General features: G+C 48.9%; 37 protein-coding genes across 37 annotated transcripts in view; 21 read left to right on the top strand and 16 right to left on the bottom strand.

Moving 5' to 3' along the window:
* DFJ58DRAFT_706301 (FYVE zinc finger-domain-containing protein) overlaps positions 1-536 on the bottom strand; it is a 1,588-nt gene extending 1,052 nt beyond the window's left edge. The window contains exons 1-3 of the mRNA XM_041383727.1: positions 305-536; positions 156-250; positions 27-98 (exon numbers count right to left, since the gene is read on the bottom strand). Of these exons, the coding sequence (XP_041240978.1) occupies positions 27-98; positions 156-250; positions 305-434 (297 nt within the window). The 5' untranslated portion in view covers positions 435-536. The remainder of the gene's footprint in view (positions 1-26; positions 99-155; positions 251-304) is intronic.
* A 440-nt stretch (positions 537-976) lies between these two features.
* Positions 977-4,457, bottom strand: DFJ58DRAFT_801531 (uncharacterized protein). The gene is made up of 10 exons (XM_041390883.1): positions 4,031-4,457; positions 3,907-3,978; positions 3,700-3,762; positions 3,600-3,641; positions 3,489-3,548; positions 3,385-3,441; positions 3,292-3,333; positions 3,160-3,239; positions 2,744-3,105; positions 977-2,683 (listed from the first exon to the last, which is right to left on the bottom strand). The coding sequence occupies exons 1-10, from the start codon at positions 4,231-4,233 to the stop codon at positions 1,139-1,141; spliced, it is 2,526 nt and encodes an 841-aa protein (XP_041240977.1). The 5' UTR covers positions 4,234-4,457; the 3' UTR covers positions 977-1,138.
* A 47-nt stretch (positions 4,458-4,504) lies between these two features.
* Positions 4,505-5,912, top strand: DFJ58DRAFT_717548 (S-adenosyl-L-methionine-dependent methyltransferase; the record flags this gene model as incomplete). The annotated part of the gene is made up of 7 exons (XM_041384365.1): positions 4,505-4,541; positions 4,593-4,718; positions 4,785-5,008; positions 5,066-5,429; positions 5,478-5,536; positions 5,590-5,808; positions 5,859-5,912. The coding sequence occupies 7 exons, from the start codon at positions 4,505-4,507 to the stop codon at positions 5,910-5,912; spliced, it is 1,083 nt and encodes a 360-aa protein (XP_041240976.1).
* A 907-nt stretch (positions 5,913-6,819) lies between these two features.
* Positions 6,820-8,889, top strand: DFJ58DRAFT_801516 (thiolase-like protein). Its single transcript, XM_041390882.1, has 12 exons — positions 6,820-6,944; positions 6,997-7,023; positions 7,077-7,116; positions 7,171-7,238; positions 7,283-7,628; positions 7,675-7,745; positions 7,786-7,806; positions 7,854-8,117; positions 8,165-8,239; positions 8,286-8,382; positions 8,511-8,667; positions 8,719-8,889. Exons 1-12 carry the CDS (start codon positions 6,882-6,884, stop codon positions 8,825-8,827), a joined length of 1,338 nt encoding a protein of 445 aa, XP_041240975.1. The 5' UTR covers positions 6,820-6,881; the 3' UTR covers positions 8,828-8,889.
* Positions 8,890-8,964: 75 nt separating this feature from the next.
* DFJ58DRAFT_513170 (NO signaling/Golgi transport ligand-binding domain-containing protein) lies at positions 8,965-10,190 on the top strand. Its single transcript, XM_041380766.1, has 5 exons — positions 8,965-9,429; positions 9,476-9,593; positions 9,644-9,736; positions 9,792-9,885; positions 9,943-10,190. Exons 1-5 carry the CDS (start codon positions 9,101-9,103, stop codon positions 9,975-9,977), a joined length of 669 nt encoding a protein of 222 aa, XP_041240974.1. The 5' UTR covers positions 8,965-9,100; the 3' UTR covers positions 9,978-10,190.
* A 499-nt stretch (positions 10,191-10,689) lies between these two features.
* DFJ58DRAFT_801509 (P-loop containing nucleoside triphosphate hydrolase protein) lies at positions 10,690-14,336 on the top strand. Its single transcript, XM_041390881.1, has 24 exons — positions 10,690-11,084; positions 11,144-11,195; positions 11,251-11,322; positions 11,374-11,400; positions 11,455-11,549; positions 11,601-11,659; positions 11,710-11,798; positions 11,845-12,085; positions 12,137-12,197; positions 12,246-12,282; positions 12,348-12,451; positions 12,504-12,524; positions 12,575-12,634; positions 12,687-12,817; positions 12,871-12,908; positions 12,959-13,005; positions 13,060-13,221; positions 13,284-13,352; positions 13,401-13,541; positions 13,591-13,687; positions 13,738-13,761; positions 13,811-13,906; positions 13,957-14,016; positions 14,069-14,336. The coding sequence occupies exons 1-24, from the start codon at positions 10,729-10,731 to the stop codon at positions 14,102-14,104; spliced, it is 2,175 nt and encodes a 724-aa protein (XP_041240973.1). The 5' UTR covers positions 10,690-10,728; the 3' UTR covers positions 14,105-14,336.
* A 15-nt stretch (positions 14,337-14,351) lies between these two features.
* DFJ58DRAFT_801506 (DNA topoisomerase) lies at positions 14,352-19,756 on the top strand. The gene is made up of 17 exons (XM_041390880.1): positions 14,352-14,571; positions 14,624-14,866; positions 14,919-15,101; positions 15,154-16,093; positions 16,142-16,235; positions 16,284-16,599; positions 16,658-16,771; positions 16,821-16,925; positions 16,975-17,139; positions 17,191-17,376; positions 17,425-17,770; positions 17,818-18,098; positions 18,153-18,389; positions 18,446-18,754; positions 18,804-18,920; positions 18,973-19,184; positions 19,232-19,756. Exons 1-17 carry the CDS (start codon positions 14,485-14,487, stop codon positions 19,572-19,574), a joined length of 4,278 nt encoding a protein of 1,425 aa, XP_041240972.1. The 5' UTR covers positions 14,352-14,484; the 3' UTR covers positions 19,575-19,756.
* A 23-nt stretch (positions 19,757-19,779) lies between these two features.
* Positions 19,780-25,997, top strand: DFJ58DRAFT_747509 (uncharacterized protein). The gene is made up of 9 exons (XM_041387528.1): positions 19,780-20,663; positions 20,714-20,830; positions 20,892-21,653; positions 21,706-23,394; positions 23,441-24,391; positions 24,436-24,819; positions 24,869-25,241; positions 25,282-25,367; positions 25,422-25,997. Exons 1-9 carry the CDS (start codon positions 19,968-19,970, stop codon positions 25,878-25,880), a joined length of 5,517 nt encoding a protein of 1,838 aa, XP_041240971.1. The 5' UTR covers positions 19,780-19,967; the 3' UTR covers positions 25,881-25,997.
* Positions 25,998-28,112, bottom strand: DFJ58DRAFT_801492 (uncharacterized protein). The gene is made up of 11 exons (XM_041390879.1): positions 27,819-28,112; positions 27,698-27,745; positions 27,539-27,646; positions 27,394-27,489; positions 27,262-27,344; positions 27,040-27,204; positions 26,854-26,987; positions 26,694-26,807; positions 26,542-26,645; positions 26,305-26,481; positions 25,998-26,256 (listed from the first exon to the last, which is right to left on the bottom strand). Exons 1-11 carry the CDS (start codon positions 27,923-27,925, stop codon positions 26,184-26,186), a joined length of 1,209 nt encoding a protein of 402 aa, XP_041240970.1. The 5' UTR covers positions 27,926-28,112; the 3' UTR covers positions 25,998-26,183.
* Positions 28,113-28,119: 7 nt separating this feature from the next.
* Positions 28,120-30,281, bottom strand: DFJ58DRAFT_512939 (P-loop containing nucleoside triphosphate hydrolase protein). The gene is made up of 6 exons (XM_041380765.1): positions 29,725-30,281; positions 29,350-29,670; positions 29,173-29,288; positions 28,969-29,116; positions 28,578-28,918; positions 28,120-28,521 (listed from the first exon to the last, which is right to left on the bottom strand). The coding sequence occupies exons 1-6, from the start codon at positions 29,835-29,837 to the stop codon at positions 28,331-28,333; spliced, it is 1,230 nt and encodes a 409-aa protein (XP_041240969.1). The 5' UTR covers positions 29,838-30,281; the 3' UTR covers positions 28,120-28,330.
* Positions 30,282-32,189: 1,908 nt separating this feature from the next.
* On the top strand, positions 32,190-32,902 carry DFJ58DRAFT_893995 (uncharacterized protein; the record flags this gene model as incomplete). Its single annotated transcript, XM_041394820.1, has 1 exon — positions 32,190-32,902. The coding sequence occupies exon 1, from the start codon at positions 32,216-32,218 to the stop codon at positions 32,900-32,902; it is 687 nt and encodes a 228-aa protein (XP_041240968.1). The 5' UTR covers positions 32,190-32,215.
* Positions 32,891-34,247, bottom strand: DFJ58DRAFT_801478 (uncharacterized protein). Its single transcript, XM_041390878.1, has 6 exons — positions 33,934-34,247; positions 33,734-33,874; positions 33,558-33,682; positions 33,495-33,502; positions 33,336-33,446; positions 32,891-33,282 (listed from the first exon to the last, which is right to left on the bottom strand). The coding sequence occupies exons 1-6, from the start codon at positions 33,995-33,997 to the stop codon at positions 33,216-33,218; spliced, it is 516 nt and encodes a 171-aa protein (XP_041240967.1). The 5' UTR covers positions 33,998-34,247; the 3' UTR covers positions 32,891-33,215.
* Positions 34,248-34,296: 49 nt separating this feature from the next.
* On the top strand, positions 34,297-36,544 carry DFJ58DRAFT_801476 (UPF0052-domain-containing protein). The gene is made up of 12 exons (XM_041390877.1): positions 34,297-34,757; positions 34,813-34,973; positions 35,002-35,014; positions 35,065-35,134; positions 35,197-35,287; positions 35,349-35,405; positions 35,458-35,662; positions 35,718-35,835; positions 35,893-35,972; positions 36,028-36,082; positions 36,128-36,266; positions 36,332-36,544. Exons 1-12 carry the CDS (start codon positions 34,457-34,459, stop codon positions 36,443-36,445), a joined length of 1,404 nt encoding a protein of 467 aa, XP_041240966.1. The 5' UTR covers positions 34,297-34,456; the 3' UTR covers positions 36,446-36,544.
* On the top strand, positions 36,530-37,925 carry DFJ58DRAFT_801467 (uncharacterized protein). The gene is made up of 4 exons (XM_041390876.1): positions 36,530-36,885; positions 36,972-37,150; positions 37,211-37,702; positions 37,752-37,925. Exons 1-4 carry the CDS (start codon positions 36,759-36,761, stop codon positions 37,818-37,820), a joined length of 867 nt encoding a protein of 288 aa, XP_041240965.1. The 5' UTR covers positions 36,530-36,758; the 3' UTR covers positions 37,821-37,925.
* DFJ58DRAFT_801464 (chorismate synthase) lies at positions 37,926-39,761 on the bottom strand. The gene is made up of 6 exons (XM_041390875.1): positions 39,426-39,761; positions 39,296-39,373; positions 39,018-39,240; positions 38,691-38,959; positions 38,325-38,629; positions 37,926-38,272 (listed from the first exon to the last, which is right to left on the bottom strand). The coding sequence occupies exons 1-6, from the start codon at positions 39,513-39,515 to the stop codon at positions 38,020-38,022; spliced, it is 1,218 nt and encodes a 405-aa protein (XP_041240964.1). The 5' UTR covers positions 39,516-39,761; the 3' UTR covers positions 37,926-38,019.
* Positions 39,762-39,848: 87 nt separating this feature from the next.
* On the top strand, positions 39,849-40,531 carry DFJ58DRAFT_664507 (uncharacterized protein; the record flags this gene model as incomplete). Its single annotated transcript, XM_041382439.1, has 2 exons — positions 39,849-40,085; positions 40,139-40,531. The coding sequence occupies 2 exons, from the start codon at positions 39,849-39,851 to the stop codon at positions 40,529-40,531; spliced, it is 630 nt and encodes a 209-aa protein (XP_041240963.1).
* An 813-nt stretch (positions 40,532-41,344) lies between these two features.
* Positions 41,345-42,547, top strand: DFJ58DRAFT_717536 (uncharacterized protein; the record flags this gene model as incomplete). Its single annotated transcript, XM_041384364.1, has 4 exons — positions 41,345-41,534; positions 41,591-41,856; positions 41,892-42,209; positions 42,260-42,547. 4 exons carry the CDS (start codon positions 41,345-41,347, stop codon positions 42,545-42,547), a joined length of 1,062 nt encoding a protein of 353 aa, XP_041240962.1.
* Positions 42,548-44,431: 1,884 nt separating this feature from the next.
* DFJ58DRAFT_512624 (Clp protease-domain-containing protein) lies at positions 44,432-45,810 on the bottom strand. Its single transcript, XM_041380764.1, has 8 exons — positions 45,597-45,810; positions 45,466-45,537; positions 45,267-45,407; positions 45,090-45,162; positions 44,989-45,039; positions 44,790-44,936; positions 44,710-44,742; positions 44,432-44,658 (listed from the first exon to the last, which is right to left on the bottom strand). The coding sequence occupies exons 1-8, from the start codon at positions 45,756-45,758 to the stop codon at positions 44,561-44,563; spliced, it is 777 nt and encodes a 258-aa protein (XP_041240961.1). The 5' UTR covers positions 45,759-45,810; the 3' UTR covers positions 44,432-44,560.
* Positions 45,811-45,845: 35 nt separating this feature from the next.
* Positions 45,846-47,617, top strand: DFJ58DRAFT_512606 (Di-sulfide bridge nucleocytoplasmic transport domain-containing protein). The gene is made up of 5 exons (XM_041380763.1): positions 45,846-46,124; positions 46,172-46,652; positions 46,705-46,820; positions 46,873-47,081; positions 47,142-47,617. Exons 1-5 carry the CDS (start codon positions 46,001-46,003, stop codon positions 47,391-47,393), a joined length of 1,182 nt encoding a protein of 393 aa, XP_041240960.1. The 5' UTR covers positions 45,846-46,000; the 3' UTR covers positions 47,394-47,617.
* A 1,053-nt stretch (positions 47,618-48,670) lies between these two features.
* Positions 48,671-49,433, bottom strand: DFJ58DRAFT_801452 (uncharacterized protein). The gene is made up of 4 exons (XM_041390874.1): positions 49,340-49,433; positions 49,171-49,279; positions 49,083-49,113; positions 48,671-49,021 (listed from the first exon to the last, which is right to left on the bottom strand). The coding sequence occupies exons 1-4, from the start codon at positions 49,344-49,346 to the stop codon at positions 48,962-48,964; spliced, it is 207 nt and encodes a 68-aa protein (XP_041240959.1). The 5' UTR covers positions 49,347-49,433; the 3' UTR covers positions 48,671-48,961.
* Positions 49,434-52,569: 3,136 nt separating this feature from the next.
* DFJ58DRAFT_801441 (TPR-like protein) lies at positions 52,570-56,917 on the top strand. Its single transcript, XM_041390873.1, has 9 exons — positions 52,570-52,983; positions 53,018-53,054; positions 53,114-53,250; positions 53,423-53,489; positions 53,547-53,629; positions 53,685-53,787; positions 53,839-54,017; positions 54,074-54,230; positions 54,285-56,917. The coding sequence occupies exons 1-9, from the start codon at positions 52,729-52,731 to the stop codon at positions 56,726-56,728; spliced, it is 3,462 nt and encodes a 1,153-aa protein (XP_041240958.1). The 5' UTR covers positions 52,570-52,728; the 3' UTR covers positions 56,729-56,917.
* A 1,874-nt stretch (positions 56,918-58,791) lies between these two features.
* Positions 58,792-60,125, top strand: DFJ58DRAFT_730946 (Golgin subfamily A member 7/ERF4 family-domain-containing protein; the record flags this gene model as incomplete). Its single annotated transcript, XM_041385968.1, has 4 exons — positions 58,792-59,441; positions 59,502-59,694; positions 59,745-59,894; positions 59,946-60,125. 4 exons carry the CDS (start codon positions 58,792-58,794, stop codon positions 60,123-60,125), a joined length of 1,173 nt encoding a protein of 390 aa, XP_041240957.1.
* Positions 60,126-62,351: 2,226 nt separating this feature from the next.
* On the top strand, positions 62,352-64,656 carry DFJ58DRAFT_893948 (uncharacterized protein; the record flags this gene model as incomplete). Its single annotated transcript, XM_041394819.1, has 6 exons — positions 62,352-62,903; positions 62,966-63,027; positions 63,085-63,171; positions 63,222-63,407; positions 63,448-64,419; positions 64,471-64,656. The coding sequence occupies exons 1-6, from the start codon at positions 62,546-62,548 to the stop codon at positions 64,654-64,656; spliced, it is 1,851 nt and encodes a 616-aa protein (XP_041240956.1). The 5' UTR covers positions 62,352-62,545.
* Positions 64,657-65,594: 938 nt separating this feature from the next.
* On the bottom strand, positions 65,595-67,002 carry DFJ58DRAFT_512399 (uncharacterized protein). The gene is made up of 6 exons (XM_041380761.1): positions 66,798-67,002; positions 66,624-66,746; positions 66,445-66,575; positions 66,011-66,398; positions 65,784-65,963; positions 65,595-65,731 (listed from the first exon to the last, which is right to left on the bottom strand). The coding sequence occupies exons 2-5, from the start codon at positions 66,712-66,714 to the stop codon at positions 65,839-65,841; spliced, it is 735 nt and encodes a 244-aa protein (XP_041240955.1). The 5' UTR covers positions 66,715-66,746; positions 66,798-67,002; the 3' UTR covers positions 65,595-65,731; positions 65,784-65,838.
* On the bottom strand, positions 66,515-67,788 carry DFJ58DRAFT_512346 (uncharacterized protein). Its single transcript, XM_041380760.1, has 6 exons — positions 67,756-67,788; positions 67,365-67,701; positions 67,291-67,315; positions 66,798-67,240; positions 66,624-66,746; positions 66,515-66,575 (listed from the first exon to the last, which is right to left on the bottom strand). The coding sequence occupies exons 2-5, from the start codon at positions 67,643-67,645 to the stop codon at positions 66,725-66,727; spliced, it is 771 nt and encodes a 256-aa protein (XP_041240954.1). The 5' UTR covers positions 67,646-67,701; positions 67,756-67,788; the 3' UTR covers positions 66,515-66,575; positions 66,624-66,724.
* A 574-nt stretch (positions 67,789-68,362) lies between these two features.
* On the bottom strand, positions 68,363-71,404 carry DFJ58DRAFT_801413 (P-loop containing nucleoside triphosphate hydrolase protein). The gene is given in 20 exon segments (XM_041390872.1): positions 68,363-68,380; positions 68,426-68,441; positions 68,454-68,461; positions 68,472-68,589; positions 68,599-68,704; positions 68,766-68,862; positions 68,928-69,084; positions 69,146-69,172; positions 69,196-69,357; positions 69,408-69,587; positions 69,634-69,715; positions 69,767-69,878; positions 69,929-70,022; positions 70,071-70,201; positions 70,254-70,376; positions 70,424-70,718; positions 70,781-70,858; positions 70,900-70,924; positions 70,978-71,288; positions 71,325-71,404. The coding sequence occupies 15 exon segments, from the start codon at positions 71,247-71,249 to the stop codon at positions 68,599-68,601; spliced, it is 1,941 nt and encodes a 646-aa protein (XP_041240953.1). The 5' UTR covers positions 71,250-71,288; positions 71,325-71,404; the 3' UTR covers positions 68,363-68,380; positions 68,426-68,441; positions 68,454-68,461; positions 68,472-68,589.
* Positions 71,405-71,989: 585 nt separating this feature from the next.
* On the bottom strand, positions 71,990-75,417 carry DFJ58DRAFT_747493 (P-loop containing nucleoside triphosphate hydrolase protein). The gene is made up of 14 exons (XM_041387527.1): positions 74,658-75,417; positions 74,580-74,604; positions 74,161-74,530; positions 74,071-74,108; positions 73,895-74,018; positions 73,714-73,844; positions 73,406-73,665; positions 73,268-73,349; positions 73,042-73,221; positions 72,705-72,988; positions 72,538-72,641; positions 72,392-72,488; positions 72,203-72,337; positions 71,990-72,143 (listed from the first exon to the last, which is right to left on the bottom strand). The coding sequence occupies exons 1-13, from the start codon at positions 74,921-74,923 to the stop codon at positions 72,232-72,234; spliced, it is 2,067 nt and encodes a 688-aa protein (XP_041240952.1). The 5' UTR covers positions 74,924-75,417; the 3' UTR covers positions 71,990-72,143; positions 72,203-72,231.
* Positions 75,418-81,175: 5,758 nt separating this feature from the next.
* DFJ58DRAFT_730940 (uncharacterized protein) lies at positions 81,176-82,186 on the bottom strand (the record flags this gene model as incomplete). The annotated part of the gene is made up of 6 exons (XM_041385967.1): positions 81,176-81,211; positions 81,260-81,390; positions 81,443-81,565; positions 81,632-81,992; positions 82,047-82,071; positions 82,119-82,186. The coding sequence occupies 6 exons, from the start codon at positions 82,184-82,186 to the stop codon at positions 81,176-81,178; spliced, it is 744 nt and encodes a 247-aa protein (XP_041240951.1).
* A 1,600-nt stretch (positions 82,187-83,786) lies between these two features.
* Positions 83,787-87,285, top strand: DFJ58DRAFT_717530 (uncharacterized protein; the record flags this gene model as incomplete). Its single annotated transcript, XM_041384363.1, has 13 exons — positions 83,787-84,140; positions 84,212-84,430; positions 84,504-84,689; positions 84,751-84,947; positions 85,002-85,162; positions 85,258-85,375; positions 85,434-85,540; positions 85,574-85,791; positions 85,850-86,059; positions 86,120-86,434; positions 86,484-86,588; positions 86,611-86,925; positions 86,980-87,285. 13 exons carry the CDS (start codon positions 83,787-83,789, stop codon positions 87,283-87,285), a joined length of 2,811 nt encoding a protein of 936 aa, XP_041240950.1.
* A 1,613-nt stretch (positions 87,286-88,898) lies between these two features.
* Positions 88,899-90,373, top strand: DFJ58DRAFT_843819 (uncharacterized protein; the record flags this gene model as incomplete). The annotated part of the gene is made up of 5 exons (XM_041393009.1): positions 88,899-88,916; positions 88,983-89,342; positions 89,402-89,659; positions 89,713-89,841; positions 89,894-90,373. The coding sequence occupies 5 exons, from the start codon at positions 88,899-88,901 to the stop codon at positions 90,371-90,373; spliced, it is 1,245 nt and encodes a 414-aa protein (XP_041240949.1).
* A 6,887-nt stretch (positions 90,374-97,260) lies between these two features.
* Positions 97,261-99,982, bottom strand: DFJ58DRAFT_730936 (P-loop containing nucleoside triphosphate hydrolase protein; the record flags this gene model as incomplete). Its single annotated transcript, XM_041385966.1, has 14 exons — positions 97,261-97,369; positions 97,423-97,519; positions 97,580-97,683; positions 97,737-98,020; positions 98,074-98,253; positions 98,300-98,382; positions 98,435-98,619; positions 98,648-98,697; positions 98,746-98,876; positions 98,930-99,052; positions 99,102-99,192; positions 99,245-99,625; positions 99,679-99,718; positions 99,780-99,982. The coding sequence occupies 14 exons, from the start codon at positions 99,980-99,982 to the stop codon at positions 97,261-97,263; spliced, it is 2,061 nt and encodes a 686-aa protein (XP_041240948.1).
* Positions 99,983-100,194: 212 nt separating this feature from the next.
* DFJ58DRAFT_801358 (Nup93/Nic96-domain-containing protein) lies at positions 100,195-103,611 on the top strand. The gene is made up of 13 exons (XM_041390871.1): positions 100,195-100,505; positions 100,554-100,893; positions 100,945-101,097; positions 101,151-101,183; positions 101,231-101,512; positions 101,566-101,729; positions 101,783-101,966; positions 102,015-102,146; positions 102,224-102,320; positions 102,373-102,635; positions 102,691-103,068; positions 103,122-103,316; positions 103,372-103,611. Exons 1-13 carry the CDS (start codon positions 100,342-100,344, stop codon positions 103,492-103,494), a joined length of 2,508 nt encoding a protein of 835 aa, XP_041240947.1. The 5' UTR covers positions 100,195-100,341; the 3' UTR covers positions 103,495-103,611.
* On the bottom strand, positions 103,612-104,920 carry DFJ58DRAFT_801354 (uncharacterized protein). Its single transcript, XM_041390870.1, has 5 exons — positions 104,544-104,920; positions 104,438-104,493; positions 104,081-104,393; positions 103,850-104,024; positions 103,612-103,796 (listed from the first exon to the last, which is right to left on the bottom strand). The coding sequence occupies exons 1-4, from the start codon at positions 104,868-104,870 to the stop codon at positions 103,905-103,907; spliced, it is 816 nt and encodes a 271-aa protein (XP_041240946.1). The 5' UTR covers positions 104,871-104,920; the 3' UTR covers positions 103,612-103,796; positions 103,850-103,904.
* A 662-nt stretch (positions 104,921-105,582) lies between these two features.
* Positions 105,583-106,776, top strand: DFJ58DRAFT_664518 (kinase-like protein; the record flags this gene model as incomplete). The annotated part of the gene is made up of 4 exons (XM_041382440.1): positions 105,583-106,133; positions 106,174-106,300; positions 106,356-106,549; positions 106,596-106,776. The coding sequence occupies 4 exons, from the start codon at positions 105,583-105,585 to the stop codon at positions 106,774-106,776; spliced, it is 1,053 nt and encodes a 350-aa protein (XP_041240945.1).
* Positions 106,777-108,183: 1,407 nt separating this feature from the next.
* On the top strand, positions 108,184-110,149 carry DFJ58DRAFT_730932 (uncharacterized protein; the record flags this gene model as incomplete). The annotated part of the gene is made up of 6 exons (XM_041385965.1): positions 108,184-108,273; positions 108,326-108,460; positions 108,677-109,475; positions 109,532-109,617; positions 109,915-109,977; positions 110,036-110,149. 6 exons carry the CDS (start codon positions 108,184-108,186, stop codon positions 110,147-110,149), a joined length of 1,287 nt encoding a protein of 428 aa, XP_041240944.1.
* A 382-nt stretch (positions 110,150-110,531) lies between these two features.
* DFJ58DRAFT_730931 (uncharacterized protein) lies at positions 110,532-111,085 on the bottom strand (the record flags this gene model as incomplete). The annotated part of the gene is made up of 2 exons (XM_041385964.1): positions 110,532-110,816; positions 110,870-111,085. 2 exons carry the CDS (start codon positions 111,083-111,085, stop codon positions 110,532-110,534), a joined length of 501 nt encoding a protein of 166 aa, XP_041240943.1.
* A 1,450-nt stretch (positions 111,086-112,535) lies between these two features.
* Positions 112,536-112,883, top strand: DFJ58DRAFT_621050 (uncharacterized protein; the record flags this gene model as incomplete). The annotated part of the gene is made up of 1 exon (XM_041381039.1): positions 112,536-112,883. A coding segment is annotated over one exon (348 nt), but the record flags the coding sequence as incomplete, so codon positions are not given.
* Positions 112,884-125,373: the final 12,490 nt, after the last annotated feature.

Here is a 125,373-nt window from a genome sequence, read left to right as displayed (position 1 = left end):
AACTAAGATGTAAAACTCAAGCTCACATGACGCCGTTCAAGGACCGAGAACTTGATGTGGCAATAAAAATTATCACATGTAGTAGCGAGAGAATCAGGCTAAGTGTGGTAAGATCAGTATACTGAACAACGGAGTGTGTCAACATCGGACTGCACCTTCCAGAGGTTCCTTGGCAATAGAACTGCCAAATGTTCATTAATGCGTGGTGGTAAGGCAAGATAGAGGCGCGAGTCGGATGTTGGAGAAGAGCCTTTACAAAATCTGTCAGAACAAAAAGCCAACATGTTTCTCCCGAGAGTAATACCTTCGGCAAGAGAAGAGGCTTCAGAGGAGCATTCTGATTCATTAGAAGATGATGAGCCAGCGTAGGACATGGTAGAATGTGCCTTGGCAGCAAGGTTGGCAAGTACAGTAGCAACTTGAAGAACAGACATGACGAAAGAAACAGTGGTGAAGAAAATAATATAGGGATTAAATGTGACGTGCAGGCCGCAATACCGAATTCATCTTTTCCGTTGCGACAAGTTATATCGAATCCCCATCATTGTCGTGGGAATCTCTTGGGAACAACGGCGCTATTTCGAACCTTGAAAAATTGTACACTTCTAGTATATTGTAATTAGCCGACCCTTGCGACAACCTCGACTGGAGCCGCTCAACGCCGCTCGAACGGGCTTCTTATCATTGGAGGATTCGGTGGAAACGAACGAAAGCCAAATCCATTTCATAACGTATACCAATGCCACGGAGTTTCATGTAGTGTCCATCGAAATGACTCATCCGGGCAAATCCTTGGGAACCAAACCTTACTCGAGAGCTGCATCATGTTGGTTTCTTTATGTAAGTTGATATCTTCCGGCCGCTCTTCCCAGCGCAATCATTTATGACAGTGTGTAATATACAGGCCACGTACTGAGTAGCGCCGGGGCCATCTTCAATGTTTATCCGCCATTTAAAGGCTTGGAGTCATTGCAGATTATAGAAATTGCGACTCATCATTGTAAGTAAATACAATTGTTCATACATAGAGTGTTGCATGTTTCCAATAAACACAATGGGTGTGACAAGTAGGGTAAACCTCAAAAGCAGCTAAAGCTAAAAGCAGTACATACAATCTCACGGAAGCACAAGCGAATGATTAACCACGGCGTCCTCCTCTCGCGCTGTCAAAATGATCGTCCAGAAACCGTCCGCAGCCTGGCCCGCGTCGCGAATTCTTCGCAGCCAGTGGAGATTCTGCGAGACGCCCGACAGGGTTGAAATTACGACCAATTGGTGTAATGTCAGGGCCAGACGAGAGATGGGTAATTGGAAGTTGCGAATCATCTTCTGCACCTCCCACCGGATGGTGTCCAAAGCGACGGTTTGACATGCCCTCGCTAGGTCTAGTGGGCGTGTGGAACAGCTCAGGACCGCGTCCTTGCCAAAAATTATTCTTTGGTGTTGCAAAGGGGGCACCAAACCTGATGCCGCGTGAAGGTGTCGATGTTGGATCAAATGGAGATTCGTCAGCCATAAATGGCTCAGCGCAACCAGGCGTCGCTGTGTATACACGAACACTTTGAGAGGAGTGTTGGGGTGTCTGTGGACCAGGCTGGGAAGATGTTTCATCCCAGGAAGAACCGGAGGAAAAATAAGGGCCCGCCCTGCGGGCGGGTGGAGTCATGGGTGGCCGTGAAGAGCTGCTCCATGGGACTACTGGCGAAGGGTTAAAGCCCGCGTGAAAGAAGGGTGGGTCGTAGCTTTTATCATGCCTCAGCTTCTCTTCAGTTGGCACGAACGTTGGCTCGAATGACGGCAGGATATCTGGAGGGGGTGTTTTAGCACAACTACCACAAAACCAGGGATCTTCCTCCCTGCCCAATTCTGCGATACTTCGAATGCCAATGCACTGTAGGTGGTACCAAGTATGGCATCCGTCACATTGAACCAACTCTCGGCCATCATCACTGCCTCGACAAATACAAACAATTTCATCATCAATGTCATCGTCTGTGGATTTGCGCTGCGCTCGTCTGAACGAGAACTGCCTAATTGATCGCTTCGATAGCAATGCAGTTCTGGCATCAGCTGGATCGCTCGGAACAACAGATACCGTGGTTAGACCACGATTTCGATTCTGTGAACGAGCGAGAAGAGGGTACGTTTTGCCTCTGCCGCTACCGAACCCGGGATGCACTGTTTGATTCTGAAACAAACTCTCTTCGTCGTCTTCATCATCCGAATCCCGGCTAAGGAAATTTTCGATGTACCGCAAGCGTTGTTCCTCCTCCATTTTGGAATAATCGTCGCACTGCTCCGAACGCAAGCGCCACGGAAATTGGGTGTCTGGCCAGTTTGGAACATCAACAGTTGCTTCCGACTGCAAAGGCAAGGTACTCTGGTCCTTTGATTCGTCCATGGAAGGCGTCTTCTTCTTTTTCCGGTAACGCTTCTTCTTCGATGGGCTTAGTTTATTTGGACTGGGTGGATCAGATGGTCTAATATCCATCAAGACTCTACCATATCCTTCCACCTCAACTGGAGCTAGCTGTGACCGTGAGGAGGAGACTTGGGAGAAATTCCGGAATGCAAGCAATCTGTTCTGTTGGCGGAGCTCCTGCTCGCTGACCAAAGGAAGTGCTTCAGGTTCTCCAGAAGGATCCGGGTCCCCAGGATCCGCAGGTCGCTGCAAGTCTGTGCGCTGAATGGTGAAGTAGTGAGAGGGTCAGCATGCCTGAGGCCAGCTGGAACCAGTACGTACATAACGATCGTACCCCCCTGCCATCAAACTTTCTTCAAAGCTTTCGTCAGAAGTTTGCTGAAATAACATCAACCGCCGGCCTTTGATAGGACTCTCCGTTACTCCGATCGTTGCGGCGGCTCTCTGTCCTTCTATGCCGTCTACATCAAGAGGGGACGGTGACTCTATACGCTTTGCACGCTTGAGGTAATCAGGCCTCCGTGCCTCCGCTTCTCGTGTGAGGCTGATCCGATTCTCTAACACCTGTGCACGAATTCGAGCCATCTCCCCTCCGACCTCTTCGGTCAGTTCCTGTGATGTGGGAGGTGGTGAAAAAATGCTGTTGGGCGGAGGTGCGAAGTCGGTAGATGAAGCTTGAGATGCTGGACGCTTTCTATTTGAGGTGGTATTCTTGACCTCCACTGATTGGTGCGTACTGAATGCGTTATCTTGTGCAACAGACATGCGAGGACGGAGAGAATCTTCTGCTGTGCCCTCGACGGGTTCATTTGCAGAACTATGAAAGTGCTCAGTATTACGACGTAGTCGGCATTTGTAAATAAACCAACCTTGTGGACGGCGTTCTTCTTGCAATACGAGGGGGCGAGTGACTAATGGGATTCAGCAACATTCAGGAAAATGTACCTATAAGGTATATGTACCTTCTCTTATTGTTCTTTCCGTGAGGTCCGTTTGCGCGAGAACGAACAACGAGTGGGCTGAATCTAAGCACAATGACTACACATAAGGCCAAATGAAGACATACCTAGAATCTGGCGTGATCATTTTATGGGGCCTAAATGTTGGAGAAGAAGCAGCAGGATACCTACATCATATATCTAGTTCACACTGAATTAAACCAGTCAGTTACACTCACGGGATAGAGCTAAAATCTGTGGGCAGAACGTCCTCCAGCAAGCTGTACAAGATGATTACTCCTACTTTGTTTCCTATAAGAAGTTAAATGACATACTCACATTTGACCTTTGAGACCAATATTGCGTGAACTCGACTGCCCATATGCACCAAGATTACTAGGGCTGTAAAAAGAGTAAAGTTAGCGTCATTGCATGGACTCGCGTATCAAGTTTCCTTGAGTGAGTGAAAATCAAAGAGTTGCATGTTTGCAAACGCCTCTTGCGACAGCGAACAGATAGGGTGAATATCAAAGCGGATATGCTCACCTTAGCGGCGTAGGAAGATGTACATGTTGACTTGAAAAGGGAGGTAACAAGCCATTTACGGGCCTTGTTGGACTACCAGGCGTGTCAAATCACGTATCCGTACTCGTATGTGCCATGTACTCACCTAGCATCGCCCGATGATGCACGCCCCCTCTCCGTGTGCTCATTCGTTGAACCAGGGGTTTGGTGGTATGTGAGGTGCGAGAGCCACATTGTATCTGTCATATCTCCGGGTGTCCTCAGCACGCTACCCTGCGGCATACTACTTGCTTTCACAGGAGGTGCGACCTCGTTGCTCGTTTTTGCGGATTTGTCAGACATAGCCATGGGACTCTAGCTGCCGCCTCAGGGATGCGCCAAGGATCGGAAACAGGAACAAGAGCTCTGAAAGATCGATCGGACTAACAAGATTCGGCAGGCTCTTCCTTTTTGTCTTGAACAGCTCTTCACAACTGGATTGGAAAGAGATTAAGGGTGGACTTGCAGACAAATGAGTCCATCTTCTAATTAGTTTACAACCCTTGACGATTACATAACCACAGGTTGATCCGGAAGTTGTCAGTGTCACTTCACACATCACTTGCGATTGAACTCGGTCATGCCCGTGCGGGCCATTGAGTTTTATAGTGGCATAGGTGCTTCATGGGTATCGATGCGATCGAGCCTTTCTTAAAGTCACTTCTTAGGTGGCCTGCATCTTGCACTTCGCCAAAGTCGTGTGGCTTGTTCCCCTGTGAAAGCGTTCGACTGGGATCAAACTGCATGTCAGGTATATGCATCTAACTATGGCGCCAAAATAATCTCCAGGGTAGGTCAATCTCTGATGCATTGATTCTGGCATTGACCTGCGTGAGGTCATGTGTTCCTTTCATAGACAGACATATCAACCCTTTCTGCGGTAGATCTTTTATATCTGCATGCTGACGTCTGGCTCCTATCCCCGTCGTGCCAACCCTATACCATCTTGAACCCTGCTGCTAGAGGAGAGGCAGATCCTAGAGCGAAGTCGTTTCTTCATCTGATCGATCATGTTTTGCCGGACCTTGCTGCCCAGGATTCGCAGCCTCGCTACATACTCATCGAGAACGTAGTGGGCTTCCAGGTCAGTCGACTTCATCCCACGGCACATATTGTCCAATCTTGATGTGTCATTTGAAAGGACTCGATTACAAGGAGACGTTTAGTTGATACCCTCCAACGGCTCGGCTACGTTGTTGCTGAGTTTCTTCTCACTCCTGTACAGTTTGGCATTCCCAATTCGCGACTGAGATACTACCTTCTTGCGAAATTATCCCCCCTCCGGTTCTCAGGCCTTTATGAATCTCACTTCGATCGAATTCACGAGACGATACCAGGAACTGCATTAGACGTTCCTGTACACTCGTTACGCGAATATTTGGACCCTGCACACGAGGATGGAATTTTTCTACGTCACAGCATCCCCGATCGCGTCCTTTCGAAGTGGGGTCGTTTGTTCGACATCGTACTACCATCTGGTCGGCGGACCTGTTGTTTCACGAGGGGTTTGTTTGCTCTAGCGCTGACTATCTCATTTACCAATTTTACCCTAGGTTATACCCGACTTGTTGAGCGTGCAGGTTCCATACTCCAGGTGAATGAGGACCTTGACGTGAGTTTATAGGTGCAATGTTGAAACTTAAATTTCGGACTGAAGTAAGGCAGACCACCGAGGTCTTTGACAGGTTTCTTGAAGCTCGATCGCGGGGAGATGTAGACGCTGTTCGCATCCTAGATCAGCTACACCTTCGGTATTTTACTCCCAGCGAACTCTTGAAGATCTTTCGATTCGAGGAGCCAAAGTCCAATCAACAGTTTCTGTGGCCACCCACCATATCTCTGAAATCACAGTACCGGCTCATTGGCAATAGCATCAATGTGGAAGTGAGTGAACGTTCTTTGATACAAGAAAGTTTTGGCAATTCCCCATATAGGTCGTGCGACACCTGATTGATTATCTTTTTGATGGTGATGAATTCACAACGTGATTATGAACATCTCTTGCTCTTTTATTCCACTTGCTTGATAGCAGCATTGGTTTCATGGACTCACATTGGCCTTACTCTCGGTCTCTCTCGGCCAGAGCCCAGAGCCGCAGAAATATGCCTTGGTTCCGCACCTACAATCGGGCTGGTCTAAGGTTCAGCTTCAAGGTCTAGTTCACCAGCGTAGTGTACTATATTGAGGTGTCTGGTTGTACGTGGTCTGCTCAAGAGAGGGTGTCCAGCCGCTCACATTTAAAGACGAGTAATGCCATGCCTGATGCTATCCGAATTCATACCACATTTTGCCATGTATTGTCTCGAATGCCCGGGTGTGTGGCATCCTGCTTTGCTACTCACCGGTACTCACCCCACACTCTGCGTCCGAAATGTCCTGATTAACATTAGATCGTGCAAGACCCAAGTACTATCCATAGAGCACGTGTCCGCTGGCCGAGGAACAAGGCCGAGCCAATATCCTCGTCATTTATTATCGCAGCGACTAAGTGAGACTACCTATGACACAGCTTCAAGTTGGAATCTTCAATTTTTTTGGTCTCGTCGCACAGGATGTACATATTCTTAGCTATAGTATGACAGTGAATAAACACCTTGGCCCGGGCCGCCTTGTATCAAATGGTTGTGATATACTAATTCAAATTGGATTCGGAGTTTGGTGCTCAAGCGCCGCCACGGTTACCGTAATACAGGCTACCAAGGGAGGGATCAGATTTCGGATCATCCAGCGCTGGCAACACCATTAATGGACGTAGTAGACCACAGAAATCAAGTGCAACACAAATTTCAAGTGCTTTGTCGAAGAATGCCGAGGACCGGTTTCGGCTTCTAAGTTACCGGACAGTCCTATATATAATTATTGGTTCCGTGGTGAGTAGTAGTAGTACTACTAGTAGTGCAGTGACCCGTCTCCCATCTTTCGTTCACACCTGACGCATCGTGACGCAGCAATTCAACATGCCTCAGAAAAAGTTCCAGAGGACTTTCATCGTCGGCTGTGGATGCACGGCATTCATCAAGGTCAATAATTCAATATTGTCAGTCCTTAGCATTCAATTCATTCGATACCCAGCCTAGAGGCCAGAGAACAACGGAGGATGTAAGTAGAATTAGTACAAGAAATGGATGGTGTTCGATTCCATTCATGTATAGATGGGACTTGAAGCAGGCACAAAGGCGCTCCTCGATGCTGGTGAGTTACGCATGAAGAGACAATTTGTTCAAAATCGTAATTCGAACTTCCTAGGTATCACATATGATGCAGTGCAAACCGCATTCGTGGGTCACTGCTACGGTGATTCTACAAGTGGTCAAGTATGGCACTCCTCAATTCTGTTTTACGATGCTAATTGGTGCAGCGAGCTCTTTACGGCCTTGGAATGACCGGGATTCCCATCACCAACGTGAATAATAATTGTTCGACTGGAAGTACCGCACTTTTCCATGCAAACAATGCTGTAAAGTCAGGCCTGGTCGACTGTGCCCTCGCGTTGGGCTTTGAGCGTATGGCAGCGGGTAGTCTCGGAACCAACTTCCCCGACAGGCCACCACCCACTATTTTGTTTGCTAAGCGGACCATGGACCTTGAAAAGACCTTAACTTCTGGAACAAACTTTGGTCCAGGTGCCCCGCGAATGTTTGGTAACGCAGGACAAGAATATATGGACAAATTCGGTGCCGAAGTCAAACATTTGGCCATGATAGGTATCGTGCGGCATTCGTATTAAAAATGTGTTTTCATGTATTCTAGCCGCAAAGAATCACGCACACTCCGTCAAGAACCCATACTCACAGTTCCGTAACGGGTGGACGGTTGAACAAGTCCTACAGGCACCTAAAATCACCTGCCCAACTCACGAAGTTCATGTGCAGTCCTACATCGGTGATGGTACTCCCGCTTTCAAATATTTGGCGCTCACTATGCATTAGGATGGTGCAGCCTGCTGTATCGTCGCATCAGAAGACTTTGTGCATGCCCATGGATTGGAGAATCAATCCATTGAAATAGTTGCGCAAGGCCTTGAGACGGACGACCCTGCTGCGTATGATACTGAAAGCGCTATGGAGGTCGCCGGTTACGGGATGTCGAAACGATGTGCAGACAAAGTATTTAAAGACGCTGGCTTTGCCGACGGTGAAGGGCGTGACTTGGTTGGCGTGGTCGAGCTGCATGACTGTTTTTCCGCAAATGAAGTAAGTCCGCCTTTCCTCACATAGTCTGGCGCATGACCCTCCCTTAGCTCATCACATATCCTGCCCTTGGACTTTGCGCCCTTGATGAGGCCCATAAGATGGTTGAAAGGGGTGATAACACGGTCAGAGTGTCCTCTTCCAATTCGGCAGTAACTGAACCTTCTGTAGTACGGCGGCAAGTATGTTGTAAACCCGAGCGGTGGTCTTGAAGCCAAAGGACACCCACTCGGGGCTACTGGTCTGGGTATGCATTTCTATATTGCAAGTGAGTAGCATTTGATTATGTTGGCGATATTGTTCTCATATCACTTTGGCAGTGCAATTGCGCAATTGTTCGTGTGGCAATTAATACGTTTCTTTTTCGTGGTCTTCCTAATGCAGTTAATGTTTTAGTGGCAGGACCTATGCAAGCACCTGGCTTATTCGACATTCCGGACAAGCGGGGAAAATTTGGTCTTGTTCACAACATTGGTATTGGAGGTGCAGTCGTCGTCAGTCTACTCCGCAGGCCCGAGTTTTACAAAGCTGGGGGTATCGACGGCCAGGCTAGGTAAACATACTCTTATTTGAATATAGTCCACTAACCTACATGGTATATCAGGCTAGGATACAATCACGCTATTGAATGCCGGCCTGTTACGCTTGCAGATGTCGACAAAGTTAAGTCAAAGAAATCATCGAAGTTTGTCCTTCAGCATGCAAAACTTTGAAGAACACATCAGCGTGAAGTTTATGATGTATTTGCATATCTGTAGCTTTTTTGTGTTATCAAGTACGATCCAATGGATTTTAAATTTCAATGAAGTAGATGATATTTTGGTGGACGTGAGATTCGGTGAGAAACAGGCTAAGTTATTTTCTGTATGTATGTACTTACATAAGAGTCGAGATGTACCTCAGGCTGTCCAATTAGCATTTGTGGGTCTGCCTTCTTTCTGTCCGAAGTTCCTATTGCACGACATATTACTCGAAACTCTCTTCAAATGCAGGCAGCACCGGCCAGTGCCCTCAGCGCCCTTGCTGACCCTCCTGCTCGAATGGTCGATGGTGCAGCCATGGACTACTTATTGATCGAAGCTGTGAATGCCCTTCGTGTCTCATCAGCAGTCGCTTCTGCTCGAGCAAAAAAAATCGAGCGTGACATGGTTGAAGCTGGGTTGGTTCCACCACCGCCACCCGCCAAACAACAGAATCCAAGAGACAGCGCTAGTAGCACGTCAGGTAAGATATCAGGGCCTGCGGATGAGGATGAGGGGGTGAGGTCTAGGCTGGAAGCTATCGGTATGCATGTTGGGGGTAACTTTGCGGAGAGGTACGGTGTTTCAAAGGCAATGCTTTGCATCCTAATTGCCTCCAAGGCTTTGCCGCGATCGCCCATTATTCAGCGACTCCCTGGACGTTATCAAGTTTGTTTGCAAGGATCTTTGGGTCTCTTGCTGGGACAAACAAGTCGACAACTTACGTACAAATCACAGAGTAAGCAATTGATATATAACTTCAGGAATTTGGCATTGAAATATTCGTAGGGGGTCTATGTTCTTCAAGATAATGCCTTTAAGCCAATTTCTCGAATTTCCTCATGGGAGGGTCGACAAGAAGCCCTTAAGCGAGCCAAGCTGGTATGTCAACAGTTTGTATTGATCATACTTCTATAAGCTTTGACGTGTCTCAAAGTATGTCGCACTTCCTGCTGGAATTATTCGGGGTGCATTGTCTCGAATTGGGTTTCAAGGGACGGTGGTTCCTGAAATCACCACTCTACCTCAGTGTACGCAATCTTTTGAATATCGTGGTTCATAGTGCCGAGCTGACGATCATCAATCAGGCACCTTCCAGATTAAGCTACCAAAAAACACATGAAGCTATAACACTATCTCAGCGTTAATCCATGCTAGCCCAAGTTGTGAAGTGGACTGCTGAACTCGAATCCCGTTGCTGAAAGCTCAGTTGAACGGTTGAAGGTGTCGGAGTCATCAAGTGGTGAGATGGACATCAAGTAGGCAATGTGGTTCAAAGGAAGAGTCGGGTCTTGCGTCAGCTGTTATCGAGTTTCTGGCCACAAACTTCTCTCCACATTGATCTCCTTCTACCAGATTAATTTGTTCACGAACGAGGACATCTGAAGTTGATGATTCTCCTTGCAATTGCGAGTGCATCAGAATCAGCAAGATTCTCGTTACAATCGCAAGTGTATCGAGACGGTGCACAAAGTGATGGCATGGCTATTTTCACCCTCAGAAGATGCCTCTCCGGTGGTTTTCTTGTTTGTGGCTTCAAACAACAACTTCATCCCGATGTAGGATGGCGTAGGTGACACCACGCACGACGGCCTATTTGGGGCCCGTTCCACATTAATGCGATTTGTGAAGATCCATTGAGCTTGTTGAGGCAGAAGGAATGGGTGTAGGGAAAGGGATGTATTTGGCCCACGCGGAACTTTAGATATGGATAGAGGTGTTGTAATTGGAGACTTGGAAAGTACCTTACGCTGGTGCAGCCTGACTTAGATATTCTATATTTGGCCATCTAGCTATATAAGTACGCCGGAACAGGACTGCATTTCTTCGTGTCAGGAACTCAGCATCTTTTTATCTTATACTGGCGAAGAAAGATGGCCTCCGTAGAGATTGCCGAAGAAATACGCTCGATTTTTCCCGGTACAGAAGAACTCATCGTGCAGTATCTTTCAGGTTATCTAGTCGATGACGCAGGAGAAGAGGAAGATGTTCTTCAGGTGGCCAATGACATCCTGGATTCATTGGGTATGAATCATCCAGACGACGTCAAGAGGCTGATGGCACGCCTCCGGGATCTCCTCGCCGAGCAGCTGAGTGCACGAGCGAGAAATAGCAGTCGACCAAAGCTGATGAAGCTTGACAAAGTTATGGACATGAGCAAGGTCGGTGCTATGTCGAACACCATTGGGCTTGGAGAAGGCGTAGACCTTGAGAGCATCAACAAGGGAAAGTGAGCCTGTACCTTTGTGTCGTTGCTGCTGCCTCGAACTCAGTGATGCTCCTACGCAGAGCATCCAGGGTAGATGTGAAAAAGCTCGAGAAACAGGAAGCCAAACTCAAGGTAAGCATAAACGGCTTTCTGCATCAGATGGACATGATGTAATGGTTGCTTCCAGGCCAAGATCGAGAAACGTGCTCGTCGCGACCTCTACGAAGGGTCCAAACTACTGGATCAGCACCGCAAGCAGGTCAGTAGAAACATTTATCTCTTTAAATCATTTTGATCATGCGTCTGGCAGCAAAATTATGAAGAGATGTTCATGAAGGTGATTCACTTGTGCTTGCTTCATTCAATTTGATCATTCAACAACTTCTTTCAGATCAACCCCTTGGAAGCGGCAAATGCTGCCAAAAACAAGAGCAAAGATATACATCTGCCCTCCATTGACGTCAATTTTGGTTCCAATCGTATACTGTGCGTTTCACTTTTTATTCCTGTGATACTTGTTGTGAGGTATCCCCTTAGATCAGGAGCAAGCCTTACATTGGCGTATGGCCGTCGGTATGGGCTCATAGGACGCAATGGTACGCTTTATAATGTGTCCCCTGTCGGCATGACTATACAACTTTATCAGGTGTTGGAAAGTCCACCCTTTTGAAGCATATCGCTATGCGGGAAGTACCTATCCCTGCCCATATTACCATATTGTTCGTAGAACAGGAGGTAAGTCACTGTTCTACGTATGGGCCTGTGCATGACCTCGGTATAGATTGTCGGGGACGATACAACTGCTCTCGATTCCGTTCTTAAAGCTGACGTCTGGAGAGATCACCTGTTGAAGGAAGAAGCTTCTTTGAATGCCCGCCTGGCTACGCTGGAAAAAGAAGGCGACGATAAACGGTTCGAGGATGCTAGGGAGGAGGCTTCGTCAAGATTGGCGGATGTGCACGCTCGTTTAAGTGATATGGATGCCGAGAGTGGTCCTTCGAGGGCGGCCACTCTTCTCGCCGGTATGTCGATGTCTTTATGTCAAAGAATACGTTATGATACGAACTTTTCAGGGCTGGGTTTCAGCGAGGCGGACCAATCTAAGGCTACAAGGACATTCAGTGGAGGTTGGAGGTAAGTCAAACCAATGAGACATAACAATGTCTGATATTTCGGATTCAGAATGCGACTCGCGCTAGCACGTGCGCTCTTTGTGAAGGTGCGCTGCTCAGGTCCGGATTGTTTAAAAACACTGAGGTCTGAAACATGTGCAATTGGATGTAGCCTGCTCTTCTTTTGCTTGATGAGCCTTCAAATCATATCGATCTAAATGCACTGGCTTGGTTAGAAGATTACCTTCAAACATGGCCCGGAACACTGCTTGTCGTGTTAGTTGAGCGGGTGTATGAGTTGATATTATTTTACTCACGCTTTCGACAGATCTCATGACCGTGCATTCTTGTGAGTGTGCAGAAATCTTGGTTTTACGTCTGAAATACGATTGTCTGCAGAGACGCCGTTGCGACTGATATCGTGCACCAGCACTCTGGTAGACTAGACTATTATAAAGGGTTCGTCTAGTTCATGCCCAGACAAGTGTAGTTCCTAACAGTCAATTCGCAGGAATTTCACCCAGTTCTACTCAACTAAGTCTGAACGGGACCGCAATATGCGAAAAGAATACGAAACACAAATGGATTACCGGAAACACCTACAGGCTTTCATCGACAAGTGGAGATATAATGCAGCCAGAGGTAGGAATATGAAATAGCGGTTGCTATGATTTTTTAATACGTTTTTTGCGTAGCTTCGCAGGCACAGATGAGAATCAAAATGCTGGAAAAGGTGGGTGTGTTGCACGACTTCGTTGCTACCCTTGACCAGCTGTTTTGTAGCTCCCCGAGTTAGAACCTCCAGAGGAAGAAGAGGGTGAAACTTTCAAGTGCGGAAAATCATTCTCGCTCCCAGTGCAGCGGATTGACATTCTGGCAACTAGATTCCCCGAGGCAGAGAAGATATCGCCACCATTGCTCCAATTGTCCGAGGTAACCTTCGGGTATACGCCTGAAAACCTTCTCCTCCAAGGAATCAACATCGACGTAGGGTTGGATTCACGAATAGCTATTGTTGGCGCGAATGGAGCTGGAAAATCAACCCTGTAAGTGGTACTACGTGCATCGAAGAACAGTAATACAACTAACAATTGATCGGGATACGTAGTATTAAACTCCTAACAGCGGAGCTAAGACCCTTGAGTGGCGACTTGAATCGGAACGGTCGTCTGCGGATGTCAGTCGTCACTGCGTTTGATTCATCGCCTGCTCACTTGCTTCGTAGAGGATATTTTTCACAACATCATGTTGACACACTCGATCCTGCTATGTCTCCTGTACAGTTCCTGGCCTCTAAATTCCCAGGAAAGACAGAACAAGAATATCGAGGCCACCTAGGCAACTTCCAAATTAGTGGAATGACGGGGTGCGCAAACTTCTTGTGATCCACTTGCAATTTTTTTCAATAAGAACAGGCTACAGCTTATTGGCACGCTTTCTGGAGGTCAGAAGTCTCGTGTTGCGTTTGCTGCTTTATCATTGCAAAACCCTCACATATTACTATTGGACGAGGCGAGTACAGAAGGTTACTGTTTATGATTGCTGCTGCTGATACCCACCAGCCTACTAACCATCTAGATATCGAGGTACAGCACATACCAATCTTTCTCTACTTCTGCTGACCGTTCAATGAAGGGCCTGGATGCGCTGATGGCGGCGTTGAGCACTTGGAATGGCGGTGTGATCGTTATCTCTCACGACGAGCGATTCATCACCACAGTTGCGAAGGAGGTAAGCACACGCAAATCGGTGTATCTTGGCTGCTGTCTAAGTCTGTCTAGCTATGGGTGTGCGCTGATTATGCAGTGACCAAGTTTAAGGGTGATGTACAAGCATATAAGGTTTGTACAGTATTGTGTAGGCCAAGATCATACATTGATATTCCGGTCACAGAGCATCATTGTGAGCAACATCAAAGCACGGCCATGATGGCAGTTTGTGTATGTAGTATGGGGATCCCGATCAGTCATCACTGCATGTCGCTCAAACTATTCCAAATGTCCGAGAAACGAGATGAACGGGAGTCAATACCAATTCGGAGTTGTTGTTATTTCGCTCGGCTTCTATACGTACGAATCAGACAACTGTTATCAAAGTTGCAAAATTTGTGGGTTATTTTATCTTCAAATAATCTTCCCCCAAGTGGGCCCAAGTTGCGCAACCCGAGAATCTTTGCTTGTTTTAAAAAATCAGTTTGTGGTTACGTGGTGGTCACGTGCTGACGCGCGACGCGACCGCGTTTTGTTCCTACTATTATTGTTAGCTTCATCCAACATCAACGACTGCGACCGGGCGATTCATTTTCCACAATGAGCTCTTCAGAAGGGGAGAGTTTCGACCTTGAAAATGTCTCAGGTACAGAGAGCGAGGACTACGCTCCTCCCATCAAGAAGACAGTGAGTTGTACTTGACAAATTGTGAAGGGCGCAACTTAGTGCCACCTTGCAGACGAAAGCACCAGCAAAGAAGACCGTCGCGACTAAACCCACATCGAAACCTTCAAAGCCTCCTGCGAAATCCAAGGCTGTACCCAAGAAGAAGGTACTGACGGATAAGGACGACAATGCGGATCGCAGCGCAGTGGACGTCGATAAAGTCGTTGACTCAGGCGATGAGAGTGCAGGGTCATCTAGACCAAAGGCACCAGCCCCGCCAAAGAAGAACAAGACAGCATCAGAAACTTACACCAAAGTACGCATGCTGGAACGTTAGCGATCCATTGCTAACTACAGAAGCCTGGCAGTTATCTCAACTGGAGCATATTCTGAAACGCCCTGATTCCTACATTGGAAGCGTCGAGACAATTACAGTGTCAATGTGGACGTATGATTCGGAGAACAAGCGCATGGTTCATAGAGACGTCAAATATGTCCCGGGTTTCTTTAAGATTGTGGACGAAATTCTTGTCAACGCCGCAGATAACAAGGTGTGGTGTGCGACCCCAGTGCCTTACTTGCATTGGTAACCAACTGTTATAGATCAACGACCCCAGCATGGATACCATTAAAGTGAACATCGACGTCGAACTGGGCATCATCTCTGTCTACAACAATGGCAAGGGCATTCCCATCGAGATGCACTCGCGAGAGAAAATGTACATCCCTGAGTTGATCTTCGGTCACCTTCTCTCCTCTTCCAACTATGACGACGACGAGAAGAAGCTCACTGGTGGCCGTAATGGTTACGGCGCCAAGCTTGCCAACATCTATTCCCATGAATTCACTGTCGACACTGCAGACAAAAACACCAGCCAGAAGTACAAGCAGACATGGACGGACAATATGAGCAAGGTCGGCACTGCAAAGATCACAAAGAACGGAAAGGGCGAGGAGTACACGAAGGTCACCTTTAGGCCTGACTTAAAGCGTTTTGGCATGCAGACCATCGACGAAGATACCTTGTCTTTACTCAAGCGGCGCGTGTACGATATCGCGGGCACAGTCAAGGACGTGAAGGTTTTCCTGAACGACGAGCGTCTAAAGATCAAGAACTTCAAGCAGTACGTTGAGTTATACCTCAACTCTGCTGCGGCAGAGGCTGCAGAGGCATCAGGAGGGGCGGCGCAGGGAAAGCCAGCCGTGATTTATGAACAGATTGGTCCGCGGTGGGAGGTAGCGTTCGCCGTATCGGATGGTACATTCCAGCAGGTCTCCTTCGCCAATTCCATCGCAACCACGAAGGGCGGTACGCATGTCAACCACATGGCAGACCAGATTGCGAAGAACCTCATCGCTGCCATTGGGAAGAAAAATAAAGGTGCGACAGTGAAGCCTGCACAGATTAAGAACCACATGTGGATCTTTGTCAACGCTCTCATCGAGAACCCGACATTCGACAGTCAGACAAAGGAGACGCTGACATTGACCGCCTCTAAGTTCGGTACGAAGCCCGCATTGTCCGAAGAGTTCATGAAGAAAGGTACGTATCTCGTGGAGTTGCATGTTTTGAACCCTTATCCCTGTTCAGTTCAGAAATCAACGATTATTGATCACGTCCTTAACTGGGCAAAGTTCAAGGCTGACCAGCAGATCAAGAAAACTGATGGAAGCAAGCGCAACAGGTGAGAGAGGTTTTACACAATGAGTATTGATCTAACGATGTCATGCAGATTGGCTGGAATGACCAAACTTGCCGACGCAAACAACGCAGGCACGAAACATGCTGAAAGATGTACACTAATTTTAACCGAGGGTGATTCTGCGAAAGCTTTGGCTGTGGCCGGACTGGGCGTTGTTGGTCGTGACAATTTCGGCGTATTCCCGCTCCGTGGAAAGTTGCTTAACGTCCGGGAAGCGAAGCATGACCAGATCATGAAGAACGAAGAAATCCAGAATGTCAAGAAGATTATGGGTCTCCAGCACAACAAGGAGTACAGCAATGTCAACAGTCTGCGCTATGGACGCTTAATGATCATGACGGATCAGGTCGGTCCTCTCATTGGATCGCCAATCTCTAATGAGCAAGCTAATACTTTGTGCGCAGGATCATGATGGATCTCACATCAAGGGTCTGCTCATCAACTTCTTGGATCATTTCTACCCGTCGTTATTGAAGTTGCCGAACTTCTTGGTTGAGTTTGTGACACCTATCGTGAGGGTACGCAACCTTCTTTGAGATATTTCTTCATCTGCTCATGTGCGCGAAGGTATCAAAAGGAAAACAACGGATCGATTTCTTCACTATTCCAGAGTACGAGCAGTGGGTGGAGGATACCCCCGATGCTCATAAGTGGGACTCGAAGTATTACAAGGTCTCTTCTACTTCCATGGCAATTTCTGCCTTTCTCACACACAATTCAGGGTCTTGGAACAAGCAACGATTCCGACGCTCGCTACTACTTCAGCAACATGGCTAAGCACATGATCCCTTTTGCAACAACGCAGGACGGCGACAGGGCGCTGATTGACCTTGCATTCAGCAAGAAGAAAGCTGATGATCGAAAGGAATGGCTCCGCCAGTTCAAGGTGAATGAAAATCAAAGTGTACATTATCACATACTCATCTGTACCGCATAGCCTGGCACATACCTCGACCACAACATGGACGAGATTCCCTACTCGGATTTCATCAACCGAGAGTTGATTTTGTTCTCCATGGCAGATAACGTTCGTTCTATACCGTCAGTAGCGGATGGCCTCAAGCCTGGCCAGCGCAAAGTTGTCTGGGGTTGCTTCAAGCGTAAGCTGAAGAAGGAAATCAAGGTATGTACACCGTTCCACACACTTCGTAATCTCTAATTATCCCCATAGGTTGCGCAACTCGTAGGTTACATCTCTGAGGTCGCCGCATACCATCACGGTGAAGCAAGTTTGACTATGACCATCGTGAACTTGGCCCAGGACTACGTTGGTAGCAATAACTTGAACCTGCTCTTGCCCAATGGTCAGTACGGTACGCGTGACCAGGGCGGTAAAGATCATGCTTCGGCTCGTTATATCTTTACCGAACTGTCGACCTTGAGCCGCGCTGTCTTCAACCCCGCAGATGCTCCCGTGTTGACGTACCTGAAGGAAGACAATGATTGGATCGAACCCGAGTACTATATGCCTGTTATCCCGCTCGTCCTTGTGAACGGCGCTGAGGGCATTGGAACCGGTAAGCAGACTAATCAAATATTTTCCGCAACCTGACCGTTCTATCAGGTTGGAGTACGACAATTCCCTGCTACAACCCTATTGACATTGTGGATAATCTGCGTCGCTTGATGGCGGGCGAAGAGATGGTCACGATGTTGCCTTGGTGGCGTGGCTTCAAAGGTACAATCAAGAAAGTTGGTGACCACAAGTACGACGTCACTGGTATCGTCCGCAAAATCAATGACACCACCGTCGAGGTTACGGAGCTCCCGATTCACAAGTGGACTCAAAACTACAAGACTGAGCTCGAGTCCATGATTGGTGAGAAAGGTGATGGCGTTATCAAGGTGACCACACATTCAGGTGTCGTCTTGTTCTTTCATTAAAGTATGAGTCAACAGGACTACAAGGAACACCACGATAACGTGAACATCCACTTCGTGATTAGTATGGCTGCGAAGGACCTCGAGAAGGCTGAGGAACAGGGTCTCACGGAGTTCTTCAAGCTCACGTCCAAGATCAATACCAGCAACATGATAGCGTTTAATTTTGAGGGCAAGATCCAGAAGTACGCGTCCCCTGAGGAGATCGTTGAGGAATTTTACCCGCAAAGGCTTGCATACTACCAGAAGCGAAAGGCAAGCGATTGTTGAGAATTCAAGGGTTGAAGTGCTTATGTTCTATTGCTACGCAGGAATACCTCGCGAATGAACTGCAAATACAATTTGAGCGCCTCTCGAACCAGGCACGGTTCGTGAAGATGATTGTGGACAAAGAGCTTGTCGTGTCGAATCGGAAGAAGATCGATCTTATGGCTGAGCTGCGCAGGCTCAAGTTCCGACCATTTCCCAAAGTGACGAAGGCGAAGGCTGCTGGTGAGACGGGGGATGTTGTCCAGCCCGAAGATGAAGAGAACGAGGCGGAAGAGAGTGTCAAAGATGCTGGAACTACTGATTATGACTACTTGCTTGGTATGGCCATCTGGAGCTTGACGAAGGAGAAGGTGCGTATATCAATGTCTTCATTGTGTTTTCATTCTGAATATCATCTAGATCGAGAAACTCATGCAACAAGCGGCAGACAAGGATACTGAACTTCTTGCTCTTCTTGAGCGCAGTCCCAATGATCTCTGGAATGAGGACCTGGATATTTTCCTGAAAGAGTGGGAAGTAAGTTCACCTTGCTGTTGCCTAGACCACGAGATTGAGTGTCCCATGTCAGAAATCATGTCAAGAGTTTGACAATAAGTCCTTACTCGACGCCAACGGTAAGAAGATCAAGAAGAAGCAAGCAACGCTCGAACATCGCAAGTCGTTACCTGGGCGGAAGAAAGTGAAGGCAGACTCTGATTCAGAATTTGAGATGGCCCCAGCTGCGCAAGCGAAGGGCAAGGGCAAAGCCAAAGCTAAGGAGGAACCTCTCAAACGGAAAAGGTAGTTTTTTTCCGGTAAAAGGAATTAACCAATAACCATTTGTTTAGTCTCAAGGCAGAGGAAGACAGCGATGAAGACTACATCAAGCCTGCGGCGAAGAAGATGAAGACCAATCAGGCCCCAGTGACCGACTTCTTCGACAAGAAGCCGCCTGGCCCCTCAGAGCCCAAAAAGCCTGTTGCTCGAAAACCTTCGAGCAGCAAACCAGCTCCTGTGAAGAAAGCTGTAGCCAAGAAGGAGAGCGATGACGAGATCATCATTGCAAGCGACTCGGATACTCCACCTGCGCCGCCGAAGCGACCAGCACGAGCAAAGACCAAGAAGTATATTGAGATAGAGTCAGATTCTGCTTCAGAAACGGAAGATGTGTCTATGTTTGAGGAAGACTGAGTTTACCATCGACATACACATACCTATAACTTCTTTTCTTCGCATTTTTTCTCACTTCATGCATGACTGTTCTGTATTTCCTACCTGTTGAATTTTTTCTATACTTAACCCTGCAACTGCACATCTATAGATAAATCCGGGGCAAAGCCACGTGGTTTGTATAATGGACGTGATTTTCTTGATGTTTTCGTTTTGATTGTTCTTTCCTCACGTCCGACTGTCAGACTTCCAGCGCAGAGGGCAGCAGTGTGCGCGTCTCCTGCGCATGCTTTGGTTTAAAGATACCCAGAGGAAGATTCTTGGAGCACGCAAAGCTCAGTTTATTGTTGTCACTGAAGTACTGACATTCAGCGCCAATCTGTTCAGTGTTTGCAGAAACATAATTTCTGCGTAATGGATTCGCATCCGCGTCAACCTCCACCTAGGCTCAGCATACCTCCAATGCTTACCGTGCAGCAGCCTTTTGACGGCAGGCAACCTATGTTTTCACCTGTTCTTCCTACTGCTCTCCAGCATAATTTTCATCCTCAACCCTACTTTATGAATGGTCCTCCGCTGCAAACACCTATGCAAACCTTTTTTTCTCATCAACCACCTCCTGCTCCCGCTCGTCCCACCTACGCGAATCACCAAGGACATGCAAGCATATCTCATTTTCCTGGTTACCCACCACCGAGTGCCATTCCCATGACTCCCTTGGGTTCTGCTTTTCCACCACACATGGGCCCGCCATTTGGACAACCCTTTATTCCTCGGAATAGAAGAACTCCAAGCGTTAGCATAGGTGGTCCGCCAAAAGCACCGCTCGGAGGACCAGGGCGTAAGCATAGCCCCTTGCCTCCTCCACATGCTGCACCCACTCCAGCCCCAAAGGGTAAAAAGGTTGTCGTAAATATACCAGTGGAGACAATTCCCGGCGATATTGGAGAACTGTCAACGCGTCCGCCATGGGCACGAACACCGGTAGCTGCATTGAACGTAGAAGAGCCAGAGGTTATCGCGCCTGAGATAACCTCAATTGAGCTCTATCCACCAGAATCGTGGCGGCTAGACATCCCTGATACGGTGGACGTATTTCTTCCTGGCAAGGTGCGCAAGCCTCTTAGCTCCTTCCCATATAGTGTTTGACACTTCAACAGGCTGCGTGGGACGCTATAAAACTGAATGTTATCGAACAGAAGCTTGAGAGGCTGGGTGTAGAGAGAGGTTCAGGAAGTACCCTTCCAATCCACGCCCCTCATGCACGTGCATCATCGGTATGTATCTTTTTCATCTTATATATCAATTTCCCTTACGGCGTGTCTTGACGTGTCTAAGATTTCATCTCCTGCCGACCCGTCCCTGCTGCACTTCAAGTTGAATAAATTGCAGCAGTCACAGACTGCATCCTCACTGAATTCACTGTCGCATTCGCCTCAGCCACTATTCAATTTGTCTCCCTCTCCCCAACAACTTCCTCCCCGATTCCAAAACAGGCATGGTCACAGTCTGTCCCTTGCACACCCTCCGTTCCACGAAAATTTCTACATTCCAAGCGCGGCATTCAATCCTTTTGGGCCGAACGCAGTCCTCGGCTCCGACAGCATCGAAACAAACTTCTCTGCCGAACCATTCCCTGCTCCTATCGAAGGTATTCATGCTCCGCAAGGTCGCGTCCCAGTTTCTGTTCCGTCTCTTATTCCTTCTGGTATCTCTCGCGGAAGCAGTCGTCCTGATTTCGTACGCGGGTTTGGCCTCGACATCCCGGAGGAGGAAGAGCCTCCGGAGGAAGAAGTACCTGCTGACACAGACGACAATGCTGTAATTGATATGGACGGACTTGATGGTCAAGATTCAGGGAGAGATGCGACAACGGTTGCGCTGAGCAGGTTGCACTCGAGGCATGTGTCACGACTGTCGGCTGCGCTATCATTACGGTCAGTTGGTGGCGTCACGGAAGGCGCTATGTCTGAGGTTAAGTTGGTGCCCATTCGGAGTCCGGCTGGCAACCCAGGCATTGATGACCTTGACAAAGAGGCAGTTGGAGAGTGGACGGGATCGGAGGACATGCACGTAGATAAGGAACAATCAGACGATGAGGTATGCATTACAATTTCTGTACTATTCACGCACCAGTTTGACAGACTTGAAGGAGAGCATTGGCGAGTGGTCGAACCCCTCGGACGAAGAGCGGGCTCGTCAAAATCGGGTTCAACGCCGTATTTTGCGCCAAAGGAAACATGAAGCTGAGAAACCCAGACGTCTCCCAAACTTTCCTGTTCCCCCAGGTGGTGGGCTGGGCATGTCTTTGCGTGGTGACTACGATCTTGTCTCGAATCCAAGCGAGGAGGATCACCGAGGAGAACTGCATACGGCATTTCTCGGCGTGGATCCGTCAGATTTCCCAGTTAGACCGTTGTCGGCGTCTACAACTGGAAGGCGACCTCTCCCCCCTCTCCCCCACTCCCGTGGTCAATCAGGACAATACTCGGTACATGACCCCGCCCTCGCTCACTCGCGAAATGTCTCGGAGCAGCTCGACGTCCACAGTGAAGGACCGGCCCCTATCCCACAGTCATCTTCATCTGGGGCGCTCAATCCACACGCGAAGCCTTTCGTGTTTGGTTCAGCCAGGCAATCTGGTTCATGGTCCCTTGAGGCGGCACCGCTGCAGGTTCCCGCTCTTAGCCATACACGCATTCCATCCCTCGGAAAGCCACTCAACGCGGCTGCACAAGAGTTCAAGCCTACAGGGTTCACATTTCGTCCGCCACCTGGGGTGCCTCGTATGGCCTTCCCCGCACCTGAGCCTTCACGGCCTCTGCCGGTCCCGCCGGCACGTGCTCAACAGGGACGGGAGAAAAGGCAGCGTCGTGGATCCTGCTCATCATTTGATGAAGATGAGGATGATAGTGGCAAGGAGAATATGGCCTCATTTAGATTCCCTACATTGGGCGAGACTCCGCGCAGCCGTCGCTCTGCTCCTACATCGCCATGGACGTTGGGATCGAGAGATTTCAACACAAGTGCTGGGCCACTGCAACCTCTCACGTTTTCTGGGTTCTCCACTCTTGCCTTGCCTGATGAAGATGGAGCGCAGGAGATTGAGATATCTGGACACGCACAGACAACCGGCAACTTTGAATCACCCCAGAACGATGACTTCCTTGGCATTCCAAGCACGTTCCCATCGATTGCACCTACGAGGCCGAAACGCGCACCTATCCCGTTAGATTTCAAGAATCCTACCCCCAGCAACACACTGCCTGCTGGTGTCTTCAAAGCTCTGGTGGGTGATGAGAAAACTCGCCGTACTGTGCGCTCTCGGCTGAGTTCCCGCGAGATATTCGAGCACTCGCAGCGGCCGTCCCTCGACGATCTTGCAGCGCCCGCCATATCGATGTTACAGCAACGTTCGCAATCGCGGCTTGTCACTGACCCCGGACTTCAACGTCAACCGTTTGAGTCTCCTGACATATTTACGCCTGCTATCAAACGTCGCTCCTCGTTGCCTGCATTGCATAGCGCCCATAACTCTCACACCTCGGAGCTTTCAAATGTTTCTATTCCTGCCCTTAATCTCACGAAGCGTCTCAAGGCGCAAGCTTTAGAGGATAAAATTGAGGCATCATTGACCGAGAAATTCCAAGCGCTCAGAGTCGAGCTCGCTCGGGACAGAACGTCGACGAGTGGACCATCCATCAGCCCTGCTACAGAAGATATGATCACGGAGGTTGTTGGCTTGTTCCGTACCCAGCTCCAGGAGTCTGCTGCTCGTGGCCTCGACGATAGCCAGATGGACGCCCGTGGCGAACTGGACCTTGCAGTCATCCGCGATGTGGTGCAGCGAGGGTAATGCAGAGGGTCTGTTGTTGATGCAGACAGAGTTGCGCGAGCTCGTGAATCGCCTCGAGCAAGTTATACCTACGGGATCATCTACAGATGTTGTTGCCGCTCTGGAACCATTGAAGAAGAACATGCAGGACATTCTTGACAACATTGGGCAGCTGTCGTCACAAATCGACAAACACTCTGGTCCTTTCGCAGACAAACCTGAACGGCTAGCCCTGATTGGTGATATCATGACTGCTCTGGCACCCACCTTCATGGCCCTGCGACCTGAAGCTGTCGACTATAATACCCTCACAGCCCAGCTCAGTCAAGCCGTCAAGCCGAACATCGAGCAGTTGATTGACCTCGCAGCCGACAAACGGGAGACCGCCGGGTTGATCGTGGACAGCATCATACCTCTGCTGCCCAAGGTGACGCTGGATACTGAAGAGGTGATTGCCCAAATCACTACTGAAGTTCGCCGTGTCATTGCCCCCATCGACGCGCATGAAATCAAGGAACAAGTGGCTGATCTAGTGGTGGAGCGTCTGGACTCTCGTCTTGCTGTTCGTGACAAGGCTTTCAACGTTGAAGTCGTTTCAGGCAAAGTCGCAGAGGGAGTCTCTGGCCTGCTCCATTCGATTAATGATGTGATTCCCAAGCTAGATGCTCTGGGTGAGGCTCAGCAATTCATAGTCCAAAAGAGCGATGAAATTGCCCTGAAACACACTGATCTCCATGCCGTTGTCGCCAGCTTCCCTGCTCAACTTGATGATATCAAGTGCGCTATGCGGTTAAGCAGTCAAGAGCTGCAAGCCCAAGCGTCGCCGCAGAGTAATGAAGAAGTCCTATCGGCTATCCACCGGTTGGAGGTTGCTATCAACTCCCTGGCTAGCACCCATCTGCCCTCCTCAACACAAAACGACGAGCTTCTCTCGATGCACAAGTCCCTCCGCGAGGATCTTTCTGAACGCATGGATGCGCTACCTGAGGCGTTACATGTAGCCGTCAGTGTTCTTCAAACCGCTCATGCTGAGTTCGCAGTCTCTAGGGACGCCTCGAAAGAGACCAGGAAGAGATTCGTAAACTCAAGGCAGCGAATGCTGAACACCAGGCACATGTGGCAAAGGCTCGTGGAGCCCATGGCCAAGTCCGGGTGGAGAAAGACAACCTCGCTGAACGCCTCAAGGATATTGAGTCTGAGAGAGATAGGCTCCGTGCTCAGGTTGAAGAACTCCAGAGTGCTATCAAAACCCAGAGCACAGATATTGCTGCCGTCGGGTCGCGGAATTCTGAACTAGAGGGAGCGCTTTCCCAAAGCCTTGCACGCCTTAAAGCTTCAGATGTTGCAACACATACCAATCAAGAACGAATTAGCGAATTGGAGAAGGCGAACAAGGAGGCATTGGCTGAGCAAGCCAACCTCAATTCCAAGGTACATTGCTCTCTTTGCCGATATCGTTCGTTATCTGATGGCACGTCAGGTTGCGGAATTGGACGCATCAGTGAAGCTTGTGACACATGAGAAGGCCTTGGCTGTGCATACTTTTGAACTCCTCCAGAAAGAGCACGAGCATCTGCTTTCACAACAGAGCCATTGGGACGACCTCCATCGCGCGGCAGAACAAATTGGCATGCTCACTACCCTTATGGACCAGGCTAGCAATGAAGAACTTAAGGAACTCCGACGCACGAGTCGCATCCTTGAAAGCGAGCACGCAGCGCTTCAAAAGCGTTTCAGGGAACAGGAACACAAAGTTTCCAACGCTGAACGCACTGCAATCGCCGCCAGGCAGAACTTGGTCCAAGCCCAACAGCGTTCCTCTGAGTGGGAGAACCGCGCGAGCGAGTATGAGGGTGACTTGGAGAAGACACGTGCTAAGCTAGACGAGGGTAGAGCAAGTTCATGCTCAACTTGATGCGGATTATTCCTTTGTAAAGCTTCAACTGGAAGAAAAGGAAGCAGAGGACCGCTTGGTTAAGGTGGGAATCACAGTAGTCCCGCGCACTACATTCCAATTGATGTCTGATCTGCAGGACCGAGAACAAAAGTTACGCGATCAGGTTGCAAACTTCGAGGCTCAAGTTGCTCGGCTTGAAACTGACCTTTCGAAGGCCAAGGCGACCCCAGCTCCATCTATGGCGTCCTCATATATCAAAATTGGACATACAGAGTCTCCCCCACGTCCTGATTCGCGTTCAAGTACTGTCTGTTCTGGAGACAGATCAAGTACACCAGTTGCGCAGATGAATGGCTCTAGCCTACCTCGTAACGATACTCCTCCTAAATCATCTCCGTCCGTTCGGGACTCAATGCATGCACCACGTACATTTTCCCAGTTTGGTTCCGTCGTACCTGCCACTCCTCAGCCCAGGCGACTCATCGGAGCATATCGACCTCAATCTGTTGTCTCTCAATACTCCTCGCGGTCAGTGGCATCCCCGACGCCAAGTACAGTTTCAATCATACCGGACGACGATGGCTGGTACTCGTAACTCGTTCGATACCATCCGCATTTGCTCATTTCGACCTCATGATATCCTGATCTAATCGATGGTCTTGCTTTTTAGCCTTAGTTTTGCCGCATTTCCTTTATATATCCATTCATTTCACATCTGGTGTTGTCATTGGATCCATTGTCGTATATATACCCTTCAATTTTTGCTACAGGTACAATCCAATGGATGCGCATTATGTTACAACTGCGTGGGATAAGATGTAAATGTGATGGTGGGTGAAGACACAAGCAAAGCAAAAGCAGATAAACGTCAAAATGAAAAGTATATGTCAGGTCAACGTCATTCTGTCGTGGGCGGCCATATCCAAGTTTGCACTGCATCTATAGCTTCAGGAGAATCATCTCGAGGGATCCTATGAGAGACATCAGCAGAAATTATGCAGAGACGTAAGATGGATTACTTGAGTTTAGGTTCCCACCGTCCATCGTGTCTCTCGAAGTAGCGAGGAACAAATTTCTCGCCGCTCTCCTCTCGCTTGCGGCGCAGTTCGCGTTGGGCGTCTTCCACTGCGCTCTTAGCCTCCGTGGCACGTTCCATATTCCTCTCCTCGATAGCCTGCGTAAGGTCTTTCCATAGGCTGCGCATCCAGGTCCCATCATCAGCCGCGTATCCATCTAGTCAATTAAAACATATTCACCGGCGTGATTCGTATGGTTCTTGTTGTTCTATGTCCGGTACATATTTCGGTGCTACACTTTGTCCGTCCTTCGCGGCATCGAATAGCACGCGTTTGCTTCCACTCTGTAACTGGATGAGAAAGCTGCTACTGAAAAGAGTTCTTTGGCGAACCTTGATGCTCTTAAAATCCATGACGTGACTCCACCGCCCCGACACCTCGCCTGTGTCTGAGTTTCCTCGACGTACACGTCCGGCTATTGCGTTATATGTTCCAGAGAAGAAGCCCTGAGACAGAATGAGACAACGATCATCTAAGGAACCACGCAGTGACCTTTGTCTTGAACTCCAAATCGCAGAATAGTCTATTCTTCTCGTTCTTCACTACACACGTATCACCTAACTCCAGTACCATCTTGCCGAATAGAATCCCCCTTGCATACATATTAGGCATCGTTACTACGTACTCTGCCATGCACAGTCAGTAACGGCATATCTGTCATGGACACGAACTACACACCGCCATCGTCTGGGACGCCCATAAGCGTGATTCTGTTCTCACCCTCCATGGTGGTAGAGACGCTGTTGCCAAGGAATTTAGACTTTGGTCTGAGCTCCCCGACGATGCAGACGCGATTTGCAGGTGAAATGTAGAAGAATGCGGAGATAGGTGGGTGGTGCGACACTGAAGGGTAGAGTGGTGAGCGCCAGCATGCATTCGTCGGCTGCACAAGCGACATACCTTGCTCAGCGACAAAGAAACCTCGTGTACCATTCGGATAGTCATACCTACAACGGAAGAATTCTCCAAGAACGGGGTTGTATCTGCGCTTGCTAACCAAGGGCCGATGATGCAAGATGGGTGGAGACTTACGGTTTCTTTACGCCCTTGGGCTTGATATGCCATCCAGCGAGGTAGTATTGAAGGATACGAGTAAATCGCTCTTCTGGATCGTCGCAATTCTCAGCACTGGGCAGGGGGTTATACCTGAGATCGGGAGAGGTGACAGTGTACTCGCCCGAATATGAGATCCGGATGCGACATGAAGTCCGTGATGCGCTCGAGCGTGCTTCGGGGCTCAAGCACGAACGTAGGAAAGGTCACTTTGGACAGGTCCATCCCAACTCTTGTCTAGGTGTCAGAACCGAAGTTTTGACACGTAGCTCACAGCACGCACCTGAGCTGGGATATCAGCGAAAGAATGACAGATCCTTCATTCTCGTCACTGTAAGCAGAATTAGTATCGAGGACGATCATGGGTCTATGTAAGAATGAGTAGTAAAGGAAGAATGACAAACAGGATTGAAGTATCGTCGGGTTCTGTGTCTTCTGGCGCCCTGTCGTCCACGGAGAGACCGCGTGCCCTCTTGATATGGGATCCAGCCTGGCTGAAAAGGCCCATCATGGTCGATTGACACAAAAGATTAGACGCTAGGCTGAGAATGATTTACAAGTGAGGCCTGCGGGCCTTGCTGTGTCCCTGATTTGTTGAGTTCGATTGATATGGCTGGCTCGGAAATGATAGCCTTGCCGCAAAAACGATGATGATGAAACACGCGTCACAATTCAGAAGTTGACACTTATAGCGGCGTAGGGTAAGTCCCAGCAAAATTGCCGCTCACTGCTTATCAGATTTGGCAAAGCTCGAAAGTCGACCGCCACAATTGCAAGTAAAGTGGTAGCCTGAAGCACTGCTACATGCACAGTTGCCATGCATTATATAAAACTAGACGGACATTCCCATGAGAAGCACCCAGTCGCCCTTCCTAGCACCACTAAAATACTATCTTCGTGGGCGCAAGCAGTGATATCATCTCGGAAGAAAGCCCCATATGCAGCATGTCCCCTTCTTCTTGATTGTCATAGGGAACTGTTTCAGATTGTCTGCCTGCGCATCGAACCCGCCTTCCCGGAGCACGCGTGCAAGCTCGCCGGCCAATGCTCGCTCGTGGTTTTCTCCGGTGAAGAAGGTGATAGATTTACCGGAGCGTCCACCGCGACCTGAGCGGATCATGCTTGTCAAACTCTGTACCAGAAACAATTATATCGATACGCACCCGTACGTCCGATTCGGTGGATGTAATCTTCAAGTGTCAGCGGAAAGGTGTAATTTATCACGGCTCCAACATTGGGAATGTCTAGTCCCCGTGCAGCAACATCCGTGGCCACCAGTAAACCCGTCTCCCCAGTCTTGAATCTTTCGAGTGCGTCCATGCGTGCAGTTTGTGACATGTCTCCATGCAATGCACCGACGTCGTAACCTGCACGCCTCAGCGATTGCTCGATGCGCGTTGCCTCTTTCTTGTAGAGCGCAAAAATCAGGATGCGCGCCTCATCAGAGCCTTTGCGTGACGTTTTCTTATGTGACAGATCTTTGAGGCGTTTGAGGAGCCGATTGCTACCGAATAGTGAGAACAAGACTAATGGAAAGACCGAGATGATACGGACTCTTTGTCACGGGGGTCATCAAATACTTCAACAACTTGCTCAACACGACTGTTTGCTGTGAGATCATCGCTTCCAACTGTGACTCGAACAGGATTGTGCTGGAAAGAACTGGCCAGTCGACGAACAGCTTCAGGCCACGTTGCACTGACTAGATTGGAATTAATATTATTGGAAGCGCGAAATAGAACGGAGGGAGGTGCTCACACATCATGGTCTGGCGCTCTTCCCCTTGAATAGTATATGAAATAATTTTCGTGATATCATTTTCAAATCCCTTATCCAGCATTCGATCAGCCTCATCTAGCACGAGATAATTCACTCTGCACATTTCCCAAGCAATGTTTGAGATGTCGACGTCCCATTGATCAATAACAAGCTCACCTGCTCAGGTCACAGGCACCATCATGAACCAAGTCGATTATGCGTCCGGGTGTTCCTACAACAATTCTGGTGATCTTCCCATCCGCATTTCCATTTGCCAGTGCTTTGATCTGTGGGTCCTTCGGGACACCACCAAACACCGCGACACTAGCAATGCCAAATGGTGCACCCAGCGCAGAGAGTGCGTCATGAGTCTGGATCGCAAGCTCACGTGTCGGGGCGACGACAAGTACAGAGATTGTGCTTTCTTTCTTCTTAGGCTTTTTGGGCGAAGCTATGAGCTGTGCGAGGGCAGGTATTCCAAATGCTAGAGTCTTCCCGCTGTATCCAGACATGAGCGTTGGGTGCAATGGCATGCAAAACTGCAGATTCTACCTTCCCGTCTCCGCAATACCCACTACATCCTTCCCTTTGAGCGCAGGCGGCCATGTACATGCCTGTATTGGAGTAGGCTCAACTGAAGCCAGTAAATGCGCCCCGTAGGCCATCCGGTATATTGAGCTGGTCGAACGATACTACAGGTACGACGGCATCGCTGTTAGTCTGAGTACTGATGGTGATGTTGTGTTTTGCAAGAAAGGCTTCTGCTTCAGCAGGAGAGCACGGTTTTGTAGAGGGCTGTAAGGATGGGGTAGCTAACAACGGTTGTTGGGAAGTTGCTGTAGTGTTAGCAGAGGGGGTTTCGGCTTCGCGATCGTGCCTTTTCTTTTTGTGCTTCTTGGAGGGGCTAGGTTTGTCCGCCGAGTCCATTTCTTGCGCGCCATCATGCTTGCGCTTTTTGTGCTTTTTCGAAGTTCTTTCACCTTCTAGTGTTAGATATGTAAGTATGGAGGAATAACCGAGTGTACATTGATCCTGATTGATCTCACCAGTGATCGAATCTGCATCACCTGATGCTTCGGTATCTTTGTGTTTCTTTTTCTTGGACTCTGGGTGATATTACTTCATAAATTCGGGCGGATGAAAAAAGTATGCTAACCAGATGGCGCATCAATAGCAATCTCAATCGCAGACTCCTCGACGTTAGAAGTAGACTTGACTGACTTTTTCTTGTTCTTATCACGTCCTATGGTGAATGGTTAATTGTACAGAGCATGACATGATGCGTTAAGGACACATACCGTTGTGGAGAGTCTATATCCATCTTAGCATCCTCGGAAACAGCAGCTAATAACTTCTGGATCATGAGTTTCCTTGTGTTTCTTCTTCTTGTCTTTTTTGTCCTTCTTTTCAGCTGGCTTGTCTTGACTGGTCAGGAGGGATGCAAGTTGCAATGAATTATGCAGACCTCTAGGCTCGTCGCTGGAAGGATCAGTAGATTTTTTTGGCCTTTTTCTGCTTCTTGTCCTTCTTGGACCTTGTGGGCTCTTCCTGGGGTATTATGTCCTCGGACATAGTCCTGTCTAGATCTATGTGTCTATGGAGGCAAATGAAGAGAGCTGGTTATTTTGTGTCCCACGCCTGACTGCCAAAAACTTAAAACCTCGACCCTAGGCCACTGGCATAATCACTAATCACTAGCAGTGGACTGGCTGACGCCCATTACCTCCTCTCCCTTTCTTGCGCTTCTGTCGAGGTGTACACGAAGATTAGGTTTGTGCTCACTGCACCTTTCCCGAAGTTCTCATAACTTTAATTCCATCCCAGCACGGCATAATTATTACTTGAAGTTGCGGTGGCTTTCCGACAGATGGGCCCATTTCATATCGGGCATTCAGTGCACTAAGGAGTATGATGTTCATGTCATTGTGATTGTGTGCCCCCGGGGCCCTGCACAAGGACAGGATGAAAACCTTCCTTCGCTCGCATCTCAAACCACAACAAAATCTTCATGGCTAAAAGTCAGTAACACGTGACACGACGCGTCGCGTGACGATCATGTGAGGGAATTCGACAGGCGGGCGTATAACTAAAGTTGCACTTAGGTTCTGTCGCTATATATATCCTTTCAGCTTCCTCGAATACTTGGTCCCTCTCCGCTGCCTCGACACCTTGTCATTTTCACACAGAATTGCAGTTTGTGACTTTGCTATCGATTTCGAGTTCAAGTAGCCCGCAATACATGGTCATGGTCCGTGCCAAACAACATGGTTGCACTCGAAGCAGCCCCCACATTGTATACCAAAAAGCCCCTCGCGCTTGCTCACTTGATGTCCTATTGGAAAGAGTTCATCGCCTGCAGGATCTTCGCAACAATCGGACCAGACGAAGAAAGGAGGACGAGAAAAAGTTCGCTACACAACCAACACCATTTATAATGGCGTTTTAACTGCACAAAAGCTCGCCCATCCGGAGGCTCTTTCAGACCATTCGTCGATTGTTTCTTAGGGCTCTTTCAAATGACGTCTGGGAACAACTGGAGCTGGTGAAGCCCTTCCGCTAGCTAGAAGATGTAGAGTGGATAGGAAGAGTTGGTAACTATTCACGCTTGGTATTCATGCTTACCATGGGTAGGAATACGGAAATTCCCCCACTGCGATTTAGTCTGAGATATTTACCGCCAGGACGCATGGATGAAGGCACACTTTTGCCCCATCATTCACACCGAGTATGGTTACCGCCTACTTCACGGAGAGTTCGTACCAAACGAGGTCGTTCCCATTTTGGCTGTAGGAAGGTCAGTGTCGAGGGTTGGAAATTGGAATCCTTCCCCATCCAAGAAGATTAAGTTCACACGACGTCAACGCCGGGAACCACGTCAATATCCCCGCGCCATCCCATTGCCAAGACACGAATGTCGGAAATTTGTCAATTCAGGTGTGGTGCCGAGTGGCAGTAAACAAATCTCGCTGCCATCAATAGATGTGCCTGACTTCGTCCCTGTGTAAGCGCCCTCTGCCTTGAGTTGTCACTCGATTCTCTCGGCATGTTCTCAACGGTCGCCAGACTCAAACGGGCATCGGGGTGCATCTGCGAGAAACAGGAACAGGAACGTACCGCTCTCAGCGTCGCTCCATGTCATTGTCAAGAGAGGCGTGGACTCAAATGGACGCAACCGTCACAGCTCACCGAATCTAGACCCGCGTTGGCGACTGATGACGAACCTGAAATGAACGCAGGTGGCGCCGATGTCGCTATACCTTTGGCTGCTATATCTATAGTAGTCTATAGTGCGACTGTCAGTAGCTGTCAGTCTAGGCTACGCCTTCGTTGCTATGCCCCACGCTTGACAGTCAAATTCCTGTGCATTATTTGGCTGACGAGGGTGAAATATTTGAGGTTACTCGATGTTACTCAACTGAATGGCGACCTCAGAAGCAACACTTTCCCTGATCGCTCTATCAGCGAACAGCATACTTTCGTCATTTCTAACACGGGACGTAAGTTCGTACACGGTATCTCGACTCAGCCTCCCATTCTCCCTGCGATTTCCGATTCATGGATAGACACCGGTTTGCGATGCGCTACTAGCCGGGAACAGGGCTGCAGCTCATGGAGCGTCTCTGAATTCTTCCTCGTAATAGGAAAATGTCACAAACCTGCTCCCGTGCTTGTTAGGTTCCTCGTTGCGGCGGGGACGTTGATTTGCCCACCACCCGTTGGAACCTTGTAGATCTGAGGCCATTGCGCTGTTGCCTCTCCATTTCAATTTTCTAGTAACACCGATACTCACCACGCATAGGGGTGGTGCATTACGGCTGGGATTGGACCCTTTTTTCATCCCGATCGATCTGTAAACTGGGTTTTCGATTCCCCACAAATACGTTTTGGGACACTAAGATTTATACTTATCGTTCGTGGACGTTTCAGATTTACGTTCGCACCTTAAAGTTGTACAGTAGAGTTAGGTTTACAGATTCCACATATAATTCATGTCGGACGTGAAACCGCCTAGCGTCCTAATCCATAGAAAATAATTCAGGTCCTCAGTCCACCTTGGTCCGTTTCCCGTAGTAATATGTAGTACGGCCGACTCCGGCGAACCAGGCAAGTCTTATAAAGTTGTTTATGAGAACAGCCTGGCAGTGCATCTGCTCTCGACATACCTTACGCTCAAGAGGAATATCACAAAGGTGATGTTGCCATGGGTCATGGGATTCCACTTGCCATAGGAATACTTGAGCTCGTCGGGGAGGCCAATAAATGAAGCAGCAATACTGAAACATGTTGCGTAGGGCAAACACTTGTAGAGTTTTAAGACTTACTGTGTTGCCTACGATGTAGCTCGTTAGACGGGTGAATAAGTATGAGAAACGGAAAGAACCCACGTCTGCCAGCGCAAGCGCAGTGAAACTTGCTCCAAGTATACGCTCCTGAGCCTCCGGATTGTTCGGAAGAGCATCTCGGATAGCTCTAAAGACCAGTGACGAAATTAAACCCAGGAGAAGGTAGCCTAAAGATCTTCAGTTGGGTAAAATGGACAAAGTAGGCGTAGAAAACGCACAGTTCCCCAGCTGCCAAATAGCCATCGTAGTCCTAGCATCTAGCGGTCCGGAAGGAGCAGGTGCAGCTGGTATTAGCTCATGGTGGAACCAGGAGGCGCCTGGAAAGAACCACGCCAAGATGGCAGGTGATACAGTCGACACTGCAGCATGTCCGTGATTCTATCGTTTGAGTGTGAGGGTCAGTGGGAGGAATACTTACCTGGTTCGATGTACAAGAAGAGAGTCCGGTAAAAACCTGGCAAGGCTGGAAAGTTACGAACCATATCATTTAACGCGGAATAATGTTAACGAGATAAAAGTTCAACAATAGAGCAGAGGGCGTGGGTACCGCAGTAATGCGCCGGGTGTGAGCCATGCCACGGCAGCGTCGACTGGCCGTTCCAGAGAAGTTCAAGGACATTTTGAAATTTCACTCTTCCTATTATTCTTCAGAGCCCGCGCATTGACCTTGAATGCTATAACGATGGTTCCAGTGAAGCAGTTATGTACTGCTCGCGACATTGTTGAACGAAGTGATATCATGTAGCTATAGTACCACGTCACGTAATAATATTAATGAGTAGTCCAACTTGAGCTTGAACGTCCGCGTCAAGTAGTAGGAGTGTCAACTTTTACTCGGGTCCAGTGCCTCAGAGTTCCTTGAACCTGTTATTCACCATACCGTTCTTCGCTACGGTGTCGTTCTCAACTTGAACTCCGAGCTGAACACTTACTACTGCTGGATGGATAGCTTGAACTCATCTGTGTTCGACCTCCCATTGCAGCCAGATAGCGCAAGGACAATACACGAAACATGGGACAGACATGATCCAATGGCACAAGTAACTGATGGCCCTGAACATTTCCAGAATCATGTATCAGACGCAAGTTCTCGCTCAAAGCCGTCTTCCTTGGTGATATCCGGTGGTTCGGGCGGGAACTCCATATGTGCTGCATTCGAAAATGCATGTTACGTTCTTCCGGTCTCAGATGACGGTGGATCGTCCAGTGAGATAATTAGGGTACTCGGTGGACCATCTATCGGTGAATGACACTCGAAGTCGCGCTCAGCTTGAGGTGTGCTCATGCAGAAATCAAGGTGACATTCGTTCAAGGCTTGTCAGATTAATCCCTCCGGCTCCTCCCGGTTCGCCTCTCGATGCCGTGCGCATTCTTTTGTCTTATAGATTACCCATGAATGTGTCCGAGAATGAAGCACGTGCTGAATGGCGGGGCATCATCGAAGGTCAAAAGTCCTCTGTGGTCGGGCATCCCGAACGACCGGAAGGAAGTCATCCGAGGTAATACTGATAATGGACTACAACTCCTGTATGTTGACGGCTTCGATTAGGTTTCTTGGTATACTTTGAGAACGAAGTCCTCAAGCGAGCACACAAACACTTCTCCTTCTTGAATGGAAGGTTGGCTGTAGAAGTTGTCCCTGGTCGGACTGTTGGTGCTGACTCAGAGCTACGCTCCGCAGCATAGGTAACTACTTCCTGGCAGGTGCGCAGGGCTTCTTCCGGTCCTTACCGTCCGCAATATTTTTATTCTCTACAATCACCAATAGCCAGGTGTGTTTGTCATAAAACAGATGAATGAATGAGAAGCACAACCCTGAAACACGATTTTAAGGCGAACATTCTGCCAGTCATCGTGACAAATCATATCACTACCATTGCAGCGGAATTGGTCTGTGCTCATAATCAGATCAGGGATCTGTTCCATTTGACATGACTTGTAGGAGAATGGCACGAAGCTGCTGGGTCAATGTGAAATATCGCATCCAGTGGCTCCTGCAATCTCCTCTGACTCAGAGCTGCTGTCATTGGATCCGCTATCTCCCTTAGATGGACTAGGCGAGATCATACCGCAGAGTCGGTCCAACATTATGTACAGTCAACAAGCCAAAGAAGGCGGATATGAGCCTCTCCATTCTCGAATATGCAGTGAGTAACCTTGTTCAAGTTCAGGGTCTGATTCGCGGTACCCATCCCGTATCAGGACTCTACTATATTAATGGGTATGGCCATGAAGTATACCCGAGACCAAACCCTCAATTTATCAAGAACCTATCAACTTCGGAGGTGTTGGTGTACTCATGTGGATCCTTATGGACGAGGCGAGTGCAGTGCGCGATCCAGGGACTCGAAACATCTTCCTAATGAAGAATGCTCAGCATCATTCCCTGCCTGGCTCTCCGCGGTGTAGCATCTGCGATCGCAGGATCTCGGCTCCTACGTGTCAAAGCGCTTCTTTGTAGGTCCTGCGGCACTGTCCGGTGACCTAGACTCAGTGCATTCATCTCCAACAGTGAACGGCAGTAATGATAGAGAAACAGATGGATACACCGCCGTTGACTATATCAGGTGATTCCTTATTTTGCCCTGGGATCTTGATCTCAAACAGCGCAGAGCTATCACCTCGGTGTTGAATTCGCAATACCCGCCAAACGGGCTAGGAAACGTTCCACTGTATCCGATCTCGGCGTTCATCACACATCTGGTATATCTTGAGGGGACAAAAGTAGCAGTAGATGTCGAAGCGATAACCGTGAGCCGCTGCCTCATGTTTCCACCCCTGGCCACCATCAGACTTATCATTTCCTGTTCCTACAGCCACTCGGTATCAAGTGTATTTTGGTCGGCAAAAGATCCGAAAGCACCGGAATACCGCGATATGATGCTGCTGTGGTTCAGCAAGCCATTGAGGAAATTTTATCAGGACAATAGCTACTTAGACAACACGACAATGTCTTCTCACTGAAAAATGCATATAGATAGATCGTTACTGCCAGTATACATGACGCTCTGTGATATTTCTCAGCGTTTCCTGCCAGGAACCTGTCTTGTCAAAATTCAAAAACGGCAACCTCCGACTTGTGGTCATTGGTGGTCATGAGTTCACATTGCGAGCACGTGAGCGGAATATGCCAATCTACATATTACCTTCCTATTACCTCACCCAATCGACTTCAACCAGGTGCATCTGTTCTGTGTTTTCCCCACACAAATACCAACAGTGACCACCGTCTCAAAATCCCACATGCCTCCCGCGAGTATCGCAGATAACAATGCGCTCAAAGCGGATATTACAATAATGCAGAATGGCGATAGGACTCAGGGTGATACTCAGGGGAACCTGGCAAGGAACCGCAAAAATAAAGTGCAAGGTATGTGGATATGTAACTTCTCTCTTTGTCTGACCTCACGCAATATTTTCTCACTTTGGGTAATCATTTACGAATTGGTTTTTCAGATGAATCAATTATCATCCCTAATCAGCAGCACAGGCGGGATAAAAGTAGGGAGCCAAGGGAAGCGTGTCGCCACAGCATTATATTTGATTCCGAGGATGAGGAATGTTACGAGGACACGGCTGATTTCATACATCGTTCTAACCGAAGACATTCATCTGCCGATGGACCTCGACCCTATGTAAGCCTGCACGCTGTCACATGGAATCTGGGGTGCTCAGTTAGTCTGAACGCAACGTAGTCAACCGTGTCCGGAGATGATCCTCAGGGCTCTAGTGATCGACCCAGTCCACGGGTCCACTTTCGTTCTCGTGTACGGATAACTGCTGGCATGCGTCGCAGACGGCTTTCTGATGGACTGCCGTCTGGTGCTTCGTCGATATCAGGCTCACCTTGCTCGTCCATTTCTGCACCATTGCGCTCTGCGAATGCTGCAAGTTCAAAAGGATGGGGTCCACTAGGTCAGCGAGTAAGTATCCTCGCATCACAAAACTATACTTCAGAGCCATCATCACCTACTGGTCGGCGGAAAACACGACACAGAAGTAACCTACCAGAACCGTACCACAGTCCTGTGAATGAACAAACGCCACTCATACGACCTCCTTGCAGGTACTCGTATGCAAGAGGATATAACGAAGATAGTATAGGGGACGAGGTCGTGGAGAGGCGGCGAGAAGATGTGATAGACGACGCTTTCGGCAAGTGGCCCGGGAGACTGTTAAACCGCCACGTGAGGAGCCAGGTCACTTCCACAGCGTGGATTGCTCACGTACTTTTAGTGGTGGTGGTGGCAACTTGAATTGCTTCTTTGCTGCCTCTGCATGGACTGCTCTGACGTAGAGGAATAACATCAAAATACTGCGCGAAATCTCTTGATCTCCATGCCAATACGCATGTACGAGGTACCACCCAGGCGCGGTGACGTCGTTAGTGATTATTTGCTTTCGCGCTATCTTGTTCAGACTACATTTGTATATTAGCATCACGTCATACCCAATACATCCTTGTTGAAGGTCTATATACTCTATCGAGATCTTCATTCTATTATCAATGCGATGGCATCACCATGGTGGGTGGGAGCGTTGTGATAGGAGGGAGCAGCCCAGTGGCGGTCTTGCGTGCGTTTTGAATGAGCAGCTGGTCCATGACGACAATGGCTGCCATGGCCTCCACGATGGGAACAGCACGAGGGACAACACAAGGGTCGTGACGCCCGCGAGCGGCGAGTGTTCCTGGTGTACCATCGTACTGCGCGGTGCGTTGTGCTTGCGATATGGTTGCAGGTGACTTAAATCCAATCCTGCAGTAGGAAAAAGTGAGTGAAGCATGACTTGAGAGGTGGAACTCCGTACCTGAAGTAGATGTCTTCACCATTGGTGATGCCTCCTTGGATACCACCACTCCAGTTGGTGGTGGTGCCGAGTTTACCGTCTTTCAAGATAAAGGCGTCGTTGTGCTTGCTTCCGGGAACCTCTGTTCCTCTGAAGCCAGAGCCGACCTCGAAAGCTTTCGTGGCAGGAATCGACATCATGGCTTGCGCAAGTTTCGCTTCGAACTTGTCGAAAACCGGCTCTCCAAGACCTGACGGGACATTACGAATGACGCACGTCACTGTCCCGCCAATAGAGTCCATAGAGTCTTTAGCGCGGATGATGCGCTATTGATGATGAGCAGTTGGTCACTGATTACGACAGGTGTCATGGGGAGATAGTGCTCACCTTCGTCATCCGTTCTGCAGTTTCTGGATGAGGGCAGCGTGTGGGATGCTTGTCAACCTCCTCCCGGGTAATCGTGGCCAGTAACTGTCTAAACTCAGGTGTTAACGCGTCTGCTATGTCATCGTTGTCCTCGTCCACTGCTGTGAGGGACGGTGGTGCCACATTGGATGGCAGGTGGATCTTGCCAACTGAACTGACAAAGGCGACGATTTCAATGCCAAACACCTGTTTGAGGTATTTTTCGGCAATCGCACCCGCTGCAACACGACCTGTGCCAAGAAACTTCGAATTAGACTCTGAGGAACGTCACAAATAAGATGATTTCACCAATAGTTTCTCGTGCACTGCTACGTCCGCCTCCACTGCTGGCCTTCACACCATACTTTTCAAGGTAGGTGTAGTCTGCGTGACTCGGACGAGGGTACAAATCTGTCTCAGAATAATCTTTCGGACGTTGATCCTCGTTCTTTACCAGGAGGCCTATAGGTGTTCCAAGGGTGACACCTTGCTCGATGCCAGATTGCACATGCACAAGGTCTTTCTCATCTCTCTATCGCAGACTCCAGGGTGAGAATATGTCACACACAAATAGAAAAGTTCCTCACAGGTGTGGTAAGATTGCTCTGTCCTGGTCTTCTGCGACTTAGCTGCACCTGAATGTCTTGTGGAGTAAGCTCCAGTCCCTGCAGCAAATCGTGAACTTTGATTCATATTACGGGCGGAAATTACTCATACAGGAGGACATCCATCGATGATTGCACCTACAGAGGCGCAATGGCTCTCACCATAGGTAGTTACACGGAAAAGGGATCCAAAGGTAGACATTATTGGTTCAAGACAAGAGGCGAAGTGAGAAGTTCAGGTATCGTATCAGATTTCTATTTATTTATCTACGACAGTAAGGCGATACTTAACCGAACTTGTCGCGATTAACGATGCTTCAGGTTAGCAAGCATTTCTAGACTGTGCAACGGCCTATTCAGCCGGGCTAGTACTGCAGAGCCTTGCCAGTCTAGAGGTTGTTAGAGGTTGTTAGTGAAACAGCTTTATATTCGAGAATTAACCGAAGAGATAAAATGATAAGCGCGTGGGAACATCAGTGCTAACGATGAAACTGTTCAGTTCGAGAATCGCAATCACATCATTTCAAACGCAAATATGTCTGCGGTAGCAACATTATCAGCGAACGCCGGTTCGACATCAGGCTCACGATCGCGTCCTCAGGCTCGCAAGAAACCAAATGACGATGCGGCCTACTTCGGAGTCGCAGGGACGAAGAGACAGGCGGCGGACAGGGCAGAGGGAGAACCACGCGTCAAAAGAAAGAGAGTAGAACACGGCACAGCAGTCAGCAGAAGGGCAGATAAGTCTGCGGATAATGACCTAAAGAGCGCAGTGAGAAGATTCTGTGACACCTGCCACCATTGCATTGATATATTCCCCGTTAGATTGACTTCAGAAACATGCCAACCGCAGGGCTTTATCGTTACCTATCTCATTTCAATCTCATTCCACCCGTATACCCGTCACCCTTGACCGCAGCAGATCCACCTTCTCCCGATTCTCTCCTTGACCCTGTACGACAGAATCCACGAGGCCTCAGTCCATTCACGATCCCCACTTCTGGAAACAGGCCAAGGAGAGATACAAAAGATCCAAGCCGCCGACGAAGCTCTCGGTTACTCGAGGAAAGCGAGAGTCGCACGCCCATCTTGGCGGATATTGCTGATATCCATGCAATCCTTGCTGCCATTGCAGAGAGACATTTCCAGGACCATGCGGTCAGTGAAATAGACACACTCGCGTCATTCATGGTAAAAACTTCAACTAAGTATGAGTAGAACGCGTCTCCCGTGTAACTGATCGTTTTACTGTGTTAATATACCCTTCAGCACAATGCCTCGTACCAGGGAACCGTGTTTCTTGCGACACTGTCTGGTACCGATGACTCGTTCTACGTGGCTGTCAAATTGTTTGCGTATGATACGTGTCTAGTCTCGTTGACTGGTCTTCCGCAAATGCCCCCCGATCATCCACCAGCGTTGGCACGTACAAACAGTTGCTGACCAAACTCTGGACAAGGCCCGTTCTTCGTTGGTGGTAAATTTTCTGTGCGTTTCAAATTCCGGAGTTTTCGTAGACTGCTCTCGATCTTATCAGTCACCGGTTGCTGTTCTTGGGGTTGCTGACTAAGCAGTTGCTACTGTTGTTGCGATGTCAACATCCCCGATTTGGTAGTGAGTCTACTTCTCCACACTAGTGCTGTTTCACGACGATCCTTTTTGCCTTCCTTTGGAGCACTTTCTTCAAGACTTGCTGGAGTTTGACATTGCCGAATGGCTGGTCGCGATGCTGTCGTGGTCTTGGTCTTTGTGGCCCAATGTCGCTCGCTGTAGTTTCCGTGGTGACCTCCAAAGCTAGGAGAAGCGCTGTCTGCAGCCTGGAATTTTATACCGTATAAATGTCAGACCGTTCTCTTTATTATCACTTTCCCTTGTATCGTCTTCTCTTTAGCAGCCGTGCTGCTTTATTGTGAGTGTCACCCTTTGGCTTTCCTTCGTTAAGGAAGACGGTTAACATCAGAGCAGATTTATAGGACCCTTCCCCTGATCATTCTTTTTCGGCTTCTGCGAAGCCTGTTTTTTCTCTTCGAAATGAAACACTTTTCCCGACTTTTTGTTGTCGTGCCTGCTTTTGCCTCGCTGGTCGCTGGCTTTGCCGTTCCTGAGCCTGGTCTGGTTGTTCGCCAGCAAGGTGGCGGAAATGGCAACGGAAATGGAGGTGGGGGCGGCGGAGGTGGAGGAGGCGGTAGTGGCGGCGGAAACGATCCCCAGAGCTCTTCGAGTATGTCTTTTTGTTGTATTCCTTCCTGCACAATGTCTTCATTTGTATTTCTTCAGCTCTTGACCCCGCGGTCATCGCGACGGGCTTCGAAAACGACGGTCAGGATCAACCCACTGCTGGCCAGGTCGCATCACTCACCTCATCGAATAACTTCATCAACTTCTGCTTAACGGTCCCCAATGAGCCGATCACCAATGGCCAGCAGATTTCTGGTGGGTCATGCAACCCCGCACCTATGGGTTCCATCCCCTCCACGGCGAACATGCCCTCCGCCAAATTCACCAATCCGACGAACCTCGACGTTATCCCCGCCGAACCAGGCGTTTCACCGTCTCTCTCGCCATTCAAGGCATGGAGACGGGGCATTTTACCAATGCCGAACAAACCTACTTCTCCGCACCCCAGCAGTTAAATGGACAGGGGCAGATCCAGGGGCACTCCCACATCGTCATCGAGCAGCTGGACTCACTCACGCAGACGACACCGACCGACCCTACGAAGTTCTCGTTCTTCAAGGGCCTGAACGACCCAGCTAATAACGGCATCCTCACCGCAGACGTGACTAATGGTCTTCCTGAAGGGACATACAAGATCTCGACGATCAACAGTGCCGCAAACCACCAGCCGGTCTTGGTGCCCATTGCACAGCACGGATCTCTTGATGATGTAGTCTACGTGTGTTCATTCCCGCGACTCATGTTTACCATGCACTCATCATCATCTAGTTTACTGTCAGTAATAATGCTAATGCCAACGCCAACGGTGCTGCCACTGGTGCTGGAGGTGGTTCTGTAGCGTCCTCTGCAGCTGCGAGTGGAACAACGACTGCGCAAAGCTCCGCTGCTTCATCCACTAACACCTCCGACCAAGGTAATGGAGGTAATGGAGGTAACGGTGGAGGTGGAGGTGGAAGGCAAGGAGGCAATGGAGGTAAGGGGCAGGGAGGTAATGGGGGAGGCAGGGGAGGAGGGGGCAATCGCCGCCACTTCCTTTCTCGCAACAGCATGCATTAGTGGCGAAGATCATAGTCCTTAATAGGTCCGTGCACGATGTAGGCGCCAGGATTTGGTGCCCTGCGTTTGTTTGGTTTCTTTTAAAAGCCCCTTGCCAAGTTATTTTTTCGTTGATTGCGTCGTATCTCTATCTGTAGCATTACCCCCCTCTATATCCGCGAGTGCGGTGTTCCTTGTGCTGAAGTAATTGTCTCGCTGGAACTAGAATCAACCACGGTTTGGACCTCCAATGATTTCATGAGATCTGAAAACCCCCAGTTGTTCGAGATTATTGGAATTCCGATCCATCAATCAGAATGCAGAGTCAACAGAGCTATATTTGGCTATCTATTGAGCACTCTCCATAATGGTGGCTCCTCCATTTGATTCTTGGGAAGGAGATTACCTGAGATCACTGCCCCCTCATTCAATTAATTTGTAGTAGTTGACACCAGGTTGCTTCATATGTCCAGCCGCATCTGCCAAGGGTCCTGCCACTGAGCGGCGTCATAGTTTCATCTATCTCATCGTCTATCTCGTCACATCCTAAACTATCCCTAGAATATGCCATCACCGCAAGGCCAGTGCAGACCATAGCTCACTCCCTTGATCAATCGTTGTTGGGTCTGATCCGGCAGGATGATGATATCACCAGAAGTTCGAAGAGGCAACAGGGTGGCTGAAAGAATTCCATGGTGCGCGCGTGTGCTAAAAGCCGCACAAACCAAGCTTTTATACCAAATAGATCATTGTCAATTGTTTTGATGCAGGACTAGCCAATTGCAAAGTGTGAGGAACGGCCAGCGGAATGAGGGCATCCGCGTAACTAAATATGCTTTCGATGACACAGATGCCAGACCCTGTCCCTTGGTAGCATCCTGTGGCCCGATGTCATCCGCAAGTATTCATCAGCGGATCGTGTGGGACCCAGCGGATCTCTCGGACGAAGCGCTCACACGAATGGCTGTGTTGAAATATCGGTGAAATGCTGATAAGGCATACGATCTGAGATCGTATGTGTGCCTTGAGGTTGAACTCGCCAAAATGATGGGACTTGCTGCGGCGCACGCACAGCGCACACGAGCATGGAATTTTTTCGAATAAGCGCTGCCTGGAATGGCAAAGGCTATTTAGTATTCCCTCATTCGATCATGATACTCACCGGGTACACTTGGTCAACCATCCTGTGATCTATTCGCGTTAATCTTGGGTGAGCCACATATCCTATTATATGCAGGACCGTGGCAATTGCGTAGACAAGGAGAGCAACGCCGGTCAAGATCTAGGTCTGACTCCTGACACGTATCCCACACGTCGAGGATCTGCACAACCTGCGAGAAAGTTATATGTAGGTGGTACACACGATTCGGTGTGCACACTTCACTCGAAGCTCGAAGGACACTTCCGGAATTGAGATTAATAGACGAGTATATATCAGATTATCCTCCGATCGAGCTGACTGCGCATTGAAACATGTTCACAGGGGCTTTCTCGAGGCCACAAAAGTGCACGGCGGAGAACATGGATTGGCATCCCTAATCTCCTTCACGACTGTTAGTATCCGTGTGCGATTTGGAGAGCACCATCGCTTCAATACATACATGCCATATAGATCTTTCAGATCGACCATGACAAAGTCATTCCTGTTGTCAGTTTATGCAAGGGGTCATCCCTAATGAAGGGTATTACGCCCTCCGCATAACATGTTGGCCAGATAGATCGATTAATTGGGGAGGCGCCGACCTGGGAATTTACCCTTGACATGCCGATCACCATTCTAGAAACGGGGATCTGCGGTCTGATGTTTTTCACGATGGAGGTAGGGGTCTTCAGTACCACATAGTTCAGGGAGGTGGCCTATCTAGAAACTTACAGCATTGGCCACATCAGTCCATTTCACGGGTAAGAAAAGCCATACTATCCTACCCCATCACCAGCGAAGATTACACGGGCGTAGATGAGACTACAAAAAAGGCGAAAGGGGCTTCCATTGCGAGCTCTATATCGTGCCCGGATCGGGAGTAGAAGGGGTTTTTAAGTTCGTGCACTGTGATCCAAATTTGAATCGCCTTCGGAACTTGGTCTCTTCTCCAGAATGCCATCAACAATCCCAAAGTTAAGAGCTTCTTGTGCTAAAAATGTTCTGTGAGAGATATGTTGTCATTATATATGAGAAAACTTGCCCGTCATGAAATAATCTCGCTCTAGAGCCCTCTCTGAACAAAAGTTAATATGGCCACCTGACAAAGGAAGAGGGGCTTACCGAACCGCTCCAGCCCTGATGCCTCACTTTCCTTTCCTTTGGCACAATGTCGCTGATATATACTTGTGAGTAGATGTCTCACACGCAAAATCTCCTTGGCGTGAATTGCAATGTCAGAAGCTTGCCCAGAGGCGCCTCCAGAAGGCTCTGCAAGCGAGTAATCAGTCAGGTGATGGTCGCCACCATTTTCATCACTCACGGTGGATCATTATACTAGCATTAGGAAGACAATGACGCTTTCCTTTTTCACCTGGACCACAATGATACCTCTTTCAAATGAAAAGGTTCTGAGGGACATACCCGCTGCTAATAATAGGGATCCCATGGAGCATGCTTGTCCCACACAGTACGTGTGTATCGGCGAAGAAACGTACTGAAAGTGGATAGGTAGGCGTCAGACGCAAATAATGCCATCCCGCGGAATCTCAAACCTGCATCTTATGAAACGTTAGTTTAGCCAGAAAAGAGACAAAGAGCTCGTACTGTATCATAGATAGCCAGTCCCGCAGTCACGCTTCCTCCAGGGGAGTTTATGTACAGGTGTATTGGTTTAGAGGAGTCTTCGGCTTCAAGGAACAAGAGTTGCGCAACGGTCAGGGCTGAATCTGTATCCCGTATCTGGAAACCAGCGACATGAATTAATTCAACCCGAGACTTTGGAGAACGGCAGACGCACAGGTCCATACAACATTATTACACGTTCGCGCAATAGGCGAGAGAAAATGTCATATGATCGCTCGCCCCTTCCCTGCATGCACGAGGTGGAGTGCTCAGCTGACGAGAACCGAATAATGCATGTCAGCTTACTGTTTGTTCGATGACTATGGGCACGAGGTTTGCTGATGGAGGTCCCCATGTGCTGGAAATATGATGCAATGTGCGTAAAGACGGTAGTAGGCCTGCTCTTGCTTGACTTCTAGCTGCCGCCAGTGCTGCCCTTAATGGAGCAGCTCTCATTGCTGACAACATTGAGTTTAATGAACTCGGCGAGTCGCGACTGCTGTGGTCCAGTAGGTCCACCACGTGACAAAAACTTGTAATGAGTGTGACACACGCGTCGTTGTCACGCTCGTGTTGCAACTTGCACCGTCAGCGCATCAGCTGGTGGTCTTTCGCACCTTCTACCTGTTTGACCCGTTCTGCGGCATTCGGCTTATAAGGCGCTCTGAACTATAGTAGCGGTTTACTTCCGCTAACACACCTCTAACATTATGAACACTCACACCCATACGCAGAGATCGACGGAAGCTCCAATGGACTTCCAGTTTACGTCTCGACCAAGCAGTAATACGAAGCCAGTCTGGGCTAATAATGACTTGAATACGCCCCGAAAACGTGGGTTTTCATTCTGTTTGAATTCTAACTTTACTAACAAGTTTCAGGTCCATTTGATGACCTTCAACCCACGAGCCCGGCATTTCCTCAGCCACCTCAAACTCCTATATTTGGAGAAAACCGCAACGTGCCATTCATCTTCCAAGCTCCAGCATTGCAGACTCCTCCAGTTCACCCATGGGTGCCTCCTGTGAACTTCTCACCTCAGAAAGCATTTCCTGTGCAGGAGCTGCGCGACGTGGACATGTCCGAGCTTAGCCCTCCTAAACCCGAGGCTTCTGAGAAAGAAAACGGGAGAACGATTGCCACAGGGGCGCTCAGAAGGGTTTTCAACTCGAGGCAGAAGGCTCGTACAAAAAACCAACACGCTGTGTCATTACGCGATGACCTGGGGTACGGCAGCGAGGAAGAAATTGATGGTGACGTAGATCATGTCGGGCCTGTGACACGAAACACATCAAACCACTACACACTCAACATGCCGGCTAACCCAGTGCCACGAGCAGACACGCCACAGGTCCTACTGGGGTGAGATCGTTTACATTCCCACTCTCCAAGTGCGCTGATCATGCTTCCCAAGATATTTACAGTTCTTTTTTAATCTGTCGCTAGTCATGGTGTTTCTTTATCTCCTGGTGCAGTTCATTCTCACAGTACAACGTGACGTTGGACACCGCATCTCGGAATATTCGATGGGTATGATCTTCATACTGCTTAATGCGTCTGCTAAAATGAATCGTTGGTTCAGACATCGTGCAAGAGATCGGCATGTGTGCTACACAATACAGGCACAACCTATGTGAAAACAACCCTGTGCCTGCCATGATCCAACAATGTGCAACTTGGAAAACATGCATGGATCGCGACCCAGCCATGGTTGGCCGTGCTCGGGTAGGTGCAGAACTCATTGCGGACGTCATCAATGGCTTTGTGGAGCCCATTAGCTGGAAAACATTGGTTAGTACACGTGAATTGCTACCGATCGGTGCGCTGTGCTGATTACATATTTGTGCATAGGCTTTTACGTTGACGTCACTAACTTTTTTGACGGTCTTCGTGAATTCCTTATTCTCTCTGTACCGCTCACGCCAAGAAGCTACTCATTCTCCGTCAAGATATCCAGTTCCCCATATGACACAGTTTCCTCATCATTACCTTCCTTCTGGGCCCACACCTCGGGGTTCTGGGCATGGAAGTGGTGACGATAACTCCGGGGATGCACCTCGCAGAAGACGTGGAGAAGGCGGTCAAGCGATTAAAATAAAATGACTGGTTTCTTTTCTCTACCATTAAATATATGGGGCACGGATCATTGCATATAGTATAGACCTACATCAAGCATTTTTGTTACTTTTCATAAACGTTCCGATCAAGTCTGGACCAGGGTGGAATTAAGACGCTATCACTGATTTAGGCAGACGAGCTAGTAGGTTAAATGTACTAGTGAGTTACTTACTCTTCTAGCCGTTTGATTGATTCTAAACGGATGGGTTTAGTCTTCGAAGCAGACCCGGCGCGAGCGCTTCCTCATTTGTCCGGATCCAACCGGGGATCCTAAAAGGTCGGGCATCGGTACCAGTAAGTTGGCGAGGAAACTAGTCAAATTGTCTATTGGGCTGTGGGCTCTGAAACATGCAAAGCGATGAGCGGCCTGCCACATGATGATAGTTAGATGGGTGCCCCTGTACGGGTGATCGGAACAAGCATGGAGTTCCCATCACCCACGGTGAGCACGCAGGATGATCATATCACAGCATCCGTCAAGTGTGGACCTGCCATGGGAACAAGGTTTGGGATTGAACACAGGAGATTGCATTTGTGACCGCGTGTATGAAATAGGTATAATGGATCCGTAATCTGGACAGTTTCGGTTTCGTGATTTGATCGCTGAAGCGCTGATAGCTCGCATGTTTAGCAAGGTTTAAATATCCAGGGAGATCCAGGTGGAGGATTCAGGGCTGGCTGGGCATAGAAGCTTTTTATCTAAAGATGAGTCATCCCATCGCTACATTTGAAAACCCAACATTTGACATGCCGGAGTTCCGGTGCCCGGCCGTCTTCCTGATAAATATAGCGTTCATTTGATTGACGGCACTTATGTGGGGCACCCGAGGGCCCGTCTCCCTGAAAGGTCGATTTTAAGTTATCTGCTGAGAGAAAGAATATTTGGTGGTGTTCGAACTGCCCTGGCAGTGGAACGGCGCCCTTGTCAACAATGTCTTCTAGCTGTCATGAGAATAGTACAGCATTATTTAAATTTTAATATTTGATACCTCCGATTAATCCTAAGATCTGAATCTCCTGAGCCCCAGTCAGCTAGTCAACACTCTTTTGGGTCTCGGCTGGGGAGAATCCGAACACCATGAAGCTTATGTGTCCACGATCTGACTAATCGCCCCAATGATCTGTCGATCCGTGCGATTATCTCATGTATGGCATCTTGAGAAGGTCCCGCAACACCGTCCCCAAGCCTGTGGAACGGGTAATTAAGGTTCAGTATGTGAGTCCCGTTCCGTCGTTCTTCGAGTGTTGCGAGGGAGTCCTGATTTTGATGCTATGAATTTACATTGTTTATGATTAGATACTAGTCGGAGACAGAGAGCTGACGAATACAATGTTGAGATTTGATATGGCTGGGTCCGAAATTAATGTATCCCATCGCGTAAGTATCGCAGTCGAGCGCAGGTTGAGATCAAGACGATACAGTGCAATATCAAACGCTATGGAAGTAAGGCGACGGTACTGAGGAGGATATGAACAGATAGACGCTCCCACCAAAAGTCTCCAAGTGATAACAATCAGAGACCACGGTCAGGATCTGAGTCACAAGACTCGTGTTATTTAATCGATTTTGCTGCGTTTCCTGCGGCTTCTGCAGCCTTCTCTTCGTCTCGTTTCTAAGATCAAGTAAGGTGAGCCAAACAGTACGAGGACAGATGTAGTAACTGAAGGTCATGCCTTCTGTTTCGCTCTTAGAATTTCTGCATCACTGTGAGGGAGATATAAGCCCATCATCTCTTTCAACGATGCGAAGAGTAGTACATACGCTTCTTTGCGCTTTGCCAGCGATGTATTACTTTCCTTTGCTTTGGATTTGTTCAAGGCAGCCTGCTTCTTTGCGGCCTTTGCCCGATCCGTGTCTCGTTGATTTCCTCCTGCATTACGGTAGAGATTATCAGTGACATGATATTGCAAAAAAAAAAACAGTGACTCACGAGTCATCGCAGTAAATCAATAGCAATTGATGTACTCGTATTATTGTGCTTGGTGTTAAACACAAGTCGACAGGCCTGCCAAACAATACCAAACAACGCGTGGAAGAATGGCCTATATTTGAATTTTGTTCCCTGGACCAGGGCTTTCAGTTCCGAGAAACCGCAGGACACCACGTTCATGATCATCATATCGCAACCTGTAGAATCTAAAGATCTCTGGCGCGTCATCGAAAGAGGCAATATCTCATGATGGCCTTTTCATATCTGCCAAATGACCACGGATCTTCCCTTCACGCTTGTCTAACTTTGGCCTCTCAGTTACTCACTTCCCCGCCCGAGCTGCCCTGTTTTCTGGAATGGCTCGGATTCATCCCATTTGCCGCCACCGCGTTTAGGGCTCGAAGAACGTGTTCAATTAGGAAGGAAATATCGTGGCCACGTTTCATAATTAGGATACAAAGAGACATTCTCGTAATTACTACGATGGTCTGGCATAGGGACGCAATTCTCTGTTCTCAGTCGATTTTGTCGTTCAGGCGTGCTGATTACGAGTTATCGGCTATCTTTGGATTTGTTCTGTCATGTCATGCCAAGGGTCCCAGATTGCAACGTCACATCGCACAATGACAGCATGTCAAGAGCTCGCAAGTATTAACTTATGTTGTCACCTTAGTCACCAGGCCGTACATGCCCTTTGAAATGTCCCGTTTGCCTTGTTTTGAGGAGCAGGATAGATGTATTTTCAATTTTCAAATGGTTGTCGATATCGCGCGGAAGGTCCGTTGAAACCGATACCCATATTTGCAACTATTCGCGCTACTGTCAATGGTGACGTACACCAGACTTGCGATTGGGAGTATTTGATTGCGATGCTGGCCAGGTCACCTCCCCGAAGTTCGCGGCAAGGTGAAAGCAAAGAGCGTTTTATATGCTCCGAGTCGGAAATTGCTTGGATCAGGTTTTGATTCGTCGAACCTTTAGTATATTATTCATCATTGGAATTGCACCCTCATCGGTACGTACGTACTATCACACTGCCAAGATCTTGCCTGATGATGATCAGCTGGCCCCGGTAATCGAGAGGCGTCGGACCCAACAATCGCATTCCCTCGATCAATGGAGCAATGTGCGGCGTTGAGACAGATGAAGTTCCCGTGTTCCAACTTAAGAACCAGGTGAACCGAGCGCGAGTAGCCAACCTAGCCATCAAATATCCAAGAAAGGTCATTTGTAAACCTCTTTAATGAAATCAGGTGTTAAGAAAGCTGTGAAACCCCAGATATATTTCCCATCAAAAGAAAGCTTGTACTACTAAGACACATACAATGAATGATTAGGGACGGACTTCTAGCAAGCGATGCATAGACTTTGTCACATGACGAGTACGGGAACGCTATCGTCAAGATGATCTCGATGGCTCAGCCGTTCTATCGTAAAAGCCTACCTATTTCAGCACGGTGGAAGATCAAACTTGGCCACAGAACCGCTATCACTGAGAAGACCGTGGGCATATGCAAGCATACGTATGCATACGTTCGTGGATATCTTTTCATCTCCCGCGGACTTGACCGTCTCGTTACTGTCAAACGAATCTACTAGTCGGATGCAGTCTGCATGTGGTTGTAAGCGGTGTATTCGTCCCTGCAATCAAGAGCCACTCAGCTTGAACGACGTCAACATGTTTGCCGTGACCCTGTGCGGCGCCGCTTAGCCTGGTCCAATTCCCATCGGTGCGTGTACCAACCTGTCACATAGCATTTTCGGACAGTTGATCTGGGTCGGACACCCCCACACCGCAGCACACAGCCCTAACTTCTCCCCCAAGTTACAAAAATGTGCCTGCTGGCAGCGCTTCTTATTTTGCACCTCGTTCTCTTCCGAACTTCGCCGATGGAAAGTCTTATTCGCCGGTCCGATAAGCCTGACGTTGACGATCCTTCGCACGCCTGTGCAGCTCTAGCCTCTGAGCGCTCGCTTTGGTAAAGTTCAAAGGAAGTTCCATGCTGTTTCTGGTAATTTTCGAGATGAGTGCTGGAGAAAGCTTTTAACGTAAGGCTGAGGTTGACAGGATAGGGTCAGCGCCACTACTGCAAAATAGGTTCATAATGAACTTCTAGCCTTGTAGATAAATGACTGCGCAAAATTATTGTTACCACAGCAAAGAACGACTACTTACAGGGGGATCAGTTATTGATCAATGAATCCGAAGTGCACCGACTAGGACGGAGGTAGATCTACCCGGTCGGAGGATCGCGTTCATTCATGGTTGTGAGGCGATCAAGGACCAGCGCTGTGCTTGAAACGAAGTCAGCGGAACGCTGGTTCATGATTGATGGAAATATGAAATTACCTTTCTTGTGTTAACGCGTGGTCATTATCTTCTCGGAGAAAAAAATGGAAGCTTGTGAGCCTCAGCGTTGGCGTATCGCGTCACCAAATTGAATAATAGAACAGATTAGGTGGTCGGCACCAAGTTCAGGCCTCAGGGTTCGCGGCAGGTTCGACGGAGATTTACCAAGTAAGTGAACCGAAAAGAACGGTGGACACTGGATGGATAAATCGCCCATATGATGGCTAGGCTAGCCACTTGGATTGAGGTCGCTGGTGACGCCGGTTATATACGTACTTTCCGTGACATCGCATCATATGAACGATATGTTTCGTCATGAAAAAAGTCTAAGGAGTAGTGCCAACTTACACACGTGGAGATTAGGATGCGGCTGTGAAATCATGACGGGTTGTTTTAGCGAAGCGAGAGATGCGGCGGCGGCCAAGTAAGAGGCCAGAAGAACCAACCATATTTCATTTTCCTAAAGTGACAACAAGATCAAGATTGGCATACGCCACTAAGCTTTGACAGGAGGGTACCTGACAGTATTGTGAAGGGTAAATTAGAAATGGGCTCTTCCAGAAGAGGTATGAATAGACCCTGGATACAGCTCTCAAGTGTTAGCAAGTTAGGCTGACAACAGTATTCACGGCAAGTCGGTACCAATATAATGGTACTTTGGTATCGCCTCCGAGATCGTTCCAGATCTCAGACGTCAAAAGGGGTTGCCGTAAAAATACCGAAAGTAGCACGGCATTACGCGGATTGGCATTTCAATCAACTTTTTGAAAGACAGCGATTAATTTTATTACTAAATTTGGATTCGACCGTTAAGCTCTTTAACTCACGCTATAGTCCAAGATTGGAAGTACTTCCATGAAAACTCCACATGCGAAAAGAGCCGAGATCACTATTACTAGTACGTGAAAGTAGCCGACGGCCAAGGCCCTGATCTCCCCTCTCCCGCAGTTTCATATATAATACATCATCCTCCAAGGTTTGACAACTTTCCCCTCTTCGCTTCTGTCTCTAATCCACTTGGCGTCAATCGCCTCCTACCATGTCCCACAGACACATGCAACGTCAGTCTGAGAGGGATGTCCGCATGCATGACCCACCTACTCACTCTCATCCTCATGCTATCCTCACCCATCCTCCACACCAAACAGCACCAGCACACCAACCTCACATCAATGGCAATGCAGCGGCCTTGCCTAGTACACCAGCTCTTTCAAATGGTTCTGCCCATGCACACACAGCATCAAATCAGATCGTATCGCCTGTCGTAATCCCAAACGCTCCCGCCTCAAACGGCGTTGCGCCCCCCCCCATCAAGCGTCATTCACAAGTTGGCAGTGGCCAACGAACAAACGTGGCTTTTGATCGGTAAGTGTTTTCATCTAGAAAATCGGTTAATGAGTTTAACGCGCTCTTGTTTTTCCCAGGGCGTGTCGCGGAGCAGATGGGCGACCTGGAACATGCGATCACAGCATATGAAAACGCTCTACGGCATAACCCGATGTCCCTGTCAGGACTTACTCAAGTTGCGGGAATCGCGCGGATCAAGGAAAATTATCCAAAGGTAGGAAAAATCCTTGATGCTATTTCTTGCCAATACCGCGTCGAAGCCGATGTCCTCCGAGGATATCCATTTGGTCGTAACTTTTCGTTTGCGCCCTGCCTTATCTCAGATCCCATTTCCAATCTCAGATCTTCACGTGGCAGTGGCTGATGTCATCATCTTTCTCTTTTAGGCTGTAGAGTATTTCCAACGTGTTCTTCAATTACAAGAAGACAACGGCGAAGTATGGAGCGCGCTCGGTTAGTTCATCTTACCTTACATATCCGTATGTGCTCATCGCCTTTGTTCTATTGCAGGCCATTGTTATCTCATGCAGGATGATCTGCAGAAGGCCTACTCCGCTTATCAGCAGGCTTTGTACCTCCTCCCTAACCCAAAGGTATGTCAGGTAGTCATATCACCTTGTTTTCTTCCGTCCTCATGTCAACACTAAGGAGGATCCAAAATTATGGTACGGTATTGGCATACTCTATGACCGGTATGGGTCCTTGGACCACGCCGAAGAGGCGTTCGCTTCTGTCCTGAAGATGGACAAAGGTTGGCTTCCTTCTGCTTCGCGAAGCACCTTGGCTGATATTCATTCCGCAGAATTAGATTTTGACAAAGCAAATGAGATTCTCTTCCGTCTCGGCATAATCTACAAGCAGCAGGGCAAATATGAAGACTCCCTTAACTGCTTTGATCGCATCCTGCGCAATCCTCCAAGTCCTCTCGCCCATGCGGACATCTGGTTCCAGATTGGGCATGTCTACGAGCAACAGAAAGACGTAAGCAACTTACCTATCCTATAGCACAATTTCTGCATACTCATCATCTTTTGAAGCATGTCCGCGCTAAGGACGCATATGAACGTGTTGTTGCTGACAACCCTGGGCACGCAAAAGTTCTACAGCAATTGGGGTGGTTGTATCACCAAGATGGATCTTCTTTCCAGAACCAAGAGCTTGCTATCCAGTACCTGACTAAGAGCCTGGAAGCTGGTGGGTTATTGTAATTTAGCTATCTTTATCTTTGGTACCGATGCCGTCACACAGACCCTTCAGACGCTCAAAGCTGGTACCTCCTCGGCCGTGCGTACATGGCTGGCCAGAAGTACAACAAGGCGTACGAGGCCTACCAGCAGGCAGTTTACCGCGATGGCCGTAATCCCACCTTTTGGTGTTCGATTGGTGTCTTGTACTTCCAGATCAACCAATTTCGTGACGCTCTTGACGCATACTCGCGTGCCATCCGCATCAACCCTTACATCTCTGAGGTCTGGTTTGATTTGGGCAGCCTTTACGAAAGCTGCAACAACCAAATCTCAGACGCGATCGATGCGTATGCTCGTGCCAGTGAACTTGACCCTGGAAACCATGTCATTTCTCAGCGTCTCCAGCTCCTTAAGAATGCTCAAGCGACTGGTGGTCAGCTGCCTGCTGCACCAGGACCTCAGGACGTGCACCCAACCGCTTATGCTAGTGCCGTCGTTCCTCCTCCAGGACTCACCGGTCCTCCCCTGCTGCTGCAATCGACGTCAACGCGTCCCCCCATCTTCCGGCCTCAGTCAAACGGCCCACCTAGCGGTGACAATCTTCACTTGCCTCCTCCTGCACCTGCTCCCGCATCTAGATCATCACCTGGTCCGTTCCGAGGCGGTCCTCCACCGCCTGTAGTGCTGGACGAGAGTCGCCACATGCCTTCACACACACCTCTCGCACCTATGGACGTTGATCGTCCACCTCATCCTCGGGACTACTCTGGTTCATCGCGTGAGGGTCCAAGTCGTGGGCCAACTGGCCACCAAACCCTCCTCCTTCATCACCCTGTTCCTCAGCAGCAAGTGCAAACGGAAGAACTTCGTAATTCCGCTGTTCATGGTCCTGGTCAATACAATGACCACTTCCCTGGCCGTCCACTCAGGGTCCCTTCGACATCCGCTTCGCCACCGCCACCACACAATTCACGCGTTCGATCTCCAGGTCCTGGGTACCCCAATTATCCTCCATCAAACAGGCAACCTGTGGGACCTGCCCAACCCAGCCTGGCACAACGATCGCCTCCTAATTACCCTCGTGAGGCGCCTCGCTCAGAGCATGAATTGTGGGATCGGCGTGGGCCACCTCCTGAACATCATCGTGAATGGGAGCGTGAACGAGAGCGTCGAGGACGCCCTGAGTACCCTTCACATCCTTCACAGCAACCGTATTATCCCTCGCGTTCTCCTGTCCCTCGTGGACACAGTCCAATGGAAACGTCTCCTCGCTCTGCACATCCGTCCGCACATCCATCTCGTGCGTACTGGGACTCCAAGCCCCCTAGCGGTCCCCCTCACCCTCGTTCACCTGCACCACCAGGTCCTCCTGAGGGTGGCCACTGGCGATACGACCCTGCACGTGAACAGGAAAGAGATGCACGGGACTATGAGCGGGAACGTCAGCTGCTTGAGCAACGTAGGCAGTCAGCGAGTTTCGCAGCTTCGCCAGAAGGCGCTTCACATGCACTTCCTCACCATATGGGGGGCAACTCGCGCCCCTCTGAGAGCCCGCGACCCACTCCTGTTCCTGATGCGCGCGACCGCAAGCGGAAGCCAGCGAAGGATAACAAGGATTCGGACACGCAAAGCATCACTGGTGCTGGGGTCATTGGCGAGCCACCGAAGAAGGATAAGAAGCGAAGGCAGCGACGCGCCAAGGATGATTCGGGTCGGTCAGATTCTAATGGTGTTCCTTCGAACATGCCTGCTCCATACAAGATCGGCTCTTTCTCTGCGAAAGAGGGACCTGAGACGTCTTCCTCGGGAAGCAGGTCATTGCAGCCTTCGCCTACAAGTGCGACGCCTCGTCCACCTTCACGTGTAGTTGATGATGACTATGACGAAGGCATAGAAACGCTTCTTCACTTGTCACAATACCGACCTGAGGCGCAATCTTCATCCACCGACCGTGGCTCTGTTTCTTCTTCGCGCAGCCGTCCTTCACCTCCTGAAAGTTCAGGCTCCCTCAAGCGTCCTCTGAGCCCGGTCCCGGATGAGTTGGACACGAAGCGATCTCGGGTGGATGGTGGCAAGCGCAGCGTGTCATCTCCATCAGGTTCACGACACACTCCCATACCTTCGTCGCGACCATCGCCCATACCCTTCCGTACCCAGCCCTCGCATTCTCCTGAGTCACGTCATACTGAATCTCACTACCCACCTAGTCCACCGCAGCTACCCGTAGTGCTTCCGCCTCATCCGCGCCCTATTGGCCCTGGCCATGCGTCACATGTCAATCCATCTGCTCCTATCGCTCTTCCTCCTATTGCCACGCTTTCACCTGCATCAAGCGTCCCTTCGCCATCTGACGACCGGATGATTCTCGACTCCCACCGTTCTTCTACTCCTCCATCGCGAGGAAAGCTTTCTGAGGTTATGAACCCAGCAGCAGGCTCTCCACCAATGAAGCCAACCACATCTCCTGCTCGCTCGCAAGAAAGGACTGCACCTACTCCTCCTTAATACCGAAATCCTTTTTTATGCGCTTGCTATTTAGGCTTGAAGCTTGACCCCTATGATTGCATTGACGAAGCAGCTATGCAGTATCGCATAATACAGATAATTATCCACACACTCGCATGTAAAAGATACTTTTGGTCACACTTGTCCGACAGCCCGTTGAGCTGCGAATACCATGTTTTGTGCATTGCATGATAGCTGGATATGCGTTTATTAATGCCGTTGAACTAGTCTCAAGAAAAACATCATGTAAGATGCCTTGCAGTTTTGAATTTACATAATTAGCTAAGATTGAGCTAAGGTATCATCTGAGTCGTCCCATTCCGTTTTTACAGTTTGGGTCGTGACGAGATGGAACGGAACAACTTCATGTCATCTATCGCTTTCTGGCATCATTTACAGTTCTTGATCGCCTGAAGGGACTCTGACACGGGTCACGTAACGCCAGCCCATCCAATCTGTTTGGATGGGATCCAGGTCAGTTCTCGACCACATCCACGTATCAATCTGGGGCAACGAAAAGAAGAGTCGGAGCCTCTAACTTGAACTCTGCTAAGCTTGAGCCGTTCTATTCCATCTAACTCGGTTGTCTGACAATATGATAGTGACACATTGCAATTATGAGATGGATTGGAGGAGCTTCAAACGACCCTCTCCGAACGCAATTCGATAGGAGCCAGGCGTCGTTCTCAACCAACTCCACGTATTGTTAGACATCCTGTCAACTCCTTTGGCGCATGACACGCCGGCGTATAAAAGCTTTCGTAGAAGGAACGATCGTCTTCTTCCTATCTGTCTACCTAGGGGAGAGTATGCTGGTACAGAGAACAGGTAGCTAATGAAAGGCGTCTTGCGTCGTTCTTTTCTGGCAAAACACACGCTGCGGCTACATGACTGAACCTTCTTTGACAGAGCTGGTAGATCATTAATCATTGATTATCGAGGATCCTGTTCTTCCGAATAGACCCCGACAAGTCTCAATCGAGACAAATGCGTTCCCTCTGGCAGGTTCGATTCAGACTGCGTGAGTGTACTTGGCCTCCCTTTGTTTTGCTATTGATGGTAAATGCATATCCGCCACCGAACTTACTGGATCATCTCATGCACGGGCTCTTCAAGTCAGTGAACCTGATCTTCCTATCGCCTGTCACCCTCGCTCACGAGTCGCCCATAAGCGCACATCAGCTTTAGAAGGAAGAGATGCGCCCGTTGGTGTGCGATTCCTGAAACCTTCTGAGGAGGCATTGTAGCTATCATCCCGTTAAGTACCGCATACATTGACCATACCATCTATATTCTCTAGAAAGCTGTGGCGAAGTCACAGCCCAATCTTCCGCAGTCGATGAGGAGTCAATTGTTCGTCACAAATTGACCCCTCGTGGACAGCGAAGACGCCTTGCAGTCATGCCTTTTAGGGTTTCGAGGCCACAAGATTAGTTTGGGGGCCGCTGGCAATCTAAGTAGGTGCTGTACAGCGCCCTCTATCTGTGACCAAGCTCCGCGAGCTACCTATATCCGACTTGGAATCTCGCACATAAAAGGCTCTACAAAGGGTGATTACTTTCTGATGACGTCGAGAAGTGTGCCTGCGAGCTTCGCGGAGGCCCCCCGGGGTCACCCCACAACTTGAATCCGGCTGTATGGTATTGGTATTGGTATAGATAACGATACTCTAGCTAAATTTTGGGGTGACTGAAATGCTTGCTTAGTTGGATCACGCCACACGCTGAGTGTTGAAATGCAGCCAAAACTGAGAGGTGCATCGATGCGGTTGGACAAGCAGCAGCCATCTCTGTCTGCCAATGACATTCGCGGTACCAAATGTATGTAGAGATGTTGAGATGTTAAATTTAATGCGACCAAATCTATTTCCGCTTCACCACATCCAACCTCGTCACTGAAATTCGTCCAAGTATCGGAATCAAACACTCATTCTATACCCTACTATCTAACCGGAGCATCCTCTGCCAAAGTGTCCGTTATCTCTCAGTCTTATATTGAATAACGCCAAACAGCCAGCCTCAGTGCTTTTCGACCTTGCATGTTCAATGCGACATTGACAAGTCATGACATCTCTTGAAATTCCCATGAACGATGAATCGACATCCCATATGCATTCTTCACAGATTTCTTCATCCACAGAGCCAACAACTCACAACACGCAGTTGTCTTCTTCTGCTACGTCAAGCCTCATTGTTCCGGCGCAGCCACCCTCTCAAGCAACCTCGTGGATACGCATGGACTTCACCAACGAGGAGACTTCAGGGGCGGAGCAAATGGAACTGAGAAAATTGGATAGTTTTGAAGTGGAGCACAAGGAAAAGGAGACCCCAGCCGAACAGCTGCCACTGAGCCCACCACTCACTCGCGTACCTACCACCGACAGTACGAGCGTGCGCATCTTAACACCGCCACTGGAAAATGAAGAAAGTCAAGGTCTGGAGGAGGTGGACATTGTTGAATGGTATCCCCTTGCACGCCCGGAGTCGTCAGCCAAGGTTGACAGCTTGTCCTTACACGACCTCGATATCGGTTCAGAGACAGATAAGAGACCTCGGAGGCGAACAAATCGTAAACCAGCGCATCTAAATCTTGAATTTAGGGAGCCTTCACCTCAGCCTTGGGATGTCATCGATCCGCCGCTTGACAGTGACCATGTCGAAGCTGGGTGTTACTCGCCTGTAAGGTCTCCAATGTACGCGTCTCAGCGAACTGGGTACGTTCTGATTTTTGCATGAGTGATTTCTTCTATGTTGATCTTGAATTTTCAACACAGGCGTAGACGACCCTTGATTCCCCACTCATCATACTACTATGGACCACCTCCATCAGACTCGGCCTACGGAACGTCTCCAGTTGGACAGATTGGTGTTCACCACCCTCGAGAAATTGTACGCATTGAAAGGGATTATGGCGGGGGGGAACTGACTCAGTTCTCTTCAATATATCCCATTGAACTTGACGGCCGAGTACTGCAAGCTCCTATCCTTAGTTTGGTTTTCTAACCCCAACTTGCTAGATAACACCGACTCAATTCATGGAGACCATCAACGACATCAACGAGCTTCTAATCTCCGCGCATAGCGTTCGGCACTCCTTTATATACAATTTTCTCGCAGTTGCCACACTGCACCTCTCGACCCTATTCATCACGTCACACTACGATAAGGTTTGTCTTTGTGCTCCCGTGTGGCGTACTTGCTGAACAAAGTTTGCATAGGAGATGCGGCGGCTAAAGCAAAAGATCGAGAGAATAAATACCCAAATTTATAACCCCGTTGGCCTCAACATTTTGTGGCCCCGGAACGTAGCTTTTCTTTTCGTAAGTATTTTCATCATTCAAGGGTCCTTGTGCTCATCATTACTCCACGACGATCCGTCGCTTGACAACAACAGCTAGAGATTGAATATTATGTGCGTAGTTTATGCGCCGTCGGTGCATTCTCATATCCGCGAAAGCTAACCATCCTTGTCCATCAGTGACCTTTTTGAGCGATATTGATGCTAGACACATTTCAACGACACACTTACTTATTGTACTACCTTGCCTATGTCATCCGGTACATAGATAATTTAATATGCTGAAATTGGGAGTATCAGTTTGCTAACCTGAAGTGCTGCCGAAGCCAATTATGTAATGTTTTAATGAGACAGGCACAGGAATGTTGATCTGATAAACTGGACGGTTTAGAACATGGACGTCACTCAACAAGTGGGTCGGCGGAGGGACGTATATAGCGCCGTGTGGGTGCTCGGCCCGTCCGAGGGGCTGAAATACGAGTGATCATTATTCCATGCAGTCTTGTATAATACATTGCTGAGCGCTGAAGCAACCGAGGAGGCTCTAGCGATCGTGATCGGTTGATAAGCTTGCTGTTAGGGAGTTGATCAACACTTCAGTTATTGGGGGGGGGCTAGAAGGACTCGGATCTTCGGTTATTTCAAGCAGGTGAATTGGGGTCCGATGACTCCGATCAGAAACAACTGTTTAGGCGTTTGAAATGAAGTACTACATATGGAGCATGCGATGCGCAAGGATGCGCGTCCCTTCAGAGCTTGATGCGGTAGACACGGCCAAGCCCATTAGTGGGCAATCGACGGCGGTCTGTGACTTGGCATCCAGGCTCGCTGGGCATTCCTGCGAGTTTCGACGTTGTGTGAACCAGAAACTAGATGACCTTTGTTCACCGACCTGAGTCTGTCACAGTTTATTCACCGACTTGACAGAGGTCAAGTATTTCAGGGCTGTTGAACGTTGAACAACCGTGAGAGGAGCGATTAAACTATTTCGAGTCAAAACTACAAGGGACTGCGGAAAGCGGTATCAAAACGGCATTGGCTGCGGAAGCAGTGGAAGCAGATAACACTCACATGTTTCACTTTCCCGAAATTGCAAGCCAAAAATCGGTGAACTCGGACGAATACAATAGTGGCAACAAGGTAGCGAGACAAGGGGTTTTAAGTTAATATGGCAAGCGCGGTCACTATCAGACAAGAGACAATTAGCGTGCATGTGGGGAAGAGCTTGGGAAGAGCAGCTCAGTTTACCGTATATGTGAATTCGCAGAGACTCTAACTATTCTGGGGCCGCGGTCGTTATCTATAAAGGGAAGTTCTGAGCCAGTGAGTACAACAATGTTCCTCCTCGGGGAAACATTGAATACATCCGCAAGAGAAGGAGCACCAACTCCTTACCTAAATCAAGAATTGTCGTTAGTATATACACCATCAGGCTTAGGCTAGGGAAATTGTAGCGAAAAGAAGCGCAAAGAAAGTTGTGCAGCTGTGAATATTTAATTCGATCCCTGTGATCATCCCCAAGTACTTAAATCCTTTCATGGTGAGAGGGAGGAAACTAGAAGCTTGCATAATGCCGGATGGACCCATGGATTCGAAGACCCGCACGAGACGGACAGAAGCGTGACGCACAGTAGTCTTGGTTGGTTGAGCCTATCAGTGGGGGTCGGAGAGCGAGAATAAGTACTTGAAAGCGCGTAGTTGTCAAGATTTAGACCCTCGAGCTTATAGCATTAAACATTGATCCGTGGGGGTGCGCTGGGTAAAATTTGAATTGCAAGGCGGAAGGACCTTATCGCAAGATCGCTGTGGTTCAGCTGACATCGATAACTCTCATGTTTGACATGTCATGTCATGGACGAACCTCTGATTCACCGAAAGCCCGGTGTACTGCTGGTGGTGGCTTCGCTTCACCCACTGGGGCATTCGTGAAAGGCACAAGGGCCCCTACGACTAGACAGCACTGTCTTAAAGACACTTGAAAGATAAAAAGCCCGGTGTACTATGTAGTAGCCTCGGTAAGTCGGACATTGATACTAAGCGAGTAGAGTCAGTTTGAGTCAAAGAGTGTGTTGACTACCGCGGGCCCGCACGTGCAAGGGCAAGCTGGCTATGTGCATGATTACCGTACGTCCCATCAAACTCAGAATGTAACGATCAACGCGGAAACTGAAGTCAGCAAAAAAAGGGTATGAAAGACGACCCCCCCTCCGCTATTACGTCACTGCCGCACTGACGAGTACTTTTGCCGTCGGCATAAAATGAAGTATAACGTTATTATTCAAAGATAAATTGCAAAAAAAAATTAATATGGGGGGTAAACTTGTGATTTGTCATCGCAAGACTAGGATCACCGACACATACATCGTATCTTATTCTCCTGACTTGACTGCTTTAGCTTCATTCTCAGTATCAACATTCTCTTTTCTCTTCTATATTGTCGCCCGCAGCGGGCTCGCGACTTTGAAACGGTAACGCCTCGCTCATTCATCCTATCTAGCTCGTCCAAGAGTCCATAATCTCATGGAGTTCCCCACCATGAACAACTTCTGGGATCTATCGCAAACTCCATCTCAGTTCTCTCAGCTTGGCGATAACGACTTTCTAGCTCTCCTTCAAAAACAATACCCCAATACAGTTCCGGACACCAATGCCACTGACGTTGGCGCCGTAAACCCCCAGAACATACAGAATCCTCCTTTGCCAAGTCTTACGCCGCCCTCTGACGATAGCAGCCCAAGTCCACCAAGTATTAATCATCCACGCTCAAGGCACCAGTCTACTTACTCCCGTGGCAATGAGAATGAGGAGTTCGCGCTCAAGCGCAAAGCAAGCGATGACGACATGGAGGAGGGTCCAAGTTCAAAGAATCAACACACTGGTCCGTGACCTATTGTTCCTCGTGTTTATCCATGACGTTTAAACTTCAATTTGCATAAGCAGATGATGACCCGAGCAGCATAAGGAAAGGCTCAGTATCCAGACGAAAGTCGGGAGGGTCTCAGGTTCGTGGCCCCCTTGGCTTCCAAAGCTACAATCAATTTAATTCACATCATATCAAGGATGACACACGGCTCCTCAAGCGAAAGGAACAAAATCGTGCTGCTCAACGCGCTTTCCGGGAACGAAAGGAAAAGCATGTCAAGGATGTGAGTCAATCGGCCCAATTCGTTGCTCTTGCTCACGGACCGGTTTTCAGTTGGAGGATAAAGTAGCCGCTCTCGAAGCAAAGAATAAGGACGCGCTGAGTGAAAATTCTAATTTACGAGATCTTCTCGCACGCCTTCAGGAGGAGAACCTTGCTCTCAAGCAAGCTCAATTCACATTCTCAATTCCGAAACCAATCGATCATTCACAGGCTTCTTCATCAGCATCACCTCCCACCGTCCAAACGCCATTTAGCTTCTTTGGCTCCCCTCCATCAGTACTACACCCCGCCCCCCCCTGCTCCCCGCTCCTCCCCTAAGCCATTTAGCGACATTGATTGGAGTTCATTGACAACGTTTGATCCCACGTTGCTCAACGCAATGGATGAAATCCCTTCAGGTCCAATGCAAGTTGATTCTTCGACTTCGCCATATGGCCAATATGCCTTGCCAGCTCCCAACCAGTACAAGACTCTCGCCACTAATACATTCTTCATGTCGTTTGCCGACACCGATCCCAATTCGTTCAATAATGGTCCTCCCAGCAATGAAATCGTTAATGACACTTCTAACGGTTTGAATCAATTCCCGTTCAATTTCCCCTCATCTTCGAATTCCTGGAACAGCACAAGAAATGGCCAATCCACAGCAGAATTCTCACAATCTGCAGGTCATTCCGACTATATGCAAAACCACACCCTAGACGAGCTTTTCGGCGGGACGTTCATGAACGGCCAAGGACCCGTTGACTTCAGCACACTAATGAAGAGTCCTCCCGCACCCACTATAAGTCCCGTGACACACGCAAACGGGAACGGGAACGGGCAATCACCACCCAGTAGCATATCCTCACAGAACTCCGTGGCTTCCCCCCTTTCCGCACATCCCTTGTCATCATCACCATCGTCGGCTAGCACGTCAAATGGTCAAAGTCCATTCAGCTGGACGATGTCCCGTCAAGACGCCGAAAGTCCACCCTCGGCTTCCGAATCGGCATCTAATGTAAATCCCGGAGTGCCTATGCCACATTATACAAGAGAGGATGTTGCCAAGCATATAGTTGCATCCGGTGACTCACCGTTTACGAGTCCACCATTCACACAGTCAGTGGTGCGCAAGACAAGTGATTTCTCCCAAGGTGGGAATATAATCTCTTGCGAGGGCTCACAATTCCCGAAGACGAAAGAGAGTCCGGCGAATGTCGAAGTTCTGAAAGCGTGGCGGACAATTACGTCACATCCTCAGTTTAAGGTTGGTGTCTAATCGTTTGGTGGGATGGCTTTTGTTGATTCAAGTTTTTAGGACGCCGATGTCAACCACCTATGTACGGAGTTCACGAAGAAGGCACGATGTGACGGGACAAAGGTTGTTTTAGAGCCAGAGGGTGTGCATCATATCTTGGAGACGTTCAAAGCAAAGTCGTTGGCCGAGCAGCAACAACAGCAGCAGCAGCAGCAGCAGCAAACGTCTCCCAGTTCATCGAACTAGCACTCACAGATTCCCATTTGTATTATGCATCCGCTAGATCATTTTTATACTGCTTTCTCATATTTTGTTCTCGCATTTTGCTATTTTTTTTCTATGTGATATTTCCTGACTATTGCATAGCCGCAGTGTATGAGTGAGGAATGGTACATAACAGTCCGGCTTATTGTACAATATGTGGTCTCGGGTTGTTAAATGAAAGCCCTTCGCTTGTAGATCCCCCCCTCAATATCCCTTGCTTCCTGGACACATCGTCTCACGTCAGTGAGTATCAGGGCTGAGAGAAAGACTCAAACTCACAAAGGTTTGCATTTCTGGTCCCGGCATACTAAAGGAAAGGTTTCGCTTGCAGATTCCAGATACGAGCATACTCTCCCCCTTTCTTCATTAGTTCATCGTGCGTGCCTTGTTCCTGGACGGATTCGTCATGTACCTGCAAACCATGTCAGCACGAGCATCATGATTAGCATTCAATATCCAGAGACCAAAACTCACAAAATGAGATCCGCATGTCGAGTGAGGTTCCCAAATCGGTGAGTGGAGAATATCATGGTCTTGTTGCCTCTCAACTTCCGCAGACGCTCGAAGAGATCTGCTCCACCAGTTATAACAATCCCATGTCATCTTGAGGAAACAGGGTAGCGTACCATGTTCGGCCGTGGGGTCCAGGGAGGCACTTGGCTCGTCAAATAACAGCATGCCAGCAGAAGACTCTGTTCTCGGTGGCCAACGAGCGCCATGAATGTGCGAGAGCTATTTGAAATATCAACATCGGCACCGGAGAGGTCAAGGGATGCACGTACACTGCAAGCCGCTGCATCTCCCCGCCGCTAAGGCTCAAATCCTCGGGAACACGGATACCCCCAACACTACGCACAAGAGAGAAGTCAATGGGGTCCTGTGAGTGCATAAATGGGAAATGCGGGTAGCTGTCTCTCACGGGGCGCCTGACATATGTGTTGAATCCGTCAGGAAGCTCGTCAATGAAATCTTCTGCGCCGCCGAGATGTGCGGCTTCGCGGATCTTATCGTCGTCATGTGCCAGAGCGGGGTTGCCAAGTCCGATGTTTTCATGTATCTGCCTGTGCGTTAGATACGTTGCTTCTGGCGTATGCGAGGATGAGACTCACGGAGAGGGAAAAGTGTGTATAGTCTTGGAAGAGGATGGACATGGCGGCACGGAGGTCAGCTAATCTGAGTTTTTTGATGTCTCGATTGTCGATGAGGATGGTGCCTTCTGTTAGGTCGTAGATGCGGGATATAAGTTTCAAGATCGTGCTCTTTCCAGAGCCGTTTGTTCCAACAATGACCTGTAATCACATTTAGAAAACGTCACCCTAAAAGCGGGATTACTTACGCAAAGTTGACCCGCACCAATCTTGAATGATACATTTCGGAGAGCACACCACTCTGCACCAGGGTACTGGAACGATACATTCCTGACATACATGGTTCAGAAATGCCTGGATAAAGCGGCTAATACCAATCAACCTGAACTCAACAGAAACACCACTCCTGAGAGTCTGCTGGTTCTCAGGGAATGATTCTACGCCATCCACCACCTTGTTCTCCACGTTCTCGATCTCATATAGCTTGCGTACCATGGTAAACTGCTTCGCAAGAGTTTTAATCGAAAACAATTTGGTGGGCATGAACGAACGAAAGGCGTATTCGATTAATATGAATGATGCCAAGGAGAGTAGGATCGTCGTTGACTTTTGGACGACGTACAGGACGAAGATTATCTGGTTGATTGATCAGCTTTATCGACTCCCAGTCAATCCTGAATACCTGAGGCAGTTCGTGCATTAGTTCGCGGAGGATAGAAACGACGCTCAGATTTTTCTTCACAGAATGGACATGGCGAATTTCCTCGAAGTCACCCGCATCGTCGCCGACGCGTTGGGCGGATTTGTAAAATTCTAGTCTCCTGTCACATTACATGAGGGTGTCAAGGTATGTCAACATACGTGCAGTGATATATTCGCTGAGGTTGCCTGCGACAAGTTCCTTGCGGTGTGAAACATCACCGACGAGTTTCTCCAGGCCTTGCATCCGCATGTAATCTCGATCAGTAGTGGTCGCAACCCAAACTACATCTCTGGCTCAGACAAATACTCAAAGCATCAGCTATATTGACCTACCCGAGGAGCTTGATATGTTTGGTCTTGTAAACCAAAGAATTATATATCGCGAACAGCCGAGAATAATGAGAAGGAGACCATCCTGTTGCTCCTGCAGGACTGTGAACAGAACCAAAATTTGAGGAGAGCATGCTAATAAGTGTCATTGTGATGCCCGTTGACATTTCGATGGTTTCCCAGGCTACGCTACGGCTCCAACGGGGCTTCACGGAGTGGAGCTGCTTCTGGACGGCAGGGTCTTCTATGGTGGGAAGGTCAAGGCGGGCCGCAGAATGGAATATTTGCCCAGCATGTAATTGTTCTATAGACCTGTCCATGAGAAGGACTACGAAGTGTTGGACGTATCGGAAAAGGCGTGATGCAACCTTGCATGCAAAGTGTCCAACTGCAGCGTGAATGAGAACTGTCGAGTCCATAGTATGTCTCTCTATCGCGGTAGGCACCTAGCTGCGAGATAAGTGGGCAGTGCAGACGTAAGCAAATGAGGCATTACAAGGCGTAGCAGCTGTCCAGAGTACCTGCGCAAAGACGTTATGAATGTATGTCGTCATCAGCTTTGTGACGTACCATAGAGAAACGGCGGGTATAAAAGAGTCTGAGACTGCCATTACCAAGTATATGGGGAAAAGCATCTGGACTCGTCTGATGCTGAGTACATCCTTTAACATGCGCAATACATAGGGCGTATTCTGGATCATCTGGGCACATGTCTCTACTATTGATGAGCCCGGTATGCGGAGCAAACTTGAATTTGTTTGGCGTTCCTCGTAGAGGTCCCATATACCGATGCGGGAATGCTTGACACGGCGAGCATCCTGAGGGTCGACTTTTCCTGCGCGTATTGCCATTCGTCTGCTTTTCCTGATGGTAGAATAACGAGAAGAAAAAAAGTCGGGGACAAGTTCTATTCCCAAGACTCCGAAAGAGACAGGCGTCAGGAAAATACCGAAATACGCACTGCAAAGATAAGGCAATGAACATCAGGTGGTATGGGAATGCAACATGACGCGTGAATCACTGCCAACTTTCTTGTTATCTTTATCCCTAGCGGCGGCGCACCGAAGCCCAAGTTAGGCTGAATCACGGTTTCGCATTTCCAGTACTATGCGCCGACATCCTGTGCCCGGCTTGTGTCTTCCTCGGAGCACCTTCCAATCGATTGGTTCCTTTACATAGCTCCACATGCAGCAGCATAGACTCGGGTGCAGAACCTACCACCAGCTTGAGTATGAGTACAGGAAGTATCGAGGCAGTGATTACTGCGTCCCCGATTCAAGGCAGGTGTCGAAATTCGATTGATTTGTGACAAGTTTGTGATGATATTCATTGATCGTGGTTCGGATGATATGACGCTAAGCAGCCAAAGGCACTAGCCCGACTCTGCAGAGCCCACGAAAGAGTAGATGAAGGTGGTGTCGAGTGACTAGCAGCCAGAGCGAGATCTAGAGACAAGGGTATGCATCATCATTTCAAAGGAGACATTAGCTTCAAGAATTGAGAGCCGTTTTTAGTTATGTAACATTTGCTGAGCTCATCAGAAGAAGAAGCAACAAATCAACGAAAACTCGTCGACCGAATTCAAATCGAAGAATTACATGCACATTGAATAATTTGCATCATGATTCATCATCAATATTTCTGTTGTTTTCCCGCGACCTGCTATTATGTAATAGTTTTATGCTGTGGTATGCCCGGGCTATATTATTGCATAGCTGTGGTATATACTTGAGGATGGATGCTTAGTATAAGAACGACATAGCAATCCTGGGTATTGTACAATGTGTGTCTCGGTATCTGGTAGTTAAATGAAAGCGTTTGCTTGCAGATTCCACATACGAGCATACTCTCCCCCTTTCGACATCAGTTCATCGTGCGTGCCTTGTTCCTGAACAGTTTGGTCCAAGTACCTGCAAAACACGTCAGCTTGCGTGAGCATTGCAATTGGTGTCCCAGGTGCCTGGTGCTCACAAAATAAGATCCGCATGCCGGGTGAGGTTCCCGAACCGGTGAGTGGAGAATATCATGGTCTTGTTGCCTCTCAACTTCCGGAGGCGCTCGAAAAGATCTATTCCACCAGCATCGATTGTATTGCTCTCAAACCTAACATCTCGAAGGAACAGGTCAGCGCACCGTGTTCGGCCATAGGGTCAAGGGAGGCACTCGGCTCATCGAATAATAACATGCCAGCGGAAGACTCTGTCTCGGAGGCCAACGAGCGCATGAATGTGCGAGAACTATTCAACAACTCAGCACCAGCACTGGAAAGGTCAAGGCATATCCACGTACACTGCAAGTCGTTGCCTTTGCCCGCCACTGAGGCCTAGATGATGGGGGAGGATGCCCCCAACGTCCTTTACCGCGGAGAAGTCGACGCGCTGCCCAGAGTCCATCCTTCAACGAGTGGTGCGTAGTAATCGCCCACGGGACGGTGCAGGTAGGAGTTGAATCCATGAAGGAGCTCGTTAATAAACTCCTCTGCACCGCCGAGACGGGCGGTTTCACGGATCTTGTCGTCATCATGTGCCAGCGTGGGGTTGCCAAGTCCAATGTTCTCGCGTATCTGTGTGCGTTAGGTAAACTGCTTCTGGGGTGTGCGAGGATAGAGCTCACATAGAGGGGGAAGTGTGTGAAGTCTTGGAAAAGGATGGACATGGCATTGCGGAGGTCAGCGAGCCTAAGAGTTTTGATGTCGCGGTTGTCGATAAGAATTATACCCTCTATGGGGTCGTAGATGCGGCAGATAAGGTTCAATATTGTACTCTTTCCAGAACCATTCGTCCCAACAATGACCTACAATGACGGTTAGAGAATGCTACCAAAAAGTTGGGGTACTTACGCAAAGTTGACCCGCTTCGATCTTGAATGATACATTTCGGAGAGCATACCCCTCTGCGCCAGGGTACTGAAACAATACATTTCTAACTTACATACTTCAGAAACGCCTGGATAAAAAAATAAAAAAAATCAACCTGAATTCGATGGAAATGCCACTCCTGAGAGACTGCTGGTCCTCTGGGAACGGTTCTGGGCCGTCCACTACCTTATTCTTCATATTATCTATAGCATGCATAGAGCATATATCTCCGCGAGAGGGGTCGTGCTGGACGGTGTCTCGGAGAGAGGCGGGGAACCAAACGAATTAGAAGTTTGATAGATCAGTATGAGTGACACCAAGGAAAGTGGGATGGTCATTTGCCTTTGCACGACGCGCAAGGTGAAGACAATCTGGTAGATTTGATCAGCTTCATCGACTCCTAGGTTGGTTCAGCATACCAGAGGCAATATGTGTATTATTTCTCGGAGGATGGATGACATGCTCAAACTATCTTTGACAGAACAGGTTTGTTCCAACTCTGAAACATTAATCGCATCATCGTCTACGCGCTTAGAGGATTCGTGAAATCCTGGTCTCAAGATTATCAAACTAATGCTGTCCTGTAAGGTGTGTCGACGTACGTGCAGCGATACATTCGCCAAGGTTGCCTGCGACAAGTTCCTTCCGGTAAAAATCCTCATCGACGATTTGGCACAGGCCTTTCATGCGAACATAACCTTCATTGGCCGTGGTCGCAACCCAAACTACTCGTAACTCAGACAAATCCTCGCGACATCAGCAGTTGACTTACCCAAGGACCTGGCCACTGTTCGTGTGTCATGCCAGTAAAATATAGATTGAAAAAGGCTGAGAACCCCAAGAAGGAGACCATCCTGTTGCTCTCGCAGGACTGTTATCAGAACTAAAAACTGAGAGAGCAGACGAAGAATTGTCGTGGCAATCTTCATCAACATCTCAACGGTCTGAAAACCTACGCCAGAGACCCAATAGTCAGACGTGGATATTCTTCCCATGGAAACCAATTCTTCATAGGTGGGTAAGTCGAGGCAAACTAAGGAGTTGAATATGCGCTTCCTGTGGAATGTCTTAATAGATTTGTGCAGGGAGGGTATTAGCGCCGAGCGTGTTTGAGAAAGCGTGTTGCAACTGCGCATGTAAGATGTCCTGCTGCAACATGAACGAGCACTATCGAGTCCGCAGTACGCGTCTCGATTACTGTCTCTGCCTAGATGCGAGATAAGTATGTAGTGACAAAGAAGACGTTACAAGGCCGAACAGTTGACCAGTGTACCTGCGCAAAGATGTTCAGCTAGGGAGTCGCCTACAGGCTCAGTCATAACATACCATAGGGAAACGGCAGGTGTAAGGGAAGCTAAGACTTCTATTACAAGAAATGCGGAGAGCGGCATCCAAGCTCGTCTGATGCTGAGTATGTCCTTCAACGTGCGCGATATATGCGGTACACTCTCAACTATCTGGGCATATGTCCACGCTATGCCGCCTATGCGGGACACATCAGTCTTGGGATCCTCGTAGAGGTCCCATATCCCCATGCGGGTGTGCCTAACACGACACTGAACATCCTTGGGATCGAGTTTGTTTGCAGGCGTCGTCATTCTTTTCTTTTTTTCCGATGGTGGAGGGGGGTGGAGGGAAAGTCGGGGATATGTTCTATTTGCATAGGCCAAGGCCCAAGAGGTGGGCGTTAGGCAAATCCCGAAGTGACCATACACTGCAGCAAAGTCAGAAAGAGAAGACGATTGGACATCAGATGACAGGCATCCATGAGGTGGGCACTGGGAATCCAACTGCATGACCCACATTGGGTGAGCTTTTCTCATCCCAAGCGGTGCACCAATAGTCCCATTGTCATTTTGTGTAGTATCTCAGGCGTACCGCCTGCGGAATTGAGAGGGTCAATGTTTTTTTTGCTAATTAATATTAGAGGGATTCTTTGGGACCGACCCGGAAATGCACAAGCGACTGACTCATTGACAGGCGGGCCACCCGACTATTAATTACGTACATTACAAAAGCAATGCGGACTCTTGTAGACTCCGTTAAACATGGAGTGCACTGGTTAACGTTCACCGTCAGCGTTACTGCCAGGTAATGGAACAGATGACTTAATATTGTGGTCGATATTAATGGGAACACTGCGGGTACCGGTTCTTGTTAAGAAACTCGTCCAAGTTAACGAAGGCATCACAAACCTCAAATTCAAAGCTAAGCGGGGGTGTTTGCATTAATGGGTAGATGCATACTTCATGGCGTGGTGTAGTGACAACCTAAGCAGAGTCCAGCTAAGTGCATATTGCACAGGTACTGTGACGTCACGCGTCAAGGCCTGTCTGGATGAAAACCTGCAGCTTTTTGTTCTTCGAATTGCTACGATACAGCTGCTACACTATCTCTAGTCCCGGCTTATTGTACAGTGTGTGGTCTCAGGTTGTTAAATGAAAGCCCTTCGCTTGTAGATCCCCCTCTCAATAATTCGCCGTGTGGGCCTTCTTCCCGGACACATCGTCCCACGTCAGTGAGTATTAGGGAGAGAAAGACTCAAACTCACGAAAGGTTTGCATTTCTGGCCCTGGATCGTTAAATGTAAGGTTTCGCTTGCAGATTCCAATTGGTAGCATAATATCCCCCCTTCTTAATTAGTTCGTCGTGTGTGCCCTGTTCCTGAATAGACCCGTCAAGGTACCTATGATGACCAACATCAGCACAAGCATTGGTGTTTGAGAAGCCTCAAAATCACAAAATGAGATCCGCGTGTCGGGTGAGATTCCCGAATCGGTGAGTGGAGAATATCATGGTCTTGTTGCCCCTCAACTTTCGCAGGTTCTCGAAGAGATCTAATTCCAGTATGAGACTCAAACTTGGCTCAGAAACAGGGAAGCACACCATCTTCAGCTGTAGGATCCAAGGAGGCGCTCGGCTCGTCGAATAACAGCATACCAGCGGAAGAGTTTTTATCGGTGACCAGGGAGCGCATGAATGTGCGTGAGCTAGTCAAACAATTGGTAAACAGTCAGCACCGGCACCCGAGACATCAAACCATAGTCACGTACACCGCAAGCCGCTGGTTTTGCCCACCGCTGAGGCCCGAAACAGTGGAAGTACGGAGACCCCCTATATTACGCACACTAGAGTAGTCAACAGGCCAATCGTCGGGCAGCACGGCCCCTTCAGGGAGGCACGCGTAGTGGTCTTGTACGGGGCGATCAATGTAAGTGTTGAATCCATCTGGGAGCTCCTCAATAAAGTCTCGTGCGCCGCCCATCTTGGCGGCTTCGCGGATCTTGTCATCATCTTGCGCGAGGCTGGGGTTGCCAAGTCCAATGTTCTCGCGTATCTGAGCATGCTTAGGTACATTGCGTTTCTGAAGTGTGTAAAGATTAGGCTCACCGATAGAGGAAAGTGCGTGTAGTCCTGGAAGAGGATGGACATAGCAGCACGGAGGTCAGCAAGTCTAAGGGTCTTGATGTCGCGGTTATTGACAAGAATCGTGCCCTCTGTCGGGTCGTAGATGCGGGATATGAGTTTCAAAATCGTACTTTTCCAGAGCCGTTTCCCTCCGACAATTACCTACGGTCACGGTTATAAAGAGGATAGCAAAAGTGGAGTGGCTTACACAAAGCTGACTAGCCTCGATCCTGAATGAAACATTCCGGAGAGCACACCTCTCTTCATCAGGGTACTGGAACGATACATTCCTGAAACACCATATACCTCAGAAACGCCTACATCGAGCAACGAAAAGTGGAGGAACCTGAATTCGACAGAAATGCCACTACTGAGGGACTCCTGGCTCTCGGGGAACCGTTCCATGCCGTCGACCACTTTGTTCTGGACGTTCTTGGACTCATATAGATTGCGTAGGCTGGCAAATATTACAGCAAGACTGAACACTTTGTACCGTGAAAGGTGTGTCGAAATAAATGAATTGGATGCATGTTCAATTAGCACGAGTGACGCAAAAGAGAGGGGGACCGTCATTGGCTTTCGCACGGCGCTCAGCATGAAGGCGATCTGGTTCATTTGGTCAGCTTCATCAAATGCCCTGTCAATCTTGCCTACCTCAGGCAGCTCTTGCATCGTTGCACGGAGAATCGATGCGATGCTCAGGCGTTTCTTTATAGAATGAGCTTCATACATTTCTCCAAACTCGCTCGCATCGTTGCCGAGGCGATGAGCGGATTCGCAAAATTCTGGCTCGTAATAAGTATGTCAAAATGAGGTAGAAGGTAAATCGACATACGTGAAGTAATATATTCGCCGAGGTTGCCTGCAACCAGCTCCTTACGGTGTGAAGAGTCATTACTGAGGATCCTCAGACCTTGCATGCGAATATAGTCTTTATTGGTCGTGGTTACGGGCCCAAACTACATGTATTTATGCTCAGACGAGTCTACAGAGCATCGATTGTTGACCTACCCCCCATACCAAAGATGCCGGGCACCGATGATCGTGTCCTATACAAACGCAACATAGATTGCGAGAATCCAAGAATCACAAGAAGTGGACCATCCTGCTGCTTCCGCAAGACTGTAAGTAGAACAAAAAGCTGAGAGAGCATACTAGTGGCCGTCGTTGCGAGGCTCGTTAACCCCTGAACAGCTTCCCATGCAAGGCTTGTGCCCATCATCCTATGATGCGCCGCAAAATCAAGCTGCATCTGAACAGCCGAGTCTGTAAAGGTGGGTAGGTCGAGGCGGGCCATCGAGTGGAATATGTGTGTAGCGTAAAATTGTTTGATAGACATGTTTATGGGGATCCTGATGCGGCTTTCGATGTGTTGGAGAAGGTGCGATGCGACTGCACATGTAACACGTCCTACTGCCACATGAATGACTACTGCTGTGTCAACAGTATGTGTCTCCATCGCAGTCTCCACCTATGTTCGAGATAAGTATGAAATAAAGGTGAAAACAAGATAGCACTACAAGTCGGAGCAATTGTCCATCGTACCTGCAAGAACACGTTATGATGTACAGGGAGTCACCTAAAGCTTTGTGACATACCACAGGGAGACAGCAGGTATAAGGGAGTCCAAGACTTGCACTACCAAGAATGCAGGAAGAAGCATCCGGACTCGTCTGATGTTGAGTATTTCCTTGAACATGCGCACCACGTAGGGCGTATTATCGCGTATTCGAACAAAGGTCTCCAATGTCGATGAATCCGATCTGCGTGGTAACCCTTTTCCACATTCCTCATAAAGGTCCCATATACCGATGCGAGTGCGCGTGACAGGGCGGAGGTCTAACTGTCTTGGACTTGTTGCCATTCGTATCTTCTCTGATGTCTGATTCTGGTGGGAGAACGGACTAGTAGGTTGAAGAATTATATGTAGTGGTTTAGGAGGAGAGCGCTAGGTAAATCCCGAATACTATACTGCAAAGTCAGAAGGATGAGGCTGTGGACGTCGGGTGGAATGGGAATATAAAAATGGATGGGAAATGCATTCTCATGGATCCCGGATAGACTTTTCGTGTCTTTCTTACATATCCCTAGTAGCGGCAGCGCATTGATACCTATATGCAAGGTGCGTCGACATCTCGCGCCCTCCGCCTACGTCTCGTTCTGAACTTCTGGTTGGAGAGTCAAAAAATGAGCATCGACCTTATGGACTATATCCTCGCAAGAGCATCACTATCTAAGATAATGACGGAAGATTGAATGTGCTGTGGTATCAATTAGATGATAGGCCCGGGATGTGAGAAATTGAAAAGTAGTGGGTTCTGGGATGCTTGGAGCTACAGCTCGCAAACTGAATTGAACAGCGGCAGTTGGGTATTCCTTCACACTGAGCTGTGTGTACTACTTACTTAGTAAGGGTGCCGGGATGAACGGCAGTACACCTCAGCAAACTCATCGGCATTTTTAAAAGACCCGCAACACAATGCCGTCGAGCGTAGCCACAACGTGAATTCAAGCTTAGTGCATGCACTTCGAGCACACCTCACAGGGCAAGCTCAGCTCCTCACGGGGCTCACGGCTGTGCTGGATGACGACGATGATGTCCTCGATGATGATTATCTGTCTGATTCTGATACATTACTTACGGCAGCTCTCAGATATGCCAGTGGCTCCCTTGCGGTGTCTATCACTGGTGATATCATGGTTCACGAGGGCCGTACGGTCAGATGCCTCGATGCAAAGACACTATTTTCGGTGTGTAGCGTAGTTTTATGAGAGGCGCTGGGAGTACTACTTGGAGTTGGCGAGTCGGACGGCTGCGAACGTGCAAGCTAGTAATAGTGTAAATCAACACGAATGAGCTACATCTACAGCAAGGAGAATCTATTCAGTGTGCACTCGACTTTTGATGATCAACCGAACGGAGTGGGCGTTAATAATTGTGGTGTTGACGGATGCCTGGTGCCTGCCGAACGTTACGATGACATTTGGTGGTAAGTGAACCCAGCTAGGCTGAGGGCTGAGCGCGGGAATCGAGCAGCCCTAATGCACGACGCACCCACTGCAGCTTAGAGTAAAGCACTTACAATCCCTACCGTAAAGCTACGTCAAACTCAACGTCCACGAGAAAACATGGAAGACACGACGCTACCCATATCTCAAATCATTTGATCACCGCACCAAATCGAGCGTTGGAAGACCAAAAATATGCCAGAGACGGTTCTGGTCTTCTCGATAGACGATGGGAAAACAATAGCATCATAGCTGTGCTTCTATTGATACAGTTTAGCGCTGCGAAACTGGATAAAACGTCGAGTGCATCTGTAGCTCAAGATACCCACAGTGCCTATCATTCGTGTTCAACACCATCGAGCTCCACCACAATGGAAGAAGAAACAGCACAACCCATCACTATAATCGACGCGCCTGATCGAATATTTGAAAATACCGATACTGTACTTGCAGTCGCAGTCTTCCCCGATCAACGACATATGGTGACGGGCTCGGCAGACAAAATGCTTCGTCTGTGGGACTTGGAGAATGGTATTAATGTGTTGAAGAAGATGGAAGGGCATCGCGGCTGGGTCCGGGCAGTGGCGGTATCGCAAGACAGAAATTTGATAGCAAGCGCCGACAACGGAGATATCATCATCTGGGATAGAAATACTGGCGAATCTCTCACCCCTACTAATACACCCATCGAAGCCCACGCCAAATACATCCGCTCGTTGGACTTTTCGCCGGATGGCAAAACGTTGGTGTCTGGTTCATCGGACCATACGACGAAGCTGTGGAACACAGAGACGTGGCAGCGACGAGGAAATCCAATCAATTGTAAAGCGGAAGTCTACAGCGTTCGGTATTCACCATCAGGCGAACTACTTGCCATCGCGACAACCTCTGATATCCAAATTTTGAACTCGGGGACGAGAGAATGCAAGGCAATTTTCAAGGATCACATGCACAAAGTCTATGTAGGAACCAGCTTGCCACTCACCTGGAAGCCCGATGGCACAGGGCTTCTCTCAGGTGGCTGTATAGCGGATCCAACCATACGGGAATGGGATCTATCCACCCCAGGACAGCAGGTCGGCGATCCCTGGAAAGGCCATACTCACGACATCAACGCTATTGCCGTGAACTCTGATGGTACTCTGGTCGCCTCCGCGTCTACAGACCATGAGGTTCGCCTCTGGCGGCTCTGGAATCGAAAAACCATCGCTATATTCCGGCACTCTAGCAGCCAGGTGCATTGCGTTACATTTACTGCAGATGGCAAACGCATCCTTAGTGGAGGTGACGACAAGAAGGTCTCAGAATGGTCAATACCCGAGCACGCTTTGGGTGATGTTAAGGCACGTATGTATTCTTGATACATATGACTTAATGTGACGTTTTCCATGCAGATTCTCACTATAAACCCATGCATAAAAAGGGGCTTGTCTATAGCTGAAGAACTTCTAACAAGAGAGATCGATGCTGATGCCAACAACCATAACTCGTACGCTAATCGCTCATTTGTCATGGCACGAAAGCACGACTGGGGCCGCGCGCTTGATGATGCTTCCAAGGTTAGACTGACCTATGTTGGCCCGCATAACAAAAGCTGATTTTGGTCACGACACAGTCCCTCAGTATTCAACCCTCGCTGACAGGCTATATCTCCAAGGGCATTGCCCTCGGCGGGAAAAAGCAGGTCTGGGACGCGATTAGAGCATTTGACCTCGCGTCCATGTTCACGAACGGAGATCCGAATGCCAATCATCTCCTTCTCTTGATCAAGGCAGGTTCGATGATTCTTACATATTCCATGCTTCATTGTTGTTTTCAGGCTGTTGCACTTTTTAATGCAGATCAACATGAGGATGCAATTCTGCGCGTCCAAGAGCTGGCTAAAGCTTGTCCTAGTGCCGATACTCGTGCGTGTTTGATTGTGGAAGTGAGTATAATGCTTCATCAAGCCCAGGCACGCACATTGGCACTGATTTGTTGGAACTTCGCACACCAGGCATATCTACATCTTGAGCTCGGAATCCATGCCTCGGACAATGCGCGTCACGACAAGGCTGCTGATCACTTCACTGCTGCTATCAACGCCAGCGGTTCCTCCACTAAATTCGCCATTTATTCCAAATATGATGACTTTGTCATGGTGCGTTGATATGACACAACCGAAAATACTTCAATTACATACTTTGTACAGCTCTTCGGGTGGGACCTCCAGTCCTTGTGGCAGACTGCAAACCGGGAACGGTGCTTTGCACTCCTTCAGGCAAATAAACTTGAACAAGCCCTCGAAGCACACCAATACATGATCGATAAGAGTGATGAGAGCACAAAGGCCAACTGCCTTGATTGGTCCACTAGTAAGTTTTCTGTAATGTCAATCAGGCTACAATCCTCACCCCCATTTCATGCAGCTTTCAAGCGTCAATGCAGTGAGCGCTATGCTGATGGCGGAGACGCTGCGTTCAGAGCGAGGGATTACGACAAAGCCATTTACTTATATTCGGCAGCAACCGACCTGGCTGCCGTAAGCGATACCGTTTATACAAAGCGGAGTGAGGCAAGATTGGAAAAAATGCTATGGGAGGACGCGCTTCTCGATGCGCAAAAAGTGTGACAGCATTTGTTGTTTTGTAATCAAACACTCATTTTTGTGATGTATAGGTAATCGAACTCAACCCTTCGTCGTATACCGGATATGAGTTGAAGCACACAGCGCTTCTCGGCTCACAACACTTTAATGAAGCCATCGATGCCTTTCAAACCATGCTCTCCAAGTTGGGCACCGCTTCCAGACCGGAAATACGAAGTAAGTCCCAAATAACCCACCTGTCAACAAGCTTGACGCTTTCCCCAGAGTTGCGCCAAAATTATCTTGGTCGATCAGAAGCCGAAGAATCCATTCGAAAGGTTATTGACGCTCAATTCGAAAACGCGCCGCTTCGTCTAATCAACACCGCCACTGGGTTCTTATGTGATCGAGATGCGCAGAGAAACGACTTCATCACGAGCCCGGAGTACAATGAGCTCTTGTTATTCACGATGAAGCATGCAGAGCCTCAAACAGAGCGCATCAAAGAAGTGGTGGAACAATACTTCCGTTGTGTCACGCTATCGCATAGGTGGGAAGGGAAAGAGAAGACGCTGGACGAGATCCAGGACAAGGCCGTATACAGTTTGGATTCAGTTGGAACTGTTGTGAAGCTGCAAAAGTTCTGCGAAGTCGTTCGTGATGCGGGGTATCACTGGGCGTGGATGGACACATGCTGCATCGACAAGCGTAGCAATGTGGAACTACAAGAGTCACTCAATTCCATGTTTGTCTGGTATCGCCACTCAGCGCTTACAATCGTCTACCTGTCGGATGTTCGCGAGTCTGGCGCACTGGCAATGAGTGATTGGAACAGGCGAGGATGGACGATTCAAGAATTACTGGCTCCCAAAGTCATTCTTTTTTATCAGAAGGATTGGACACCATATCTCGACAACCACTCTTCCAACCACAAAATGTCCACCGCTATCATACAGGAGTTGAGGGGTGCGACGGGTATTGATCGAGAGTCCCTCATCAACTTCCAACCAAGCATGAGAGACGCCCGTGAGAAACTCAAATGGGCGTCGACGCGTACCACCATGCGGAAGGAAGACATCGCATACTCACTGTCTGGTATCTTCGGCGTCCGCCTAGGTCTTGATTATGGAGAGGGGCAGCAAAACGCGCTCGGCCGGCTCTTGCAGGTGATCGTGTCTCTGTCAGGCGACATTACTGCGCTTGACTGGGTCGGAAAATCATCGGAGTTCAATAGTTGTCTGCCAGCTGACATCGCCTCGTACGAAGAGCCGCCATACTACGAGCCGCTACATCTTTCCGAAGATGAAATTCAGACATCGGTCTCGTCGCTGCGAGATGCCGTGGCTGTGGATTCCGCTTCGAAACTTTATACCCTGCTTAGCGAACTTCCCCCTCCTCGTTTCGCATACCGTCGGCTGCACCTACCCTGCATAGTATTTCGTGTCACAGAAGTCAGACGGAGCCACGCTCAAAACCAACAGTCAGATTTCACGTATGAAGTCAAGGCAGATGGGCTGCGTGATCTCTCGATCACAACGAAGAAAAGGCTCAGTCAGTTTTCGCTGGAACGACCCATGCAGAAGACGACAGTCTTGCTTGTTCGTCCGTGGAACCGTCAACTCCTTGGGCTCGGGCTGCCTGCGTTGGCAGACGAAACGCAGAGCCTTGAGGACACATCTGTTCCCCAGTCTGCTTTTCCAGATCTGTCCGACGGGTTTCTTGGAGAAAAGGGCACCATTGATCTGGATTCTTACTCACTAGCGTTGCGATTGATTGTTCGCCTTGGGCAGCAATTCAATGCGTTGTTGCTATCTCAGCAGCCAAGCGGAGAATACAAGAGGACCGCGTCAGATCACGATATCATTGCGCATGTTAGAGACATGGCTTCTGTTCAGAACATGATGGACGTGAGGACACTAGAGATACTGTAGATTCTGAAGGACAGATTACCCTGACTTACCTTCACGCTTACATGTACACTGGCGTCACAAATCTCGTACTCTGGCGTCACAAATCTCGTACTCTGGCTCACGATATGTCTATGATATCTACAATATGTAATCTTATAGGCCTGGACGTTCACACCTGGAAGTTTACGGTTTATGCTTATCTGTGCTTATGCCCCCAATACTTACTATCCAATTTGTACATGGATGTAAACAAACCAAAATACATTACACGCTGCTGCGTCTATAGTCGAATGCTGTCGAGCGCCCCTCTACCAGTGAATTATTGATCATTCGAGTCTCGTCAATGCCATGAGAAAGAAGGATCTCCCATTCCAAATCTCCACTGGTCTGTGGATATGACATGGATCTTCCTGTCAGGGGTCGAGTGAAGACGAGAACAGGCCTGTTTACATAACTTGAAGTTGTTTTACTCAGGAAGCAGGACAAGAACGAGTTCACAGACACTTAGCTACATCTGTCGAAATGCTAGTAGTTCTTCGATCAATTGCTTTTGCTTTGCCTCTTATCATTATCCATAGGGGAGATCTACAAGTCCCCTATTAACTTCTTCCTGCAATTATTACGGGGGCGGTCATTGGTTTTGCATGACACGCAAAGTGAAGAGGATCTGGTTGATTGAGTCAGCATCGTCAACTCCTAGGTCGATTCCGAGTACCTGAGGCAAGGCGTGCACTGTTTCTCGGAGGATGGATACTACGCTCAGACTATCCTTGATAGAAAGGATTCGTCTCAAATATGGAAATTGGACTGCACCGTCGCCGATGCGCTGGGAGAATTCGCAAAATTCTAGTCTCGGGACAGTCAAAATAAGGTTGTCCAGTAAGGTGTGTCAACGTACGTGCAGCGATATATTCGCTGATGTTGCCTGCAACAAGCTCCTTGCGGTACGGAGCGTGGAAAGCGACCTTCTCTAGGGTCTTCATGCGAAGGAAATCTTCATTGGTAGTTGTTGCAACCCAAACTACTTGCAGCTCAGACAGAAGAGGAGTACATCAGCTGTTGACTTACATGAGGATAACGAGTAGACCATCCTGTTGCTCCTGCAGGTTTGTGACTAGAACCACTAGCTGAGAGACTAGCCGAATGACTGTCATTGCAATGTTCGTCAACATCTCGACAATTTCACAGTGCATGCCCAAATCGGAAGATGAGAACACTACGGGCGTGCCAGTGAGACACCTTTCATCATTGGCGGGCACGTCAAGGCAAACAGTGGAATGAAATCTACGCTCATCATAAAATCGTCTGACGGAAATACCCATTGGGTGAAGTATGCAGCGTCGGGCATATTTGAGAAGGAGCATTACGATTGTGCACCCAAGATGTCCTACTGCAGCGTCAACGAGTAGTGTTGTGTCCACAGTATGTGTCTCCATTGCGGTCTCTACCTGGGTGCAAGATAAGTTGGTAGTGTAGATGGAAGCATTGCAAGAGAGCCTTACAAGGCGAAGCACTCGTCCGGTGTACCTGCGACTTATGAGCGTACAGTAGTTACCCACAGATTTGCGACATACCATAGGGAAATGGCGGGTATAAGAGAGCCTAAGACTCGTTCCACCACCAGAAATGCAGATAGGAGCATAAAACATCGTGGGATTCTGAGTATATCCTTTAACATGCACACGACCTCGCACGACATGGGACATGTTTTGGAGCATTTGGGCATATGTCTCTAATATTGACGAGCCTAGTATACGAAGCAAATTCGGTTGACATTCCTCGTAAAGGTCCCATATACCGATGTGAGTGTGCTTGACACGGCGAGCATCCTGGAGGTCCGATTCTGAGCGTGTTGACATTTCGTCTCTTTTTCAAGTTCCCGATGGTGGAAGAAAGTCTGAGGCATGTTCTATTCGCACTGGCAGTACTTGAGTGAAGAGGCGGGCATTAGGCAAACCCCGAAATACACTGCAAGTCAGAAAGATAAGGCAGTGTACATGGGAATGCAGCATGAGTGGCATACCATTGGGTGAGCTTTTTCTTCGAATGATCAGCTTGGCGTCAGCGTGTAATAGTATATTTATATGACAGGTTCACATCAGTATGCCATCAATTGACACCTTGGACCCATCAATCGAGGTGCCTGCACCAGGTTCGAGTTGGGGAATCAAGATTGAAAGAGCATTGACCTGACGTACGGCGAACGTTAATTTCTCGTAAACTTAGCGACTAGAGTAGCAAGTACATTCAATGGGGTAAGAATGAAATTCGCTGTTGCGTTGCTTCAACTCGAAAGCTTCTGAGTCAAGACTTGCTTGGCCGTCGGTGTACCGTGTACGGTATTGTGCAGGTGCGTCGTCATCATCCTGTGCCTGGCCTCCATCTTCCTCGGAGCACCTTCGAATCGATTGGTTAGCTCTATATGCAGCATAGACTCGGGTGCAGATGTCGGAAAAAAGTCAAGTACCATTATAATGGTGCCGGCTTACAACACTCGTCAAGTGCCTTAAAAGGCACCTGTAGGCCGTCTCAATTGTGTGAGGTTCTATTATAATTATTAATTATTATTAATAGAACACTGACTGACTTTGAATTGATAATCGTCCTTCTCTCCAAGTACACCATCATCCCCGCCATCGGTTGGCAGCCTCTACATGTGTTGTAATTAAAATAATGAATCTATCCATATTATATTTGTTCATACCTGTACCTCCTGGATCCGATGGCTCCAACTCGCTCTGCTCGACGAGGGAAATATAACTATTCTGAAGGGACACTAACAGGACAGATCAAATGTACTTACTGCAGCCAGAAATTCAAGGCGCAAGGCATCAAGAAACATGAGACCAGCTGCAAGAAGCTCCTGGAAACTGAAGAGGAACAACAATGATTCAATCAAGATTATGAGAGAGGGCAATGAAAAGGTGAGTCACCCAATTGTGCACCGGCAGCGATATCACGATCGTTCAACTGATTGTGTTTGAACTTCCAGCAAAAAGGCTCGCAGGGCCCTTAGACTTGACACCAGCAAGGCTGGCCCATCAAATCTAGCCAGTATCTCTGAATCCAAGTCTGATGCAAGTGATGCTCACGCTGACGATCGCGATGCATTGCCTGCACCTGAGGAGCAACTTGAATTTGATGGCAATGTGGGAATTACGAGCCCTGGTAAGCATGTTGACTTCATAAGCATTGTTGATTCAGCGGCTGACTTATTTTGTACAGTATTATCTGATGCAAGCATGGCCACCATTAACCCTGCGCCTGCAGCATCTGCTCAGCTCCCTGGCGAGTTCAAAACTGAATATCATCCTCGCTCTGGTCGCCAGACACTCTTCCAACCTTTTGATCAATTTGGCATCTCCCCAGAGGCGCAGGATGCGCCTATTGTTGACAAAGAACCATGGCGTCCTTTCAGATCGCGTGGGGACTTCGAATTTTCCGAGATCACAATTGAAGCTGCACTCAACAAGTCTCAAATCAACGCACTCCTCAGTCTCATCACGCACATATCTGAAGGCCATGCTCAGATAACTTTGAAGAACGAAGCCGATCTCTCGAAGGCATGGGATAATGCCGCAGCTGAATCAACACCAGTACGTCTCAGCTTTACTTTACCCTCTCACACGATTATATTACTCAACGCTATAGCTAATTACCTAAATAGTTCTCAAAACACGAAGTTGCTGTGACATACAAGAAGAATGAGCAAGTGTACGAAGTTCATGCACGGCCTATCTGGGACTGGGCACTTGATTTATTGGATAACCCATTGCTTGCACCTCACTTTGTCTGGGATGCGTGTCGTGTTTACAAGCACAATGGCGCGCAGTTCGAGCGTTTCTTCGATGAACCATGGACTGGAGATAGGTGGTGGGATATTCAAGTACGTACTAGTTGTTTTATACTGTCAAACATATAGATTCATGCCTTTTGTATATCATTGTGAATAATATCAGTCTTCTCTTCCTGACATCAACGGCGCTGTCCCATTTTGTTTCATTCTGTACGCTGACAAGACAAAGTTATCATCCTTTGGTACAGTCAAGGGGTACCCAGTCGTGGTACGATGCGCGAACTTACTTACACATATTCAGAATGGTGAGGCATTTGGTGGTGGCCGCATTGTCGGATGGTTACCTATCGTGAGTCTTTTGTTTTTACTTGTCAAATATCAACTCAATCTTAGACTGTATTACATTGCAGGTTCCTGAGGATGCAGGTGAAGAAGGTAAACTTGGCTATACAACACTGAAACGTGTTGTATGGCATGAATCGTTCAAGAAACTCCTGGAACACGCCGCACAGTACTCAAAGACTGGGTATTCGCACAAGTGCCACAACGACATTTTGCGATGGCTATTTCCCGTCATATTAATTCTTTCAGCTGACTACAAAGAACAGTAAGTCCTTCCAGTCCTACTCATTCCGTCCAACTTCCCTTACCCATTGAGAAGGTGCATGATGTCGCTCATACGTGGCCGCGGCGGCAAGTGCCCTTGCCCCGTGTGCTTGGTACCATTAGAAGAGCTCCACAATCTATCGAAGACCCACGCCCTTAGATCCATTGGGGAAGCAATGGAAGCGCTTCGTGTCTATAAGTGCAGCAAAGCTCAAGGTGAGGAGCTACTGAAAGCTCTTGGATTGCGGCCTGTTGAGGTATGGTGGACTTTTTGCATGATTCAAACTTGCTGATATTAAGAACACACTTAGAATATCTTTTGGATCATATGTATTTGGATCCACATGATGCGCTCAGCTTTGATCGATTACACTCATTGCATGGCGGCCTTTGGAAGCACCTTCTTGGTGAATTGAAGAAAATCCTTGCGTCGCTTGGACGTGAAGCTGAGGCAGCATTTGAGAAGCTGTAAGTCATTGATACCAAGCCTTTTTCACAATCTGAATCATTTTGCAGGATTGATGACTTCCCTTGATGGCGCAACCTCAACCACTTCAAATCTGCTATCAATATCTCATTTTCCGATGGAAACAAGTTCCAGGACCTATCTAAAGTGAGTTTTTTCAGCTGTTTTGCGATCATATATGTCACTTATTATCTTGAAGCAAACCTTATATGCATGTTTGAATCTTCTGACCCCCAGAACCTCCCCAGAGGGCCACCAGCTACTTCGTGTCATCAGTACTTATCTCCAGCTGGACAGTTTGATTGGCCTCGATGTACATACTGAGGGCACACTCGCGGCAATCGAAGCCGAACTCCTCATTTTTGATATGGAACTCAAGGTGAAGTGCTTCCTTGTCACTTCATAGCTACCCATTCATATTCACACATTCGTTTTAGGCCTATGTTACATGCGCCGAATCATCCGACATCGAGAAATTGAAGCTCGACTGGAATTTTCCAAAGACACACTTATGGAAGCACATTGTTCGCGATATCCGACGCAAAAGAGCAGCGTGTAATTACAGTACACGTCCCAATGAAAAGCTGCATGGCCCCCTCAAGGACACCTACTATCATCAAACAAACGGAAAGGATGTTGCCAGGCAGGTAAGTCTGCAGTTTCTCATTACTGATCTCAAATTGAACTGATGATGATATTTTTCTTAGATCCTTTGTGTTGACCACCATAAATTTGCCCTGATGCTCTTGAGGGAACGTGTTGACATGGTTGACGAATACAATCGGTTGCAAGCGCTTGGAGATGATCTTCCTGACGAAGACATTGCTGTTGCCTTCAGTGGTCACGTGAAGCTTGGCGCACCAACACAGAATCCTGTGTCAATCCTTGATCTTGAGAACCGCAGCACAGTGGATCGCTCATTTCAAGCTTTTCAGAGGAAGTTTACTGAATTCATCAACACCTCTCTGCCTACCTATGGGCATCAACTCACGAACTGGATTACATTTCCAGCTGATTATCAGGTATGTACCAGTATCTTTAAATTCAGTTTCTTATTGATTTACTACGCAGATTCATGAACACCGCTATCTCAAGGTCAATTACGAGTCAATGGTTGACTGGAAGCAAACCACTGATCACCTCCGGTGCAACCTGCAATTCCCACGGGCTGCTGCGGTTTGACCACGCCCTTATACAGCTTACAGCAGATGAAACAATCTTTGTTCGACTAATACTCTTATTTAGATGCTCTATCTCGAACCTTGGGTCTTTCGAGTTTGCCCTCGTTCAGCCTTACACTGTGAGAATCAATGGTTCTCGCAGAATGGACCATTTCTTCAAGCTCACTCGTGTGAAGGCCCTCCCTAGGGCATCTTCAATATTCGTTCCACTCAGTTCTTTCATTCGAGGTACCATTTTGGTTCCCGACGCTGATCATCAAGATGAACACCTCGTTGTCGACCACCTTGATAGTGATATGTTTTCTTCGAATGAGGGCTTGGGTATGGTAAATGTGAGTCTATTCTCCCCACTCTCTGTCATTCTCTCTCACATTGCCGTGCTACAGTCCACAGTCTCCATCATTCTCTTCCATGTCACTGCAGTAGCCTCCCACCAGACCTTCCTTCCGCCCTGCTATCCTACTCCAGCACCTGCACAAATGTCCCCATCCTCACCAAAGTATTCTCCCACATACTTCCCAGCTCATATTTCCACACCAGTTGACCCCAAATCCCACTATGTATTACTCGCATATTGTAAGATTCTCTGCCCAGCTACTAACTCAACTATCACTGACCTTTTTTTAGCCCCTGCTTCTCCCGCCTATAGCCCAACATCATCTGCCTTCAAGTTCGGCACAGAACAGCCATAGTCACTCATACAGCACATCACCATCCTGGAGGAAGACCGCTGCTCAATGCATGCAAAAAACTTGGAATAGTAAGTCTCTTTCTACTCGCTGACTCTTTGAATTTCTTACATTGTAACAGTACTTTCTGCCGCGATTGCTCAACTCGTGTAAAAACTTGGAATAGTAAGTCTCTTTCTACTCACTGACTCTTTCTTACATTGTAACAGTACTTTTCTGCCGCGATTGCTCAACTCGTGTAAAAAACTTGGTAAGTAAGTCTCTTTCTACTTGCTGACTCTTTCTTACATTGTAACAGTACTTTCTGCTGTGATTGCTCAACTTGTGTAAAAAACTTGGAATAGTAAGTCTCTTTCTACTCGCTGACTTTTTCTACTCGCTGACTTTTTCTACTCGCTGACTCTTTCTTACATTGTAACAGTACTTTCTGCCGCGATTGCTCAACTCGTGCAAAAAACTTGGACCGGTAAGCCCCCTCCCCCTGAATCTACTTGCTAACTCTTTCTTACATTGTACCAGTAGGCTTTGCCGTCATTGCTCAACACGTGCAAAAAACTTGGACCAGTAAGTCTCTTTCTACTCGCCTACTCTTTCTTACATTGTAACAGTATTTTCTGCCGTGATTGCTCAACTTGTGTAAAAAACTTGGTAAGTAAAATGTTTTCTCTTCACTACATAAACGATCTTATTGTGGCTCTCACGAGCCGCCATCTATTAGAACATAATGTCACCAGAATCTCCTCCTATGGTTAGGGCACCATTCATTTGTAAGGTGAGGTCTGCCCTATTACACAGTGTTTGCACTCATTAGCATACAGACACCTCGGCAAGTTTTGATGCACACTACAATGCGGCTAACATGTTTTTAGCGATGTAATTGCCCTGCATGCGAGTTATTGAGGCTGTCGGCACCCTTGGGGCAACATTTATATAGGGTAACTGTTTGTCTCATCATTGTGTCCTGTCTGCTCACACCAGATACCTTCCTTCTACAGACTGTCATTGCCATGCCGTGCAACCATAGACCTGGACCAGATGATGGTGAAGATTTCGAAGCTGAAATCAACGCAGTCACGTCAGATGAGTCCAATAGCTCTGACGGATCAGACAGTGACCAATCCAGTGTAGGGATTGGATTCTCTCTGGGTGCAGACTGACACTTTTACTTAGCCTTACTTACTCTTACTTTCCCTTGTTTATGTTCGCATTTTTACTGCTTACATAATCATCAAATCTTCGCCCTGCACTTCCACTCACTAGCTAGACTTTCAGTTATATTTCTGGTAGCTCTCCTTCTAGGATTCAGTAGCTTCCCCAGACTTGCAGCTTATTAGTTTTAGTAGTAGCTCAATAGCTCACTATAAAGCTCCTGATACACAGTCTTTGCCTCATTGTCTGGAGTGACATTTTCATATCCTCTCTCTCTCTCTCTCACACACACACACACACACTCTCTCTCTCTCTCTCTCTTGAGCTTAGCCTAGTCAGAAGTCCTTTGGGCTCATACTGCCCCCTGCTCTCTGCTGTCTTGCACTGGCAGCAGCCTTTATCTCTTCACCGGGAGTGACCTCGACCAGTTGAGGTTGGTCTTGGCAGTCCCTGGTGCCAATGCCCAAATGCACGAAGTTCGAAAGGTAAGCACACTTGCAATGCTGGCAAAGTATGTCATCTGATATACACCTATGTTATAACATATGTAGGCTCTCGCAATAGCCCAGCAAGCCTACAATACAACACAATCCGAATTACGCGTCCTCAAGAGACAATACCTTACGCTATCTGCTGGGATTCCTGCTCGTAGCCACAACCGCGTGTTCAAGAAAACGTCTCCGCTAGACTCCGGTATCAGCCATCAAGGTCAGCGATACGCATTGTACTGTCACTTCTGGGTCGCAAACGACCTGTTCCCGACAATGCCTCAACCTGGTATTGATTCACACAGTGCTACTCGCTGGACTTCTCCCGAGGAAAAACTCAAAGGTGCAATGGCTGAACTTTACTCGTTCATACCCAAAGACCCGCACCAATCAATGGAGACCTACTCTCGGTTTTCATCCTTAGTAAGTACATCATACTCTACTTTGAAGTCCCAGACCATGCTGATACTTGTTATCATTAGTTTCGTGCTGCAGTCAGCTCCGAGAGGTCGAATATCCTGCACAGCATCAAGGACTGCGCAGGGATCATTGTCTCTTCTTTCAAGCTCGATCCCAGTCTTTTTGCCGACAAACCATCAAAGAAGGAACACAACAAAGGCCTCCTTGGCTTACTGAAGAAGAATGGCGAGGGCGGCTTCATCCATCTGGCACCTGTATTATTTGCAAAGCCCAATGCCATGGCAGCTGACGAGTTTCTTAAGTCTATGGTCCTCGTCAAAGTGAGTACCGCTGATCAATGTACACGAGCATTGCCCAACTCTACTTGTTCTAGATTGTCGGCGTTGAAGTCTTTGGGAAGGCAATACTTGGTGGAAAGGCCCGGGGGCATCCAAAAGGCAGAGGTCTGCACATGGGCGCACAGAGTGTCTCAGAGGGTATGATTGCAGGTGCAGCTATCTTGGTAAGCATATCATATGTTCTTTACCTTACATTGCTGGTTTTCACTCGTTCAGGCACGTTTCTTATTGACTCATGACACCGAACTTACTGCGATTGGGGCCGAGACCAAAATCGACTACCAGAAAGACTTCGATTTCTACTTGGAACGCCTACTCAAAGGCACACCATGGGCGATTAGCATGATGGAGTATTTCAACAAAGAAGTCTTCAATACTACTGCAGCACCTAGTGCACCTACATCTACTGTGGTGCCTGCCGCTGCACCTCGCACTTGGGAGGATGATTTCTTACAGGAACTCGACAACATTGACTCTGTCCCCCACAATGCTTCGCCATCTCATTCTAGTGCACATGCACCCTCTCCTGCCCTTTCTGCCCTTTCCACTGTCTCCACTTCGACACCTGCAATCCCTGCTGTCGTCCATGATGACCATCCCACCTCAACCACCATGAACTTCACTTCGTCAACTCAGATGTCTGTTAGTCAGATGCGTGTTACATCCGCTTCGATGAAGGATCTTCAACTCAGCTGAGGGTGCAGCTGATATAATTGTTGAAGGGAGGAAAATATGAGTGCGATATGTTCGTCCCTTAGGGGAAGCGGAGAAAGCAAATATCCACTGGTCAACTCTAGGGGGAATGCGCAAAGCGCGTGATAAGGCGAAAGCACGGGAACAAAGGCGCTATAGGCGCGCGAAGCGCGGGAAAGTCGCGCGTCGAAAAGCGGAACTGGGTGAAAGCGGTATGCGAGCGATAGTGAGATGTTAAGACGTGTACTGAGATGCTGATAAGACAACTGATGCGGATATGGCCACTAGAGCTAACTGCTACTAGGGCTTGCGATGATTTATTCAAAACATAATAAAAACTCGGAGATGGTGACTGTCTATGATGGTGGTGGTCCGTGGTAATGTGTGTTGTGTAAAGTAAAAAAATGTGTAATGAAAAATGTGTACCAAGTGAAAATAAACATGGTACGATGTTGAAATAAATGATAAATGGAGAAATGCATACCTGGGAACTTGGTTGGACATGGGAAAACACAGTGGGAAGTCAGGCGCCCTATAGCGCTTAGGCGCGGGAAAATTCGCCTAAAGCGCGCGCAAGTCGCGCAAGTGTCGCCTATGTTGCGGAAGTGTCGCCTAAGTCGCGCGCGTCGCGCGAACGTCGCGTTTATCGCGCAAGTGTCGTGTTACATGCATGATACTGTAGACTCGACCTATGTTGCAATATGTGCCATTGTGAGGCTACCCAGGATCGAGTCTCTACATCGATGCAGCTGCATTTCAGCATAAATCAATTATCACTTAATACCGACAACAACATTGCCGATTCTGTTGCCGCAGCACCTGCACCACTGACAACGGGTTCCAAGTACCTGCTCGTCGTAAGGGCTGTGTTACAGCACAGGCAGCCGCCCAAGACACGCCTACAGAAGCTCCAAAGACTAAGTGTGTCAGTGGTTGCAGCAAGAAGGCAACTACAAAGTATACAAAGTGATTCTGCTGACAATATTACTATCCCATACTGTTGTTTCAGTTATCTTAGCACATTATTTGTTCTCCCTTCATGTATTTAGGTTCAAATACATGACATCTACGCACTCGTATCCACTGTAGGGCTGCATACTATCACTTGACTATCACCGCTTGCTGCCTTATAAGGCTCTTAAAATGTTGATATGGGTAAGTGGGTTCCTAACTATGTATTGGCCCTATGGCCAAGGGGTAACTATGCCCTTCAATACTATGGTCCTTACTAACTAATAAGGTTAAAGTCTAGAGTTCAAATCCTACCTACAACAATAAAATAGTAGTAATACAATTGTAATGATTAGATAGTAAGTTAATGATTAGGATTAGATAGTAATGTAATAGATATCATCATTAGATAGTTAGATAGTAATGTAATAACTACAATAGCAAAATAAGTAGAGTACTCAAATAACAAGTTGGTATGAGATGTTAAAAGATCACGTGGCACACTCAAATGATATTTTGTTTGTTTCAAGATTTTCGGCAGCATTACGATGCCTTATGATGCCTTTCAAGGTCCGCCCCTCACGTGTCACAACACAGCCATTCTGATGCCTTACAATGGACAGTGGCAACCATTATAAGGTCTTAAAATATAATTGTGTGTCATTCAAATACATTAAAATAGCATGTGTGAAAATCGGTCCTTAAAATGTCTACCAAGGAATCACAATGGTGCCTGGAAATTTCCGACAGAACCTACCACCAGCTTGAGTATGACTCGTCCAGGGAATATCGAGGCACTGATTACTGCGCATTTCCCGATTCAAGTCAGGTGTCTTGATTTGTGACAAGTTTCAAGTGATGACACTCATTGATCGAGTGGTTCGAATGATATGACACTAAGCAGAGTCCAGCTATGTGCATATTGCACAGGCACTGTGACGTCACGCGTCACGCGTCAAGGCATAGAGCTTCGAAATGTTACGATGCAGTTGCTACACAATCTCTAGTTGCCTAACCTCTATAGTGTTATGAACGGAAACCATGTCTTTGACTTGTGCAATGATATCTAGATCCGATGCGATCCTCTTAAATTCTCCTCCGCGCTCCTGCCTAAGCAAAAATGCACTGAATTGCTGCCCAAGGCGAACAATCAATCGCAACCCTCGTGAATAAGAGTCCATAACAACCGGCCCCTTTTCGTTCTGTGAAGTGGACTGGGGAACGAACACATCCTTAACGCTCTGTGTATCGTCTTCAATGATTTGCGTATCGTCTGCAGGCAGATCTAGGAGATTATGGTTCCACGGACGGACAAGCAAGATTGTCTTCAGGATGGGTCGTGCCGGCGAAAAGCTAACAAGTCTCTCCGCCGTTTTGATCGAGAGATCACACAACCCATCTGCCTTGACTTCATATGTGAAACATGACTGTTCGTCTCGAGCCTGGCTCCGTCTAACTTCCGTAACACGGAATACCATGCAATGCAAGTGTAACCGACGATACGCGAAACGAGGAGCGCTCAGATCGCTAAGCAGGGTATAAAGTTTCGAAGCCGAATCCGCAGTCACGTTATTTCGCAGCATGGAGATCGACCTCTGAATTTCATCTTCAGACGGAGATGACAGCTTGCATGCCGTAGCTTCATACGACGTGATGCTGGCTGGCAGACAACTGTTGAAATCCGATGATTTTCCGATCCAGTCCAAGGCAGTGATGTCACCCGACTGAGCCACGATCTCCTGCAAAAGCCGCCCGAGTGCATTTTGCTTCGTCTCGCCATAGATCACATTTAGGTGGATGCCGAAGATGCCGAACAATGAATATGCAGTATCTTCTGGCACAGTGGTGACGCGTGTTGACGCCCATTGCAGTTTCTCTCGGGCACCTGTCATTCCTGGAAGGAAGGCAGTGACGGTCCCTGCATCTATTCCTGTTGCATCCTCCAACTCCTGCATGATCGCAATGGAGTCCTTGTGGTTGGGAGAGTGATCGTCGAGATATAAAGTCCAATTGCTCTGATAAAAGAGAATGACTTTGGGAGCCAAGAATTCTTGAACCGTCCAACCTCGCCCATTCCAAGCACTGTTTGCCAATGCACCCGCCTTGGACGAAGGCGGAACATCCGACAGGTAGACAATCGTAAGCGCTGAGTGGCGATACCAGACAAACATGGAGTTGAGCGATTTTTGGACCTCAGTGTTGTTCTTCTTGTCGATGCAGCATGTATCCATCCATGCCCAACGATAATGTGCCTCGCGAGCAATTCTGCAGAACGACTGCAATTTTACAATGCCGCCAACTCCCTCCAACTCGTACACGACTTTATCCTGTATTTCCTGCAGCAGCGGTTCCTTCTCTTCCCACCGGTGTGAGAGCATGACACAACGGAAGTATGTCGCCACCACTTCTACGATGCGCTCTGTTTGGAGGCGCGTATGCTTTATCGCGGATGAGACAAGTTCTTTATACTCTGTACTCGTTTTGAAGACGCTTATCTGCGCATCTCGATCACGCAAGAGCCCAGTGGTGGTGTCAAGTAGACGAGGTGGGGTGTCGGTAAGTTGAGTGTGAATGACATCTTGGATATCACGTTCTGCTTCGGCTGGACTGCGATACTGCTGGCGCATTTCTGTACAAAGAAGTTAAGCATCTCGACACATGTGTTTATTCAGGACTTACGTCGTGTTTGCGTGTCGGGAGCATTTTCTAACTGAAGAAGCACGGTTTGGAAGGCCTCGATGGATGCATCATAGCGTTGTGCACCATGAAGCGCTGCATGCTTCAACTCGTATCCAATATGAGACGAAGGGTTGAGTTCGATGACCTGTGTCACAAAAATGAGCATTGTTCATGAGACAACAGATCCTTCTCGCACTTTTTGCGCATCGAGAAGTGCATCTTCCCATAAGTTCATGACTAATTTTGCCTTGCTGCGTTTTATAAAGATGGTATCGCTTGCAGGGGCTAGGTCGATCGCCGCCGAGTATCGAATGATAGCTTTGTCGTAATCACTAGCACTGAACGCGGCGTCTCCATCAGCATGATAGAACGCACTGCATTGTTGTTTGAAATCTGCAATGCGGGTGAGGATTGTAGCGTAATTGACAGTACAGAAAACTTGCCAGTTGACCAATCAAGGCAGTTGGCCTTTATACTCTCGTCACACTTGTCCATCATGTATCGGTGTGCTTCGAGGGCTTCTCCAAGTTTATTTGCCTGAAGGAGTGCAAGGCAGCGTTCCTTGTTTGCAGTTTCCCACAAGGATTTGAGGTCCCACCCGAAGAGCTGCAAAAGAGCATGTAGTTGGTCGTGAAAAGCATTTTTGGCTGTTTCATATCAACGCACCACGACAAAGTCCTCGTATTTGGAATGAATAGCTAATTTAGATGAAGAACCGCTGGTGTTGACAGCGGCAGTGAAGTGGTTGGCAGCTTCGTTGTGACGCGCAACATCCTTGGCATGGCTTCCGAGTTGAACATGTAGAAATGCCTGGTGGTGTGAAGTTTAGTTAATGCACTGGCCTGGGCTTGAATAAGTATATAATACAGTTACCTCCACGACCCAACATGCACGAGTATCAGCACTCGGACAAGCTTTAGCCAGCTCTTGGACGCGCAGCATTGCCTCTTCGTGTTGATCTGCGTTGAAAAGTGCCGCGGCCTGAAAACAATAAACAACCATGAAGCATGGAATATGTAAGAATCATTTAACCTACCTTGATCAAAAGAAGGAAATGATTGGCCTTATCTCCGTTCGTGAACATGGACGCGAGGTCAAATGCTTTGATCGCGTCCCGGACCTGCTTTCTCCCGCAGAGGGCAATGCCCTTGGAGATGTAGCCTGCGAACGAGGGCTGGATATCGACGGACTATGTCACGATCAAAATCAGCTTGCAGTAAAGGGCCATCATAGGTCAGTCTATCTAACCTTGGAAGCATCATGAAGCGCGCGGTCCCAATTATGCTTTCGCGCCATAACAAATGAGCGATTGGCATAGGAGTTGTAGTTGTTGGCAACAGCGTCGATCTCTCGTGTTAGCAGCTCTTCAGCTTTGGACAAGTCCCCAGTTATGCATGCATTGCGTGCCATCGTGTTTATAGTGAGCATCTGCATGAAGAAGGTCACAACAAGTCGTATGAATCAAGAATATGCACATGCCTTAACATCACATGCAGAGTGCTCGGGTATTGTCCACTCCGAGATCTTCTTGTCATCACTTCCGCTAAGGATACGCTTGCCATCCGCGGAGAATGTGATGCAGCGCACCAAGCTAGAGTGTCGGAATATGGCGATGGTTTTTTCGATCCCATAGTTGCCAGAGGCGAACATGGTGATCTGTAGACGCGGAGGCGACCAGAGTACCATCAGAGTTCACGGCAATGGCGTTGATGTCGTGGTTGTGGCCCTTCCATGGATCACCAACTTGCTGCCCGGTTAATATATCCCACTCCCTTATGGTTGGATCCAATCTACACCCGCCTGAGAGAAGCCGTGTGCCATCGGGCATCCAGGCGAGTGGCAAGGTGATCCCCACATAGAGTTTGTGCATGTGGTCCTTGAAGTGCGCTATGCAATTTCTTGTTCCTAGTGGATTCCAAACTTGGATGTCAGAGTTTGTCGCGATGGCAAGTAGTTCTCCCGATGGCGAATACCGAACGCTGTAGACTTCAGCATTACAATTGATTGGATTTCCTTGTTGCTGCCACGTCTCCGTGTTCCACAACTTCACTGTATGGTCCATCGAACCAGTCGCCAACATCGTGCCATCTGGTGAGAAGTCCAGCGAGCGGATGTATGTGGAGTGGGCTTTGATGGCAGGGGTGAGAGATTCGCCAGTGTCTCTGTCCCAGAAAATGACCTCTCCGTTGTCAGCGCTGGCTATCAATTGTCTGTCTTGTGATGCCACGGCCACGGCCACTGCCCGTACCCGACCGCGATGCCCCTCTATCTTCTTCAACACAGTGCGATCCTTCAAGTCCCACAGACGAAGCATCCTGTCCGCCGAGCCCGTCACCATATGTCGTCCGTCGGGAAAGACTGAGAGTGCGAGTACGATATCGGTATTTTCATGATCTTCAAACGTTTGAGTAGGTTCGGTCTTTGAAATGATGGGCCGCTCAGCTTCTTCTGCCATCATAGTGAGCTCGATGGTGTTGAGCACGGGCGATAATCACTGTGGGTATCTTGAGCTACAGATTCTACTCGGCATTTTTATCCTGCTTCGCAGCGCTAAACTGTATCACCAGACGCACAGCCATGAGGCTATTTCCCTTCAAGCCTCCCAGTCTATGGGGAAGATCAGAACTGTATTTTAGTCTCCCAACGCTCGGTCGGCTGTGGTGATCAAATCATTTCATAAATGTGCAGTGTTATGATACCGCTATTTATCGCGTACGCTGATGCGTGTTCGAAATGGCCTTGCTGTAGACCCTAAGTTGCAGAGGTGTGTATATTAGGCGTTTTTGTACTGCCTCACAGCCGGAAAGACACCGTGACCGCCGCAGCTTTTCGAATGCAGTGCTCGACGTTAAATTTGATAGCATTCGTCCCACGAGTCGAGGTGCCACTCCACCGCACCATGCAATTTTCAGTTATCGGATGCAGCCGAAGAGTATCATTTCTGCGTGGCACCGGCTTGCAATTGTTCGAGTGGAATTGTACATGTGAAGTGTGACCACAGCCGCGCAAGAGACACTTGGTAAAACAGCCAAGCAGGCGCTAAAAGGAATACGTCAACAGTTTGGGAATACCGTGTGAAATGTCCTTGTACACATTTGGCTTACGTGAACGACTGCGTGGCGCACTACTAGTATATGATGGCATCCACTGACACGCACCGCCATGGGTTGGAGTCTGGACAATTCCATGTATGGGCACAAGCAGTGGTTCCGTGATTAATGATCGTGGCATTGGATAACGTGCGGTTCGTCTCTGGTTCGTTAAACAAAAGCGCTCGCTTGTAAATTCCAAATACGAGCATACTCTCCCCCTCTCTTCAATAAATCATCATGCGTGCCTTCTTCCTGGACGGCAGATTCGTCCATGTACCTGTAAGCTCTATGTTAGCACCATTGTCAAGGTGGAGGCAGACTAAAATTCACAAAATGAGATCTGCATGTCGGGTGAGGTTCCCGAACCGATGCGATGAGAATATCATGGTCTTGTTGCCCCTCAAATTCCTTAGACGCTCGAAAAGATCTATTTCAAGAAAAGTGTTAGTCGTCTTGAATTGGGTATGTACTGGTGACTCCAGCATACCGTGTTCGGCCGTAGGGTCCAAAGAAGCGCTCGGCTCGTCGAATAACAGCATGCCTGCGGAAGACTCTGTCTCGGAGACCAATGAGCGCATAAACGTGCGGGAACTATTCGAATAGTCAACACTGGAACCCCGATTTTGCTTAAAAGAAAGACATACACTGCAAGTCGTTGCATCTGCCCACCACTGAGACTTGAAGCCTCAGAAGCACGGAGACCTCCAACACCTCGCACGCGGGAGTAGTCGACCGATCTACCAAATAGCGTCGTAGTGCCTTCAGGAAGGCCCGCATAGTAGTCCTTAACTGGGCGGTCGAGGTAGGTATCGAATGCGCCAGGAAGCTTATCTATAAAATGTTCTGCGCCGCCCAGACGGGCGGCTTCGCGGACCTTGTCGTAGTCGTGTGCAAGGGCGGGGTTTCCAAGTCCAATATTCTCGCTTATCTGTGTGTCCGTCAGGTATTTTGCTTCTAGGGATGTGCGAGGGCGAGGCTCACCGAGAGGGGAAAGTGCGTGTAGTCTTGGAAGAGAATGGACATGGCAGCGCGGAGGTCCGCTAGTCTGAGGGTCTTGATGTCACGGTTATCAATAAAGATAGTGCCCTCTGTCGGGTCGTAGATGCGGCAGATGAGTTTTAAGATTGTGCTTTTTCCAGAGCCGTTCACCCCGACAATGACCTACAAGCACGGTAAGGAAGAGCATCACAAAAGATGCGGTACTTACACAAAGCCGACCAGCTTCGATTGTGAACGAAACATTCTGGAGAGCATAACTCTCCTGCACCAGGGTATCGGAACGAAACATCCCTGGCATACATGCATCAGAAACGGTTGAAGAAAGTAACGAATACTGATCAACCTGAACTCAACAGAAATACCACTCTTGAGAGCCTGTGGTTCTCGGGAAACGGTTCCGCGCCATCCACTACCTTATTCTGCACGTTCTCGATCTCATATAGCTTGCGTACGTTGGCAAACTGCTCCGCAAGAGAGAATGACTCTCCGAACAGTGAGAAAAGCGTGGCCGCTGAACGAGTTAGATGTCTGATTGATGAGCGTGAGTGATGCCAACGAGAGAGGGATGGTCATTGGTTTTTGCACTGCGCGCAGGGTGAAGACGATCTGGTTGATTTAGTCAGCTTCCTCAACTTCCAAGTCGGTATTGAGTACCTGGGGTAGTTCGCGCATCGGTTCGCGGAGGATGGACGCGATACTCAAACGATCCTTGATAGTATGGGCTCGACGCAACTCTGGGAACTCGCCCGCATCGTCACCGACGCGCTTGGCGGATTCACGAAATTCTGGTCTCAAGACGCGTCACAATGAGGTTGTCCGACAACATGCATTGACATACGTGCAGTGACATATTCGCCGAGGTTGCCTGCGACAACTTCCTTTCGGTGTGAAGGGTTATCGACCAAGTGCTTAAGGCCTTGCATACGAACATAATCTTCATTAGTCGTGGTAGCGGCCCAAACTACATGTCTGGCTTAGTGAAATGCTCACAGCACGGGGCGTTGACGTACCCAAGGAGCCAAACACTCCTTTGCTTGTGCTGTACCATTGAAATACAGATTGCGAGAAGCTGAGAATTGCAAGCAGGGGACCATCTTGTTGCTCGCGCAATACTGTGAATAGAACCGAAATTTGAGAGAGCAGCCGAATAAACCGTCATTACAACGTTCGTTGAACTCTGAACGGTTTCCCAAGCTACGCTAGTGCCCCAAGGGGACGCCCATGCGGACTCGAGCTGCCTTTGAACGGCGGAGTCTTCAAATGTGGGCACGTCAAGGCGTGCCATTGAGTGGAATATGTGCCCAGCATAGAATTGTTTAATGGACATGTTTATGGGAATGACGATGCGGCTTCGGGCGTATTGGAGAAGACGCGTTGCAACTGTGCAGGCAACGCGTCCTACTGCAACATGAATGAGTACTGTTGTGTCCACAGTCCGTGACTCTATTGCGGTCTCTACCTGGGTGAGAGATAAGTGGGCAGGGCAGATGGAAACAAAGAGGGCATTACAAGGCGCAGCAGTTGTCCGGAGTACCTGTGCAAACGCGATTTGAATGTTTAAAAGCCACATAAAGCTTCTGGGCGTACCATAAGGAAATGGCGGGTGTGAGGGAGGCTAAGACTTCCACTACCAAAAATACAGGGAGTAGTAGCCAACACTGGTCCTGATGCTGAGTATATCCTTTAACATGCGCAGTACGTGGGGCATGCTCTGGACTATCTGGGCATATGTCTCCAGTCTTGATGAGCCTGGTATGCGTGGAATATCAGTCTGGCGATCCTCGTAGAGGTCCCATACGCCGATGCGGGTGTGCTTGACACGGCGAGCATCCTCTGGGTCGAATTTGCCTGGACGTGTAGTTATTGTTCGTCTCTGAATCCTTCTCGCCATGGTCACCGTGAAAGAACAGGAATAAAGTCAGAGACGCGTTATAAGTATTTGTGGACTGAATAAGTGATGTTGAATCGACGTTGAACTAACGCGTTCAACTTGAATTGCCAGTCTTGCAAGCTTGAATAATATTAATGAATGCGCAGCGCGACTGCAACTTTGTTAAGTAGTGCCTGAATGGTCCCGTGACGTGTTTTTCATACTTTTGTTCCCGAACATCATCTCCGGCGACTTAGCAAGCGTTGAACGTACTTTCATCTTTTATACGTTGGAAGCTTAGCTCGGAGGCCTGAGGAAATCTGAAGCTTAACCAAAAATTGTCTTGATCTAGTACGCCACCGAGCTTGATAACACCAACGATGGCCTCCGACCTTTCTTCATTACTGAACTCGTCAAGAGCTCTGAATTCGCATCTTTCACGACCTGATCTTCCTTCCGTCAACCTTTCACTAGATCAGATAGAGGCACAGTCACGTCGGCTCGTGTCACGACAACCTGGAGCATCCAGCGATGCCGACCGAGCGTGAGCAAATGATCATACTGAGTAATATTGTTCTAACGTCCACGACAGAAACTACCTTTTGGCACAGGCTCATGTTGATGCCCCTGCCCTTGCCAACTCCATCGCACACTTGAATACGTCGACGACTTTCTCTCCCCTCCAGCCCCTCCAAGACACAGATGTCGCAGGCTATCTTCGGCACGCTCACGAACAGAATCTTATTTCAACGATAGAAGAAGGTCGGAGGGAAACTCAGGAGCATTTTTATCGTCTGCTTGAGGAGCGCAGCCACAAAGACTGGGAGGCCAAAAAGAGACGCGTGTTTGAAGAGCTGGGAGGTCGTGCTACCAGTGATAGTAAAGCTCTTGCTGAAATGAAAAAGAGCTTCCATGGAAAGGCAGCGCTGGCGGTCAGCTAAACTCCGAATATGTGGTGTTCACCTATTGACAATGTGAAACAGGCAAGCACAGGACCCAGTTTGACTCTCCAGATGCAAAGCAAGATGATGGCATATGACCGTGCAATCAGCGAACTGAACGCTGCAAGGTCGCGCGGAACATCTTGTCCCATCATCCATCTCCTTATGCAAGCCGCTGCTAGCTTGAACTCAGAGGTACGTATTTCTCACTGTATCGAATGTCAAGTGTCTCACTTTTGTGCATACAGCCTTCCTCACAACAAATGCTTCAAAACTTCCACGTGCTTGCAAAGATTACTGGCGAACCCCTGCTCTGCCTCCTGTGGAGCACGCAGGCGCTCACATCTTGAACGCCCCCCTTTTCGAGCGCAAATACGCGCGGGTATACCTGGGGGATAGCGACTCCCGGGAGGCCGCAGCTCTGCGGACACAGATTGCCAAAGGCTCACAAGAAGCTCTTGAGGATCAGTTTTGGGATATAATTGAACGCACGATCCAGTCGAGACCTATGGAAGCCCGCCTTGGAGGAGACCCTAGTGTAGCAAACAAAATACGCGCCTTCCTCCTGATGAGATATTACAAAAACGGGCAGTGGGAAGATCGGATAGAGGTCAGTACAATTCATACTACGATTTCATTCTATCTCACAGTCGAGTCAAACAGCTTGTCGCTGGTCAGCCTTTGTGGGCTAAGTTGTACTACCTTGTACGCACCGGTCACGCACAAGAGGCCCTTGATGAAGCCTTGAAGTCGCAGCAAGCCATTGAACATCGCGAAGACAGCTTCATGAGCCACTTCCGCTCATGGGTCGAGTCGCCAGAAAGACGGTAAGAATTTTCCACGAGAAACGACGTCTTTTATATAACAAGCATCTCTCCAGGTTACCCAAACCCCATCGTGACCACTTGCAAACAGTATACAATGCACATATGTTGCATTCTGCATCTGCAGACCCGTTCAAGCTTGCACTCTATAAACTCATGGGCAAACTCGAGCCTTCGCGGCGAACAGTACCACAAGTGACGATGACGACCGAGGATTGGTTGTGGTTCCAGCTCGCAATGGTGCGGATTTCTCGTGGCTCTTAAATAATGTAAGCTGACACACAGAAGGTCGATGAAGAGGAAGAGGGTGGCCTCCGTGGGCTCACAGAAGTTCTCCTGAGTTATGGAGAACGCCACTTCGACGGTGCAAAGAAGGGCGTGTGGCCTGGTGTTTTGCTCATGTGCGGCCAATTTGAGCGTGTAAGCATCATGTCACCCACATCCGAGTTCGATCCTGATCATATCTTAGTCTGTGGCTGCATTGTGGGAGCATCCAGAAACAGAAATCGAGGCCGTTCACCTTGCTATCGCCCCTTGCATATCATGGGCTTCTACGCGTCCCGTCTCGTGCTGAAACATCCGACATCAGTCCTTGTACGTATGCGCTCATAAGTTGCACCCACATGTAACCCACTTAGATTTTCAGTGACCTTGTCCCCACTCTCACCTCCCGCACTTAGCCTGCCAATGCTTATTTGGCGATACGTACGCCAGTTCGTCAAGATGGACGCGAAAGAAGCGCTACAGTATGTCTACTGTGTCTGTCTCTCGGCGGACCAAGGCGAGGGCGTCGGCAGAGAAAATGTAGAGACCGCTTGGGAGCTCGTGAGGCGCATCATCGTTCTCGCTCACTCAGGTCCCGCCTGGGAAGAGCTTGTCGGTGGATTTAGACCCGATGGCACGCGATTCGTATGTTCCAATTCTCAATTCACTTACCACTAAACATGGCTCACCTCTCCTGCAGAGCGGTGTCATCGAACAGGGTGCTGCCCTTCTCCATCTGCAAAACACCGCCCAGTACAACGAACAGATCCTCGTACGCGCCGCCCGCGACTCCGAGGAAAACGACCGCATTCCTGAGGCGATCAAGCTCTACAACCTCGCTGGGGATTACGGCACTGTCATTTCATGTCTCGCCCAGGCGCTCGGCAACACCCTGGCGCAGCCAGCAGGTGAAACAGAGAAAGGCAAAATCATCGAACGCACGGCTGTTGAGATTTTGAGACATTACGAGCGCACGAACCGGGCAGTGGGCAAGGATCGAGATGCTGCCGTAAGATTGTTGCGCATCAGGGAAGCGCTCAATGCGAAGAGCTCTGGACGGTTTGATGTTGTGCTTGAGGTGCGGTCCAACCTCAGTCTTCTGATCCCACCAAATGCTGATGATTATGGTAGATTATGGAGTCCACGGATCTCATTCCTCTCGATGGAGATGTTGCAAAGATTACCCGGAAAGCCGAGGAGTTCAAGGACTTGCATGATGCCTTGCAACGCAATCTACAAGTGTATTTGCCGCTGACAATGGAGGCATTAGCGGCGGTACACCAATCCATCAAAAATTCTGCTACAGCAGAAACCACGAGGCAAATGGTTGGTACTCAATAACTACATTATACTTCGTGACCTCACTATGTTTTCGTTGCAGACATTGACAGCACTCAGGAAAAAATCGAGGTCGCTGATGGTGTTTGCTGGTATCCTTAAGTATAGGATGTCCCCTGATGTGTACTCGTATCTGGCGAGATTGGATGTTGAGATTGCTTTGTAAAATATGGTAAATCAGGTCAGAGTAGTAGTTCTGTATGTCGTCAATCTTTGTTTATCATATTGTCATGAAACCCAGAGGAACGGACTGCGCGCACACCAGGCTGCTCACATCTCAACATCAGTCTGGGTGTCGATGGCCCGAAGATTATAATCATTGTTCATCTGATGACGATGCGATCACGTCGAGGCTTTTCAAGTCCATTTTCCTAAAGCACTGCACTTTTTTTATCTCATCATCTTTCGAACGTGCTATCAAATGCATTCATTCCAATGATGTTAAATTGCTCATTAACATGCCACAGCCTCGGGTAGCACACAGATGAGCAGTGAATGATCCTGTAACTTTGGGTCCTCACCTTCAGTTCCGTAGCACGGCTAGGGGTCTGCACCCTTCCAGTGACTTTTTGGCAATTACCGCTGAGTAGGTACCAAATCTTCAGCATCATCCTCAAGAGCTTCTTCATCATCTTCTTCGTATTCCTGATGATCTTGCTCCTCGACAACCTCCTGAGAGGAATGCTGATTTTGGCACTGCAAGCAGGCCGATGAGTAAGTAGCACCCGGCAACAAGCTCGCAAAAGACTTACATGGTATACTGCAGTCCAGTATCCACCCCAGTACATCGCACTTAGCGCACGGCTGAAAGCTTCGTCGCGGCTTACCATGGTGGTTGAAGGTGCAGGTATGAAAAACGAGGACTCGGGTGCCGTTGGAGCCTCAGATGGTACTGGCAGCGAAGGATCATACGATGGGACGAACGTGTCGAAATCAAGCGGTGCAGAGTCCTCCTCTTCAGCGGCGACAGGCTGGCTGGCGGCCTCTGCAGATGCAGACGCTACTTTTGTTGAGTTAGATGTTTTGGCCTTCTCCTTCGAACTATTATAGGGGATGTTATACCATCTGAACACAATTAGATTATATTTTTCATGAACAAGGTTACGCACAGGGAGGATTTCTTGACAGTGGTCGACTTCCAGTCTTGCATTTTCCCGTGGAATGCCTTGCAAGGGTGTCAAGAGAGGCAAATGTAAGAGCACTTGCTGGACATACCTCATATTCTGCTGTGGCAGAGTTCCAGGCGTCGATGAGCGCAGAGTCGTCCCATATTTCTTCATGTGTGAGCTCCCGACTCTCCTCCTCTTCAATTTCACCATCCTCATCATGGGCACTAGCGTCGTCGTAGTTCATTTGATTGTCTCCTGGTTCATCCCAGTGGGCAGTTTTTCTGGGGCGTTTGGCTTTTTGGTTTGACCTCTTGCGTTTTTTGGATGGAGGCGATTGACGGGAATGAGAGGCTACTGCTGAGCTGCTGGCGCCATTGGTTTGTTGGGATTGTTCTAGGTCACCGTACTGGACGAGTTGACGGTGCGAGTTCATGCCCAGTGAAAATCGACAATAATAAGGTAGATACGTGCAGATATACGTCTGTGTACAAATTGAGGTAGATACAAACCTAAGAAAATCGAGACGGCAAAACTCTGATTTTGTGCGAAACGCGAAGAATCTTTGCTCAGGTAAAAAAATGCAAGCACGGTGTGAAGAAAAGAGTTCGTGCTACTTGCACAAAGACTGAAGTCTAGTCGCGCCTCACTACATAATATGTAGACTGACAAGTTTTGTCAGATCCAAATCCCTAGTCACGACGCGTGGGAACCTTGAAAACAGTGGTGATTCGTCACAAATTTATGGCAAGGCCCCTTTCTTGCGATTGCTTACTCTCCGAGTCACAACAATATGTGCCTTTCTCTCCCTCGTTTCAAACGATTTGTGAACTCGATTTGTGTTCCTCGGCCTAAGACAAGGGGGGTTTTCTCCACAAGCCCCAATCATGTTCAACCAGATGTCTCCCGGACCATTGATGCTGATGGGAAAATGAAATTTCGTGTAGGCTCTCAGACATTTATTGAGGAGCCACTCGGGTTGCCAGCTCAGAATGGTTTTGGCTGGCCACAGCTTGAGTTTCATGAAGCAATTGGCCCCAACAACCGCTACATCATTTGCAGAAAACTAGGATGGGGTACAACTTCAAGTGTTTGGCTTGCCCATGACACAGTGTATGCCAAGAGTTGGTTCTTTTTGACAACTCTGAATGCTGGTATCTTCTAGAAACAATTCATATGTTGCTATCAAGATACTTATTGGCAAACCAACTGATCTGTTCCGACAAAACCACCTTCCAGAGTGGACAATCCTCAAGCAGGTTTCATCCCCACCAAACCCACACTGTCTTCAACTCCTATCTGACTTTGTAATCCCTGGAAAAGGAAGTGCAGGGGAACACCTCTGCTTTGTTACCCAGGTCCTAGGTGGAGATGTAAGCAAATTGGATGAAACTTGTGGCCCAATCTTCCCTCTCCCTCTTGCTAAATGCATCCTTCTACACATCCTCCGTGGAATTGCCCATGCACACAGCTGTGGCATAGTCCACACTGATCTACACCTCTCCAACATCTTCTTCAATACTTGCATGTCTACTGCTGACTTGGACAAGTTACTCAAGTCCAATCCATCTTGCCGACACCCTCCAGAAGAGTCTCATGATGGGATGATGCAGACTGCAGTGTCACAGCCACTTCCAGTACCTACTCTAGAGGAGGCCATGCAGAGGACATTCATACTTGCAGACTTTGGCAGTGGCAAGTCTATCATTGCACTGATACCTCATTTGTCTGAACTGAAGTTCCACAGCCCAGCCTATTACCACCCACATCACTGATGAGATCACTGCACCTGATCTTCGTCCACCTGAAATCATCATAGGGTCACCATGGAATGAAAAGGTGGATATATGGACATTTGGATGTTTGGTCAGTACTTTTCTTCAGGTCTGCTGCTACATCCTCCCAAATGAACCCTCCTCAGATCTTTGAAATTGTCACCCATCGCCATTTTTTCAAATTAGAACCACTGCCAGAACTTAACCTTGATCCGACAACTTCTCAGCTACATCAGATGATATCTTACACAGAGGAAGATTTCAGCCCAGAGCAGCTTACTGCTGGTCAACGATCTGCCCAGTTCTTTAAAGCAGATTGTGAGCATTACCTTACTTTTTGGTGCCAGTTTTTTAATTTCATGCATCCAGGTGATCTTATAGCGGAGGGTACCAATCCCGAATTTTCCAATTGAGTGGGCCATCGGATGCTACCACGTCATAGGGGAGGAAGAAGTGGTACCCATGGCCACCCTGATGCGGAGGTGCTTGCATCTGGATCCTGCCAACAGGGCTAGTGCCGCTGAACTGCTCAGTGATCCATGGTTTGAGGGCGTTGACCCCATTTAAGTGTGTTCACAGAGAGAAAATAAGGAAATGTCATTGAAGTTCTATCACACATAGGATGTCATGGAAATGCTAAATGGATGGCATTGATGGACTATAAGCTAAATACATTGAGAAAGAGATCATGAACCAGAACCAATGACAATATGTCTGTATCAGCGACCACTCCTATGCAGAGGAGATCCACAACAGAGAAAAGGACGAAATGAACCCACAAGGGAATGGGTGGTGACTGCATGGTCGGTGTTGCTACATTTGGGGTAGTATTAACATCAGGGCAGGAGGTGTCATGCACGTTGAGGCAGTATCAAAAGGCTGAGTTTGCGATGTCGATGCCCGAGCTTAGCTTTGCTGCTGCTGCATTCGTTTCACCTTGTCATGGACATGTTCGGGATGTCGAGCAACAAATAGTACCTGCACATAAATCAATGAATGACGGATATTGGAAATACACTAGAAGAATATACCTGTGTCTCGCACTGCGGAGACTTCAATGGTATGAGGGCGATGACGAGAACAGTTGGTTCATGTTGGGCGTTGCTGGAGTTCAGTTACTTCACTGATGGGTTGGGAGTTGGAGTTGCAAAAGAATGAAGACATGAAGTGGAGGAGTGCAGTTGGAGGGGGGTGCGAGAGCACCGCGGTGTAGGGGCACAGAGGACTGAGAGAACAGAGGTCAGAAAAGAAACTAATCGAAAAACCAAGGGGTACCCGCTCAGGAAATGCTGAACATGAGGGGGGGAGGGGGGGGGGGTCCCCCAGAGGTCCTTATTGGCGTAACCTTGGGGGGTGTCAAAATACCTCCTGTTGCGTCCAAACACCAGTCTGAGCATCAAATATATATTACTGTATCAATATAGATTGTCTCAGATTGCGCAAAGAGATTACAGATATGATAATCGAGCTAATCAACTTGATCAAGACCCAACGTGCGCTCTGAACACCCCAGCAATGTCAAATAAAAAAGCAAAGGTTGCGCAAACGGCTGTACAAAACTCTCTCTGTGGTGAAATGAGCGCTTATCTGAACCTAATTTTATTAGGATGTCAGTACCTACTGCTGCAGACGGCACACAATTGCAAGGACATTCACTGCAGAAACGAGATTTTAGCCAGACCCTAATCAAAGGGAGACAACATATGTAACACGACTCTAAACGTACCTTGCTTGTAATCAGACGTAAATCCAAGGTGTCGGAAATTTTGTTCCTTCAGCCCACAGCCACAGATGTAAACAGAGGCTTTTCAGACTTTGTTATCACATCTTTGCGGACCCCCGCTTATACATGCTATTCCATGACTATTCAGTCCTGCAAATTCAACCTTTCAACATCTGCTTAGGCTAGACTTAATTCAAGATGATTTTTCAAAATTTTGGCCAAGTCCATACTACTAGTACTCAAGCGCTCTCATGGCAGACCACGACACGATCAAACTCGAGCTGCCTGCGCAACTCAAAACTTTCAAATTCACTTTCGAGTGCAGAAGACCGGGGCCCTTGGTAAGTTTTTTTGTAAAACTAAACTAAGGCTAACTAATTGTATACTATGTAGACCATTGAAATTTCTATGCAAAGGTCTCTCAAGCAGTCGAAGTCACAACCTAGTACTTCAGAGAGTCCAGACACCAGTGAAACACAGACCGAGAGGCTGGAAATACTTACCCACTGGTTGCAGGCCCAGGAAACAGTGAGTTCTTCCTACTATTTCTAGCAAAAATTCAAGATCTTACGCAACAACCAAACAAGAGGTCAGTCAATCCATTCGTTGTGGCTCCTGCACTTGTTTCCTCGCTCTATGGGACATACACTAACATTCTTCCCTGCAGTAACGCTGGACAGCTGGTTGACAAAACTTGTGTTGATCAGGCTAACTTTACGCGTGTTGGACAATGTGTCATCCTAGGGGCTCACACAGATGCTGGACCTGTTCCACAAGGCTTTACAGTTCCACTACACAAACCTATACCTCCTTTATCTCACGGCTTTCATGATTATTTGGAGGATGCCATCCTCGATTACAGGGTACTTACAGAAGCAAGATCTTGGTATTGCAACACCCAGTAGCCCTTTGCCTAACCTAGGTCCCAATATGCGCAGTCCCGAGGCTCTTATTGCAGCTATTGACCACTTTGATGTGTATGACAATGCGACAGCCACTGGGCCTCGGCCCCTGACACCTCATGATGCACACCAACTCCCTGTTGACCCAGAGCAACATGCTTTTGAACGGCAACTTGCAAGGACCTTCAAGGAGATGCGAGATGAAGATGTGGAGCATGTGGACCAAGTAGACAAAGGTCTGGATGATGATGTTGATATTGATGTAGATGCAAACTTCGATGATCAAGATCAAGACAGTTTCGAAAGTTTGAATACTGGCCCCAACGAAGATGACCCCGATCCATTCCTATCAGAGGAAGTACTTGATCCGCCCAACAATATGGAATTTGCTGATGTCCCACTGCACCTCCTCACTATATATGCGCTAGTATTATGGTTGCATCTGCAGTTCCATCTGCCGAGAGTGGCTTGCAATGCCTTGCTAGCTGTTTTTGCATGCCTTTACAGTTTTGTGGTGTTTGGGTGCTGGCTCTTCAAGTCCTTCATCGTCGTCGGCATCAGAATCCCCATCATTCTAACCCTGGACTTCTTGAGTGCCAACCAACCAACGAAGGCAACAAACTGTCTCATCAACAAGTTTAGTATATTTAATATTTGAAGTTGACTTCAAAGCTTACATCTGGACTTCTCCATTGAGCACCTTCGACCATCCAGGCACCTTTTCCTGCCTCAGCATCCTTCCGCCTGTTGATGGTGTCTGCGGAGACATCACCTGACTTGCAGGTGAGCACATCAGATGCAAAATCTGTGTCAGCATCACCATGACACCTTCATGCCCTGTAGCCTTCTGAAAGGCCGCTGCTGCTTTTTGACGGGTTTTTGTGACCTGGGTAAGTTAGATATTATGTGAATGTTGTTATCGCACAGAGACTGACTGTTGCACATCGCCCACATCACCGCCAGTTATTCTTATGCTCCTCTGCTTTTTTAGACTTGATGTCATCAATTGACTCGAGATATTGTTTGTGGATGTTGCGAAAATAGGATTTTGCACAGTCAGTGATTAATTGACGGTCGTAGTCACCATCTGGTATCTCAGGTTTGGAGTTTGGATCTTCATGCAATCGCTGTCGTGTTTCAGCTGTAAGTCTTCAATCGATCATATTCTTTGTTGACTCACCTTTTCATTTTCCCAGACTAGATCAATGACCTCTTGGATGAAAGCGGCGTTGACAGCATCATCTACCTTATCCTTCCACACTGGGTGCCAAATATTTTCCCCCTTGACTACTTTGCACGCCTCACCATATTCTAACGGTCTCACATTATTTAATAGCTCGGCACATGCCGCTTTACTGAGTGATCAAGGGATGTTACATAGATCTGGAAACATGGTGTGAATTATGGCCTGCCAGCACAGTAAGTCTTTCGATCTCTTGATGAACACACACATGACTTACTTTTAACTTTGGATGTTCATTCAAAACATTCCTTGTGGCTCCCTTCTTGTTTCCAGCAGCCTTGCCAGGCTGGTAGTCTTCTCGCAGCTGCACCACCTCTGCCTGAAGAGCCTGCATCATTGCTTCTTGTGAATTGATTCTAGCCATGAGTGTGTTGGTTGTTATTGTAACTTTGACATAAAACTGATGCATGCCTTTGGACAGGTGTGCGACTTCACTGGCACTGGCAGGAGCTATCTAGGACCCTGCATATCGCTGCATATCTCCAGGTTGGTCCTGGAAATGTGAACTGCATTGGTATGGGTGCATCCCCACATTTAATTGAGGTCGCTGAAAATGATTGTAGTCATGGTCATGTCCGCTGCTTGGTGCCAAGGAATGCGAGTGTGACCATGGCTCACTGCTTGATGAGAAAGGTGTTCTAGCGGGAGCAAATGGTATGTCTGGTATGTTCGAATTGTTGCCTGACAACCTTCCCATGTGCTCATTTGAGTGTGAGGGATTCAGAGCATCTCCCCCTGGCTGATAATATGTTTGTGAGTTTTCTACACTGTTTCAAATTACTTGGCTCTTACCATTGCATGGTCAGGCACTGGTCCGCTGAAGAAGTCGTTGTGCTGTGGCAAGCTGCTATTGGGCACAGTCAGTGGGGACAGACAGGGCTGGTTGTGGCTGAATTGGTATGGATTGTGACCCATCATCTGAGACTGATGGTCTTCGCTAACACCATGTTGATTAGGATATACAGGAACACCACTAGGGCGTCGCTGAGAGCCTTGGGACCCGTACATCGATGTGGGGTGTGGGGTGTAGTGAACGAAAAGAAGAGCAAGCAAGAAGCTATGGGCAACCGGATGGCAAATCCTAGGAAGCATATGGACCTCATGTATATTCCTTGCAGAGTCTAATCAGATACATTTGTTATGCATATGCAGATATGATTCGGATGTCTGGATCAAATGTTCAAATCCAAAACCGCAATCAGATTAGCTACTAGGGTGGCAAATCTACCTCCGCATAACTTATCTATGTGGTATCTGTTTAGACTGAGAAAGGAGAACCACTCACTAACCTAACACTCAGGGATATACATACATCATATGCGACATCTGTTTATATCCCGCATATAGATTCTGTTCCTACACTAATCCGGCCTGACTACTTTCTCATTTCCACAGTGATTCTGAGGCTGCCTCTGAGTCTGAAGAGGTGCCTCAAGCCCCTGTGTGCTCTCTCGATTTCCAGTCTGAAGTTATCAATGATGAGGTGGATGAACAACTGTCCACTCCATTGTCCACCATATCACCGCATCTAACGGTGTCTAGCAGTGATGTGTTGACATTGATCCCCAACTCTGCACAAACAAGTTCCACCCAACCGTCATCCAGGGCCATATCGCTTGATAAGCGTCCGTGAAGTTTGTCTGACACAAGTGATAGCCAAGACATACCTTCTGTGCCAACCACTCATCTGTTTATCAAGATTCCTCCCTCAGCAGCACGCCTCAGCTCTCTTCAAGTGAAGAATGGCGTCATTTCAAGTTCCTGTGTTCCATGTGTGCAGTCTGAGCAGGGTTTGAATGTGTCAGACACTCAGCCTGAAGACCCACAAGAAGAATACTGCTGGTGTCAAGGGCCAGAATCTGGAGAAATGGTGCAATGCAGTTCCAATAGATGCAATCAATGGGTACTCATCTTGTTCCAGCATTCCTCTATCACTGTGGCTGATTCCGTTTTCAATAGTTATTGGCAGTGGTATGACCTTTCTTGCCGTTATCTTGTTTCACCTTCAATGCCATACGCTACACGAGCTTCTTTTCTTCTTGCACCATATGTACTCTACTGGTCGTTGTTCCTCTGTCTCTTACTAAGCACGCTACAGTTCATATTTTACCTAGACACGTCCTCGAGATCACCTCAGTATTGTTTCACAACAACTACTGAGTTTGCTTAGCGCACAGGTTATGAGCCCTGAGCTCTAGATCAGCTCAGAAATCGCACGAAGCAAAATACTCAATACTCATGTTTAACTAATGGCTAAACACCTCTCGACGCAATGGGAAGGTTCGACCACATTGCCGAATTGACCGGCTCAGACAACTACCCCAGTTGGCGACGAGCTGTAGAGTTAGCTCTTGCAGGAGAAGGACTGTGGAGCCACTGTAGCGTGGGCACAGACCCGAACGATATCGCAGAGTATGCCAGTGTCATGCCAAAAGCCGCAACTGCAGGACAACCCACAAGTGCAGAGCTTGCACTGATGAAAGACTGGATAAAGGAAGACGCTCAGACAAAAGCGATCATCGGAAGGAGACTCTCACCCGTCGTTCAGAACATCCTCGGTGAAAAATTGACCGCTCGCCAGCAGTGGGAGATGCTATCAAAACGCTTTGCCTGCCTTGACGTCACCTCACAGTACGAACTCCGTTCCCAACTCTTCTCCGAAAGATTGAAGGATCCAGATGATGCCTCACGGTACCTAGGAGTGTTTGAGAACAGACGTCGCAGGTTTGCAGAGATGGGCGTCACCTTCACGGATGGAGAAAGTATCTTCATGTTCCTCAATGGACTTCCTGAAACGCCTCAGTGGGTCGTGTTTCGCAGCCTTACTATGGCGAAAACATCGTCAGCTGCAACAACAAGCCCCAACCCAGCTGCAGGACTAACCTTTGAGGAGGTAGCCACGTCGTTCACTGAAGAGGCGAATTGCCAATGGGGCAAGCAGAAGATGAACGCTCGTCCAGGGTCAGAGTACGCCAACGCCGCCGTCACACACAATCAGCCCGAGCGAAAGACGAATCCAGCAACCGGGGTATGAATTCACAAGCAAAACCCAAAGGGGGTGCCTTGTGAAAACTCAGCATGCATTGGACTCCCCCGCTCATTGACACATGACGTCGAGCACTGCATGCAAGCCGGCAGAGGGATGGAAGGCAAGGCGCCATGGCGAGGGTGACAGAGGTGACCGTGGTGAGCGTGGTGAGCGAGGGGGTGACCGTGGAGGTAAACGGAAAGACGTATCTGCTGCAGCTACCGAATCCAAGACGACTCCTGCAACCTCCACTTCCACCACTGAAACATCTGCACTAGCCGCCTCATCCTCTCACTCACGCGATTGGTCCTGTGCCGTGGTCGAGGAACTCGTCAGTGAGTCGTTGCCAAAGGATGAGGACATCGCCTGCATCACCAGCCAGATGCTATCCACCATCCTAGACTCCAGCACCACGTCAACACTCATAACGGATCGCAGTCACTTCTGGACTTACAACTCAGATGCGAAGGTCTCTGTAAAGACAGCCAACCACGGCAAGTTAGCCACTTCAGGACGAGGCGATTGCGTAGCGAAACTCACCATCAATAACTGAGTCCAAAGGCTGCGCCTTACAGAGTGCCTCCATGCCCCTGGGGCATTGATCAACCTACTGTCAGTAGGGCGCATGCTTAAGAAGGGATGGGCATGTAACTTCTTACCTTTCCCACCCAGCTGTCAAATTGTCTATCGCAGGGATAGCCTCGGCGAAGTTCCCATGACCGGGAATCTAGTCTTCCTGGATCTTCGGTTCATCCCACCTTCCACTCCATCTCCGCATCTCGAGATCTCGACATTCGCCAAGGTTCCCTTATCTTGGGACCTATGGCATGCTCGGCTGGGACATCCCGGAGGTGAGGCTGTAAAGCGCCTTCCTCTCCTCTCCACTGGAGCAAAGGTTGATACATCCTTTCCTCTCTCCACCTGTGAGCTGTGCATCATGGCCAAGCACCCCCGTCGGCCGTATCCACCTTCCAAGACGCCAAGGGCACCTGCCATGCTTGACCTCATCCACTCAGACTTATGTGGTCCCTTCCCTGTCGAAACACCACACGCCAAACGTCACTTCATCATATTCCTTGAGGACTACACGCACCTCCTTAACCTGCAACTCCTTGCGAGCAAAGACCAAGCTCTGGAGGCCTGGGAAATAATCTGTAAGCATTGGGAGATCCAGTCTGGTCGACGTGTTAAGGTGTTCCGTTCAGATAACGGAGGGGAATTCATTGGGGCAGCGTTCACTCAGGCGTTGACGTCTGCAGGTATCACTCGTCAGCTCTCAGCACCCTATGCACATCAGCAAAACGGGAAGGCTGAACATGTGATTCGCACTGTTGAAGGCAGACTTTTTGCCATGCTGGAAGCAGCTGACTTGCCTGTGACCCTATGGGGCGAGGCAGCCCTGACGGCCTGCTATCTATGGAACCGCAGTGAGACCTCGACCCTTCCTCCTGGCGTCACACCTTATGAAATGCTCAATGGTCGCAAGCCTGACTTAGCTCACCTTCGTGTCTTTGGGGCTAAGTGCTTTGCACGGATCCCCACTGAACTTCAGACCAAAGGTGGCCCGCATTCTCGTCCTGCCATTTTTATGGGCTACCCAGAAGGAGTTAAAGGTTACCATCTTCGCGCTAGGGACAACGGTGTGTTCTTCATTGCACAGGACATCATCTTCGACGAAAACCTGCCATGTGTCACCCATCACACTGACTCTGACGGTGAGGACGATGAACCTCTTGCCCCTGTCACTCCCTCGGCCCCAGCGCCTACCTCCATTCCTCCTCCATCCTCTCCTCCTGTGGCTGAACCACGTCGCTCGACACGCACATGAATTCACACTCCAGCAGGGCAATTATTCGCAGATGAACTTGCAGCATCCAAAGTGCGCTTGATGGCACTTGGTCATGCCCGTGCTGATCGTGCTGTGGAAAACTCACTTCGCGAGGGGATGAACCTGGACGATCACATGGAGGTCATCCCAGAGGATCTCACCAACATCGAGTCCAACGTCGACGTCACAGAGGCTATGGCCAATGCCTGCATTGAGGAACAAGCTCATGTCGCGATTTGCAGTAACCGCAAACGCAATCCCGCTAACCCAGACTACGATATGGCAATCCCTCCCGCCACATACAACGAGGCTATGCAATGCTCTGATCACGCACTCTGGCTTGCCGCCATGAAGGCTGAACTGTCGACGATGAAGGACATGAGCGTTTATAAGCTGGTGAAGCTGCCCGAGGGACAGAAGGCCATAGGTAACAGATGGGTCCTTGAGTTCAAGGAGGATAACAAGGGGGGGCCAGTCCAGAAGGCACACTTGGTAGCACAGGGCTTTTCACAGATTCCCGGAGTCGACTATGGAGCTACCTTTGCACCCATAATCAAAACAGCATCAGTATGCTTCATAGCAGCTTTAGCATGTCGCAATGACTGGGAATTGGACACATTTGATGCGAGATGCGCTTTTCTCTGGGGAGTCCTAAAGGAGGAGATATACATGCGTCAGCCCAAGGGCTTTGAAGAAGGCGACTGGGCTACACTCGTCTGGCTCATGCTCAGAACCATCTATGGTCTGAAGCAATCAGCCATGGAATGGTACGAGCAGGTGAGGGCGATCATGATGGAACTCGGCTTCACTCGCTGCGCTGTAGATCACGCTGTCTTCATTTATGACAAGTCCACTCCCTCCGCAGGTCACATTCTCTGCATCATCGGGTGGCATGTTGACGATGGGATGGGCACCTCTAACTCAAAGCCCTTCCTCGCATATGTCAAGGGTTGTATCGCACAACGATTCAGAATCAAGGACTTGGGACCCATCTCAAAATTCCTCAGCATCCAATTCGAGCGCTCGCGTTCTACCCGTCAACTATGGATGCATCAAGCCAAATACATCACTCACCTTCTCGACAAATACAACCTCCTCGATTGTAACCCAGTCCAGCTGCCTCTCAATGCCAAGAATCCCTTCAGTCTCACATCCAACGTCCATGACGACATCCCAAATCTCCCCACTCGTTATCGTAAGATCGTGGGGGAGCTTCTATACCTTTCCGTGTGCACCAGAGCTGACATTTCCTTCGCCGTCAACGCCCTTGCCCAGCACTGCACCAACCCTGCACCTCGCTTCTTTGCAGCAGCCAAATGCCTTCTTCAATACCTCAGTGGGACGCAGAATTACCGTGCTCACTACGGGGGTGATTGCACAGATGAGAAACTTCACAGTTATTGCGACGCTGACTGGGCAGGTTCACCTGATGATCGCCTCTCCATCTCTGGGTACGCCTGGTTCATTGCCGGGGGGCCTCATCGCACACGTCTCCAAAAAGCAGTCCACACATGCGCTCTCTTCAACGGAAGCTGAATATATGGCCGTTACTCATGCGATACAGGAGGGTATCTGGCTGAAGTCCCTATTTACAGCCCTCCATGTCCCAATGCCTCTCCCCATCGTCCTCTATGTTGATAACACCGGCGCCATTGCGTTGTCCAAGGAGGCACGCTTTCACATCCATTCTAAACATATTGACATTCACTACTACTTCATTTGCAAGTATATTGAGAATGGCGTCTTTCTCCCGAACTGGTTGCCATCTCACAAGAATGTCTCGGATATTCTGACGAAGGCCTTGCCATGTCCCTTGTTTGTCAAGCACGTCGAGGGACTGCAGTTAGTGTCACACGAGTAGCATCTTGGCGAGGGGGTGTATTGGCAGTGGTATGACCTTTCTTGCCGTTATCTTGTTTCACCTTCAATGCCATACGCTACACGAGCTTCTTTTCTTCTTGCACCATATGTACTCTACCGGTCGTTGTTCCTCTGTCTCTTACTAAGCACGCTACAGTTCATATTTTACCTAGACACGTCCTCGAGATCACCTCAGTATTGTTTCACAACAACTACTGAGGTGTGTATGATTCTTCTCCCGCACCTCGTATTCACTCACTGATGTAACTACCTACAGTTTGCTTAGGTACTTACAATGATAGTATTGTTTCACAACAACTACTGAGTTTGCTTAGCGCACAATAGTCTCATCTTGAATGTGTTGGTTTGCTAGATGCACCCGGGGCAGATTGGTTCTGCAGTGACATATGCAGCAGTGCCACCAGCTCTCACACTAACACAAAATGATTGTTTTTTATATCTAAATATCACATCCGCTTGTCCGTAGAATGCCTAGGATGTTCTGCGATACGTGTTCTGCTCGTCCGCTGTTAGTACAGCAACAAAATTACTAAATTTGGCATACCCCTAGAGCGTGTGAACTTCCCACGGGAGGGGGGGAGGGTCTGTGAGGGCCTTGAAGGCGTAAGGTGGCCTCTTGTACATTTTTTTCCCGAGCGGGTACCCCTTGCGAAAAACACTGACAATACATGTGAACACCGTGTCACGCGTCATCAAAAAAGCCTGGCAGTAATCGATGGGAAACCTTGTGAGCCGGATATCGCGTCGCATTGCTCTAGCATATCAATCTTAATCAATTGAAAAATGTTTAGAGAAACGCGTCGCGTACGTCTATTAACGACTTTTCAGCTTCGGCCTGTAAAAGGGAGATTGGTAAGATTTGAAAAGGCATAGTATTCACACTAGTACTCACATGAGGGATAGTTATTACTAGGTCCCCAAGACCAGCTTCTTTGAGGACGGGCATAGACATCCCACACATACGCATTTTCGTCACGACAACCCGTCACCCGACTGCACCTTTCCATCAGCTGTACGATTAATATTTAATGTTCGTGCTGGAGGGGTAGTCCAACTTGGAGGTTTGTGTCGAGATTTTACCAACGCATTGTGTTATGCCGTGATCCACTCGCAAGGAGGCAGTCGTTCCAAAACAAAAGTGATGGCGGTTTGACAAAAGTTGGTTTGCGTCCGACATCCATGCCAGCGTGAAGAGGCAACCCGATCAATTGTCTTCGCATCCCAGATTTTTACTCCCTTCTCGTTAATTTGATCTGGCTATCACGACTTTGAGTGATGAAATGCTCGTCGTATACACATGTCACAAATTTTTGATCGTCGCCCTAAGCCTTAAAGCTTAAGGTCTTGATTAGACCAAGTACTCTTTCTCCACAATACTCTCGACGTCTTGCTGTCCTATCTTTGCAACCGCTCACCACTTGCTCACCATCTCCACTCCAGCACACTGGTGACAAATAATCAGGACGCCCTGTCCATTTCGCAATGACCTTCAAGCTCCCTGTCTCCCACAACCTCACTTTCCCATCATCACTTCTACTCGCAACCTGGTGTTGCTGTTTGAAGACAATACTATGCCGAACACCCATACCAGAGTCCCCTCATTTCGCCAGTCGCCGCCTATATGCGTACAACTCTCCAAGTCCCATAGTCTGACTGAGCTTGTCCCACGAACCTGCGATGATCCGTCGTCCCCCAGGCAGGTGTACAACACATTGTACCTCGCCAGTGTGACCTCGTCTCGTCCCACGGGGGTTGATCGCTGGCGTCTGTTGCTTTCTACTGTTCGGGGAAGACATAATTGGCGCCCAGCGTCTCACAACTCTTTGTATGCGAGAGGAGCCTGCCGGGGCAGTGAAATTAGACTGAGTTATCTGGAAATGGCGAAGAATTCTGGTGAGTCTACTACAGGCCTGTCTTTTCATCACAGCGTGTTGCATGCAATACCTGCTTACAGGGATCGCAGGATGGCTTCAGGATTGTACGCAGAGTTTTACACTATTGCGCAAGACATCTTTGCGAGAGTCCAAAGTTACTGGTGAGTGAAACTAGCGGTTAGCTTTGTCTTGCACAAGGGCCTAGAGTATCACTTACAAGCTTCGTACAGACCGACTCAATCACCAGCGAGGGGAACGAGCTGTGAACCTAGACAGTGGGTGTTTTAGGAGTCAAGATAAGTTAGTTAGGCGCCCTTTCGTTCTTTTAAATGTTCCATATGTCATCATGCGTCCGTTCCATAGCTTAAGACGAAGCACTCATGCCTGTTACTGACCATATGTGCATCTTCTTATATGTAGGGCGACTCTGGATGGTCATTCCTACATGGTACCGCACTTCCTCTCCACTTTACGTGTTCTTGCAGCTAGTCTGCTTTCGAATCGATGGTGGCTGAATAACGAGTCTCAATAAGCCGATTTTAATGTGGACGCTGATCAGGATTTGCTGGAGCCCTCTTCTCCCTCAGCTCGGGTCCTAAGTATGATATCCTCGATATACTCATGACGCAGACATATACTATCACCCCCAATATAATGAAGCCGTCGCTTGAAGGGAAACGTCGTGAATGAAGTTGTAATTCAGACTGGAATGATGCATCTGAGACATCCGTTCTATTCAAGACCACTCGTCATGACGGTACGATATGGTATTTATGGTCCTGCTATCTTTCCTGCCCCTATAGGATGCTTGCTATGCAGAGAATTTGTCTGCTTTGTCCGTGCCTGTTCCGCATGGTGTTGCACACCACAACAATAGCAAACTGGTTGAACACTCACTAGTCCTCATCGAAAGAGAGGTACGGCTGAAGCCAGGATTGAGGAGCAATTGTCTTGATGGACAACATTGAGAGGGGTGCACTGGGACAGTGGGAGGGGGGTCCCAGAAGTCTTGGCGTAACTCAAACTTGAACAAACCTTTTCAGGAGACTGGCAGAAATTGATGTTGTCACGTACATAGAAGGTATTCGCTTCACGATGCCTTCGCCGCACCAGAGGTTATTGATATCCTTAAAGTCAATTCAACCACACAGCAGTGTTCATAGAGCGTTTACTGGTGCTGGGCCCACTATAACCTTCCGGCGTTTACTGGGGCTATGCACAGCAACCTCGTCATGGCAGTTGCAGCCAGACGAGCGCCCGCGCGTCCTTTCAAACTTGACGCATCCAACCACCATCCAGCGAGCTTTCAAATAGCTGCAAACCAATTTATCCATTCTATTAGAAGCATCCTTTTGAACTTCATCTCCATCTCCATCAAGTACTTGATCATCTTGCTGCCCAGTAGAACACGCTTACTGGGCAGACTGATACCCAAGTATCGTTTCACGACTCAAAAGTGACATTTCACGACGTCCTCCGGACCCAAAAGATAGAATTTTTCAGCTCAAACGTTGATCGAATCATCCGATTAACACCGTAATTGGTGTACGTCATTCCCCTCTAAGACAGCGAGCGCCGTTACGATTTCTAACTATCATGATAATGTTGAACCCAACTAGTGCTTTCCCGACTTGTTCCATTCCTTCCAACCCACAATCGGTGTTACATTCTGATATCAATATCTGTCAATGAGTGGCTACGATCAGTGTTAGTATCTCTTTCTCTTATCCCTTGTGCGTTCTTTGACCTCATCAACAGTTTCTCAATCATCTGCCGGACCTTGGGAGAAGCTGTCCCGTGTCGCTATCCTGGGTGCTGAATATGACTCTCCTGAACGCCAGCCCCATGCCAAATGTTTGGAAGGGACCCGAGTGGACCTTCTCAAATTCATCTACAAATTCTTGGAGGAGCAAAAGGAGAGTCGAATCATTTGGCTGCATGGCACGGCTGGCGTCGGAAAATCTGCTGTAGCATTCACAGTAGCTGAGAGAATGAAAGGTCTGAAAGTGAGAAAGGATACGGATATCGAAACAAGGCTCGCGGGGACGTTCTTTTTCTCGCGCAAGCACACAAACCGCAGCACGACCGGTCATTTCTTCGCGACCCTTGCGTACCAGCTTGCGATCAATTTTCCTAGCGTCCAGAAGGACGTGAACAGAGCTATCCGCGAGAATCCTGCGGTTCTGGACTCCAGCAAGTCTCTTCGCGACCAGATGAAGGCTTTGTTTCGCCAACCTCTCTCGCACCTGAAATCCAGGCTGCACGAGGGTCCAGCTCCGATGTTTGTTGTTGATGCCCTCGATGAATGCAAGCCCGAAACCGTCGCTGATCTGATCTCTCTCCTTGGCCAAGCTCTTAGTGATCCTGATCTTCCTGTGTTCCACATTCTGCTTACGAGTCGCTTAGAAGAACATATCCGTAAAGCCATTCAGAAAGACGAGATGCGCTCACTGGTGTGTGAGATACCAGTGAACACTGCTGGGCAAGGAGTTGCACCTACCATCTCGTTGGACGGCGATGACGTTGACAAAGACATCTATCTTTTCTTGCAGTATTCTTTCACAGAGTTGCGAGGTCGCCATCCCGATTTCCCGCGGCCCACCGCAGATGAACTCACGCGGCTGGCGAGCCGAGCTGGGAGACGTTTCATCGTGGCAACTACGATGATGAAGTTTATCGATGACGGATACAATGATCCCCGGGATCGCCTTAAGATCATGCTCGAGCTAACTCATGAATTGCTACCTGGAACGGAGGTGTTCAAGTTATACAACTGTATCCTCTCTACCTGTTCGGACCCCAGCCGGGCATATCAGCACTTGTCCATTGTCGCTGCCCTTGCAGACCCTCTGCCGATCTCACAGATTTCGAAACTCCTTGGCCCTGGTGAAGGCAGTGATGTCGCAACCATACTGGTACAGCTACGACCTTTCATGGATGTTCCCGCCGACAGCAGCCAGCCCGTGAATATCTACCACTCGTCCATTCGGGACTACGTTTCAGACTTCTCAAACTGCAGCCTCCTTGGACCACAACCCATCACGGCTCCACATTCCCTACTCGCTTATTCCTCTTTCCGCTTGATGATCCACGACATTCCGGAACGCACTGCTCTCATGGATGCGCTCTTAGAATTGAAGTCGCAGAACCAGGCTATGGAACCCCATGACCTCCGGAACTTGCAACAATCATTAGCCTTCATCGTTGAGCCACCAGAGCCGCTGCAAGTTCTCATGGGCCTGTTATGGCTTCGGGGAGTACGCGGGTCGGGTTTGCGGTCCTGGCTAGGGTCTTTGGACGGACGTGCATGGCTGCAGACCCAAGGTGGGGAAGACTATCTGCGGACCCACAAGGGAGAAGACTGGTTGGTGACCTTGGACGGGGGACATTGGCTGCAGACCCATGCGGGGGACACTTGGTTGCAGACTAAGAGAGGGAGAAGTTGGCTGCAGAGCGGGCCAGGGTGGCTGTGGACTCAGAAACGGCGACAAGTTGTTGCAGACCCTGGCGAGCAAGTGCCATGGAACGGGCAAGACTTGCTGGAGACCATCAGCGGGCAAGGGTGGCTGGAGACGTCAAGCGGGAGAGAATGGTTGCAAACCCAGATCGGCGGAGAGTGGCTACAGACCCAGACTGGAGGAGAGTGGCTGCAGAGCCGACGCGGGGAAGAGTGGCTTGAGACCTCAAGCGGACAAGTGTGGCTGCAACAGAACCCGAGCGGCCAAGAATGGCTGCAGACCCAGAGGGGACGAGAGTGGCTCCAGACCCAGAGTGGCGAAGAATGGCTCAAGACCCAGAGTGGCCGAGAATGGCTCCAGACTCATATTGACTGGCTGCAGACCACGCCTGGCCAAGAGTGGCTGGGGAGAAGTGGACAAGAGAGGCTTAGAAGAAACGGGAAAGAGTGGTTGGACACCGAGAGCGGCCAAAAGTGGCTGGACACCGAGAGCGGCCGAAAGTGGCTGGACACCGAGAGCGGCCAAAAGTGGCTGGACACCGAGAGCGGCCAAAAGTGGCTGGACACTGAGAGCGGGAAAAAGTGGTTGCAGAGTCAGAGCGGGCGACAATGGTTGGACACCGAGAGCGGGCAAATGTGGCTGGACACCGAGAAGGGGCAAATGTGGCTGGAATGCAGGGGGCAAATGTGGCTGAACACCGAGAGCGGGCAAAAATGGCTGGACACCGAAAGCGGGCAAAAGTGGCTGGCCACCGCGAGCGGCCAAAGTGGCTGGACACCGAGAGCGGGAAAATATGGCTGGACACCGAAAGCGGGAAAAAGTGGCTGGACACCGAGAGTGGGCGAGAATGGCTGGACACCGAGAGCGGGAAAAAGTGGCTGAACACCGAGAGTGGGCGAGATGGCTGGACACCGAGAGCGAGAAAATATGGCTGGACACCGGAAGCGGGAAAAAGTGGCTAAACAACCGAGAGTGGGCGAGAATGGCTGGACACCGAAAGCGGGAAAATATGGCTGGACACCGGGAGCGGGAAAATATGGCTGGACACCGAGAGCGGGAAAAAGTGGCTAAACACCGAGAGGGGGAGAGCATGGTTGAACACCGAGAGCGGGAAAATATGGCTGGACACCGAGAGCGGGAAAAAGTGGCTAAACACCGAGAGGGGAAGAGAATGGCTGGACACCGAGAGCGGGAAAATATGGCTGGACACCACGAGCGGGCAAAAGTGGCTGGACACCGAGAGCGGGCCAAAGTGGCTGGACTGGAGGGGGCAAAATTGTCTGGACACCGAGAGCGGGCGACAACGGCTGGGCACCGAGAGTGGGCGAAAATGGCTGGCCACCGAGAGCGGCGCAAAGTGGCTGGACACCGAAAGCGGCGAAAAGTGGCTGGACACCGAGACCGGCCACTTGTGGCTGGGATTGAGGGGGAGGAAATGGCTGGACACCGAGACCGGCCAAAAGTGGCTGGAATGGAGGGGGCAGAAGTGGCTGGATACCGAGGCCGGCCACAAGTGGCTGGAATGGAGGGGGGGACAGTGGCTGGACACCGAGACCGGCCAAAAGTGGCTGGACGCTGAGAGCGGGCAAAAGTGGCTGGACAACGAGACCAGCCACAAGTGGCTGGGATGGAGGGGGAGAAAATGGCTGGACACCGAAAGCGGCGAAAAGTGGCTGGAATGGAGGGGGCAAAAGTGGCTGGACACCGAGGCCGGCCACTCGTGGCTGGAATGGAGGGGGGGGGACATGGCTGGACACTGCGAGCGGGAAAAAATGGCTGGACACCGAGAGCGGCCACTTGTGGCTGGGATTGAGGGGGGGGGAATGGCTGGACACCGAGACCGGCCAAAGTGGCTGGACGCTGAGAGCGGGCAAAAGTGGCTGGAAACCGAGACCAGCCACGAGTGGCTGGAATGGAGGGGGGGGAAGGAAATGGCTGGACACTGCGAGCGGGAAAAAATGGCTGTACAGCGAGAGCGGCCACAAGTGGCTGACACCAAGAGCGGCCACCAATGGCTGGAATGGAGGGGGTGGCTGGACACCGAGAGTGGGCGAAAATGGCTGGACACCGAGAGCGGTCCAAAAGTGGCTGGAAACCGAGAGCGGGAAAAAGTGGCTGGAACGGAGGGGGGGGGGGGATGGCTGGACACCTGCGAGCGGGAAAAAATGGCTGTACAGCGAGAGCGGCTACAACTGGCTGGACACCAAGAGCGGCCACCAATGGCTGGAATGGAAGGGGTGGCTGGACACCGAGAGTGGGGCGAAAATGGCTGGACACCGAGAGCGGGAAAAAAGTGGCTGGAAACCGAGAGCGGGAACAAGTGGCTGGAACGGAGGGGAGGGGAATGGCTGGACACTGCGAGCGGAAAAAATGGCTGTACAGCGAGAGCGGCCACAAATGGCTGGACACCACGAGCGGCCACCAATGGCTGGAATGGAGGGGGTGGCTGGACACCGAGAGTGGGCGAAAATGGCTGGACACCGAGAGCGGTTCAAAAGTGGCTGGCAACCGAGAGCGGAAAAAAGTGGCTGGAACGGAGGGGGGGGAAATGGCTGGACACTGCGAGCGGGAAAAAATGGTTGGAATGGAAGGGGGGGAAATGGCTGGACACTACGAGCGGGAAAAAATGGCTGGACACCGAGAGCGGTCAAAAGTGGCTGGAAACCGAGAGCGGGAAAAAGTGGCTGGAATGGAGGGGGCAAAAGTGGCTAGACACTGCGAGCGGGAAAAAATGGTTGGACACCGAGAACGGAAAAAAGTGGCTGGACACCGAGAACGGACAGAAAATGGCTGGACGCTGAGAGCGGGCAAAAGTGGCTGGACGCTGAGAGCGGGCAAAAGTGGCTGAACACCAAGAGCAGCCAACGATGGCTGGACAGCAAGAGCGGGAGAGACTGGCTGGAGACACAGGGTGGGAGGGGAATGGCTACGCACACAGGGCGGGACAAAGTGGCAGCGCAAAATGCAGACTCCGCTCGGGCATGCGTGGCTACGCACCTTTCACGGGCGAGAGTGGCTACTGACCCACAGTGGGCGAGAGTGGTTGATAACCAAGAGTGCACAAGATTGGCTCATTACCCCTGGAGGGCGAGAATGGCTGCTTACTCCCGGCGGGCGAGAGTGGCTGCGGACCCCAAGTGGGCTGCAGACAAGGCGTGGCCAAGAGTGGGTGCAGACCAAGAGTGGGAAAGAGTGGCTGGAGACCATGAGCGGGCGAGAGTGGCTGC

The sequence above is a fragment of the Suillus subalutaceus genome (genome assembly GCF_016647625.1).
Source record: "Suillus subalutaceus strain FC151 chromosome Unknown DFJ58scaffold_97, whole genome shotgun sequence".
In the NCBI taxonomy this organism is placed as follows: domain Eukaryota; kingdom Fungi; phylum Basidiomycota; class Agaricomycetes; order Boletales; family Suillaceae; genus Suillus; species Suillus subalutaceus.
Note: the sequence above shows the minus strand (reverse complement) of the source record. Positions and strands in the feature narration are given on the sequence as shown.

Bases quoted from the DNA above. Each gene is read 5' to 3' on its own strand.
- DFJ58DRAFT_512624 (XM_041380764.1), bottom strand. From the start codon at position 45,758: ATGTTGTCAGCAATGAGAGCTGCTCCATTAAGGGCAGCACTGGCGGCA. The intron at 45,408-45,465 runs GTGCGTCTGCCG...GCTGGTTTCCAG, and splicing joins TAATAATGTTGTATGGACCT to ATACGGGATACAGATTCAGC. The intron at 45,163-45,266 runs GCTCTTTGTCTC...ATCCACTTTCAG, and splicing joins CTATCTATGATACAGTACGA to TACGTTTCTTCGCCGATACA.
- DFJ58DRAFT_512939 (XM_041380765.1), bottom strand. From the start codon at position 29,837: ATGGCCTACGGGGCGCATTTACTGGCTTCAGTTGAGCCTACTCCAATA. The intron at 29,671-29,724 runs GTAGAATCTGCA...GTCTGGATACAG, and splicing joins GGTATTGCGGAGACGGGAAG to CGGGAAGACTCTAGCATTTG. The intron at 28,919-28,968 runs GTCCGTATCATC...ACTATTCGGTAG, and splicing joins GATGACCCCCGTGACAAAGA to CAATCGGCTCCTCAAACGCC.
- DFJ58DRAFT_801476 (XM_041390877.1), top strand. From the start codon at position 34,457: ATGGATAGCTTGAACTCATCTGTGTTCGACCTCCCATTGCAGCCAGAT. The intron at 35,135-35,196 runs GTTGGCTGTAGA...TACGCTCCGCAG, and splicing joins TTCTCCTTCTTGAATGGAAG to CATAGGTAACTACTTCCTGG. The intron at 35,406-35,457 runs GTCTGTGCTCAT...CATGACTTGTAG, and splicing joins CTACCATTGCAGCGGAATTG to GAGAATGGCACGAAGCTGCT.
- DFJ58DRAFT_513170 (XM_041380766.1), top strand. From the start codon at position 9,101: ATGCAGGCAGCACCGGCCAGTGCCCTCAGCGCCCTTGCTGACCCTCCT. The intron at 9,737-9,791 runs GTATGTCAACAG...CGTGTCTCAAAG, and splicing joins CCCTTAAGCGAGCCAAGCTG to TATGTCGCACTTCCTGCTGG. The intron at 9,886-9,942 runs GTACGCAATCTT...ATCATCAATCAG, and splicing joins AATCACCACTCTACCTCAGT to GCACCTTCCAGATTAAGCTA.
- DFJ58DRAFT_801464 (XM_041390875.1), bottom strand. From the start codon at position 39,515: ATGTCTACCTTTGGATCCCTTTTCCGTGTAACTACCTATGGTGAGAGC. The intron at 38,630-38,690 runs GTGAGCACTATC...CATCATCAATAG, and splicing joins CTGCAGAACGGATGACGAAG to CGCATCATCCGCGCTAAAGA. The intron at 38,273-38,324 runs GTACGGAGTTCC...TTCCTACTGCAG, and splicing joins GGTGAAGACATCTACTTCAG to GATTGGATTTAAGTCACCTG.
- DFJ58DRAFT_512399 (XM_041380761.1), bottom strand. From the start codon at position 66,714: ATGCGGATGCAAGGCCTGGAGAAACTCGTCGGTGATGTTTCACACCGC. The intron at 66,576-66,623 runs GTATGTTGACAT...ACAGGAGACTAG, and splicing joins CAGCGAATATATCACTGCAC to AATTTTACAAATCCGCCCAA. The intron at 65,964-66,010 runs GTAAGTAATCCC...ATGTGATTACAG, and splicing joins TTGGTGCGGGTCAACTTTGC to GTCATTGTTGGAACAAACGG.
- DFJ58DRAFT_801413 (XM_041390872.1), bottom strand. From the start codon at position 71,249: ATGACGACGCCTGCAAACAAACTCGATCCCAAGGATGTTCAGTGTCGT. The intron at 70,202-70,253 runs GTACGTCGACAC...TCTTGAGACCAG, and splicing joins TGGCGAATGTATCGCTGCAC to GATTTCACGAATCCTCTAAG. The intron at 70,023-70,070 runs GTATGCTGAACC...CAAATCTACCAG, and splicing joins TAATACACATATTGCCTCTG to ATTGTCTTCACCTTGCGCGT.
- DFJ58DRAFT_512346 (XM_041380760.1), bottom strand. From the start codon at position 67,645: ATGGCAATACGCGCAGGAAAAGTCGACCCTCAGGATGCTCGCCGTGTC. The intron at 67,316-67,364 runs GTACGTCACAAA...GTCTTTGCGCAG, and splicing joins ATACCCGCCGTTTCTCTATG to GTACTCTGGACAGCTGCTAC. The intron at 67,241-67,290 runs GTAATGCCTCAT...TCTCGCAGCTAG, and splicing joins CTGGACAGCTGCTACGCCTT to GTGCCTACCGCGATAGAGAG.
- DFJ58DRAFT_747493 (XM_041387527.1), bottom strand. From the start codon at position 74,923: ATGGCAACAAGTCCAAGACAGTTAGACCTCCGCCCTGTCACGCGCACT. The intron at 74,605-74,657 runs GTATGTCACAAA...GTGTTCTTGCAG, and splicing joins ATACCTGCTGTCTCCCTGTG to GTACGATGGACAATTGCTCC. The intron at 72,489-72,537 runs GTGTGCTTCCCT...TACTGGAATTAG, and splicing joins GGATCCTACAGCTGAAGATG to ATCTCTTCGAGAACCTGCGA.
- DFJ58DRAFT_747509 (XM_041387528.1), top strand. From the start codon at position 19,968: ATGGATTCGCATCCGCGTCAACCTCCACCTAGGCTCAGCATACCTCCA. The intron at 20,831-20,891 runs GTATGTATCTTT...GACGTGTCTAAG, and splicing joins CTCATGCACGTGCATCATCG to ATTTCATCTCCTGCCGACCC. The intron at 23,395-23,440 runs GTGCAGCGAGGG...ATGCAGACAGAG, and splicing joins TTGCAGTCATCCGCGATGTG to TTGCGCGAGCTCGTGAATCG.
- DFJ58DRAFT_801531 (XM_041390883.1), bottom strand. From the start codon at position 4,233: ATGGCTATGTCTGACAAATCCGCAAAAACGAGCAACGAGGTCGCACCT. The intron at 3,642-3,699 runs GTGAGTATGTCA...CATCTTGTACAG, and splicing joins ATTGGTCTCAAAGGTCAAAT to CTTGCTGGAGGACGTTCTGC. The intron at 3,240-3,291 runs GTTGGTTTATTT...GCACTTTCATAG, and splicing joins AGAAGAACGCCGTCCACAAG to TTCTGCAAATGAACCCGTCG.
- DFJ58DRAFT_801441 (XM_041390873.1), top strand. From the start codon at position 52,729: ATGTCCCACAGACACATGCAACGTCAGTCTGAGAGGGATGTCCGCATG. The intron at 52,984-53,017 runs GTTGCGCCCCCC...GTCATTCACAAG, and splicing joins ACGCTCCCGCCTCAAACGGC to TTGGCAGTGGCCAACGAACA. The intron at 53,055-53,113 runs GTAAGTGTTTTC...TGTTTTTCCCAG, and splicing joins ACAAACGTGGCTTTTGATCG to GGCGTGTCGCGGAGCAGATG.
- DFJ58DRAFT_801467 (XM_041390876.1), top strand. From the start codon at position 36,759: ATGCCTCCCGCGAGTATCGCAGATAACAATGCGCTCAAAGCGGATATT. The intron at 36,886-36,971 runs GTATGTGGATAT...TTGGTTTTTCAG, and splicing joins CCGCAAAAATAAAGTGCAAG to ATGAATCAATTATCATCCCT. The intron at 37,703-37,751 runs GTGAGGAGCCAG...ACGTACTTTTAG, and splicing joins GGAGACTGTTAAACCGCCAC to TGGTGGTGGTGGCAACTTGA.
- DFJ58DRAFT_801358 (XM_041390871.1), top strand. From the start codon at position 100,342: ATGGCCTCCGACCTTTCTTCATTACTGAACTCGTCAAGAGCTCTGAAT. The intron at 102,636-102,690 runs GTATGTTCCAAT...CCTCTCCTGCAG, and splicing joins GACCCGATGGCACGCGATTC to AGCGGTGTCATCGAACAGGG. The intron at 103,317-103,371 runs GTTGGTACTCAA...TTTTCGTTGCAG, and splicing joins CAGAAACCACGAGGCAAATG to ACATTGACAGCACTCAGGAA.
- DFJ58DRAFT_801354 (XM_041390870.1), bottom strand. From the start codon at position 104,870: ATGAACTCGCACCGTCAACTCGTCCAGTACGGTGACCTAGAACAATCC. The intron at 104,494-104,543 runs GTATGTCCAGCA...CACCCTTGCAAG, and splicing joins CTGCCACAGCAGAATATGAG to GCATTCCACGGGAAAATGCA. The intron at 104,025-104,080 runs GTAAGTCTTTTG...GCCTGCTTGCAG, and splicing joins ACTGGACTGCAGTATACCAT to TGCCAAAATCAGCATTCCTC.
- DFJ58DRAFT_801506 (XM_041390880.1), top strand. From the start codon at position 14,485: ATGAGCTCTTCAGAAGGGGAGAGTTTCGACCTTGAAAATGTCTCAGGT. The intron at 16,094-16,141 runs GTACGTATCTCG...ATCCCTGTTCAG, and splicing joins CGAAGAGTTCATGAAGAAAG to TTCAGAAATCAACGATTATT. The intron at 16,926-16,974 runs GTCTCTTCTACT...CACACAATTCAG, and splicing joins GGGACTCGAAGTATTACAAG to GGTCTTGGAACAAGCAACGA.
- DFJ58DRAFT_801509 (XM_041390881.1), top strand. From the start codon at position 10,729: ATGGCCTCCGTAGAGATTGCCGAAGAAATACGCTCGATTTTTCCCGGT. The intron at 11,323-11,373 runs GTCAGTAGAAAC...TGCGTCTGGCAG, and splicing joins TGGATCAGCACCGCAAGCAG to CAAAATTATGAAGAGATGTT. The intron at 13,222-13,283 runs GTAAGTGGTACT...CGGGATACGTAG, and splicing joins GGAGCTGGAAAATCAACCCT to TATTAAACTCCTAACAGCGG.
- DFJ58DRAFT_801516 (XM_041390882.1), top strand. From the start codon at position 6,882: ATGCCTCAGAAAAAGTTCCAGAGGACTTTCATCGTCGGCTGTGGATGC. The intron at 7,746-7,785 runs GTCCTACAGGCA...CAACTCACGAAG, and splicing joins ACGGGTGGACGGTTGAACAA to TTCATGTGCAGTCCTACATC. The intron at 7,807-7,853 runs GTGATGGTACTC...ACTATGCATTAG, and splicing joins TCATGTGCAGTCCTACATCG to GATGGTGCAGCCTGCTGTAT.
- DFJ58DRAFT_512606 (XM_041380763.1), top strand. From the start codon at position 46,001: ATGAACACTCACACCCATACGCAGAGATCGACGGAAGCTCCAATGGAC. The intron at 46,125-46,171 runs GTGGGTTTTCAT...AACAAGTTTCAG, and splicing joins CTTGAATACGCCCCGAAAAC to GTCCATTTGATGACCTTCAA. The intron at 46,653-46,704 runs GTGAGATCGTTT...ATGCTTCCCAAG, and splicing joins ACGCCACAGGTCCTACTGGG to ATATTTACAGTTCTTTTTTA.
- DFJ58DRAFT_801492 (XM_041390879.1), bottom strand. From the start codon at position 27,925: ATGATGGGCCTTTTCAGCCAGGCTGGATCCCATATCAAGAGGGCACGC. The intron at 27,746-27,818 runs GTTTGTCATTCT...TTCTGCTTACAG, and splicing joins CCCGACGATACTTCAATCCT to TGACGAGAATGAAGGATCTG. The intron at 27,490-27,538 runs GCGAGTACACTG...CCCCCTGCCCAG, and splicing joins CATCCGGATCTCATATTCGG to TGCTGAGAATTGCGACGATC.
- DFJ58DRAFT_801478 (XM_041390878.1), bottom strand. From the start codon at position 33,997: ATGGTTCGTAACTTTCCAGCCTTGCCAGGTTTTTACCGGACTCTCTTC. The intron at 33,875-33,933 runs GTAAGTATTCCT...GACATGCTGCAG, and splicing joins CTTCTTGTACATCGAACCAG to TGTCGACTGTATCACCTGCC. The intron at 33,283-33,335 runs GTATGTCGAGAG...CAACTTTATAAG, and splicing joins ATATTCCTCTTGAGCGTAAG to ACTTGCCTGGTTCGCCGGAG.
- DFJ58DRAFT_801452 (XM_041390874.1), bottom strand. The intron at 49,114-49,170 runs GTATGTACTACT...TCTCCCTCACAG, and splicing joins CTGGCAAAGCGCAAAGAAGC to TGATGCAGAAATTCTAAGAG. The intron at 49,022-49,082 runs GCATGACCTTCA...ACTTGATCTTAG, and splicing joins TTCTAAGAGCGAAACAGAAG to AAACGAGACGAAGAGAAGGC.